This window comes from Vombatus ursinus, unplaced genomic scaffold (assembly GCF_900497805.2).
Source record: "Vombatus ursinus unplaced genomic scaffold, bare-nosed wombat genome assembly UNPS02014801.1, whole genome shotgun sequence".
Lineage (NCBI taxonomy): Eukaryota > Metazoa > Chordata > Mammalia > Diprotodontia > Vombatidae > Vombatus > Vombatus ursinus.
This window is the reverse complement of record NW_020954579.1, coordinates 3,365,186-3,509,364: the sequence shown is the minus strand read 5'-3', so window position 1 is coordinate 3,509,364 and position 144,179 is coordinate 3,365,186. Positions and strand designations below refer to the sequence as shown.

The 144,179-nt window shown below is 43.3% G+C and overlaps 3 protein-coding genes across 3 annotated transcripts; all 3 read right to left on the bottom strand.

The window, feature by feature from the left end:
* Positions 1-7,632: 7,632 nt before the first annotated feature.
* LOC114051162 (T-box transcription factor TBX21-like) lies at positions 7,633-24,335 on the bottom strand. The gene is made up of 6 exons (XM_027873371.1): positions 23,413-24,335; positions 17,994-18,148; positions 17,455-17,576; positions 10,098-10,256; positions 9,057-9,118; positions 7,633-8,784 (listed from the first exon to the last, which is right to left on the bottom strand). The coding sequence occupies exons 1-6, from the start codon at positions 23,991-23,993 to the stop codon at positions 8,136-8,138; spliced, it is 1,728 nt and encodes a 575-aa protein (XP_027729172.1). The 5' UTR covers positions 23,994-24,335; the 3' UTR covers positions 7,633-8,135.
* Positions 24,336-69,861: 45,526 nt separating this feature from the next.
* On the bottom strand, positions 69,862-95,400 carry TBKBP1 (TBK1 binding protein 1). Its single transcript, XM_027873284.1, is given in 11 exon segments — positions 69,862-72,620; positions 74,682-75,409; positions 75,654-75,772; positions 90,864-90,925; positions 91,602-91,771; positions 92,338-92,515; positions 92,931-93,035; positions 93,625-93,747; positions 94,329-94,388; positions 94,390-94,592; positions 95,235-95,400. Coding segments are annotated over 10 exon segments (1,839 nt in total). The 5' UTR covers positions 94,555-94,592; positions 95,235-95,400; the 3' UTR covers positions 69,862-72,491.
* Positions 95,401-107,773: 12,373 nt separating this feature from the next.
* Positions 107,774-135,987, bottom strand: KPNB1 (karyopherin subunit beta 1). The gene is made up of 22 exons (XM_027872682.1): positions 135,895-135,987; positions 135,690-135,748; positions 132,968-133,150; positions 129,600-129,800; positions 127,079-127,231; positions 125,967-126,026; positions 125,218-125,307; positions 123,489-123,599; positions 121,797-121,898; positions 120,108-120,332; positions 118,420-118,611; positions 117,508-117,638; positions 115,616-115,763; positions 115,291-115,362; positions 114,029-114,173; positions 112,698-112,780; positions 112,066-112,173; positions 111,011-111,154; positions 110,794-110,899; positions 109,924-110,038; positions 109,370-109,531; positions 107,774-108,429 (listed from the first exon to the last, which is right to left on the bottom strand). Coding segments are annotated over exons 1-22 (2,631 nt in total). The 5' UTR covers positions 135,935-135,987; the 3' UTR covers positions 107,774-108,428.
* Between the last annotated feature and the right edge of the window lie 8,192 nt (positions 135,988-144,179).

Below are 144,179 nucleotides of genomic sequence, written 5' to 3'. Positions count from 1 at the left end.
TTCCTTGGTTAAAGTATTACTATTATGTCTCTCTCATAAAAGGATTCTAGTAGGGTGCTTTCATTTTCAATTTTTCAAAATAATTTGTATAGTATGGATAATAATTGCTCTTTTAAAGTTTGACAGAACTTTTGGAGGATCTGAGAGAAGCTCCCTGCTTTCCACCCTCCACCCTCCACCCTTCACCCTCTCCAATCACAAGGAAGGGCCCTAGGGGTAGAGGATACTGATGAGGTGTGAGTTCTAGTGCTGTGTGATCTTGAAGCATGATGAAGTTCTTGTAGATAAGTTTGTAGATATATGATTTTCTCCCTGAGGACTTATTTAGCTTTATACCTGAAATTTTGATATGATGAATCACCACCATCATTTTCTTCCACATGTTACTTGTTTCTGCTATTTGTACTTTGATCCACTCATTCTTTAGGATTTCATTGTTAAGTCTCCATTTGGTTCTGCATCTTTTGCTTCTAAAGTAGAAATCCCTGAACTAATTACTCTTTTTATTGTGGTAAGATCGCTAAAGGATGTATTTACTATTTCTTCTTTTTTACATTTTCTTTGCCATATCTCTATGCCCTAATACATGCTCAATATTTGGAAAAATGCCAGGTGGTACTGGGTACAGGACAGGTAGGTGGCACAGAGGATAGGGCATGATGCCTGGAGTCAGGAGGACTTGAGTTCAAATCCAGCCTCACACGCAAGCTAGCTGTGTGATCCTGGGCAAATCACTTAAGCCTGTTGGCCTCAATTTCCTCATCTATAAAATGAGCTGGAGAAAGAAATAGCAAACTACTCTGGTATCTTTCCCAACAGAACTCCAAATAGGGTCACAGAAAGTCAGACTGAAATGATGCAATAACTACATACACACATACATTATATAATAAACACTCTTTTGCAGTCCTATTTAGAAGACATTGTATATTTTGTGGCTCTAGTTTCTCCAGCAATTTGTTCAGCTTTTTATTTTCCATTTTGTTTATCTTTCTGAAAGATTTATCCAAAACTGAGAAAGGGACATTAAAATCTCCTGTCACTGTTTTGTTACTTTCTACAAATTCTTGTAGTTCAGTTAATATTTCCTTTGGGAACTTAGACGCAAAGACATTTGGACCATTTAAATTTAATACTGATATTGGATTGTTATCTATGGTTCTTTTCAGTATAATGTAATTTCCTTGTCTATTCTTTTTTTAATGTTTTGAATATTTGTTTTTGCTTTGTCAGATAATATAATTGCAACTCCTATTTCTTTTTTTTTTAAATTTATTTAATGTATAGTACATTTTGTTCCAGTCCTTCATTTTTATTCTATGCATATTTTTGTTTTTAAAATATGTTTCTTATATTCAACAGATTGTGGAGTTTTGTTTTCTTATCCACTCTGTAATTTTTTTTCATTGTATTGAATTGTTAATGCATGCACTTTAAAATTATGAGAGTCAGGTTTATGATTTCCTCCACTTATTTTCAATATTTTTTTAAATTGTGATTTTTTTCTTCTTCTGTCATAAACACATTGCTCTGTGTCAGTTGGTTTAGCTTAATCTTTTTTAAGGTGACTTTATTCTTACCAGTTCTATTTCAAGCATTTAAACTCTTCTGCAGAGAATGAAACTCCAATGGTCTGGCTGTGTTGTTCGAATGGCATGGAGAACTCACACAAGGCAAGTGCTCACATGAAGGTCAAAAGAAGTGATAGAAATATATTATGTGTCTTGGAGTTTGCACCAGTGGGGTATTTTTTTTTTTGCAGGTTTTTTTTCTAGAAATGATCTATGATTCTCTCCATCAGTACTTTGTTTTCTGTGTTTACAAGTTCTGGGCAGTTTTCTTATATTGTATTTTCTTGCATTGATCTTGCATTATAGTGTTTGAGTTTTTTAACTCATCATATTCTTCTGGAAGACCTACAACCCTTAAACTATCTCTTTGCATCCTGTCTATAGTAAAAGAAAACCTGCTTTCTTTTAATGTTATTACTTTTTTGCTTGTCTTCTTCCAATTTTCCTTTACTTCCATATATTTACATTCATAACCAGTTATCCTCTCTTTTGTTTCTTTGGTGAGACTTGCAGCTGTGAATTGAAGTTTTTCTATTCTGCCCATTGTTTCTGCTGTGCAGACCACAAATTCTGTTCTCACAATTCCTTTTTCTCCTTTTGGGAATAGCATTCTGTTGTTCTGTGCTCTCTTCAAAATCCACATACTCCTCTGCCTCATCAGGTGTTAAATAATTTTTCTTTTGTCTTGTGGCATTTATTCATAGGTGCCTGGACTCTTTTAGTTGATATGGAGGCTATATTCCCTTCTGTTATTAAAAACCTCCTTCTTGGTTTATGTGCTTATGATCAAAGTTTTTAACTGAGTTTTATTCCTCCTGAGATCATTGGTAATTTCAGTCTTTTTTTTCTCATTTTCCCCTATTACCCCTTTTCTGATCCTCTGCCTTCCCCTCTGGTGGCTGATTACCTGGGAGCTTGATCTCAAAGTGTCTCAGCCCCCATCCATGCCGAGCCATTGATGATTAACCAGCCTGAATCTCTGCCAAGTGACTTCTAAGGGGACAGAAACTGGTCCCAACTGGTTACTAGGTTCCTTCCTTCAAGCTTATTAGAATACCACACAGTCATATTAATATAGGTCATCCTCTATTCTCTCTGTTCCTCAATTCTCTGTCCCAGTCGCACACAGTGCTGCCACATTGCTATTGCACCTTGGCAAATTTCTGCCATTTGGGGTTTGAATCTCCAAGGCACTAGGTAGAGGGGGGGAGAGGTGGGAAGCTGACTTCTGTTACAAGCCTAGACATGTATCCTGTCCCATTTTTTCTGTCCCTCTGATCTCCTGCAGACCTCTGGTGAAGCAGAGAATGCTGCCACATGGCTATTGAGGCCTGAACAAATTTCTGCCACTTGGAGTTTAGATCTCTCTGGGAAGAGGGAGGTAGTACTGAGGTGTTCAGTTCTTCTCTGTTTCAAGAGTCTGGATCAGCTTATGCAACTTGTCTGCTGCAAGGTTGATGGGCATTGGAAGATGGGGTGCTGAGTGAGCACTTACTGATTAAGGAATATTGGCCTTCTCTGCCATTAGTTCATCAAGTTTTTACCATTTGGGTTCTTGGTGTGCTAGACCATGGGAACAACTGGAATTGCTTTATGTCTAGTGTATAATTCCTATTTTGGAGAAGTTTGAGTGGTCATGAGGCTTGAAGAAAGTATCCATTTTGTTATTCACATGATCTGAATATTTTTTACTTTGGGAGTTTAACCTTATCTTGGAAAAAGAAATTGGACAAGCTACAAATTAACTCCCAAAGAGCAGAAGTGGCTAATCTAGGCAATTTATATTTTTGTAAGTATTTAATTCATTTCATTTAGATTGTTTTATTGGCATATAATTATTGGAATATAATTGGGCAAAATAGATTCTAAAAATTCTTTTAATTCTTCATCAGTTGTGAATTCACCTTTTTAATTTTTTATATCATTAATTTGTTTTTCTTTCTTTTTTTAGTGAAGTTAGCTAATAACTTATATATGTTGTTGATTTTTTTCAACCCATTCTTATTTTTGCTTATTAATTCAATGTTGTTGTTGTTTTGTTTTGTTTTGTTTTGTTTTTGCTTTCAATTTGCTAGTCTCTTCTTTGATTTTCAGAATTTCTATTTTAATGTTTAATCGGGGATTTTAATATGCTGGTTTTTGAGTATGTTCTTTAAGTTGCATAACCAATTCATTATTCTGTTCTTTTATTGTTGGAGTACTCCTAGAGAGGTCCCACCTACAGTTTCTGCAGACTTCTCTGTCTGTCTTCTTTTGTTCATCTGGACTCAAAAAAGGATTCTGTGATTTTTTTCTTGCATTTCCCAATTAGAATTTAGTCTGGTACACTTTCTAGAACTTTGTGTAGGAGGTATGGTGGAGAGCAGGGATGTGCTTCATCCTCCTACTTCACTATCTTAGCTCCACCTCAATCTGCTAATTCCATTTTCCATTCATTCTTCTATAGCTCTGATTTCTTTTCCAATTTTTTCCTATAGTACTCTCATTTCACTTACAAAAACATTGTTTCATTATTTTTCTAAAACTCTTGCTCTATCTTTTCCAGGAATTCTAATTGAATTTGTGCCCAAGCTGTGTTTTTTTTCTTTGAGGCTTTCTTGTATATGTTTTGGAAACATTCTCTTCTTCTGACATTGTCTTGAGTACCCCTGTTACTATAAAATCTTTTAGTGATAGAATTCTTTTTTTATTTAATATTTTATTTTCCTCCAATTACATGTAAAAACAATTTTAACATTCTTTATTAAAAATTTAAGTTCCAAATTCTTTCCTTCCCTCCCTCCCCTCCCCCTCATTGAGAAGGCAAGCAATTTGATATAGATTATACATGTGTAGTCATGCAAAACATATTTCCATATTAGGCATGTTGTAAAAGAAAACACCCAAATAAACAATAAAAATAAAGAAAGTTTTAAAAGTATGCTTTGATCTGCATTCAGTTCTTTCTCTAGAGATGGGTAGCATTTTTCATTATAAGTCCTTCAGAATTGTCTTGGATCATTGTATTGTTGAAAATAGCTAAGTCATTCACAGTTGATCATAGTAAAGTATCGCTGTTACTATGTACAATGTTCTCCTGGTTCTGTCATTTCACTTTGCATCAGTTCATGTAAGTTTTTTTTTTTTCCATTCAGTCTTCTAGGCTCTGTGAGTCTGGACTTGCCCTCCTTTTTTCTTAGAGTTCTGAGTGTTATGTTATTGCAGGCTTTCAGAAACAGCTCAATTAAGAACTTTCAAGATATTGATGCTCCCAAAGCTCTGATCTAGGGCAAAGTCTGATGACTGTCTCCCCAAATCTAAATTCTGGAAGTTCCTAACCTGACTTTGGGTATGAGCAACAATAGACTGCAGCTGTTGGACTCAGCCTTTATCAACCAGCTGGGAAACTTCTGGCTCAGAGCTAGAATTGTAAGCTTTCATTTGGACTGGAATTCCTGCCTTTGTTATTTTTCAGGCTTTACAAGCTAAGACTTAGATTTTTCTCTGCCCCCTCAGGTCCAAGTCACACGGTTGCTGCTTTCTTCTGAACTTGCTCGTCTCTGACCATTCCTTACATTGTAACACCTTCCCTGGACACAGATACCTACCTCAATTCACTCTGGATCATTGCCCCTGAAGTGGGTACTGACCAACATTTGGCACCTGTTCTCACACCTTGCATGAGACCAGGGTGCCTCGGTATGGGTCTGGTACTTCCTCTTTCCCTGATGCACAGCTTCTCCAAGCACTGAAATGCTCTGAGCAGTAGACTCTTGAACAGACCCCATCCCCAGTGTCCACAGACCTTTCTCTGCCTCCCTATGCTGACCTGAACTGGAAAAATGACTCACTATGTTTTTTTTCCCCCTGGATCTCCCCTCAAGAGTCAGTCTCATGCATTTTCTAGATATTTGGAGGTTTTTTGGCGGAAGGAGAAAGGAAGCTTTTATTTACTTCTTCCTGCTACTGTGACACTTTAGCTCAGCTTTTGTGTTGTTTTTTGCATTATGGCATTCAGGTATGTTTTTTTAAAAAAATGTTTTCCTAGGGGCAGCTAGGTGGTACAGTGGATAGAGCACCAACCCTGAAGTCAGGAGGCCTTGAGTTCAAATCTGGCCTCAGACAAAACCTACACTTACTAGCTGTGTGACCCTAGGCAAGTCACTTAACCCCAAATGCCTTAAAAAAAATAAAAAATGTTTTCCTCTGGAAGACCTATAATCTTCTAGTTGTCTCTACGTATTCCATATCTGAGACCAGTAGATTTGCCTTATATGGAGATCATGTTGATCATACTTTCTTTTAATTTTACTACTTTTTCTTTTCTTCTTCCAGATTGTCCTTCCTTCTGTGTATTTGTGTACCCAATTAGTTATTCTCTCTTTTGTTTCCCTAGTGAGACTTGCCAGCTTGGATTTAGTTTTTTTTTTCCTATTCTGCCAATTATTTCTGATTTGCAGGCCATAAGATCTTTCACAATTTTTCTTTCACCGGTAAACCATCCAAGAACATCTTGCTGTGGTTCCACACTTTGTTGGAGATCCACAAGATCCTTGGCCTCATCAGGTGTTGACTCATTTTTGTGATATTTATTCATGGAAGTCTAGACTCTTCCAGCTCATCTGGAGGTCATTTTCCTTCTGTTTTTATTATCGTCTCTATTGGTATTTCTGCTTACTTTTAAGCTCTTTAGCTGAGTTATCTTCCTTCTGAGATCTTTGGTTATTAATCTTTTACCCTGTTTTCCCCAATGGCTCACTACGTGACAGCTCTCTTTTTGATGGTGATTTCCCTGGGGCTGAACCACAAAGCAGTCTCAGTTTCCTTCCTCACTGGGCAATTCACATTTCACTATCCTCAATTTCTGCCTCAAGTAATTTCTGGGTCAGAAGAACTTGGCCTCATCTTGATTCTGGACTCTTTCCCTCAGACTTAGTGAAGTACCATAAAGTCACACACATGTCCTGCCCCAGTTCTCTCTGTTACTCAGTTCTCTGGCTGAGCTCTGTGATGGTATAGAATGCTGCCACACTGCTGTCCTGGCCAGGATCGACTTCAGCATCAGAAAGAGGAAGAGTTGAATACTGTTGAAAGCCTATGGGTTAGCTTGTACAGTCCTGTCTGAATGGTAGACCGTGCAGGAGGGAATTCCAGTGGAGCACTAAGGGTCAAGAATTAGCTTTCTCCGTGGTATCATGTTTTTACCTCATTTGAGTTCTTGGTGCCCTAGACCATGGACAGAACCAAAATGGCTTTATCTCCTGTGCATAATTCCTATCTTAGAAGAGTTTGAGGGGTTGTAAGAATCTAAGAAAAGGTCTAGTGTTCCATCCAGTTCATTATGTGATCTGGAAACCTCACTCCAGTTTTAGAAAACACGTGCTGAATAGTTTTATACCATGACCCTCCTACCTCCTGGACCTTCGAGTCATGAGCAGGGTGGGAGGAAAGTTTAGAGGTATCCTTCCTTCTAGCACTCATTGCTTCTGAGACAGAAATCACAGCTCTGCTTTATATCAGACTTGGCTCCCACTTATTCAAGCAGTATTACTAAACAATGAAGGCAAGAAAAAGAATATATGGTCAGCCCGATTCTCTGGTCCCTTTCCAGAAATGAGACAGCTTATAAGGCTCCCTTAAGAATGAGAAGGGGGGGGGGGAGAAAAAGTGAGAGAAAGAGAGAGAGAGAGAATCTGGAGGTTGGGAAGTCAGAGACCTGATCCCTGCTCTGATGTATCACATATCCCAAGGGGATGCCTTCTCCCTGGGCTGGGCTTGGCTTTCCTTCATGGGATCCTAGGATTGATTAAATTGGATGATTAGTACCCTTCACCCACCTCACCCTCAATCCCCTTCACACTGAGACAAGTAGCATTTTCCAAGTTTATTTAAAAGAAATAAACCAAAGATACTGGCATCCTATATCATGGACAATAAATAGCATCTAAAAAAACCCCACATGTTTTTCTAAAATCTAATTGTGAAACCAACCTTGCCTCCACCCTCACCTTCAATTCCAACTATTCCAGGATGTCCATCTCTCTAGGAAGGAAGACACCCAGACCTTATTTAAGGATACTGGGATCTCTCCCTAAGTCTGATCACCTGCTCACATCCTTTTTTTTTTTTTAGAGGATAAAGGTGTTTTTTCAAAGGTTAAGTAAAAAATGAGCTAGGCACCATAAGGAACAGGAGAGAGTCTATTTCCCCTCTTTCCCCTCCCCTCAGCACCCACACACAAAGACATACATCAAAAATGAGCAGAACTCTTCCTTCATGTTCTCCAGTAAACACTCGGCTGCAGCACCAGGGAAAGATGGCTGTGGTCAGGGAGGCTTATGAAGGACACAGACACCATTCCTTCTATTGACTTTTGGGGAGCAGACATGAGGATCAAGAGAAAATAGACTTTTAGGTCCTGTTTTAAGCATTCTCCCAAGCTAGGCCTTCTACTTTGGGGAGACACCATCAAGGAGAGGTGGGGTCAGCTTGAATGTACCCATACAACATCGTGTCTATTTTTCTGGGCCTGAAGCATGTCCCTACCTCCTGTTCCATCAAGAGCCAAAGGCACCGCTCCTCCTCTTAGTTAAAAAAATATACTTGGTCTCCAAGTGGCTGCTCTTTCTTAAAAGGGGAACCCTCAGAGGGGCCATGGGCAGGTGAGGAGTCCCCCTTGCCTGAATCATAAGGAGACACACGTCTTCTCTTAGAGTCTCCTTCGCCCAGTCCTGAGTCATTAGAATCTGACTTGGGAGTATCAGTCCAGATTTCCTCCTCAGGCCTCTTCTCTTCCTGGGCCCCAATAACAGGGTCCATGGGCATCGGGGGCACAGATCGGAGCCAGCCCCCATTGTTGACTTTGGGGTTATACGAGGGGGAAGTTGACCAGTCTCCTAGAGGGACCAGAGCCTCCTGGCTGGGGTAGTAAGGCATGGTGGGTGGAGAAGCGGAGGGCAGAAGTCCAGGCTTCATGCCGTTCATGCCCAAGGAGAGGATCTTACTGCTACTATAAGAAGGATCATAAGCATAGTCCAATGGTGGCTGGGGCGCCTGTGTAAAGAGCCAGGAAGAAAGGGGTACTCCATCCTTGGATTGACCTTGATGTGGCTCAGCGTAAAAGGGATTGGGTGAAGGGTACTGGCTTGGTAAGTACCGGCTCCTAGCCAGTAGAGGGTAGCCAGCCACTGGTTCAGGGGAAGTGGTGGCACTGGTATCCACAGCTGTAAGGAACCTTGAGGAGAAAGGAAGGGAGGGGGAAAGGGTATAACTAAAGGATATAGGGTTACCCAGAATTCTACCTCCCTCACCCTCAGTTCAGAGTCCCGGGTCTGTTTCTTATCTAACTAATTTTCTCCTTCTCTATCACCAGCCCCAGCACAAAGAATCCTGGGATAAGGGAACAGAGAGGAGAAGACTGAGTGAGCACCACCCCTAACACTTGGGGCCTGGTGGGCAAAGAAGGGGAGACACAAAAAGGAGCTTATGAGCCCCACCAGCACTTACGTATCCAAGCTTTCTCTAAAGCCTTTGGCAAAGGGATTATTGTCGATTTTTAGCTGTGTGATCTAGAGATAAAGGAAATGAAAGCCAGTGAGTGCCCGGCGTTCTCTCTGGGAACACAAGATATCTGACCTTCATTTTTGCATTGAGTGACTTTGGAGAAGTCACCTCAGTTTCTTCCTCTGTAAAGTGGGGAAAGGGGAAGTGTGAGGGGGGAGAACATTTTAACTATTCCAGGTCATCTACAAGGGTAAATGCGACCTCTTACCATCTTCTCTGTTTCCATTTGCTCCCCTCCAGGAACATTGTTACTCCAAAAGTAATTCTCCCTCCCCAAGGAATTAATCTAATTGGTTTTGGGCCTTCTTCCTGGGGATTAAGCTGTTCTGATTTGTGGATGAATTTAAAACCTTCTTCAAACCACACCACCTGAGCAGTCTGAGACCATGTTTCACTATTCAGTCTAGTTATTAACCAGTGCCTCTTAACCATCAATTACCCATTGTGGGTATTTTATCACATGCCCCACTACAGGGTGAAGTCTATCGTATTCTTTATCACCTCTCCCTGGATCGCCCCATTGGAAACAAAAATTAATCTGGTCACTTTTACTGGAAAGAACACCACAATCTATTGTTCTATGACTTTTCCATTCACAACATCTGTGACTGCCTAGATCAAAAGTTCTTAACCTGGATTTCAGGGGATCCTTGAACTCAAATGGGGAAAAAATTACAGCTTTAATTTAATTTTAAAAAACAAACAAACCAACCATAGATTTCACCAGACTGGCAAGTGGGTCCATGAGACAAAAAGTTAGGAATCCCTGGCCTAGAATAAAACATTCCCTGGTCAATACTCCCCTTCACTTTTTTGTTTTCCCCTTTAGAATCTAAGCTTCTTCAGGGCAGGAATTGTCTCACTTTTGTCTCTGTAACCCTTGTGCCTAGCACACAATCTGCACTTTGTAAACGACTGGCTAACTGATTCCCTCCCTCTCTCTTCCTCCATCCAGTCTTGATGTCCCAGTAGCTCGTCCCTTACCTCAGAGTTCTGATATGCAGTCACTGCAATAAACTCTGTTTCTGGGAAGGTAAAGATGTGAGTCAAGGAGGAGGGACCTGGTGCCTCATGGTCTCCATCTCTCACCTCTTCGACATGAAGCCTTGGTTGGTATTTATGGAGAGATTGCAATACGATCATCTATAACAGAAGACACAAGAAATAAGGCAAGAAGGGCAGCCCATCTTCCCTCGCCCACCCCCCCAACCTATCTGGCCTCTACCAGTAGTGACTGGGAAGGTGAAGAAGGACCTCATGTCATCTGAGATCTCTTTTCTCCAAGCTCCCTAGAAAATAAGAGGACCCTTCTTTAGACTAGGAAGGAACCACCTCCTACCCCATCCTAGGGTATGAAGCCAAGGTAGTGGAGTATGAAGAAGTAGTACATTCCAGTTCTCCCCACAACTACATTGAATGAAGCAATGAAAATGAATGAATGAATGGAAATTCATTGAAAGTGAAAAACGAAATGAAAATGAAAGTAAAAAAACACCAGACCCAGTAGTGAACGAGAAACTGAATGAGAAATTACAATAGGCTTTCTTTCCAGCCCCATATCACAAATTCAGCCTATAAGGCAGGTAACCAGAGTAAGAACTGTGGAAGAGGAGTGAAGACTGAGTGCCCAACTCTCTGATCTAGGGAATCCCAGAGCAAACTATGTACTCAGCCCTTAGCTCAGACCACTAGCTGGGGCTTGGAGAACACACGCAGAGCCCAGAGCACTGAGCGAGGCCTGAAGTCTGAAGATTCCCCAAACTGGTCAAAGACTCAACCCCAGGCCCAGAGCCAGGCCAACAGCTGGAGGCCAGAAGCACAGATCCAGTGCCCAGTGGGGCAGGGTCTCTCAGAGGTAATCTCAGAGTCAGCTCTGGGCCCAGACCAATAGCTAGGAATCTCCCAGAAGGGCAAGGAATCTGGACTCGGTACCAAGAGCCCCCACGATGGGGGGACCCGGAGCAGATCACTGACTCAGTTCTCCTCCATCCCCCCCCAAAGAAAGCAGGGTCTCCCAAGGGGAGTGGGATAATAGATTCAGCACCAAAAGAAATCCCAGAAGGATGAGCAATGTCAGATTGCCCAGAGCAGATCACTAGAAGAATAATTAAGCAAAGAAGTTAAAGAGCCATCATGATGTTAGAGATGTCCAAGACATGAACTCAGAAGAAGTAAAACCTGAAAGAAAAATGCAGCTTGCCCATCAAATCAATTAGAATTTCTAGAAGTATGTATGGAAGAGTTTTTTTTTAATGAGTTTAAAATGGTATTATACATAAATGAAAACAATATAGGAAAGAATCAGAAAAGAAATGAATGTGGGGTAGCTAGGTGGTCAGTAGATAGAGCTCTGGCCTTGGAGTCAGGAAGACTCAGGAGTTCAAATCCAGTCTTTGACACTTACTAGCTGTGTGACCCTGAGCAAGTCATTTAACACTGATTGCCTCACCAAAAAGGAAAAAAAAAAAAGAAATGAATGTAAACTCTGGCCCATGGAAAATTTAGCCTGCTGCCTTTTTTATTTTTTTAATGGCCTGTGAGCTAAGAATAGTTTTTACATCTTTAAATGGTTTTTTAAAAAAATCAAAAGGAAAATATTTCATGACATGAAAATTACATGAAATTCAAATCACAGTGTCCATAAATAGTTTTACTAGAACACAGTCTCATTCATTTTTATTTTGCCTATGGTTGTTTTGTGCTTCAAAGTTGAGACGTTACAATTGAGACTGTACATGCGTGGTATGCCACAAATATCAGTGATGCAGCCATAACTTGGGGGCAGCTAGATGGCACAGTGGATAGAGTACTTGCCCTGGAATTAGGAGGCCCGAAGATCAAATCCAGCCTCAGACACTTAGTAGCTATGTGACCTTTGGCAAGCCTCTTAAGCCTGTCGGCTTAGGTTTCGTCATCTTAAAATGAGCTGCAGAAGTAAATATCAAACCACTCCAATATCTATGCCAAGAAAACCCCAAATGGGGTCACAGAGAGTCAGACAAGACTGAAATGACTCAACCGCAACAATTATAACTTGACAGTGTTTAGAATGCCATACACATCTCCATACCATGACATTTTTTGTTTTTAATTACCAATGCATACCTGTCATGTTAAGAATAGAAAAATGGAATGCATTGTTGGTGGAGTTGTGAAATGATCCAACCATTTTGGAGAGCAATTTGGAACTATACCCAAAGGGCTATAGAAATGTGCATACCCTTTTTGACCCAGCAATAGCACTTCTAGGGCTATATCCCAAAGAGATCATACAAATGGGAAAAGGACCCACATGTACAAAAATATTTATAGCAGCTCTTTTTGTGGTGGCAAAGAACTGGAAATTGAGAGGATGCCCATCAATTGGGGAATGGCTGAGCAAGTTGTGGCATATGAATGTAATGGAATACTATTGTGCTGTAAGAAATGATGAACAGGTTGACTTCAGAAAAACCTGGAAAGACTTGTAAGGTCCAATGCTGAGTGAAATGAGCAGGACCAAGAGACCATTGTACACAATAATATCCACATTGTTCGATGACCAAAATTGATAAACTTAACCCTTCCCAGCAATACAAGGATCTAAGACATCTCCAAAGGCCTCATGATGGAAAATACTATCCACATCCAAAGAAAGAACCATGGAGTTTGAATGCAGATCGAAGTACACTATTTGTTATTTTTTTTTTCTTCTGTTGAGTTTGTTTCCTTTTTCTGGTTGTTCCTCCTATTGGTTCTAATTCTTTCTTACAGCATAACTAATGTGAAAATATGTTTAATAGGAATGTATATGTATAGTCTATATCAGATTGTGTGCCATCTTGGGGAGAGAGGGAAGGAGGGAGGGGAAGAAAAATTTTAAACTCAAAAGCATATGGAAGTGATTGTTGATAAATCAAAAGAAATTTTAAAAAAGAGTGGAAGTTGTGGTATATGAATGCAATGGAATACTATTGTGCTATAAGAAATGATGAGCAAAAAAATTAAAAAGAAAAGAAATGATGAGCAGGCAGACTTCAGAAAAACCTGGAAAGACTTATATGAACTGATGCTGAGTGAAGAGAGCAGAACCAGGAGAACTTTGTACAGAGTAACAGCCACAATGTGTGATGACTGACTTTGAGATTTATCTCTTCTTAGCAATGACTTAGCTCTAAGTCAATTCCAAAAGATTCATGATGGAAAACACTGTCCACATTCAGAAAAAGAACCATGGAGTCTGAATGCAGATCAAAGCATATTATTCTCTTTCTCTCTCTTTTTTTTTTGCTTCTTCTTTCTCATGGTTTCTTCCCTTGATTCTAATTCTTTACAACATGACTAATGAGAAAATAGGTTTAATACGAATGCATATGTTGAACATATATCAATTTATACACTGTCTTGGGGTGGGGGAGGAGAGAGATGGGGAGGAAATTTGGAACTCAAAATCTTATGGAAGTGAATATTGAAAATTAAAAATAAATAAATAAATTTATTTGAAGTTTAAAAAAAAAACCTGAAAAAAAAGAAGAGAAAAGTAGACTTCAAAAAATGTACTTTTAAAGTATTGTGGAGTGTGGATTTTTTTGTTATTGAATTAGGTGGCAAAGCGTTGTGTTTATTATGCCAGGACACTATATCTGAGCTAAAAGAATGTAATATATGTTATATTGTAATATACATGACTCGACTAAGCATTCTTCACAATATTACCAATTCACAGAAAAGCAATAGTTAGAAAAATTAGAAAATTTTAAATGAAATATCTCATCATAGTAGAATTTCTTGTCAAAAATAAAAAAAATTAAAATGAGGCTACAATTACAGTTGTTTCTGATTGATTCATTTGTTAGCCATTTACCTATGGTGAGTTAATTAAATTGTATCTAATTGTAGTAGTCAAAGAAACATGTCCAGAAAATATACACTTGAGTCTTTTGTCTCAATTAAAATCATATCCTTGTAGGCTGATATCAGTATTTGGCAGTACTTATCTGTGTGAAAAGACAATTTCAAAGATGAAATGTGTGAAATCTCATTACAGATCAGCATTAACAGATGAATATTTGCAATCTGTTTCAATGATAGAGATCACTAACTTTGAACCCTAAGTAAGTAAAATGTTATCTTCCCAATTTCACTCTTCTCACTAGGAGACTTGAATTACAAAAAAGTAATCAATTATTCTTATTATATTTTTAATTTCATCAATAATAAAATTGAGAAAATGTGTTTTTCTTTCATTACTTCATAGTTGAGGTGTTATTATTACATAATAATAATTAATATTATTATATAATATCCTCAATTTTCCCTCTTGGTCCACAAAGCCTAAAATATTTACTATCTGGACCTTTAGAGCAAACATTTGCTGAATCCTACCATAGAAGAGAGACTAGGAAAGAGAATTGGTAGCTTGGTACAATCAATACAAAACTTTACCTTACTAACAGACTCCCTTAAAGTTAGAATGGACCAAATAGAAGCCAATGACTCCATAAGACAACAAGAAATATTAAAACAAAGTCTAGTGGGGTGGGGGGAATAGAAGAAAGCATAAGGGCTCTCCTATTAAAAACAATTGACCTAAAAAAAAATCAAAGGAAGATAATTTAAGAATCATTGAGCTACCTGAAAGCTATGACCAATAAATAAATAGACAGATAAATAGATAAATAAATAAACAAATGAGCCTGGATATTTCTTTTGTTTAAATTAAATTTTATTTTATTTTCAGTTCCAAATTCTCTCCCTTTCCCTCCTTTTCCCCACTGAGAAGGCAAGAAAAATAAAACCCGTTACAAATATGTATAAATATGTAAAACAAATTTTTGCATTAGTCATGTCTCCCCTCCTTAAAAGAAAAAGACTAGGAAAAGAAAGAAATAGAAGAAAATATGCTTCAATCTGCACTGTGAGTCCATCATTTCTTTTTTTAGAGGTGGACAGCATGTTTCATCATGAGTCCTTTGGAATTGTGGTGGGTCACTGTGTTGATCAGAGTTACTAGGTTGTTCAAAGTGGATTATCTTTACAAAATTACTATTACTATGCAAATTGTTCTTTTCATTCTGCTCACTTCATTCTGCATCAGTTCATACTAGTTCTCCCAGATTTTTCTGAAACCATCCCCTTCATCATTTCTGTAACTTGTTCAGCCATTTCCCAATTGATGGGCATCCCCTCAGTCTTTATTCCTTTGTTACCACAAACAGAACAGCTGTAAATAGTTTTCTACATATGAATTCTTTTCCTCTTTATTTGATCTCTTTAGAGTATAACTCTAGCAGTGGTATCTCTGGGTCAAAGGGTATGTATAATTTAATAGTTTTCGGGGCATAGCTCTAAATTGCTTTCCAGAACAGTTGGACTAGTTCAGAACTCCAACAACAGTGCAGCAGGATACCTATTTTCCCACATCCCCTCTAGTATTTGTCATTTTTTTGTCATCTTGACCAATTTTATGTGAGCAAGGTGCTATCACAGAATTGTTTTATTTGCATTTCTCTAATTACTTGTGATTTGGAGCATATTTTTCTATGGCTATTGACAGTTTTTATTTCTTCCTCTGAAAACCAGCTATTCATGTCCTATGACCATTTAACTATTGGGAAATTACTCTTATTCCTGTATATTTGACTCAGTTCATTGTATGTTTTAGAAATGAAACCTTTGTCAGAGGCTTGCTGTAAAAGTTTTTTCCCCTCTGGTTTCCTGCTTTTCTTCTCATTTTAGATGCATTGGTTTTGTTTGTGCAAATTTTTAAAAAATTACATAACTAAAATTATCAATTTTGCTTTCTGTGAACTTCTGTCTCTTGTTTGGTCATATACTCTTACCCTATCCATAGATCTGACAGATATGTGTATCATACTCCCAAAAAATCATGAAAAAATAATTACTGCCCATATCCCTTAGTACCAGAGCGCAAAGTGAAGATAGAAAGAGTTCACTAGTCAACTTCTGAAAGAAATTAAAGAATGAAAATTCACAGTAACACAAGAACTAAAGTGCAAGGCCTCCAGGTCAAAGAAAAACTACCCCAAGATGCCAGAAAGAAAGAATTTAAATACCAAGGAGCCACAGTCAGATCACCCAAGATTTACTAGCTACCACCATAAAGGAGCTGAAAATACTAAGTCTGATATTCCAAAAAGTAAAAACTGTAGGCTTTCAATCAAGAAGAAACTTAACCAGTAAAACTTAAAATAATTCTACTGGGGGCTGGGAAGGGTGGCAGTAGACCTTTAAATAAAATAGACTTATAAGTATTCCTAATGAAAAGACAGAAGCTGAGTAGAAACTTTGAAATGTAATCAGGGGAGTAAAGAGAAACACAAAAAAGGATAATACAACCAAGTAACCGGAAAAGACTTCATAAGGATAAAGTGTTTGCATTCTAATTGGGAAGGGGGGGAATGATACAAGTACCCTTTAAGAACTATGAAGTCAATTAGAAAGAGTCAAATAAGATGCAGGGCCATGGAATTATTTTGGTTGTTTTGATTATCTTAAAAGGAGAAAAGGAAAGAAGAGAAAGAAAATTTTAAAAGGGGGAGAGTGAGAGGAGGTATTTGGTATCTCACATAATTTGGGGGAAGGGTGGCCCATAAATAGAAGACTGGATAAATGAGGCAGGAGTAGGGGGCAGGTATCACTTGAACCTGATTTTGAACTGATGTAGAGTGAAGTGAACAGAAATAGAACAATTTATATTACAAAACAATATTGTAAAAACAAATATAAATTTTGAAAGACTTAAGAACTCTGATCAATGCAATGATCAAGCAGATTTCCAAAGGGCCAATGACTTAGATAGCTGCCCACTTTTTGAGAAGAGAGGTACTAGACTATTTATGTAGAGTGAGAAATGAATTTTTAGATATGGTCAATATAGGAATGTGTTTTGCTTAACTATACATATTGGTTGTTTAGCTTAAAAAAAATATTTTATAGGGGAAGTAGGGCGATGGGAAGGACAGATACTTAGACCAGGTACATCAGTTGACACAAAAAATACTATAATTTTACTTGGAAATTAAAAAAAAAATCATCCTACTATCTCTGTTTCCTTCACTTTATGTGTTAAAAAAATGCACTGCATCAATTAATGCAGCTTGGTCTTTTGAGGTATTCTTAAATTCCAGTCCTTCCAGTGTTAATTTTTTAAAATAAAATTTAGTTTTTAAAACAAGAAACTAAGAAACTTCATGCTTACTTGATAACCTGTTCTAATATCCTACTCCCTATTCTTCTACCACCAGAAAATTCTTCAAATCTAGTTTCAATATTCCTTTGCTCTTGTTTTGGTTACATGGTCTTGGGAGGAATTGAGAGGTGAAGACAATGAGGATCTTACCTGGGTCACATTATTGGAGGCTCCTTTATTGTTAGTCAGCTTGAGTTTTCCAAATGATATTTCCTGTCGCATCCAGTGGGCCCCCGTGTTGGGTGAGTCTGGGTGGATATATAACCTATTCCCTGTAGAGAGAGTAATTCTATTGGTGTTATATACCCCTTATGGGTAGGATTTTGGGAATTCCTGATGCTAAAGAGGTATATTGAGGGATGCAGGAGTAGAAGGAGGCGTCTATGGTTTCTATGAGGCTGGGCTACAGGATCATTTGGCATTGGGATATAAGTATAGACAGGCCCAGGAAGTGAAAGGTGGGAAAAAAGACAAGAAGAGAAGAGTGAAATTGATGGGAAAGGTTAGTGGGAGGGGAGGAGGACTGGGAAGAAGGGACAGGGAAGGTTGAATAACGAAGGGTTGGATGGGTGAAACAAAGGCATTAATTAGATTTGCTGCCACCAGAGGGCGCCCCAACCTCAGCGAGAGAGAGAGAAAAACATCCCACTGGCTGATTGACCCAAATCCCGCAGTGAATCCCTCCCTACCTGGCATGTTGTTCTCGGCCTTTCCACACTGAACCCATTTGCCATTTTGATAACGCCAGTGGTGTTGATCAACCAGCACCACTTCCACAAACACTCGGTAATGGGCAACAGGGTCCATGCCATGGATCGTGTAAGCCAGGAAAGGGAACATCCGTCTGTGAAGAGAGAACTGTTACTCACATCCCTCCAGGCTTGCAGAGTACTTGGGGCTGGGCAGGGCTCTGCCCAAGGTATAAAATATTTTAAATTGTTCTTTATTTCTCTAGCGCTAAACACGTGGGCACACAGAACTTAATAAATGTTTGTTGGTTGATAGATTAATCTTCCCTTGATAGAGGTGTTAAATTTCCATTTTGACATGGGCTATTTTTTTCCATCAGTCAAAAAAAAAGTTTTTATTAAGTACTTCTTGTGTGCTAGGAGCTGTGTAAGTGATGAGGAAACAAAGATAGGTTCATGCAAACCTTCTCTTTAATTTCATTTAAACTTAAAACCTAGTTGCTGTCTCACCATCTTCCAAGGGGTACCTACCACGCATCTCTCACTGACAGCTAAGTCATCCATTCTGACCACCTCAATAAGCAAGGGGGTCTTTCCCAAAAGATAGAAGATCTTGAAGCCCCGTTGCCAGTAATCTCCATCAAGTCCAAGAATAATGTAACTCTAAAGACATGCTTCTTCCTCAGATATGGAAACCTGAACCTAAAAACAACCAGTCACTAATCTCCCACCCTACCATCACCAGACACTCCCCTTCTTTCCCGTATACTACTGGAACTGTGACCAAAGGGGCAGGACCCTGGTACATGTGTTGGTCCTATCTCCTGCCCCACTCCCATACACAGACATGCTGCAAAAGAGAAACTAAAGATGGGCTGGGCAAGTGCAGGAAGCTTCTTTTCCGCCTGCCCCAGGTTTCAAAGGCTCCCTTAGGCAGAACCCCTTCCACCCCCACTCTAAGCCTGGCCCTGGTGTGCAGCTAGAGGGCCAAGGAGAAGCCCTGGGAATCTTTGGAAAAGAAAGGGTAGAGTAAACAGGAGGTGAGAAATGTTAACCTCCTACCATACTAGGGAGAATATTTAACCCTTTGACTCCCAACATTGGCATAAGAATCTATGATAGACTCTTCCTTTCAAGTCAATCGAACAACATCGAGCCATCAGGAGAACATATTAAGGGGGAAAAAATCATTCTTCATTGTAGATGAAGTGTTTTCCAAATACTTCCAAATACAAAGTACTGCCTCACTCACATAAGCTGGAGATACTTACTTCCATACTTAAAACACCTTTCATTTCCCTCCCCTCCCATTCCCCGTTCACCAGGCTCTTAGGTTAAGGATCTACTTGTCTAGGTGAAGCAGATCTAGAGCCCTAGGTCTGATGATCTAGACTCTGATCTATGAAAGCCTGATCCAGGGGTCCTCCCCCTCCAACACCTCCAAGCACCCAGAGGCACAGAGGATGATGAGGAACAATTAGGGGAGGGATTTGATGGGAATTAGGAATGCAGATTCCAAAGAGACAAGGGTCCAGAGATGCCTGCTGGAGCCCAGATGTTAGAGGCCAAAAGAATTCACCCATTCAGGGGTTGTACCTGGGAGGATCAATGGAGGGTATGAGAAGGGTTTCAATCCCATCTCTACCACCAACTCTCTACTGAGAGACAGATCACTGCTTCAGTTAACAGTTTCCCAAATGAACCTCTCTTCCAAAAAGAAAGTGACATTTCTCCATCTCCAAGAGAAACATTTTAAAATGACCTGGGAGGGATAGGGAAAGATGAGAATGGAATGGACAATAAGAAAAATCCATTTTACTCTTGGTTCCCCAGAGCCATCACCATCTGAGACCCACAAATAGGCTCTAATTGCTACCCTGATTGCTACTGAAAACTTAATGACCAAGAAAGAAGCAATAGGGTTCAGCTACGAGGATGTCAGATGTTGACCCCACAAAGGGCAGACAAAACTCCCCATACAACTCCTGCCACCTTCCTTCCATTTCTTTGGATGAGATATTTCCTCATCTTTCAGATAAGAGAGTTGTTTCATTGATCTCAGAGAGGCCCCCTTCCAGCCCTAAGTAATTTAAGCCACCAAAGGTTAGAAGCTTTGGGCATGAGAAGCTTCCCTCCTTCCTCTTCCTCAACTATACTTAGACAAACAGTTCCTGGTCAATTCAAGGCATTGAAAGATGGTCACAAACATCAGCTTCCTGGGAAATGGGGGCCCTACAAGTGTGCTCAGGCTCTGTGTGTGTGTGTCTATTGGGGGGAGGGGTGTGGCTGTCAGAGTATAGTGGGGAATCTCCCAGGACTACAAAGTTGTCTGGCTCATCAAATGTTGATTTCTCTCTTTCTGTCTTTCACACACACACCCTCAGACAAATGTATTTATGCCACTGCTGTCACCAATTATAGTCATTGTTATGGCTTGGCAGATTGGAGCTACCAGCCCTGATTCTACCCCAACCTTCTCCACTACACACAGTTGTTCTTTTAGAAATAGAGGTATTGAGGCCTCTCTGATGATTTTCTTCCTCCCTCAGCAGTACACCAACCACAATTCCGTCTCTTCTCCACTCAATACCAATCCCTGATCGATGGGGTGAGGTGCTATTGGATTTCAGAGTTAGAGGCACTCATGTAGTCCAATCCCCTCATTTGCAGGTGAGAAATAGAAAGGGGGGGAGAGACTTGCCCAAGGTCATGCAGGTAATGTGGCAGAGGTGCAAATTTAATCTATATCTATGTTCTTTCCACTAAAAACAGAAATGTTCTGAAGTAATGAACAGAACACACAGGCAGAAATGTAAACAAAAATATGTACATAGTCAAAGTTAACCATAAAAAATAAAAGTACACCCTAAATCCCATTCAACAAACATTTTCATCCTAAAGAAACTTAAGCTATCCAAAAGACTACAGAATGTTAGCAGTGAACAGGACTTTAGAAATCATATAGTTTAATCCTCTCATTTCTTGGACAAAAAATATTCCAAAGGTAGGGAGTTACTTGCCCAAGGACATGTCCAGTTAGTGGCAAAACGGTGATCTTCCCCACTTTCTAACAGAGGAGGCCCTAGCCCCAGTCGGAACCATGCCCTCTCCACCCATGAACCTAGAGCTATGCTGGCCAGCCAGACTGACGTATGGGGCAGGAAGGTGGGCAAGATTAGGACTTGAAAATAGATGAATCACCATAGAGTTAAGGGATAAGAAGATAGAGTCTTCTACTTCAGGGTGGAAGAGATTTTTAAAAAGAAGAAAGGAGGTGCTGATATGTTATATTGGCTGGTGGCTTTGGAGGAATCTGTGCTGAGAGGTTTGCAGAAATAGAATGATAGGAATGACAGTGTCATGGGAATACCCCCTGAGTCATTGGACTCAACCTATTAAAGGATATCACTGGAAAAGATCTGGGTTCTGGTCTAGGCTCTGCCATCAACAATCATTCAGGTTTATAATGTGATTTACAATTTAGAAGTCTCTTTCTTGACTAGGACTATATAGCATCATCTCCATTATGTCAGTAAGCTCCTAAGAGATGCAGAGGAAGGCCAAAACAGTCCCTATCCTCAAGGTGCTTACATTTTAATGGAGGAGAAAATTGGTAAATAATTAGGTATATACAAGATATATAAAAAAGCAGATGGGGGAAGGCAACCTTAGAAGAGAAGGTTATTTTTATAGATGAGGAAACTAAGGCAAGCGGCTTGCTAGTGTCAGAGAATGTCACAGTCTTCGTCAAATCTTTCAACTATGTCTCCTCCCACCAGAGCAGGTCATGTCATCCATTTGAACCCCAATTTCCTCATCTACAAAATGAGGATCATAAATTTAGTACTAGATGGGAATTCAGAATTCTGTTCCAACTTCCTTATTTTACAGATGAGGCAACTGAGGCCCAAATGTTTTGCCTGAGGTCAGAGGAGAGGGGAAGAGGGTAAGGACTCAAATCCGGCTCCTCTGACTCCAAATTTTTAGTTACCTTCTAATCCCTATCTACGATTTGGTAAGAATTAGAACATAAACTTCTTTCGAGCAGCTACTCTCTTAATATTTTCTATTTGTATCCATCACCACCCCATCAGTTGGCACAGCACTTACAATCTAGTAAGCATTTATTAAATGGTCAGTTTAACTAGAAAGCGAAGACATTTAGAATTTTTCAAACCATGCCCCACCCTAGCCTCAAAGACTTCAATGGAATCAGCTTAATGCCCGACAAAAATTGAAGAACCTAACTGAAAAGTGAAGGCCTCTTAATAAATAACTGAATGTATCTCATTACATCTAATATGAATTCTAGTTTCCCAAAAGAAAAAAGCTCAATTAGCACATGCACAATGGTTCAAACAGAAAGTGACACAGAATCATGATAAACGATTGCTTATTAAACAATCACCAACAGGTAACAAGTTTCTCTTTCTTCCCCCAGCTAGAGGCCTTTATCCGGAAGCAGCATCCTCTGCCCCAAATGCTCCTCTTCCACTCCCCAGCCCCTCAACAGGCAGAGTCCACTCACTCCCCAGTTATCTCCAAGGTTGGGAGGGGGGAGAGGGAAGGAAAAAGAAGCGATATTAATAACATTTTAGCAGCTTAACCCCAGAAGAGGGGTAAGATGAGCCTCAGAAGCTCAGGGATCCTTGGGTCCACTTCAACTACCTGCCCTTACCCTTTAGGGTTGAAGGACATCTCTGTCCCCTTCCCACCATCTCTGCCCCCCTCCCCCATCAACCCACATAGAGATACAAGGACATATGATCTCAAAGCAAGACCGGAAAGGAAAGTTGGAGAGGGCATCTGTGTCACCGAATCCAGGCCCCCATCAAAACTGGCTTCTGAACAAGAGCCGCTGAAGGACAGGAGGGAGAGCGACGAGGAAAGGGTGAAAGCACCCTCTGCTCCCAGCCTGACTTCTCCAATCACCTCCCCCCTCCCCATCAAGTCTACTCTGCCTGCATTTTGGTAAAAGAATGCACAGTCGCAATTTCTCTGAGCCTCAGTTCCTCATATCCTTCACCGTAGAAAACTTTCCTCGTTACAAAAAAAAAGGGGAGCGAGGCAAAGAATATCCCCACCTCTACCCCAGGCTTCAACCCTGCAGAGCCTATGTAACACTCCCTCTGCTCTCTGAGACCTCATTCCCCTTCAATGACATACACTCTTTTGGGAGTCGGTGGGATGCTAAGCGAGGAGGGGAGCTGGGAGGCAGGGATCTCGAACCAGAGAGGCCTCCTCTACGGGGAGCCAACACACTCCCCGAAACAACGAGCGCTAAAAAGGAGACTCCAAGCGCTTCATACGAAACCTCAGCTACTAGTGAATTTGAACGGCGCTTGAGAAGGGGAGATGCGGTGGTGGTTCCCGAACTCCTAGAGGACCCAGGCGTCCGGCCCCACAGCCGCTCACTTACCGGCCCTGCTTGGTAATGATCATTTCGGTCTGTTGCCTATAAAACTTGAGCCAGAGGGAGTGGTTGCCGAGGACCACTTTCAATTTTCCGGAGAAAGCGGTCCCGCTGCAGGGGTCCCTGGCCCGGATGCCCAGATTCGCCTCGGGGTTGGGGAAGAACTGGTTGCTCCGGGGATAGATCCCACCCACTGCTCCAGCAGCGCCAGAGTAGCCGTCGAGGGGCTGGAAGCCCTCGCCACCCGAGGTGAGCGCATAGGGCTCCGGGCTTCCTGCGTAGCCCGCGGGCTGGGGCTGGGGACGGGCGGGGAAAGAGTAAGGGGAGAGGAAGCGGCCCGGGCTGGGAGCTGGCTGTACGCCCACAGGCACCATAGCAGCTCCCGGATAGGGGACGCCGTTTGCCCCATCGCAGCTGCCTCTGCAATCGCGGTCAGCTACTCCAGCGTCCAGAGGGGCCCGAGGCTCGGGCTGGTAGAAGTAGCGGCCCTGCACCTCGCTCACCCCGACTCGGCCATCTTCGTCCCCAGGCATGGCAGGGTCGGTGCCCATCAGCATGGCTTCAGAGCGGGTCTTCTGGACGCCCATCCGGGGTCGGGGGTGGGCAGCAGGGGGAGTGGGAGAGCCCTGGCAGCTTCCCGCCGCCGCTCCGTTTGTCAAGATGCTTGCCTGCCAGCGGCTGCAGCCTTAGATGACGGGTCGACGGTCGGAGCGGACCCCCTTCCCATACGTTGACGGGGAGGGAAGGTAAAGTAGCTGCTGTCTCTCCTGCTGCCCCTCCGACTGGGTTAGAGTGCCAGAGATCTTGGGACTGTGTGCAGTGAAAGGACTTGGCCCAAAAGGGGGTGGCTGGAACTCGGGGGTTCCTCCACCCCCGTGTTAGCAGTGGCAATGCCACTCCTCACTGCAGTTTATTCGCTCCCCGGACTAGCTCGGTTTCACCGCCTAGGGCGCCCGGGTTGTCTCATTTTAAACCCTCACCTCTCAGTCCCCCCACCCACACAGAAAGCCCCGCCCCTAACCTCGCCCCCTTAAACACAAGACATTCAAAAAACCAAAAAATGCTTAGCAGACGGACAAACGGACTTGTACCCCACCACCATCTTCTCCCCATCATCCCTTTCTTGCCGAACCCCTTCCTATCCAGGTATTCCCCCAAAGAACGGAACTTCTTAATTGGTAATCTCTCCGCCCTCGAAAGCCTCGTGGAGTGTAATTCTCAGCACAGTGCCTGGGCCACACAGAGGAGAAGGTGAGGCAGGGCAGGATCAGTTCGGCCATGGGAAGGAGAGATGATTTCATGGGTAGCAAAGCCCTCTGCTGCCTCGTCTCCCTCTCTTGCCAATTATCTCTGACTCTTTGCTTCAAAGTTCGAAAATGAAGGAATTCTGGAAAGGGGATGGAGCTCTTTTCTGGGCGTCAGAGGAGAGACCGGGTATCGGGAAGAGGAATATAGCAAGGATTAGCATCCTAAGAAACGAATTAATAGGAATGATAATAATAACAATAAGTGACGTTTAGTTACCTCTTAGTGACAGGAAGCATGGCGGGTATAGTGGCTACAGAGCTCTAGTTTCAGAGCCCGAGAACCAGATGTGGGTTCAGGTCCTGCCTCTGGCACACTCTGGCTGTATGCTCCTGGGCAAATCCCTTAATCTCTCAGTATTCTAGATCACTCTCTAAACGAGGAAGTTTAAACTGTTGTCTGTAATTATTTTAAATTGATAACTGTATTTCAATATAATTGGTTTCCTTGGTAATCCTATGTATTCTATTTTATGCATTAAAAAAATTACCATCCTATTCTATTCCTATCCTATTCTAATTCCTATCCTAATATTTGGTGCCTTCCAACAACCATGAGAATTACAAGTATTTATTATCCCAAAGAGGTAACAAGATTAAAGGGCCCAGGGTCAGTTGTAACCAGTAACTAACTGGAGTCAGTACTCAAACCAAGGATTCCAAATCCCAAATCTGCTGGGGTTTTCCCTACCCCCAGGAGAAGGGGACCAGTACCTGGTATTTTTTCTAAGGCTTCACTTTCCAGAATCCTGAGTCCTAGAAGGCTGTCTCAGTAACTTAGGGCCTCCTTTATAAGGTCTCTCCGTGGTTCTGGTCCCTTTTGGGAAGGGGTTTCTCTGTTTATTGTTGTTCCCTCACTTCACCTACTCTTGATGACCTGGTGGACCACACTGTCCATGGGGTCTTCTTGGCAAAGATACCAGAGTAGTTTGTCATTTCCTTCTCCAGGGGATTAAGGCATGGAGTCCTAGCTTTCTGGCTAACCTCAATCTCTGACACTCCTCTGAAACAAACCTTTCAATGTAGTCTTGAAACTGAAGACTCCATCCAATTTTATGTGAATGTCCCCTCTTCCATTCTCCTCCTAGGTTCCTTCTTCTCCTGATGGGGGAGGGGGAGAGTCTTGGAAGCCTGACTCAGGCTGGGTGTAGGGGTTAGAGTACAGGAATAGGATGAGGGAGATTTATCTGAGACTGAGTGAATCTCGGCTTTGTGGTGCTCTATCGTGTACAGGACATTAGACTTGGAGAGGGTGTTATTTGTCCATGATCACACAACTATTAAGTCAGAATTCAATCTGGGGTCCTTTTGACTTTCAGAACCAATACTCTAGCTAGTTGCAGCATAAAGCTCCCAAAGCGATATTTTCCTAAAACACAGGTCTGACCACGTCACTCCTGCATTCAAGAACCTCCAATAGCTCCCTATTTGCCTCTAGGATCAAATACAACCTGATATGGCAGGTAAAGGCATTCCCAATAAGGTTTTAGTCTGTCTTTCTAGCCTTATTACACATGACCCCCTTTGACATACTCTAGAGTTCCGTTAAACCGACCTTCTTGCTGAACCTGTTAGTCAGTCAACAAACATGGAGTAAGCACCTACTAAGTATGTGTGGGCAGCCCTGGAGTCAGGAGGACCTGAGTTCAAATCCAGCCTCAGTTACTAGCTGGGCAAGTCACTTCGTTTGCCTCAGTTTCCTTATCTGTAAAATGGACTGGAAAAGGAAAATGGCAAACCACTCTAGTATCTCTGTCAAGAAAACCCCAAGTAGAGTCACAAACAGTCTGACACAACTAGTTGATTAGACAGCAAAGTATATGCTGGGTACTGTGCTACAGTTGGTATACAAAGGAAGGCTAAAGATAACCTTGCCCTCCAGGAGTTCAGAATCAAACAGGAGAAGACAGCACATAAACAGAAGCTGAAAAGGAGAAGAGAGGGTTCATCATGCCCACTTTAGGGGCATGCTGAAGTCCAGAGTCCAGCCGAGCAGGAGCATAGCATTCCATTTCTCCTGCGTTTGTAAAACCTGTGCCTGACAGCCCACACACCTTCCTCACCTCTGTCTCTTCGAATTCCTAGTTTCCTTCAAGCTCGGCTTGAGATCAGCCTCCTACAATTTGCCTGTCCTTATCTCCCTGACTGCTACCTTCCTCGGCCCCATTGCAATGTATTTACTTTGCATATCTTTTCTATCTATTTACTGTGTACACATCATTTTCTGGTAGTCTCTGAGCTCCTTGAAGACAGCGACTGTTTAATTTTTGTCTTTGGATCCCATATGCTACAACCTTCACCTGTTCTTCCTCCTCATTTCCCTCCCCACACGATACCTAACACATTTTTTGGTCAGTCAGGTCCAAACTCTCCATGACCCCATTTGGAGTTTTCTTGGCAGAGAAACTAGAGTGGTTTGCTATTTCCTTCTCCAGCTCATTTTACAGATGAGGAAAGTGAGGCAAACAGAGTTTAGTGACTTACCCAGGATCACACAGCTAGTAAGTGTCTGAGGCTGGATTTGAACTCAGGAAGATGAGTTTTGCTGACTCTAGGCCTGGCACTTTATCCCCTGCAACACCTGGCTGCCCTACCTTACACATAGTAGGTGTTTAATAAATGCTTGCTGATTGATGGCAAAGTTAATACATCACAATAGGAAATCAACACTTCTGAGAGGATGAATCTCTCTGTCAAGCAGCAAGTATTTACTAATTAGTAAAGGTACAAAGGAAAATCTGAAATAGATTTTTCTAAGGCAGAAGCCTTCCCAGTCCTAATCACTTTTTAAAAAATCTTATTTTAAATTTATTCCTTTTGTTTTCACATTGACATCATTTCCAAATGTATTCTTCTCCCCTCTCCTTCCTCCCTGGAACTACCTTCTGTAACAGATTTTGAAAATAATGGGGGTAGGAGAGAGTTCTTCAGCAAAACCAATGGACAAATCCATTGGGGTTAATAACTTGACGATATATGCAGTATTCTTTACCTGTTGGCCACCGCTATTGCCAAGATGAAAATGAGATTTATTTTCTTAAATCTTATACCAGGCCAAGGACTAATTACTCTTGTGGGGGGTGGAGGCAATTGGGATTAAGTGGCTTGCCCAAGATCACATAGCTAGTAAGTGTCTGAGTCTAGATTTGAACTCAGGTCTTCATGACTCCAGGGCTGGCCCTTTAGTCACTGTGCCACTTAGCTGCCCCCAAATTACTCTTTAAAAAGGTTTAAAAAAACAACAATGACAATGGAACACTGAGCATTTGGAACTGAGCTGTTAAATCTCCTCCTTCTTAGGTGGGAGTAAGGAATGACTTCTCAGCTATGGAGGAGAGAGAAGTAGGGTCTTGAGGAAGGGGAAAGTGATTCCAAGAACCCATTCACCCTGAGGGGTCTCTGACTTTATGGACAGGGCAGCATATGCTAAAGGTGTGAGGGAAAAAATATATCTCTGAGGTTCAAAAGCAAGGGGGGAGACTTATTTTTCAGTTCTAGACTGTCCTTATGTATGGGGTCAGAGGGTTGCACAAGATGCTACCACCTAAGGGAAACTGATGGCTAGTGGTTTAAAACAGAGAGAGAGAGAGAGAGAGAGAGAGAGATCGCATCTGCATTGAGTTCATTGCTGAGTCTGCTTACTTCTGTACTTTGGGTTCCTGCTTCCTCCCTCACTGCACTGAAGTGCCTCCCTCCCTCCTAACTCTCTATGCCTTCCTAAACCCCTCTCCTTCCCCTGCAACACTGCCCCCACCTCTCTCCTGGGGGCTGGCCCCATCTCCCCCTCTCTTCATTAGCTCCCCAGCCCTACAGGATTTCCCCCTTATGACTCCGTGGGGAACCTCTGCTCCCAACTAGAGCTGAACAGAGGCAGGAAAGCAGAATATGAAGTGGGAGGTAGGGGACCCCAGGAGGCTGGGATGACTCCATCCTGATGGGGGCAGGAGCAGGACTAGATGGAAAGGGAAAGTGTCTCTACTGGGAATGGAAACCAGACAACTGCCGATCCAGAACTGTTGTAGCCTTAGCTCAACTCCCATTTCCCATCCCAACACATTAACTCCTTTCTTCCTTCAATTTCTTAAGAAAAGGAAAAGAAAGTATCTGCTTGTCCAAACTGAGTTAGAGGAGGCCTTCCTGGAGACAAAAAGAAAGGCCAGGAGGAACTGAGCCTTCCTTGAAACTGCCTGGCATTTTTTGTTTGTTTGTTGGTTTGGTTTGGTTTGGTTGGGGGTTTGTTTGTTTTTGAATCCAGCATTCAACCGGTGCTGATTTTCCCAGCTAGAAGGGAAGCAGTAGCTCCCCCTTAGAATTTTCATGAAGATGCCTGGCCAAATGGGGTTGCCCCACCATTCTCAGGCCTAAGTTTTAGGTCATCACATCCATCGGCCTACCACCTGCCAGCTCTTTACAAGAAGACCTTGAACGTGAATTGGTTAGGATTGCACAGGGAACATGTATCAAAGGAATACCTTTAGCTGAATTTCTGTTGCTTCCCAAGAGTGTCTTCTATTGGGGTGGGGACGGCATTGAAGGTTTTCCAGCCTGGCCCCTCTCTGCCTCTGCCAAGGTCCTCTAATCACTGCTCACCTTCTTCCCTACCCCCTACCCTTAGCTTCTTCCACCCAAAAAAAGAAATCTGGTGTGAAAAGCGGAGGCTGGGTTGTCGTTGGCCCTGATGTCACCGACGCCAGTCCCCTCCCCTCTGCCAGCTTGGGTGAGAAGAGACAGGGCACCCACACCTCCTTCTGCTGCCACTTTGGGCTCCCCACCCTGAAGGGAAGTTAAGAGAAAAGAAAAGGAATAAAGAGGAACAGAGATCTCCTGGGATCTTAGGATCCCTGGAATCCCACTCAATTCCCTGTTGATGAATACATCTCCCCTTAACTGATGTTATAGATGACCAATCTCTGAATTTTGCAGAGAGGAAAGCTGAGACCTAGAATGGGTGATGAGTTACCTGGGTATCAAAAAGCAGACCTTAACCTTCATACTCATAAGATCAAGTGAGATATAGTAACAGGAAAACATTGCAAATATCAGTACATTAAATCTACAGCATTGTTATTACTACAGTCACCTGTCTAAAAGGCTCTTCCCTAGTTACCACTGCCATATATGTGCTGTTTTCTTCTATTAGAATACTAACTCTTTGAGGACTGGGATTGTCTTGCTTGCTTGTATTTTTATCTCCAGTGCTTATCACAGTGCCTGGCATATAGTAAGTCCTTAATAAATGCTTTATTATAAATGCATTAATTCATTATTCTTGCTCTCCCTTGTTGCTGAATGGTCTGAGTTGAGTGGTTTGAATTATTAACAAAGGTAGGGCTGGTCTAGAGAGGGCTTGCCAGAGAATATACCTCCTATGCCCACATCTATTGAGCTTCTGGAATGGCAGGCTGCACCCTTACCAATTGTCTTATGCTCCTAAGGGCCTATATCTTTCCCCTCTCTCCCATCACCATTCAGTCTAAAGCTGGCACTCTCCAACACTTTTCTCTGATCATAGAAGAAATGACCCGATGATAAGCTCAGATTTTAATGGAGTCATGGCCTGAAGAAGCAGGTAACAGAAAACCAGAGGGAAAAGGAGTACTGATACCAGAGAATCCTGGCTCCTGGCCTACTATGGCCTTTTAGTCTCAAGACTGCACAACCCTGAAAGAAAGAAGTGTGGGGAGAATTGGAGGGAGAAGAAGAAAAGAGACATCAACTGATGGGCTGAAACAGAGATATAGTCAGGCAGAGATAGACAGGGCAGCAGAGAATCATCGGGAGAAGCTCAGAAAGTCTGGTGTCACGAGGAGGCAAAGAAAGAAACTGAGAAAAAAAGAGAGAGAGAGAGAGATGTCCATCACTTAGCACGGGGCCTGGTAATTAGTGGGAATTTAATAAAGGTTTGTTGATTGATATGTTGATTGGTTGGTTGACTAGAAGGGAGAATGAAGCAGAAATAATGTTCGAGAAGGGGAAGTGGGAAAAGGAAAGTGAATAAGAAATAAAGAAAGAAAAGAAGCAGAGAACTGAGCAAAACATTCCATATTTTTTGCACATTTTCCTGCCCTTGGAACCTTTAGCTTCCTTTAAAAGACTCATTTCAAGTTGTTGTTTCCTACCTTGAATTCCTTGATTTCCTCCATTGTTATAGGTCCCTCCAAAAATTATTTTGACTTTGTATTTATCTGTCTGTGACTCTTGTATTTTCTTATCTGAATCACCAACACAGTTATTTCCCCACCAGTAGAATATAAGCTCCTTGAGGTCAGGAACTATTTCCTGTTTGTGTTTTCATAAAGCCTAACACAGTACTTGAGCTATTAGATAGTAGGTGTTTAATAAATGCTTGCTGAAGTGTATTGAACTCATCCTCCTCTGTTTCAAGTTCAGGGCCATCACAACCACTGTCCACACAGCTCTTCCCTGTGAGTGAAACTTCATACACCCCACTCCTTTCTATTCCCAGTGTTTTATACAATGCCCTATCAGAAAGTCCTTTTTAAAAATTTATTTATTAATTTATTTATTTTTACTTTTCAACATTCACTTTTATAAAATTTTGAACTCTAAGTTTCCCCCCTGAGACAGTATGCAATCTGATACAGACTATACATGTACGATCATATTAAACATATTTCCACATTAGTTATGCTGTGAAAGAAGAATCAGAACAAAAGGAAAAAACCATGAGAAAAAAAAAAAGAGAGAAAATAGTATGCTTCGATCTGCATTCAGATTCCATAGTTCTTTTTCTGGATGTGGATAACATTTTCCATCATGAGACTTTTGGAGTTGTCTTAGATCATTGCATTGCTGAGAAGTGCTAAGTCTAACAAACTCAGTCATCCCACAATGTTGTCGTTACTGTATACAATGTTCTTCTGGTTCTGCTCACTTCACTCAGCATCAGTTCATGCATGTCTCAGAAAGTCCTTTTGACTGACACACCCAAATCCCCAATGCTGTAATCTTCCTCTATTTCTCCTCTCCTATTTCCCATCATGGAGGTAGGAGATGGGAGGACCACTTAGACTTGTTCTCTGAGCAGATTACTGGATCTTCCTCCCTTCCTTCCTGAGTCCTACTTACCAAAAGAGACACCATAATGATTGTAGAGAGGTAACCTGGGTGGCCTGAACTCCAAACCCCAATGGGGTAGATTCATTCTCATACCTAAATCTGTATACTTTGTCCATACCTGGGCACCCATACTCCAAAATGCATGCCCACACTTTTGTTCACACAAAAATGTTGGTATTTGCAAACACATGCAAATAGATACACTGGGATATACTAGCTAAAGGTTTTTTAGAAGATGCTGCCCTCTGCCCAGGGGCAGGTCACCTAACCCAGAGCTTTGTTAGGCAGCTGCCTGGTTGTTCTGACCCCGACCCCTTCCCAGTCTCCAGAGAAGATCTGAGAGAACCCAACCCATTTAAGCTGTAAAGTATAAGATAAGGAGCAGAGGGAAAGAGAGAAAGAGAAAGGAATATACCCATACATTCTCATTTCTCTCCTCCCTAGAAACTTTCAGGTTCTCAGTAAGACTGCAGATAAAGAAGTTATAATTTTCACTCACCGGATCGTCCTGGGGAGGGATAGTGGGTAGGGCTGAAACCAAGGTTAAAGCCTAACAATTCTGATCACGTTGGTGGTCTCTCCTCATCTATTTGCCCTCCTCTTGCCCAGATTGCCCCTCGACTTTTTTTGCGTGTGTCACAGACCCCTTTGGGCAATCTGGTGAAGCCTATGAACCCCTTCTCAGAATAATATTTTTAAATGCATAAAAGAAAATACATAAGATTACAAAGGAAACCAATTTGATTGAAATGCATTAATCGAAATATTAAAAAAAAAATTCACAGATCCCAGGCTAAGAAGCCCCACCCCTTGCCCCCATTTAGAGCCAGCCTAGCATTTAGATAATCCTTAGGAAGTGCATGCTCCTTGAGGGCAGGAACTATTTGATTTTTGTCTTTGCGTGCCCAGGGTCCAGCACCGAACTTTTCAGAGGGTCAGTAAGTTTCTTCAGTGAATGGAATGAATGAACCCCCTGGTCTTTGCTCTTCCTTTGTCTGACATCTGATGTAAAGTGGAACCTGGCTGCTGGGCAGCTCTCCCCGTTTGTCTCTTGCCTCTCACTTTGCCCCAGCCCTTCGTTCAGAACTCTCGGTGAGTAGTTCTCACACCGGCTATCCGCCCCTCTTCTTCTCAGTCCACTGGGTTTAAATCCTGGCCCCTCCCGGAGGAGCCTACATTAAGTTCTTGTGTATCCTCCAGAAATTCTTCAGAGGGGGAGAGGGAGGAAGAGAAGAAGGGGTCATGAGAGGAGACAGCAAACCTGAGCTTTCGGGAGACCCACGAGTGGTGGTGCTGTCCTTCCCCCCACCCCCACCCCGACTCCGGCGCCCCAGTGGGAATCTCAGCAGCTTAATCTTAGGCAGGAAGTGGAGTCTAGTTACCAGAGAAGGGAGGGGAAGGGAAAGGAGGGGGGGAATACCCAGGGCTACGAGTAAAGGGAGCTGGTGGGGAGGGGAGGGGGGGAGGAAGAGGAAGGACAGTCATGGGGGGGCCCCCACCGGACGTGCCAAAGAGTTAAATCTTTCCCAGTCAAGCGTTTCTTTGCCCCCTCTCTTGCCTACCCTCCTCGAGGCGGATACTGCTTCCTAGAACCATGGGGCTTTGCCATACACCACTTGGCAAGGGGGTGTGGCTGTCCCACCTCGGGGTTTTTGATTCTCCGGCCTCAAACTTGGCTCCTTCTGAGAGGTCTGGAGGTGGCAACATGCTCTGCCGTCTGACTCCTCTCCTGGCTACAGTCTCCCCCTGCACCTTTGTCCTGTCAGCTGTCCTGTAAGAGCAGGGTCTGTCTGTGTCTCTATCTGCCATATGCTTATGGGTATGTGATATCTCTGTGCCAGTTTCTGCGTGCCTCTGAGTCTCTCCCTGTTTCTACTTTCTTCCTTTGTCTCACTGTGTCTCCTAGGTCTCTGTTTCTGTCTCTCTCTGCACTTCTGTCACTGTCTTTCCGTTATGTTAGTAAGCTCCTTGAAGGCAGGCATTGTTTTTCATTGCCTCTTTATATCCCTAGCATAGTGCCTGGCATTTTGTAGGCACTTAATAAATATGTTTTGGATTGGGTTGTCTCTCTAAGTCTGTTTCACTTTTATCTTTTTTTTTGTTTTATTCCCTCAGTCTCTGCATGGTTTATCTTTTCAGTCTCTGTTTTGTTCTCTGCCCCTCTCTATTTTTCTATACATTTGTGTTTCTGTTCTCTGTCTCTCATTGTTCTCCTCTGTCTTTCTTCGTGTCTCTATGTCTGCATCTGTTCTGGTAGTCAGGAACAAAACCTCTATTATGGGGCCCACGGGTCCCTTGGATTTGTCCACCCAAGTTAGTGTAAGAAAGGGAAGAAAGATGGAAGGATGATGGATGTAGGTTGAGTAGACCATTGGGTATCAGAAAAAGGGATCAGGGAAATACAGGAGATTGAAGGGGTTGAGGGGGCAGGGTTCTAGGATGTGGTTACCTTTTCATTAACACAGTTGTGGCAGACTAGTGGGAGAGCACTAGAGGAAGAGGGGCACACTTGCAGCAACCATCGAAGAGAGACAAAGGAGATGATGGGACATAGATTTAGAGCAAGATGGTCATCAAGTCTAATGGACTCATTTTACTGATGAACTGAGGCTCAGAGAGGTTAAATGATTTGATATCCAAAAGGAATTTTGAACTCAGGTCCCTCTGATTCCAAGTACAGCATGCAATCCATTACTATAGGTTTCTCTAGGTAGAGTAGGACAAAGAGAAACACAGAGAAAGAGACAAACTTAGCAATAATACAGGCAAAGATATTAAGAGAACAAAACTGATAAAGGGACACAAACAGATGGAGAGAGAATGGAGAGACCTGGGTTCTAATCCCTGTTTTGCCACTGTAACTCATTGCAAGATCTTAAGCAAGCTGCTTTCTCTCTCTGGGTCTCATTTCTGTGAAATAAGAAAGTAGGACGATACAGTTTTTAAAATGGTTTTTGCTGATAGCTTTTGTTTTTACATTACCTACATTTCCTCCTATATCCCTTTCCTCCCTCCTCCCAGAAAGTCATTCTTTATAATGAAGATTTTTGGGGCAGCTAGGTGGCACAGTGGATAGAGCACCAGCCCTGAAGTCAGGAGGAACTGAGTTCAAATCTGCCCTCAGATCAAACACTTGACACATCCTAGCTGTGTGACCTTGGGCAAGTCACTTAACCCCGATTGCCTCACCAAAAAAAAAAAAAGTAATAATGAAGATTTTTTTTAAAAGAAAAAAAATTTCAGCAAAGCCAACATTGAAAAATCTGATATTATATTCAATATTCCACAACCATGGGCCACCCCCATCCCTACAAAGGAACTGGTGGGGGGGGAATTATATGATTTCCAAAGCCCTTCTAGCTCTCACATCTTAGGATCCAACAAAACCTTCTGTAGCTGACAACACTTGAGAAAGGTGATCTTGGGTGCAAGTATAGGAATGTCTAGAAGGTCCCGTGGGATTTGGGAAGGTGGCATCATAGAGGGGGACAATATGAATTTCCAAAGAAAATAGCCATAAGATTTTTAAGTAGAAGAACCACTAGTTATTGTAAAAATCAAAACAGTTAGAAAAGGTGACAAAGGTCCTGATACCTCCCTTTGCCCTTTTTTATTTCCCTGTGTATTTGACATTAGCACATCCCTCTCCCAGAAGTGTTCTGCAATGTCCTTCTTTAGGTTTGTTTCTGATTAGTCCCAATGGGCTACTGTTTCTGGAACCACTTGTCTAACAGACAGGTATGCTGAGGCAAAGAGCTAAATGAAGCCCTGTTGAGTTCCCCTGCAGAACTTCTGGAAGACAGAATGAGATTATAGGAACTGTAGTGGGCTCTACACATGCAAACAATTCTCATTCTCCTGTTATTATGCCTAGAACAGGTACTCTGTGTCATTTCCTCCGGACTAGATTGAAAATTCCTTGACATCAGACCAAACACTTGCCACTAACTAGCTGTGTGACCCTGGGCAAGTCACTTAACCCCAATTGCCTTAAAAAAAATTTCTTGATAGGAGGGAGTATATTATTTTGGATTAGTATATTGTATGTAGACAAATGTGAATTCATCCAGAGTCCTTCTTGCCCCCACTGAAGCAGTTTTTATTCTAGCCCTAATTCTAGTTCAGTACCAGTGAGTTGTCACTCTAGGGATGGCCAAGGTCACACAGGTAAGCTAGTCCAGGAGGACCTGGGCCACAGGAGGAACTAGAGAGAATTCTATGCCTGTCCTCTTTAAGGCATCACAGGAATTGGGAATTAAAACACTAAAGCAGTGAAAGCGGCATGGAAAGAGGACAACCACACCTTGTAGACTTGGAAGCAATGGGTGGAAGGCCAAATGGCTTGAGGAAGTCCTGCAGGAAGATGCATCTATGAGGCCCTGGAAAACCTCAATGAAGAAGGAAGTAAGGGAGAAGGAACCTGGACAAACAGCAGACCAATGGAGGACTGGGGAAGAAGATGAGAGGGAACACCAGGGAACTGACTACAGGAAGGGAAACCTCAGGCTCAATCTTTTGTCTATACTATGAGTCATGTTGCCCATATAGGTATATGTGGGTGAGGATAAATTAGACTCTTTAATGTTCTTGAGTTCTTTCTCCATGAGGAAGCTGAAAGAGCTTTTTCAACTGTCCATAGGCTTGGATACAACCCTCTACGTATTTTTGGTTGTGTAAATAAAACCTTTCTTTTCTTCAATGTTGTTTTAGCCTCATTGCTTGCAAGGGATCATAAACCTAGATTTAGAGCTGGAAAGGAAACTTAGAAGCCATCTAGGCCAATCTCATTTTTCAGATTAAGGAAATGAATCCAGGAAGGTTGTGTCCAAGTCCAAGGTCATAAAGGTAGTAATCATCAAAAAAAGACCACTGCTCTTTCTAAGGTCTGATGCTAAGCCAGGTATTCCGTTTTACCTGTGTTCTGGCAATCAGAGAAATTGGGTGTGTTTTGTCAGCAACCAGGGACCCAACTGAGATAATTATTTATATTTGTATTCCCAGTGCCTGTAATATCATAATTATTTAATTAATGAACTAAATTGAAATGAGTTATTATTCCCTAACCCCTTCCAAAACTGGGGGTTAGGGAGAAGGGAAGGAGAGAGATCAGAGAAAATAAAGGAAATTTTTTATGTAATCAGGAGCTCCCCTGCTTAGTTCTCGCTCCCAGGAGCCTAAATTCACACAGTCCTCTAGGAACTATCAGGTACCATCAGAGTAGTTAAAATCTGTTGATTCTCATACTCACTGCTACCTCTTTGTACCTCAGTTTCCTCATGTGTAACCTCAGGAAGTTAGGTTTGACAGTCTCTCAGAATCCTTCCAGGTCTGAGTTGCTATGATTCATTTCAGAGGAGTATAAAGAGTTCTGGACTGAGAGTCCCAATTCTGCCCAACTTGCTATGTTATCTTAGGCAAGTCGTTACTCCTCTCTGAGCCTCAGTTTCCCCCAGTGCAAAATGAGAGAACTGGATTACATGACCCTTGCCGCCCCTCCCAGTTCTGACATTTTATGCTCTATAAGAGACAGAGTGACTCAGGGTGACTATACTCTTTCCCAACCCTACTAAGGGCAGACCAGAGGGAAGGAAGCATGAAAGCTTGACACCTAGTAAAACTATGAGGAGAGCCCTTTAACCTCTCTCTCCTCTTGAAAAACAAACTCCCTCAATGGTGGTGGGAAGGCTGGGATTGAAGATGGAGGGGCTGGCGTGGAGGGTGGGGGCTGGGCTCGATGACTTCAGCAGCTGGATAATTAGCTGGCGCTCCGTCAGGCCCGGAGGGAGAAGGGTCGGGTGGGCTGGGAGACCGACGCAAAGTGACAGGGGTGGTTTTGACACTCGGTGGAGCTGACGGGCCCGGGGAGCCAGGGCTTGGGTTTCGGGGGAAATATCCCAGCAAATGATTTAAAAATAGGTCAGAGGGAAGGAGCCGCAGCCGGCACTGGGTCCGTAGTGAGAACTTCATGTGGCTTCCCTGGGGGCTGCCGACCTCACCGTCAAGGAGGGGGTGTGGTATGGAGGGAGGAAAAGAGGAAAGGAGGGAGGAGGGAGGGCAATGACAAGAAGAGGAAGAGGACAAGGAGAAGTAGAGAGAGAGAAATACAGAGACAGTGACAGAGAAATAGAGACACAGAGACAGAGATAGAAACAGAGAGAGGGAGAGATAGAAAGAAACAGAGACAGAGAAACAGAAAAGGGGAGAGGTGGCCTGAGATCATTGCTGCCAGTCCCCTGCCTTTGCCCTCTCCCTTCTCCCCATAGACATCCCCCATACTTCATCTCACTAGACCCTTGAGGATTTCTTCCTAGAATCTAGATTCAGACCCTCCTAATGCACTTTGCTACAATATTCCTCACTGGGGAAGCCTCCTCTTCCCTTCTCACCTTAAACCACTCGGCACAAACTAATTTAGAGACTGTTTCCTTGGTAAATGCTTCTTGCTGTCTACCCTTGAGCCCTCTTGCTAAAGAGAGAGCCCACTTTCTCTAGAGGGAGGCTGGTAGATTTTTCCACTTACTAGTATTAACCCATTGAGACAGATTCACATAAAAAGTGCCTCCTTTTCGTCAGGCAGTACTCCTTCACCCAGATCTCTCTCTCTCTCTCTCTCTCTCTCTCTCTCTCTCTCTCTCTCTCTTTCTCTCTCTCTCTTGCAATCACATTCCTCTCTTGATCAAACTGCACTGATGACTTTCTCACCAGCCTCTGGTCCAGACTAACTCTCCTCTGGGCTACAAGAAGGGCAGAATCTGCTTCTCTCTGTCCTTTATTCCTCTTGGGGTGGTATAGACATCTGGGTAGTATAGTGGAGAGAGAATGATGGAGTAGAAGTCAGGATAACCTGAGTACAGATCTTATCTCAGATGCTTACTTAGCTGGGTGACCCTGAGCAAGATGATTAACATCTCCTTAGTCTCAGTTTTTCTCATCTGCAAAATGGGAATAATAATAGCACCTACCTTACAGGGCTGTTGACAACTATTATTATTTGGGTAAGGGGTAGGGTTGGGCATGTGATTGGAGGGCCACATCTATAATTTGAGGCAAGGGGAGGATGACAGCCTCCACTTGCAAGTTTAGATTCAATGAACATTTATGAAGCACCTGCCTCCAGGCACTGTGCCAAGCACAGAGACTACAAGGATAAGAGAAAGACAGTCGTAGTCCTCAAGGATTCTATTGGAGGAGATGCCTCCTGATCTCAGAAGGAAGGAAGCACTAACCAAGAGGAAGGAAGTGGTGCCTGAGCTGGTCTGAGCTAGGGATTCCAAGAGGTAGAGGTGAGTCAGAGAGTACATTCCAGGCATTGAGGGGACATTCCAGCCAATGCAAAGGCAGGGAGACAGACAGAAATTTGATCATTGAGTTTGGGAATAGCAAGTGGATTTAAAATGTGAGAAGGAATAATAGGAACTCAGTATTGGAAGGTAGTCAGGAGCTACAGTGTGTAGAACTTATGCGAATGCAAACAATATCCTTGTGATTTACAAGCATTTAATATACTAAAAAGCATTCACAATTTGAGCCCACTCTGAGGTCAGATGGTACCCAGATATCTCTCTCTCTTTGTTTTGTTTTTTGAAGCAATCAGGGTTAAGGAACTTTCCTAGAGTCACACAGATAATAAGTGTCTGAGGCCAGATTTGAACTTGGGTCCTCCTGACTCCAGGACCAGCGTTCTATCCATTGCACCACCTAGCTGCCCTGCCACATAGCTCTTAAACACTGTCTCTCACCTTATCTCCAACAGTCAAGACATTCTTCCCTTAGTCTCACCACAAACGTTCTTGTTGCAAGTCTAATTCCATTTGTTATTGTGGGGGTTGAGTCCACCACTTAGAAGGTAGGCCTTGCAGTTAAGGGAAACCATGGCTTACAGCCCATCACAAACTGCACCTTCCTCCTTCACCAATGCTAGGCAGGCACAGAGTATCCAATGCCAAAGGAGGCAGAGGGGCAGGCAGTGAGTATCCAGGGTAAAAAGAGGAAGCAGGCAGGAGGTCCTGTTTTTGCTGCCTCCAGCAGTGCCATCCCCAGCTGGGGCGGGCACCTGGGTCCCAACCACAGCAATGGGCAAGATGCCTGGGGACACATTGGCACAGCAGACTGATTGGTTTGGCCTGACCCAGAGTTTAACCCCACTTAACCACCCCAGACAGAGATTGACTCTGACACTGGAGTCTGAGATGCCTTCCCCTCTTCACCTCTCCATTCCCCTGAGGTGCCTGCCTCCTCCTGCACCGTCACCCATTGAGATGTCACAGGGAGTTCGCCAGCCCCCATCTGCTAATGCCATGGGCAACTTAGCTCATTCCCTGATGCCTGGGGAGTGTCACTTTGGTTTGGGTCTCTAACAGCCAGGGGCTCTAGGGATGACAACCGATTTGCTTCCTTTCCTTCCCCTCCCCTCTTCATTCAGGTCACTGGCACCTGAAAAAAGGAGAGACCATGAAAGGGGGAATTGTGGATGGATAACTTTATCATAGATGTGTCACTGGTTGGGAGGCTGGATTCCTGGGTGCAATTCCTTTGGGGTGCTCTATCCTGGAGAATCTCCAGGTCTCAGAGATTACCAGGGTTCTTCATGCACACCCTCCCTGTCTCTAAGCTCCCCAGAAAGAGGAGGGAATGATAAAGAATCGTATACTTGTAAATAAAAGTGTCATACTCATGGAGGGACAGAGATGAAAGGCTCCCTTGGAGATCAACCCTCCTCTTTTACAGAGGAGGCAGCTAGGGCTGAGAGATGCCTAGTGACTTACCTAAGATCACTTACAAGATAGCAGTATAGCCAGAACTAGAACCCAGGTCTCCATACTAAGCATAGTGCCCTTTCCACCACATTAAGACAACATCAGCTACAGCATCCTCTTTACTCCAGCAGCACCTGGAGAAGTGATTACCTTCCTGTCTTGCCCACCCCACCCAGGGGAGACTCTATTCAGGGTTCAAAGATACACTCCCACTTTCCACTCCTTTGGGCAGGTTGGGAGGCCTCCCTCAGTCACCTGTTTCATCAGTGGCTCATTCCATCATTGTTCTGTCCTCTGGAGATTTCTTCTGCCCAGTGACCCTGAAGAGGCTTTTACAGAATTATCAGTCAGCAAACATCACTTCTCCTCCCACTGCCAAACTCCTCCCCTACATGACAGCACCCCCCACCCATACTGATAGTATTAGCTGCCTGGGAGGAAGCCTGGAGAGAGGACTGGGGGACATTTTAGGGAGGACGCTGTCTAGGCTCTAGACCTGTCAATGCCTGCTTTCCTCCCTTTCTCCACATCCCCCACCCTCACCCTGCTAGATTCATCAGCACCTCCAGCTCTGCCAACTTGCTAATAGGACCCACACTTGCCTTCTTCTCACCTCAGAGAAGAAGGAGGGAGCTGTGAGCTCAGGGTGGGCCTTGGGGAGGAGGGAGGAGGTGAGTGGGCATGGAGAGAACAGCAACAGCCAGCTACCTCCATCACCCTGTACCAGCTCGGCTGACCCATTTGGTGGGGGCTTCCATCTAGCCTTTTCTGAGGTCTCAACAGAAATCTCTAAGGGCCCTGGGATTCCAATGGTTAGTACCAAGAGTACTCATTCTAGGCTGAGTAAGGGAAGGGGCAATGGGTGGGAGCTGGGAGCTCTAAAGAAGTTGCTCCCCCCGATCTTAAGACCTAGAACCCTCCCACCCCACCCCCACACATACCCTCCACCCCAGAAGTGATTTCCAGAAAGGGAAACTGAAGCAGAGCCAACTTTACTCCTAGGGTATAAATTACTCCTTCAATCTAACCTTCACTCCTTCTCTAGAACTATTTTCAATCTAATATCCTTCCTAACTAACTTCCTGCACCAAGGGGAAGGAATAGAGTTGGGGGTGGCGTGGGTTGGGGCACCATTGAGGAGATTTAGGTTTCTTATAAACCTCCCGACTTCTTGTTCCCCCACAACATGGCAGACAGGCTCTGTGGTCTTATCTGGGCTCTAGCTCTGAGTCAGGGCTCCCTCCCTTGGGCCTCCCCTATGCCACACTCTTACTCTCTGCTTCCCCCCTCCTCTCCGATTTGGACTGGAAAATCAGGCTCACCGCCTCTGCCCCTGTCGAAGTCAGTGCTTCCCCCGTGACAAGGTCGATTTCCCCTAAAGGGAGGTGTTTCCTCGAAGCTGGGAAAAATCAAGGGGGTTGAGACTGCACCAGGCTGAGAGGCCAGGCAAGGGTCGTGCCCCTCCAGCACAGGGAGATGAGGGTAGCTAGCTAGCGCTGCCGTCCTTGGTCCCCACCCCAGCTCAGCTTCAGAAGCTACTCCTTCCTGTGACAGCAGACTATGCTGTGGTTCACTTAAAAAGCAAGGATGGAAGGTTGCAACTCTGGCAGCTGGGAGATGTTGCTTATACCCCCGAATTCCTCAGAGCTGGGGGCTAGGGGCCAGGGGCATCACGTGTCTCTGGAGTCTCTTTCTGACCTCAATTTATGCATTATGTCTAGTACAACGCTTTGTACCAGAGCAGGTGTTTAATGCTTATTTAATCCCTCGACACACCACACAGATGCTGGGTCCCCTACCACACTATGCGTCTTGAAATTTATTAGACTGGATCAAACTGACTGGTGGGTATTACGATGAACTCTCTCCCCTTCCTCCTGCTCCCTCCACCCCAAGGAAGCAAGGTAGGGGGGAGAGCAGAAGAAATTCAGGACTTCGGGATCAGGTGGAATGTGGTGAGGTATAGAAAAACAAGAAAGGAATAGATTGCTACAGTTAAAAGTTAACCTCTCCCTCATTTTACAGAAAAGGAAACCAAGATCCAAAGGGAGGAAATGACTTGGCTAAGGTCACACAGCCAGTTAATGGCCAAAAGCAGAGGGGGAAGTAGGGTATTCTGGAGAAATTCCCAAGTTCAAAGTCAAATGATATGGGTTCAAGTCTGGGCTTTTTTACTACCTACTTGTGTGACCTTGGTAAGTCATATCCCCTCTGGGCCTTGGTTTTCTCTTCTCTAAGGTGAGGAGGTTGGACTAAATAATCTTTGAGGTATCTTTAAATCTGTGATCTCCTAAACCCAATGCCAGGGCTTCTATCACTTCCCCCGCCACTTTAGAGCTTTAATTTTGCTTCAGCAGCCCACCCTGCAATTCCCCACCCTTGAATTGCATGGAAGGGTTCAGGAATGCTTAAAAGTGTGAAGAAACCACAGTTCTGCCTGAGATGGAATGCAGGGGCTGCTGTTGCTGCAGCAAGGTTTTCTTCCTTTGGTGAAACTAGAGCCTCAGGTGAGGGGTCAGCCCAGGGCCTCAGGAACTGACACAGATGCCCCCAATAGCCTTTATAGAGCTTGTCCATGGGCTGTTTTGCCTAATTGGAGGGGGTGAGGTGGACCCGAAGGGGGAGGCAAAAGAGTCGAAAGAGAAAGAGAGAACAAGACATGGAAAATGAGAGCAGGTGAGAGAGACAGAGAAACCAAGACACAGGGACAGTCAGACAGAGAGAAGTAGAGAGAGGGCAGAGTGAGCCAGAGTTGGGGTCAGGGGAAAAAGAGATTTTTGGAGTGGGGATATGAGATGGCTACCCCTCCCCCAGAGTCATAGAATGTCACAGTCAGAAAGGATCTTAAAGATCATTTAGCTCACCATCCTTGTTTTACAAAGGAGGAATCAGAGGTGACTGTCCCTTTCACCATGTCACTCTGAAAGTTCCATATGGAAGGTAGAAGTTGGGACTGGGATTATTAGATGTAGAAAAGAAGAGGCACCAGACAGCTTTGAGATAATCTCTAGCCTTGGTCCCAAGTACTTGAGGAACCCAGGTCATCCCCAACTGATCCAGTGTGTCATGGCAGACCAGGGCTGGGAGAAGAAGGTACATTCAGCTGCTGACCCTCCAAATACACCCTTTAATCATCTCCATGGCCAGAACCTCCCCTGCCCCTGTGAACAGTAGGCACAACACCGCTCCATGTTATGAGCTCCAACTCTAGCAAAGTCCCTCAGACAGAGACAATAAGCCACCTCCATCTTTGCCGCCCCCCAAACTGAGGGGTGTTGAGAGAGGTTGCAAGCCCCCTTAGTCATCTTGGGAAGCCACCAATAGCAGTGACTGATAGAGAACTAACCACAAGCCAATTCTGTGGTTGAGCTGTTTTCTGGAGGAGCTGTGGAGAATGTGGCAGGAACAGGGAAGGGAACCACATGGGGCTCTCATATACCCCCACACATTACACATTGATACCCAGCCTCTGAGAAACCAGGAGCTCCAACCATGAGTCTTTTCTCTCAACCCTGGAGGAAGAGACACGGACAAGGTTTTGGACAGGCTGTGCCTATCTCTATCCTGGCTCAGGGTGACATCAGTCCCCAGAAACAACTAAGAACCACCCCCTCAAAATACACCTTAAAGTGTACTCCAAGACTACTTTAGTGGAAATTCTGTCTGTGTGACTTTGGGCAAGTTACTTAACCTCTCTGGGCCTCAGTTTCCCCATCTATAAAACAAGAGGGTTGAATTAGCTAAGGTCCCTTCCAGCCTGAAATCTATGTTCAGACGATGAAAGATCGCTGGATTTAATTTTTGAGAACTAAGATACAAATCTGGACTCTCCACTTATCACTTGTTAGCCTAAGTGAACTTGAAGATTCTATGGCTTCACTGGTATAGGAAACTCCCAGGTGAGGGAAGCCATATACCACTGAAGGCTGGCATGCTTTCCTGCAACTTATAGCCTTAGAGAATTGTCTAAAGCAGCAATATCAAACTCAAATAGAAACAGGGCCACTAAACCATATGTAATGATCTTTGTGGGCTGCGTATTGACTTAGAAAACCACATTAACATTATCTATGTTTTATTGAATTTGTATTTATTTTGTTAAATATTTCCCAATTACATTTTTATCTGGCTCAGGCAGCATTCAGAAGTGTCGTGGGCCACATGCAGCCAGCCAGCATTTGACATCTCTGGTCTAGAGCCCTGAGAGATTTGCCCAGGGTCGGATTAAAGGTATGACTTGAACCCAGGGCTTCTTGACTTGAGGCTGAGCTTTCTATCCACTGCACCAACCTGCTGAAGGAGTGGACAGGCTCAAATAAGTTAGAGCTGGAAGGTACTTTGTTGTTTGCTTGTTTGTTGTTGAGTCATTTTTTCAGTCATGTCTGACTCTTCATGACCCCATTTGGGGTTTTCTTGGCAAAGATACTAGAGCAGTTTGCCATCTCCTTCTCCAGCTCATTTTATAGATGAGGAAACTCTTGCCCAGGGTCACACAGTCAATAAGTGTCTGAGGCTAGATTTGAACTTGAGTCTTCCTGACTCCAGGTTAGGCACTGTATTCACTTGGGACACCTAGCTGCCCTATGATCTAGTCCAACTCCTTCATCTTACTGAAGTTCAGAGACATTAAATAACTTGTCCACTGTCACACCACTCATAAGCAGCCAGGCTGAGGGGATTTGAACCCTGGCTCTTTGACTCCAAATCCAGAGCTCTTTCCACTACACCACACTTGGAGACAGCACATTATAATAGAAAGAAGACCAAACTTGCAGTAGAAAGACTTGGGCTCTAATTCCATGGGAGAGAAGGGTGAGGTGAAGATAAGGGAAACCAGAGCATTGCCCCATTGCTTCAGCTCCACCATTGGCACAGGTAGGTCAATGGGATTTAGGAAAGAGGATTCCTCTTTTCCCTCCACCTCCAGATTTAGGGACAGTCTTGAAAGCTCCCTCCTCCCAGCAATTCTCTACGCACTGCTGGCTGGCAAATGTTTGTTGAAGAAATGCAAGGACAGAGAGGAAGGGGGTAAGGTACAGGTTTTGAGTGTAAAGGATGGGATACTGAGGGGGGCAGGGAGGAGAGAGGAGCTCCGTCCCCTCCCCACGGAAGCTGCTGCTCTCTCCCCCCAGCCACCCTGATGAGTCACTCCTGTCCGCCCACCAGAGGCCGGGGCTGCCCAGCTGGGTTTGAAGTTTATCATGTGATTTCTAAAAATGAGACTCGACTGCAGAGCTGGGCCTTTGTGTGTTGTTGTGTGTTGTGGAAACCCTGCACGTGTGTATATGAGGTGGTGTTTGTGTTCCTCGTTCTGGATAAGAGGATCTACGGGATATGTCAGTCTAAGTGCCTTTGTGAGAAATCTGTATGAATATGTGTGTCTGTGTGTGTGAGAGGTGGTGTGTTGGAAGTATAAAGTGTGTGTCTCCTTATCGGCATTCCTATGTGCATATGTCTGTTTGTACTGCCTTTGCAATCGTACGGCCATATGTGGAGGGGGACAGTTGTGACCCACATCTGGATGTACATGTGGAAAGTGACACGGAAATGGAATGAAAAGAGATGGACTTGAATTGGACACTTCCTTGGGCCTGGACCCTTTGCTATTCTCCCATCTGCTCCCTTTTGCCTATCTAGGTCCCATTCCTCTGACCCCTGAAGCTCCCACCCCAGCCCTGGAAACCCCAAGGTCCGACCCATCACCAGTCCAAACAGTTCCCTGGAGGGAGCTCCTCTTTTCTTCCTTGGGGGAGATGGCAGGCCAAAGGTGAGTAGGGCAGTCTCCTATTCTTCACAACCTTTTTAATTGCAGGTAGCTGGGAGTGTCCAGTTCGAGCATGAGCCTAGATGGGCATTCCCCTGTTCCCCCCGCACTTCCCAGAACCCCAGGGGCCCTGCAGCAGAGGAGGAGGCCTCATCTCTGCTTGCAACACAAAGGCTCTGAGCTATCTCCTTCACACCATCTGCCCGCTCCTTCCCCTGCCCCCCACCCTCATTCACACAACTTGTTCTTGCAACTTAAGGTTGGGGTGGAGGGGAGGTCGGCTTCTTTAGCACCCTCACAGATGCGGGTGCCCTCAGGAAAAGGAAGGGCAGTGCTCATCCAATCATATCCCAGGAAAAAGTCTTCTCATCCATCCTCCTGCCTCCGTCCGAGAAGGAAGTTTCAACCCTACCAAGCTCACAAGGATAAATTGGCTTCAATTTGTCAGTTTCCCTGAGTTTCTCCAACTCTCATCAGTCTCTGGCAATATATGACCTTCTCCACTGGGGATTCCCCTCTTAGTCAAGATGGGCATTGTAAGGTGAGAACTGGACTAGAAATTGGGAGATTTGGGTTCTAGTCTCAGCTCTGCCACTGACTCTCTGTGATCTCGGGCAACTAACTTGGGGACAAGGGGTGTGGGGAGAGTCCTGCATTTATTCTCTAAAACAAGGGCCTTGGATTAGACTAGGGTTTCTTCCCCTTTTTTGTGAACTCCTTTGGTGGTCTGGTGAAGCCTCGAGACCCTTTTTCAGAAGAATGTTTTTAAGTAATTGAAGGGAATGCTACGTTTCAGCTAGATGTTGGTGAACATGAAAATGTCATTTTTTTTCCCACCCAAGCTCATAGGCCCCAGGTTAATTCCTGGACTAGAAGGTCTCTAAGGCATCTTCCACTTATGACATCCAATAATTCTATAATTGTAGGTCTAATATCAGTCGTTCATATTCCAATTTGGAACCAAAGGCCCATCTTTCCAGTCCACCATGGACACGGGGGCTAGTTGGTTTTCCTTCTCAGATTTCTTCTCCCTCTATGTCCTTTTTCCACTTAACCCTCAAGCTCTTTACTAAAAGAGATTAAGGTAAGACATCAGAAACCCAATTGGGTGTATTTGTTAAATTGGAAATTCAATATGAGAGGAATGAGTCTTTAAAAGACAATGAGGTGTTTAATTTTTTTTCTTTATTTTTCTTGGTTTCTTTCTTGTCTGTTTTCTTTTGCAACATGGCTAATATGGAAATATGTTTTGTATGACTTCACAAGTATAATCGATATCAAGTTTCTTGCCTTCTCAAGTGGGAGGGAGAGGTGGGAGAAGAGAAAGAAAAAGAGAGAGAGAAACAGAGAGAGAGAGGGAGAGAGAAACACAGAGAGAGAGAGAAAGAAAAACAAAGAGAGAGAATTTGGAATTCAAGTTTTTAAAATGCTTGTTAAAAATTTTTTACATGTAGTTGGGAAATAAATAATAATAATATAAACATATTAAATAAAGTGGATGCATAGATAAATAAAAGCATATTTTAAAAAATAAAGGCAACAAGGACCAGAAAACCAGGAGTCCTTGTGACTCTCTCCTCTTCCCACCTAACAAAGCCTCTGCTCCCAGGCAGATGGTTGGGTTTTGCTAGCTGTGCCAAAGAAGATAAAATAAAGCAACCTTATAGCTCCCAGAATCCATGAGCTACAAAGCAAGGAAATTTCCTCCCAAGATGCCACTAATTCAGATTTTTTGTGGTTCAGTTGTTTTCAGTCCTGTCTGACTCTTTGTGACCTCATTTTGGGTTTTGGTGGCAAAGATACTGGAGTGGTTCACCATTTCCTTCTCCAGCTCATTTTACAGATGAGAAAACTGAGGCCAACAGGCTTAAGTGACTTGCCCAGGGTCACACAGCTAGGAAGTGTCTGAGGCCAGTTGTAAACTCAGGAAGATGAGTCTTTCTGACTCAAAGCCCGGCACTTTATTCATCATGCCAGCCAAGTCCCATAAAGCTTCCTAGACTCTCTTCTAGTGTGACTTTGGAGTAAGGGTGGGGTTGATAGCACCACCCTATTTGTCTCCAGCTGCCTTGGCTAAGTGAGAACCCTGATTTGATTAGCTAACTATGTTGTCCACTAGTCAAAGGTATGACCCAAATGGGATGTGATTTTCAACCTTAATCTTACATTGGTTAAGTATCTTAACCTCTTTGGGCCTCAGTTTCCTCATCTGTAAGATGAGGGAGGACCTCTGAGTCCCTTGAAGCTCTGTATCTATGAACCATTCTTTAAATCTGGACCAGGCTAAGCTGCCATGTTTACTACTCCAAGAGAATACAGCCGTCAACTCATCTTCTTCTGGCAGAACCACCAAACCGGTTCATCTTCCTTTGCCTTTCATTGGATCATTAGATTGTAAGCTCCTTTAGGGCAGAGATTATCTTTTGCCTCTTTTTGTATTCCAAGCACTTAGCACAGTACCTGGCAGTATTAGGTACTTAATAAAGGTTTAATTGAAAGTTGACCTCCTTTTCGGCCAGTTTCAAGGGTCAGTGTTCTCAGGCCATCCTCAGTCTACCACATTAACAAGGCTTTTGCCCACCCATAGTGATGGAAGGACCATTTCTTCACATGGGCACTGGGTGTCACATCATAGAGTCTTCCAGAGGGACCATCATGGATCACTGTGTCCATTCCCTTGTCTCTATACTAACCTGTTCCAAAAACTCAGGCCAGGCAGTCAGAATTGGGGGTAAAGAATTCACCCTGGAAACCTTCCAAAGGACCAGGTGATCTGATTCCCTTTTGGAAAGTTGTGCCAGTGTCAGGAAGTTCTTCCTAGGGTCTACCTTAAATCCCTCCCACTGTGGTTTAGCCACAGTGCTCTTGTCTTGTTCTCCTACACGAGAAAACATTGCCTCCCCTTTTTCCCACCACTCTCAGCCTCTCCTTTCCAGATGGCAGCTCTCCTCTCAGTGAGAGGATAAACAGTAATGAGAATGAAAGTAAAAGACTCCCCTTAGTACTCTTCTCCCCTCCCCAGAGACCTACAGGCCACTGGAGCCTTCATCCCAAGATGAGTCAAGACTAATCAGAGAGGTTGTGCTGGGGGCACAGGAATTTCCCCTTCATGCCAAGGATAGAGGAGCAGTGCAAGGGGGCAGTACTTGATGAACCAATCCTCAATCCACACACCACCACCACCATTAGGTTTATGAGGGGGCCATCTGTTTGCCCTTTTTGGGGGGGGAGAGAAAAAAGGAAGTAACAGTAGACCTGAGCTCCTGGACATCCTGTACAATGATCTGGCATGCAGGGGGTGGGGCCAGATGGTATTGAAAAGGATGTGCCACCCTAGCCCTCTTCTTAATACCTTCTCCTATCCTAAGAATGATTATAGAGGGAGAGAGAAATAGGGTGCCTAAGGACTATTCAGTAGTGGTGACCCATAAGAGAGACAGGACACAGAAACTGTCTGGGGGCAGGGCAGCTATTTAGCTATATCTTGGAATAATAGGACCACTGGCTTTAAAATCAGTGAAGAGGTTGGACCGTATGGTCTTTATGGCTCTTCCCATAAAGACCATACGGTCCAACCTCTTCATTTTACAGATGAAGACATCGTAGGGATTCTTAGAATCCTGTCCTTATCCTCTCTTCCTGAACCAGTGCCTCCCCTATTCCAAGACTCTATGTTAAGGTTAACCCATTTTTAGCCTGTGTGTTAAGGTTAACCCATTCTAAGACAACGTGCTAAGGCTAACCCATTCTAAGACTATATGCTAAGACTAGCCCATTCTAAGACTATGTGTTACAGTGGAAAGAATGAAAGAGTGGAGCAAAAGTAGGGAGATTACCTGCCTCCGTGTTGTTGGGAGGATCATAGGGGTTTCACTCTGGAAGGGAGGGACCTGGAAAATCAGCAAGCCTGTAGAAGTTCAGAATAAGACATAGAGTTTTCAGAAATGGCCATGGTGTGGGTTTGTTTCAGAGCACCGAGCCACTTTATTTACAAGGGAGGTTTGGTTTGGGTTTAGGGGGGTTGGGGAGTAAGGGCTTAGTATCAAGATGTCACAGAATGAAGAAAAGAAAGAAAAGAAAGTAGTCAAAACATTTTTTATGCATTTAAGAGAACAAGACATTCAGAGGGAGTCAGACAAGCAGGACAATTTTGTAATGAATGTGTTGAATTTATCAAGTATATTTTAAAACACAAGTAAAAGATTCAAGGTTTCATATGTACATATTCTCTTATGTTCTTTGTATGTAGAAATGTTCATGTGTGCTGGAGTTTGTCAAATCTAAAACACTAAAAATTATTTTTAAATTTAAAAATTCATTTTAAATTATTTTTAAAATATATGGTAAAATATTTCAGTTTTTATAAATTTGAGGGTTTTTTTTAAAGATTAAGAAATCTACCCTGCGCATCATTTTATAGATGGAGAAACTGATACTTGGAATACTTGGAGGGGGAAATGATTTACCAGAGGTCACACATGTGGTAGTAAAGAGACAGGATTCAAATCCAGGTCTTCTCATGCCCATTCCAGAGCTCTTTCCACTATATCTGCTGCCTCTCAAGCAAGATAATGGATGTGGAATGCTTTGAAAACTGTCATGCTGCACACGTACAAGGGATTATTATTATCCCAGCTCTGGAACACCAGGGATGGCCGGTGAGATAAATGGAGGCTGAAAGCAGGTTTCTGGGCCTGTTCTTGTCTCTCACACACAAACATAGGCAGTAAGAAGAGCCTCCAGCCTTTTTTCGGGGGGGGGTGAGGGGTAGGAGAGGGGAACAAATGGGGGAAGAGGTGGCAGGAAAAAAGTCCTAGAATAAGCTGACTCAAATAGGGATTTGGAAATCATTAGGTGGAGTGACTTTGATCTGGAAACCCAGTGGCATAGCAGTGCTACAGTGACGCAAGAGAATGGACAGGTTGGTCCATTAGAGAGCTAACATCTTCACCCACCCTGCCCCATCACTGCATATTTTCACTCCCCCTGAAATAGCATCTGGGGGGGGGATGAGGGGGGAGGGGGGAGTTCTCAGTTCATAACTCACTCCTTCCCGCTGTGTTCACGGTTCTTTTTGCGCTCTCTCTCTCTCTCTCTCTTTCTCTCTCTCTCTCTCTTTCTTTCTTGACCTGGTTTCCTTATCCACCTCCTCAGCTCTGTTCTCCACCCCCCAATCCCCAATCCCCAAGACCTCAGCTAGTGCTGAAAATCTGTTTGCCCTTTTTCCTTTCTGGGAATGGAGACAGGACCCTGTCCTTAGGGCTTTTCAGTCCTGCCTCCTGAAAGGATAGTTTGCAATCTCTCTTTTCCCTGAATCTTCTCTGGAGCAGAAATTGCTATAGCCTCTCTATCTCCTGAGCTTCTACACTCTCTCGAGTCCCAAGGCCTTGCCCATTGGTCTAATTGAAATCCTTTCATGTTAGAATTTGGATCTGAGAAGTCACGGAGTCAGCTATGCGACCTTCCATTATGATGGGGGAGACAGAGCCTGCCCTCAGAGAGTTTCTAGTCTGGTGAGAGAGACAACACAGATATCCAGAATGCAGAGGCATAACTATGTCCTTTCTCTCTGGAGATGGAGGGACAAGATCAGACTTTAATGTTGGGTAGAGTTGTAGACATCGGTGTTGGGAGAATAGATCCGGGTCAAGGAGTATTGAAAAGCTTCCTGGAGGAAGGGAGCATTCCGGGAACAGAGTAAGTCAGAGGTTATTCTTGGCTATGGAAATGGCCCATGGGAAGGGATAGGTACGGGCAGAGGATGAAGGCAGATTGGCCCAACTTGAAGGAGAATCCTAGATGGAAGGGAGGGAAAGAGAACAATGACAAACATTTATTAAGCACGGGAAGCTGTTTTTGTTTGTTTGTTTTTTGTGGGGAGTAGACTTAAGACACTGAGAAGTCCAATACAATATCACACAATGAATGCATCTCTGGACTGACCTCCTACCTCTAGCAAACTGAGGGGCTGATGCTAGGGTAGAACTCTCCCCTCCACCCTCTAAACCCTTGCCTCTGTTATTTCTGGTTCTCAGCCCATGGGTGTCTCAGAAATGCAAATTAAGAAGTGGTAGAGGTGATGGGCTACACCCATCCTGTATCCCCCTCCCTATAGTCACATATGCTTCAGCTGTTCCAAGAGGGTAGTTTGGCCACCATGCCGGAGGGATTGGTTTAAAGTTGAAGGCCTGAATTGGAGTTGGAAAAAGGGTATGCTTCTGCGCATGAGTTGAGGCTGAATCCTCAGGGTTTCTCCCCTCTACCACAAATTGTAAAATGAGCATAGAAAAGGGTGTCCGGGCTAGGCCCATAATACTCTTAATTACAAACCAAATCCCACTTCTCCAGCTAGCCCCATTAGGCCAACCAGGGTACAAGCAGGTATGTGGAGCAGCAAATAGAGTGCTGGGACTGGGGTCAGAAAGACTCATCCTCCTGTGTTCACATCTGGTCTCAGACACTAGCTACACAAAGCTGGGCAAGTCATTTACCCCTGTTTGCCTCAGTTTCCTCATCTGTAAAATGAGCTGGAGAAGGAAATGGCAAACCCACTCCTTGGCAAGAAAACCTCAAATGGGGTCACAAAGAGTAGGGCACAACTGAAATGACTGAACAACCACCACCACCACCATATATTTCCGTATCGAGCTATCACTCTCAAACTGGTGACTCTTCTCAGGGCAAAAATTAGGTAAAGCCTTTATTAAATGTTTTCTATGTGCCAGGTACTGTGCCAAGCTCTGGAAATATAAATACTAGCAAAAAGGAAGACGATCCCTGCCCTCAAGATGCTTTATTTCTAATTCGGGAAAACAACACAAAAAAGGGAGATGGGGGGCATGGTTCCCCCACTGGGGCAAGATTCACAGGTTTTTTGTCCTTCATTCTGGAAGAGGATTGTGACTTCTGGAAGGTGATGCCATGACTTGCATGTGAATTGGATTTAAGTGAGGGAGGACTGTGCTGAGTCACCAGCCTCACTTTCTCCTCCAGAGCCATCTGGGTCCAGTGGCAAGATATGGTTCAGGACAGCTAAAGATGGCCCCTAGGGCAAGGTGAAGAAGTATTCTGGAGAGACTGGAGCCAAGATAGTTAGAAATGAGTATAGCTGTCCTAGGTACTTCCTCAAATGGAGGGTCAAGATTTCACCATTCAAAGCAGGAGACCTAAGGGGTCAGAAGTGTTGCCATTGTGAGAGGGTGGCAGGGACAGAGGTGGAAAACTTGTTGAGAAGTCAACCACCCTTAAGGATATTAAGAAGAGATGAGAGAAGAAAACTTGGTTGAGTTGGGGATGTGAAAGGCATTTTCAAATATTTTTGGGCTTGTAATGTGGAAGAAGGATTAGATCGGTTCTGCTAGGCCCTCAATTGATTAATCAATCAATTCATTAAATATCTACTAGGTGCCAGGCAGAAAGGGCAGAGCCAGAAGTAATTGGTGGAAGTCATTAGCGCAGTCCACAAGTGGGAGATGGTGAGTTCCTTTACTGTAGGCTTTCACTGAGAAAAGTAAAAGGATTTGTTCAAGGTCACACAGCTAGTGCTTAGCAGAGTTAGAATTCAGATTCAGGCTTCCTGACTCCAAATTTAACTCTCTATTCACTAGATCTCTTGCCCCACTCCTTTTAACTGTTTGTAATACTTTATTTTCCCCCCAATTACATGCTAAAACAATTTTTTAACTTTATTTAAAGTTTTGAGTTCCAAATTCTATCCCTCCCGCCCCTCCCCCTTCCCTGAGATAGTAAGCAATTAGATAAAGTTATACATGTGCAATCATGTAAAACATTTCCATATTAGTCATTTTGTACAAAAAGACTCAAATAAAAGAAAAAGAAAGAAAGAAAGAAAAGAAAGTGAAATATAGCACACTTCAGTCTGCATTCAATCAATATCAGTTCTTTCTCTGGAGGGGAATAGTATGCTTAGGCCTTTGGGATTATCTTTGATCATTTTATTGCTGATAATAGCTAAGTCATCATAGTTCTTCATTGCACAATATTGCTGTTACTGTATACAATGTTCTCCTAGTTCTAGTGACTTTATTTTGCATCAGTTCATGTAAGTCTTTCCAGGTTTTTCTGAAGTCATCTTGCTTATCATTTCTTATAGCACAGTAATATTCTATCATACAACTTGTTTAGTCATTCCTCAATTGATGGACATCCCTTCGATTTCCAATTCTTAGTCACCACAAAAAGAGCTGCTACAAATAATTTGTACAAATAGATCCTCATCCCTTTTTTGATGTCTTTGGGATATAGACCTAGCAGTGGTATTGCTGGATCAAAGGGTATGCACGGTTTTATAGCCCTTTTTGTTCCCTCCCCCTTTAAAAGATGATCAAACAGTCCCTGTAGACATGAGGGACTTATATCTCAATCACATAGATAGTATGGAGTAGAGCTGGGATTTTAACCCAAGTTTTTTCCACTGCAAAAATTCTGTGACAATACTCTTGGTATGCCCTTTGTTTTTAAATTAAATTTTTTAATTAAGAAGAATTTATTTTTCTCTCCCTCCAATCCAGAAAAAAACCAACTCATAATAAATATGAACAGTCAAGAAAAACAAATTCTCCCAAATTGGCTTGATTCAAAATCATGAGTCTCATTCTGCATCTTCTGCAGGGGGTCTTTCCCCATTTATACTCCCTGTCTTATTCCCCACTATTGCTAGTGCCTTCTTTCAGAAATTATCATCCATCTCCTCTGTTACGTGCATAGTTATTTGCATATTGTCTCCCCATTAGAATATGAGCTTCAGGAGGGCAAGAACCATGACTTCTGTCACTCATTGTACCTCCAATGGTTAGCACAGTACATGACATACAGTAAGCACTTAATAAATGCTAGTTGACTGACATAACTTTTTGCTTCTAGAACAACCCCAGACTGGCAGGGGAACAGTTAATCCAGCTTGGATGCACCTGTTATGGGAGGAGGTTCCATCTGGATGTGGCTTCTGGAAGGGAATGACGTCAGATAGATGCCCATGCAGATGACATGAATGGGACCGCATACTCTGAGAACACATGCCTATGGTTTGCTGGTCCCTGCTCACCTCTGGTGGGCCTTTGAAACTTCTGACCCCTTGAAAGCTGTGGATTTGGAGTCAGGAAGAGACCTGTTTTAAAATCCTGTTGAAGTCACTAGTTATATGATTCTGGGCAAATAGCTTAACCTCTCTGTGGTTCTATAAACCTCAGTTTTGTCAAAATGAGGGGAGTTGGACTCGATGGGCTCCAAGGTTCCTACCAGCTCAAAATCTATGGGCCTATGATCTCTATGAGTCTCAGTTTCCTTGTCTGTAAAAATGGGGATAATATCGGCACCTCCCTCATGAACCTGTTGTGAAGACCAAAAGCATTATTTCTTCATGAATACTTGTAAGCTCAGACTATACGCAGCTGCTGCTGCCCCCTGGACTCCCTGGTCCCTGTTACAGGGAGCTCCCCCCTTCTCTTTTTCAGGAAATTTCTCTTTGCATGTCTCCTAGATGCCCACCTCTTTCTCTTCCAGGTCAGTATGGGAACGGGAAGCTATATCCCTTTCCCACCTCCCCCGACTCCTACCCCTACACAGGCACCACAGAGGAGGGAACCCCATCTCCTTCAGCTTCTTTTCATTAGTTCTAATCAGCTGAATGAAATGCTTCTCATTAGCACAGCTGACTCACTTAGTGACACCTTCCCTTCGTTAGCAACCTTCACCTTGCCCCCCCCTTCCAACTTCCAAAAGGAGGAGCTGTTGTCCCCCTCTCAGCTGATCTCTCCCACTCTTTGAGGGATCCATGAGTGAGATAGGGATCCCCATAATTAGGGAGTTTAGGCTGGGGGGATGCTGGGGAGAGGGTTCAGATTGGAGGGAGGAAAAGGGGAAAGAGAAGAGGAGAGGACTGAGGAGCTTTGAAAGAGAGGATGGGAGAAGAGTGTTTGCCTTTTTACTTTAATTTGTTATATGTTGATAAGCTACAATCAGCCTTGGCTGTTTGGGAGCCTGCTGTGGTGGGAAAGAGTGGGGCATAAGGGAGTAGGTGCAGCCAAATTGTTCTTAGTGATCATACTCAACCTCTGCCTCCCCTCAGTCCAGCACTCCCTGAAAACTATCCCTCTTCCCTCCTGCAACCCTTTGAGAGCATGCCTTTCCATGTGTCTTGAGTGATCTGTTTCTTGACCTCAAGAGTTCTCCATTAGGAAATGCTTCTAGAAATATATTTGATATTATTGTACATGTATAGCCTGTATCAGATTGCATGTCAACTTGGGAAGCGGGGAGGGGAGGGAAGGGGAAAAAATGTAGAAATCAAAATCTTATAAAAGCGTATGCTGAAAACTAAAAATAAATAAATATTTTTTAAAAAAGAAAATGCTTTTAGAGATATAATCTCAATCCCAACTCTGAACTAGAGTGACTTCTTTGGTGTTGGGATCAAAGTTTGGAGGGAAAAGGAGGGAAGGATTGAGTCTTTCTCTTCTTCCTTCTTCCCAAGGGGTGTCCTGAAGCAGGTAGCTCCAGGGGAACAGGGGAATTTAGCCACCATTTAGAGAATGGAGGTCATGCTCAGGGGTGAACTTCCAAGTGGCAAGGGGTATTGTGATGAAGCAGCAAGGGGGGCGATGGGTGGAGCTTATAATGAGGCAGCTTGCGTTTGACATGAGAGACAATTTAGAGCTCTCTCACACTTAGAGCTCTCTACAGGTGTCATGGGCTGCCTTGGGAGTTAAGTGAATCCATTGGAGGTTGTCAAGGAAAGGCAATATTGGGCACTTGTTGAGAATATTGTAGGGAGGTGGTAGTATTTTTCAGATATGATGAACTAGATGGTTGCTGAGGTCCCTCCCTTCCAACTATGAAATTCTGAGATACTAGAAAATATCTTGAGGAAATATGACTTGACAGAAATTAAGTTTAGGCTGAACTCTTTCACCGTATTCTATAACAATCTCAAAATGGATATACAATCTGAATATTAAAGTCACGCCATATTAAAAAAAAAACAATACTTACTTTTGACAGCAATGATTGAAGGAGAATTTTCAATGAATCCATTAGATTGTAAGCTACTCAAGGGCAGGGACTGTCTTTTGCCTCTTTTTGTATTCCCAATGCTCAGCACAGTGCCTGGAACATAGTGGGTGCTTAATAGATGTTTATTGATTGATCAAAGAATAGAGACAATCATATTATAATAACAATCAGCAGCATTTTATAGTGTTTTTAAGGTTTGCAACATGCTTTACAAATATCTCATTTTATCCTCACAGTAATCCTGGAAACTAGGTAGTATTATTATCCCCATTTTTTACAGATAAAGAAACTGAAGCAATCAGAGATGAAGTGACTTGCCCAAGGTCACTCAGCTAGTAAATGTATGAGGCTGGATTTGAATTCTGGAATTCCAGAGTCCAGGACCAGGACTATACTCACTGTATCACCTAGCTGCCTCTATAAAAGACATCTTTTCTATTGTTGTTTGTTGTTGTTGTTGTATGTCCTTCATTCTCAAAGAGGACCAATAATGTCAGGAGAGTGATGTCTTTACTTGCAAGTGAATTGGATTTAAGTGAGGCAGGGCTGTGCAAAGTCATCAGCCTCACTCTCTACTCCAGGGCCATCTGAGTCCAGTGGCAAGACATAGGTCAAGATAACTGGAGATAACCCCTCATTTCAAATACATGAAATGGAAATGCTTTCGCATCAACAAAATGAGTACAACATGAATAAGAAGGGAAATTGTCAATTAGAGAAATATCCTTGCATTAAATGTCTCTGACAAAAGTTTGATACACAAAGTTTATAGGAAACTAACACAATTATATAAGACTCAAAGTCATTCTCTAATGAACAAATGGTGAAAGGACATGAACAATTGTCAAAGAAGAAATGTAAATTATTAACAACCGCATGAAAAATTGTCCCAAAACTAGTAATAGGAAGTGTGCAAAAACAAATAAAAAGCTCTGTGGTTTCACCTCACACTCAGCAAATTGGCAAAGATGATAGAAGGCAAAAGAAAAAGAAAACAACCCAAAAAACCCAAAAATAAAAAGAATACAATGTTGGTGAGTAATAGAAAGACAAGCACACTAATGGAGAGGGCAAGAAGAAGGGAATAAGGGAATAAGAAATGTGCCAAAGATTGTGCTAAGAGCTTTACAAATGTTATCTCATTTGATTGGGATAATATACTATTGGTGAGGCTATAAATTGGTTTAACAATACTAGAGAATAATTTTGAATGATTTTCTGAATATGAGAGGTAACACCGTTTTTTCAAAAATCTAGTCAGGTACCTTTGACAGTAATGGCTGGAAAGTTCTCAACCATTCATTAGATTGTGAACTCCTCAAATTCAGAGACAGTCTTTTGTGTGAGGCTGATTCTTTGAGCCAGAGATTCCATTGTTGGGCATATACCCTTTTAGAGATCAAAGATAAAAAGAAAATCCCCAAATTACCAAAATATTCATAGAAACACTTGTTGTGATAGTGAAGAATTGGAATTAAAGTGGATGTCCATTGATATGGGAATGGCTAGACAAATTGTGTTACATAAATTTAATGAAATATTATTGTAACACAGAAAAATTCAAAGAAGAATGGGAAGACTTATATGAACTGATGCAGTGTGAAGTAAGCAGAATAAGAAAAAATAAAACATAATGACTATAACAATGCAAATGGAGAGTTGAGAAAATCTAAAACTGTATACTGTAATTATAATTTGGTTATTTTAATTACAATTACCAAATCTGACCTTGAAGAAGAGATGAGAAAATGTAATCCCCTCCCTTTGCAGAAGTGTAGGGCTATGGAGGTAGAATACAGAATATGATGACCTTAGTTGATATGTTGGTTAGCAACTCTTTTTTTTTTCATTTGAAAGATGATGAAATAGAGGCTAAAAGAATTATAGTATAGTCTCATGGCCAACATGGGAATTTGTTTTCCTTGGCTATATATGTGTATAAGAGGTTTTGTTTTCCTTTATTTTTTTTTTAATATGAGGCAATTGGGGTTAAGTGACTTGCCCAGAGTTACATAGCTAATGAGTGTTATGTATCTGAGGCCAGATTTGAACTCAGGTCCTCCTGACTCTAAGGCCAGAACTCTATCCACTGTGCCACCTAGCTGCCCCTGCTTTACTTTTGCTGAACTTATTTTTGTCTTAATTTTTTCATTCTTATTGCAACAAATAGCTTACAGGGGTAGTGAGGAGGATTCACTGGGAAATTAAGATAATGTAAAAAAAACACATTAATAAAATATTTAAATTTAAGGAAAAACCCCACAATCTTTTCCAGATACTGGAAAGATGGAGGCAGGGTGGAGATAAGGCTGTCCTTGACCTCAGCTTGCTCATCCTTTCAATTAGAAAGATCATCACATATTTAGACCTGATTGGGTCCTTAGAGCCATCTAGTCCAAACCCTAAATTTTACATATGAGGAAAGTGAAGCCCAGAAAGCAACTTGCCCAAAGTCATACAGTCAATAAGTAACAATAAATAAATAGCAGAGTCAGAAATTGAACCTGGATCTTTTGACTCAAAATCTGGTGGTCTTTTTTTTTTTTGTATCATGGTGCTTCTCCATAATCCTTTAAACCCTGACCATGTTTTATCTAAGAGGAAAGTGGTTTTGGAGAAGTGATTGTCCTCATTTTTTCGGCTTTCAAAACTTGCTGTAATAATAACTGGCATTCATTCCAGATCTTAAGTTGTATTATAAAGCAGCAATCATCAAAACTGCTTGGTACTGGCTAAGAAACAGAGTGGTGCATCAGTGAAATAGGTTAAGAATGAAAGACACAATAGTCAATGACTATAGTAATCTATTATTTGATAAACCCAAAGACCCCAGCTTCTTGGATAAGAACTGGCTCTTTCACAAAAACTCCTGGGAAAACTGGAAAAGAGTATGGCAGAAACTAGGCATAGACCAAAATCTCACACCATATACCAAAATAAAGTCAAAATGGGTTCATGATTTAGATATAAAGGCTGATACTATAAGCAAACTGGGAAAGCAAGGAATAGTTTACCTATCAGATTTATGGAGAACAGAAGAATTCATGACCAAACAGGTGATAGAGAACATTATGAAATGCAAAATGGATGACTTTGATTACATTAAATTGAAAAGTTTTTGTACAAACAAAGTCAATGCAACCAAGATTAGAAGGAAAGTAGAAAATTGGGAAAGAATTTTTACAACCAGTCTTTCTGATAAGGGCCTCATTTCTAAAATATATAGAGAATTAAGTCAAATTTATAAGAGTACAAGTCATTCCCCAATTGATAAATGGTCAAAGGATATGAACAGGAAGTTCTCAGATGAAGAAATTAAAGCCATCGATATTCATATGAAAAAATGTTCTAAATCACTATTGATTAGCGAAATGCAAATCAAACAACTCTGAGGTACCACATCACACCTATCAGATTGGCCAACATGACAAAACAGGAAAATGATCAATGTTGGAGAAGATGTGGGAAAAGTGGAACACTAATGCATTGTTGCATTAGTTGGAGTTGTGAAATGATCCAACCATTTTGGAAAGCAATTTGGAACTATGCCCAAAGGGCTATAAAAATGTGCATACCCTTTGACCTAGCAATAGCACTTCTAGGCCTGTATCCCAAAGAGATCATACAAATGGGAAAAGGATCCACATGTACAAAAATATTCATAGCAGCTCTTTTTGTGGTGGCAAAGAATTGGAAATTGAGAGGATGCCCATCAATTGGGGAATGGCTGAACAAGTTGTGGCATATGAATGTAATGGAATACTATTGTGCTGTAAGAAATGATGAACAGGTTGACCAGAAAAACCTGGAAAGATTTGTATGGACTGATGCTGAGTGAAGTGAGCAGAACCAGGAGAACGTTGTACACAGTAACAGGCACATTGTGTGATGACTAACTTTGATAGACTTAGCTCTTCTCGGCAATTCAAGGATCTAAGACATCTCCAAAGGCCTCATGATGGAAAACACTATCCATATCCAAAGAAAGAACTATGGAGTTTGAATGCAGATGGAAGCATACTATTTGCTATTTTTTTTCTTCTGTTGTGTTTTGTTTCCTCTTTCTGGTTCCTTCTTTTGGTTCCAATTCTTACTTACAACATAACTAATGTGAAAATATGTTTAATAGGAATGTATATGTATATCCTATATCAGATTGTGCGCTGTCTTGGGGAGGGAGGTGGGGAGGAAAGGGGAGAAAAATTTTAAACTCAAAAGCTTATGGAAGTGATTGTTGATAAATCAAAATAAATTAATTTTAAAAAATAATAACTAGCATTTATAGAGTGCTTTAAATCTAATGGCAGCCCTGTGAACAATAATAATTACTATTAGTATTCCTACTTTACAGATGAAGAAACAGGTTAAATTGGGAAGTGCCTTACCCAGAGTTGATCAGCTATACAAAGTAACAATCTCAAGGAGTCTTTTATTATCTGTAAAGTCTGTAAACATGGCCTATATGTTTAGTATAGTATAGTAGTACTAGTATAGTATAGTATAGTAGCTACCTCAAAGGGTTACAGCAGTCAATCAGTAAATTAGTCAGGTAAACATTAAGTGTCTATTATGTGCCAGGCACTGTACTAAGCACTTGGGATGCAAAGAAAGGCAATAGATAGTCCCTGCCCTCAAAGAGTTCTTGATCTAATGGGAGAAGATAAAACATAAAAAGAAGCTAAAAGGGGAGAAGGAAGAAGGAGGAAGAAAAGGCACCTGGCTTGGGGGCATGATGAAATGTCTGCCCTGCACCGCCTCATTAATAAATAGAGAATCTGGGAGGATCTCCCTGATGTCCACCTTTCATCCACTCCAATAAGAAGGTGGGAAGGGTTCTAGAGAAAGGGGATAGTGAAGAATTATGGATTTCAGAGCTGTTGTCATCTTGCAAGAAGATGAGTTTCTGGAGACAGTGAGGAAATCCAGGTGAGCAGCTATCTGATGGGAAAGTCTAAACCATGTCTCCCTGACTCCAAGTCTAGCAGGTGATCCACTGTGCCCCATGGTTTCTTAATTTCTTTATCTATAAAATGGGCATGATGACATTGGCACAGGCACTTACCTCACACCATTTTTGTGAGGCTCCCTTGAGGGCATGAATGGAAAGGGTTTTGTGAACCTTAAAGCGCCACATAAATGTCAGCTCTTTAAAATTGGACCCCAGTGGGAAAGTGTTGCTGTAATTTCAGGTTAGCAGACCTAGGTTCTAGAGTTGGTTCTGAAAAAGGACACTGGCATGTACATTGCCATGTATATATATGCATATACATGTGAGTATATGCACACAGTTGCATACATCTACACATATGTATTTTTTATTTTCACAAAGATCAACCTTTCCTTTTTCCCACCTTCTCCCTCTCCCCACCTCAAAAAAGCAAGGGAAAACAAAACCTCTCTTACATACATATATAGTCAAGTAAAATAAATGCCCATGTTGGCCTGAGACTATACTATGGAATGGGCATAATTCTTTTAGCCTCTGTTTCTTCATCTTTCAAATGAAGGCAGTGGACTAATCGAGTAGTCTTAACTTGGAGTTAATTAATTTATTTGTAAAGAAAAAAATTGGGGGGCATCTAGGTGGTACAGTGGATAGAGTGCTGGCCCTAGAATTGTAAGGGCCTGAGTTCAAATCCAGCCTAAGGCTGGACTAACTGGGCAAGTCACTTGACCCTGATTGCCTCCCCCCCCCAAAAAAAACCCATTTTGACAACTTCATTTCAATATATATTTGGTTTCTTCTGTAATCTTCTATATTTTATGCCTTTAAAAACATGATTCTGAGAAGGGGTTCCTAGACTTCCTCATACTTCCTAAGGGTCCATGACACACACACAAAAAGGCTAAGAAACTCTAGACTACATCATCTTTAAGGGCTCTTCCAGCTACTGGATTCTCTAAGAGTTTACATTTCCATAGAGATTTGTGGGTTTACAAAGTGCTTTCCTCATAACCCCCCATAAGGTAAATCCTGTGAACATATCCCCACTTGATAGAAGAAGCAGCTGAGTCTCTGATGAAGTGAAGTAATTTTTGCCCATAATCACATAGCTAATAAATACCAGAACTGAGATTTGACCCCGAGTTGTCTGATGCTAAGTCCAAGACTCTTTTCATCCAGCACAAGTGCCTCATTCTATGACTCCATAACTGTCCCCAGGACAATTTCCATAGTTCACGTTAGAAGCAGTTTAGTCCAAAGGTGGGAGGAGTACAGGACCAAGAGCCAGAGTATCTAGATGTAAATCCTGGCTCTGACGCTAAATAACTATGTGAACATAGCCAAGTTACTATTATTCTCTATATCTCAGTTTCCCCACCTATAAAATGGGGATAATATGTAACCACCTCCTAAGGTTGTTGTGGGGAAGGTATGTTGTGGCTACAGTAACATGAGCTAGCATTTAAAAGCACCCTTTGGCATAACAGCATCAGCCCAAGCATAATATGGAAATGAGCTCACCCAGAGGCCCCATAAAGTGAACAGTACAGACACTTTTCATAATCAGTGATTAGTTGTTGGGGAGAACCCAGGGCTTGGAGCCAGGAGCCCAGTTTTCTACTTCTGGCACAGCTGACATTATGCTAAAATAAGCATAGCTCACACTCATATAGGGCTTAGAGGCCTGTAAAGCACTTAGCATGTACTATTTTATTTATCATTATCTGAGCCTTTTCTCAACTCAAGCTCCAATTTCTACATGAGGCCTTTTCTGATTCCCCTAATTGCTAGTGCCCTCCTCTTCCCCCCCCACAAAAAAATTACAATGCATTTATGTTATCTCTCCTATGGCAAATTATAATCTCTAAGAACAGGGGCTAATTAATTTTTGTTTTGGTTTGGTTTTTTTGTATCCCCAGCACCTAGCACAATGCTTGACAGTTTAGTAAGCACTTAATCAATGCTTATTTAATTAATTGATCTTCACAACAATCCTAGGAGGTAGGTGCCTATTATTATCCCCATTTTACAGAGAGAAAATTTTAGGCTGAAACAGATCAAGGTCACACAGCTAGTTAGTTTCTGAGGCTGGGTTTGAAGTCCAGCCCTCAATGAATCAATCAATCAGCCAATCAATAAACTGCCCAAGCACTATGCTGGGGATATAAAGATAAAATGGAACAGTTCCTGCCCACCAGGAGTTTACATTCTACAGGGAGACAATATATAAGTTTACAGTTAGATAGAAAATAGATACAAGGTAATGAAAAAGGGAAGAGTACTAGCAACTATAGGGTGGAGGAAAGATCAAGAAAAGCATCATATGACCATCAATTGGGGAATGGCTGAAGAACTTGTGGTATATGAATGTGATGGAATATTATTGTGCTATAAGAAATGATGAACAAGCTGACTTCAGAAAAACCTGGAAAGAGTTGTACGGTCTGATGCTGAGTAAAGTGAGCAGAATACTATTGTGCTATAAGAAATGATGAACAAGCTGACTTCAGAAAAACCTGGAAAGAGTTGTACGGTCTGATGCTGAGTAAAGTGAGCAGAACCAAGAGAACGTTGCACGCAGTAACAGCCACGTTGTGCAATGACTGATATTGATAAACTTAACCCTTCCCAATACAAGGATCTAAGACATTTCCAAAGACCTCATGATGGAAAATGCTATCCACATCCAAAGAAATAACTATGGAGTTTGAATGCAGATCGAAGCATACTGTTTGCTATTTTTTTTTCTTCTGTTGTGTTTTGTTTCCTCTTTCTGATGGTTCCTCCTATTGGTTCTAATTCTTACTTACAACATCACTAATGTGAAAATATGTTTAATAGGAATGTATATGTATAGCCTATATCAGATTGTGCGCCATCTTGGGGAGGGAGGTGGGGAGGAAAGGGGAGAAAAATTTTAAACTCAAAAACATATGGAAGTGATTGTTGATAAATCAAAATAAATTAATAATAAAAAAGACATCATATTAGAAGGTAGCCCTTGCATTGAGTCTTAAAGACTTGGGATTCTTAGGAGTCAGAGGTGAGAAGGTAGTAGGTAGCACTTTTTGAGCATGGGGGACAGCCAGTGCTAGGCAACAAAAAGACTGATTTTTATCTGCCAGGCCATATGGACTCAAGGTTTGCAAAGTGATTTGCATCCATCATCTTATTGGCTCCTCACAATAATCTAGTGCAATAAGTATTATAGATACAATCATGCCCATTTTACATATGACGTGTTATCTTGAATTCGCTGTAGATCTACCAGAAGTATTGATAATGTTGTTATTGTTTGTCCTTTGTTTTAGGAGAAGACCAATAACATCACAGGGGGTGATGTCTTGACTCCTACATGAATTGGTTTTAAGTGAGGCAGAGTTGCACAAAGTCATCAGCCTCACTCTCTTCCAAAGTCATCGAAGTCCAGCGGCAAGACAAAAGTCAGAATGACTGGTGATAGTCTGAGATGCAGTGGATGACATTGGTGTCTAATTCCCGACCAAGTTCCAAGCACTTCAGCCTACTTCATGGCCATTAGAACAAATTGTTCTCCTCTGCCAATTCCATTGGGAGAGGTCTTCACATGCTTGGGGTAGACAAACCTCACTGATGGGTTTGAAGTCTTTCACTTACCCTCAATCTGGTTTAGCCTGTGTGTGGAGATGGTTTCACTGGGATAACAATAACAACAATAACAGAATTGATACAGAGTTTTAAGTTTGCAAAGTACTTTACATATGCTATTTTGTTTGATCCTCACAACCCTGGGAGGTAGGTGCTATTATTATCCCCATTTTACAGATGAGAAAACTGAGGCTGAGTGAGATTAAGTGACTTGCCCAAGGTCACACAGCTAGTAAGACTCTGAAGTTGGATCTTTCTGACTCCAGTTCTAGTGTTCTCTCTACTTTGTTACCATGTATAATGATAATATGATGCCTAAAAATTTGTAAAAATATCTTACATGCATGTCATTGGAGCCCTCATCATTTCTCACCTGGCTGCTCAACCTGGATTTCCTCACTGTCTCCAGAAACTCATCTTCTTGCAAGATGACATCAGCTCTGAAATCCATACCTCCTCGGTATCCTTCATTTCTAGGACCCTTTCCACCTTCTTATTGGAAATGATGAAAGGTGGACAGCAGGGAGACCCTCTCAGATTCTCTATTTATTAATGAGGCAGTCGAGGGCACACATTTCATCATGCTCTCCAAGCCAGCTACCTTCTCTTCCTCCTTCCTCCTCCTCACCTTTTACTTTCTTTTTATGTTTTGTCGTCTCCCATTAGATCATGAGTTCTTTGAGGGTAGGGACTATCTATTGCCTTTCTTTGTATCCCAAGTGTTTGGCACTGTGCCTGGGCACATAGTAAACAATGTTTACTTGACTAACTTACTTATTGACCACTGTTTGAGGCAGCTACTATACTATAGACCATGTTTATTTCTACTTTACAGATGATAAAAGGCTCTGCGATATTGTTACTTCGTTAATGATCACTTAGCAAGTAAATATCTGAGCTGGGGCTTGAAGCTAGATGACCAGCATTCCATCCAAGGTGCCTCTTGGTTTTGTGACTTTGGATGAGGTCATCGAGTTCTTGGCCTCCTATTCCTGCCCTTCCCTCTTTTCCCTTCAGAGCAATAGGAAAAACATGGGTCGGAAAAGCTGGAGCATTGAGAAGCTGGAACTAGTCCAGAGAAGGGTCACCAGCATAGTGAGGTGACTGCAGAGCATGCAACATGAGAACTGGCTTGAAAGAACGAGCAATGTTTAATGTGGAAAAGAGATATGAGAGCCATATGTTAGTATCTAAAGGGTTCTTTGGATACTCATGACAAGAGTCTTATGGAAGAGAAATTCAAGAGGCAATTTGGCATGGTGGATAGAAAAACTGAATTGCAAGTGAGGACACATATGTTGGAATCCTGCCTTAGACATTTTCTAGTTGTGTGATCATGGGTGAATCACTTCTGAGAGATTCAGTTTCCTCATCTGTACAATGGGAGCAAAAATCTTTGCCTTTCTTACCTCTTGGGGTTGTGACTGGGGAAGCATTTTGTAGATTCTGTCATTCTTTCTTATTCATCTTTGCATATCCCACTATACCTAGACAGCGTCTTCTAATAAGAAATAGACACCAAATAAATCTTTGTTTCTGTGGATAATAAAGGTCCTTCTTGGGTCTTCCCAACAGCCCTCAAAGCATGGAAGGGAAAAAACAGCATCTCACCAAACCTTAGCTGGTGAGCTGACCTGAGGCTATAGAGATGTTGCAATGGGCCACCTCCTTCATAGACCCTTCCCTGATTGACTGTTAGATTAATTCAGAATTGGACCCGATTAATAGTTTACCCAGACAAAAGTTCTTAATTTTTAAATATCTTTTATATCTGCCATAAATTGGGCTTCAATTGAAGGCTTAGAAACCAATAGAATGGAGAGCATTTACTCAATCAATCAATAAACTTTTATTCTTGGAATAAACACATTCTTATTCAAGAATACAACTAGACACAATGAGTTTATTGTTCATACCCTTTATTATAAGTGGAAAAATTTTCAGAGACATCACATTCTTTGTTGGTGGAGGTTAAGGGAAGAGAGATAATATAAACTCAGGTGAGTTGTGAGGAATGATGGTGGGCTCTCTATGCCTCAAGTTTGTCTTATTACAGTCTCCCAAGGACAGATGTCACATCCGGCCTCTGAGCAACTCCTAACAGTGTCATAGGCTCATAGGATTTAGCACTGGATGAGATTTTAGAGCTAATCTAGTACAACACCCTCATTCTAACAGGGAATCGAAGGCCCAGATAGGGGAACTAACTTACTCAACGTTCCATAGCTAGTAAGTGTCAGAGCCTGCCAGGCTTTCCACATTGTATACGTTCTGAATTTCATACTTCCCTACACCCCAAATTGAGGCCAGATAGCATCACCTCTCCAAAAGATACAGAGCCCCAGCCTGAAAAGAGCTTCTGAAAGCTGTGTCCTATCCCACTCAAATCCCTTGCTGGCTTATACCATCTCAGCAAAGGGGGACAGTGATTAAGTGTCAAATATTTGTTAGCAAGATGTGAGAAAGGACCCCGTAGAGGAGAGGACCAAAAGGAAGAGAGGTCCTCCTATTGATATCCGATGTCAAAGAGGAAAAGTTCAGAGCGAAAGGTTTTCCTGGGCTGGGATGGAGTCCAGGGCAGGTTGGGAGAACAATTAAGAATCAGGGCCCTGAGTGGGAGCAACCCATGGGAAACCCTGGTGAACCTGAAAGATGAGGAAAGTGAACCTTTAAATGAACTGCACCCTAGAGAGGTAGATTCTTTGCTACAACCAGACCTGTAGCACTGAGCTTGTGACTCCCAGGGGGCACTTGTTTGAGGATCCTGTGGTCTTGGGGATCACAGAAAGCCATTTGTGGGTTTTCTTTGTTCTCCTTTCTGGGTCGTTCATGTAAAAAGAGCTCCCTACAATGCACCATTCATAGGTTCACATACTAAGAACTGGGAAGAATGTTATAGGCCACCTAGTCTCAATAGCTTCATTTTTTAAATGAGGAAGAGGAGGCTCAGAGAGGATGTGACTTACCCAAAAGCACACAATCAATGAACCCAAGTCCTCTGATTCTTTCAAGAAGAATTGGAGGGGTGAGGGGTTCTTAGCCAAAAAAAAAAAAGCAAAACAAAAAAAAACAAAGAAAAATCCACCAAAGGTGACTTGGAGTCCGTGCCATAGGGAACCTCAGTAGGAGAGCTATTTGTCATGGGTCTTTGACCCCAAGGACTGTATCACATCTAAACTTTGTCTTTCTCCCAAGGTACAGCAGTTTGGAATGGAGTGGCGTCCCTCTCTTTGAAAGTCTGGATAACCACACGTGAGGCATGCTATAGTTAGGATTCTTTTCAGGTATGTTTTTTTCTAGATGGTTGCTGAGTTCACTTCCTATTCTTAAAATTCTGCGCTTCTGTGACAGGGCACACAGCAGATAATAAATGCTCTCTAATTTGAATCTCTGCTCATTTAAACAAATTCCTTATCATCTGTATTGGGATGAAATCTGGTAAGCCCCACTGTCCGCCTTACTAGGTCCAGGAGCATAACCAGGTGGCTAAACCGAAAAGTGGTTGGAATGGGACCAAAGGAAGTTAAATGTAGCCTAGTGCCTACCGAGGGTGTAGGTAGACAACAAATCAACTCTCTAGTCTGGCCCAATAGAGGTGTGTTATCCCATAGATGAGTCTAAAAAACAAAATGATCCAAAAAATCCATTTTTTTTTTGGTTCAAGGGATGCAATTTTGATTTATTTGTGATGATGGTGGGTCCAATGTCCTGGGGATTCAGGACACTTTAGACCAAGGATTTGCTGGATCCAACCCTAACCTGCAAGAGCCAGATGTTAACATTTTCACTGAGCATTTGCACCTTAGAAATCCTGAAGGACTACAAATCAGGGCTCAATTGATTGTTTTGTTGACTGTCGAGAATTAAGAAAGTGTTCAAGCAAATTAAACTTGAAAGTATTTTTGCATGCAATTTTTTCCCCTGGAGCCACACCCCTGATTCAGACCAAAAAGAGTAGCTGCCTTGGGGAGAGCTGCTTCAAAGAGACATGTGGTCGAAGTCCTCTTAGCTTTTCTACCACTTCAGGTTGAGTATAAACAATTTGACCTCTCAGATAGATGTAGAGCTCTACCCTGAGCAAAGCTGCCCACCCTCTTTCTCTTAACTCACTATCTGGCTTACCCCATCCTCGGGGGCAGACAAAGAAAAAAGGATTTGAATGTTATAGGTCCCCCCTTCCAGTTCTTGCTCACCCTTGATTAATACGGAAGAGGAGGGGAGAGGTTAAGGAAGAGTTACAGATAATGGGCACGATGCCAACAAAGGACTTGAATCAAATTGACTATGCCAACAAGCTGTCAAAATTGAGATCCAAACCAACATTTGGACAATCAGAACTAGAAGCATTAAGGATTTCTGAGATTCTTCATATTTTTTCTTTATTACTATTTTAGAAAATCCATGCCCCTCCCCTACTTTCATTCACGTGCTTCCTTTAAGGTCAATCAGATAATTTTTGGAAACCATAAAATTTGGGGATTATCTCACTGTTGTGAACGACACTCTCTCCATCCACAAGAACTAGTTTGCCTGCCTCGTTCAAGTGCCGCTTTAAGTTGTGTTGGAGGGGAGGGAGGAGAAGGAAAGAGGAGGGAGTATGGAACCAAGGCAATATTTCTCCTAAAGGGGAAGGAACAGGGGCATGCACATGGGACAGGTAACTTTTATTTGGACTTTTATTTTCTTCACAGAGCACAGGGCCCCCCTCTCCCTCCTCCCTTGTGCCTCTTCCCCTCCTCTAGGGGAACTTTCAGGTCCAGATGATACAGCCAGGTCCTTGTGTCTCTGGAATTCTTGCAGCCCACCTTCCTCCTGCATCCACACCCAACACTTAGAGGTGGAGGGTTAGGAGACCAGGTGTCGGAGAGAGCTGTGATGGTCAAAGGGATTCTGGAAGAGTTTAATCAGAACTGTACATGCATTGAAAGCAGCACTCTTCCTCCCCTGACCACCAGGTGGTGGTTGTGGGGGGAGAGGGGAAGTTGGTTTAATCACTGGGGGTCCGGGCTCTCACTGGTAGGGAGTTCCCCTTCTTGGCCCTGGGGGAGGGGGGTCTTCCCCTCCCCCCCAGCCCATCCCCTCATACCTATCCTTCTGGGATTTATCAGCTCTGAGGTAGATTTTACAGAGGGAGTGTGGGTGGGAGGTGGGGATGGGGAGCAGTAAAGGGAGTTAGCTCTTTTTAAAGCAGATCTAAGTGGCCTGCCCTTGGCCAATTCTCAGGGTTGGGCTGGGTCCAGGTGCCCACCCCTGCCCACTCCCACCTGGGCATTGGGGAACAGTTTGGGCCTACCAACCCACCCACTTTACAGGAATCCGGTCTGACACCCAGGAAGCAATGCCAATGCCCATGCCTGACCTGGCACCAGCCATTTCTGGGTTCCCAGGGCACTTGTGGTAATGGGGTCTGGGCAACAGAAGAGGAGGATCTGCCCCACAATGTGAGGTGAAAGTTCCAGGAACTCAGTCAGGTAGACAGATGAGCCCCTGAAGCCAGCAAGCTGACACAGATGGTACCCATGTGGGGGTGGGGGTGGGGGAACCTGCCAACTTAAGCTGGAGCATCCTGGGAATCTTCCTAATGCAACCCCACCACTACTCACTCCCTCACTCTCTCTCTCTCTCTGTGTCTCTCTGTCTCTCTCTTTCTCTTACACACACTCACACACACACACACACACACACACACACACACACACACACACACGGGTGGATACTTGATTTGGGAAGGGAGGAAAAGGCCAGGAGGAGGTCAGGGCAGATCCATATTCTGCTCAGGCCCAGGAAGGCAGGCAAATGTGGTAGGAAGGGCAGAGAATCCTCACTCCAGTCTCTTAAGTTAATCATCCAGTCCCTGCTGGGGGGGGGAGGGGTTTCGAGGAATGGTGCAGGGAGAGGTAGCCCTGGGATGGATGGATGGACAAATGTGTGTGGGAAGAGAGGGATGAGGGGGTGGCTATATCTAGCATTTTCTCCCCTGGGAACCCCACTCCAGGAGACTCAGTGCATAGGGAAGAGTTGGCATCTGGCATCAATGCCTGGCAGGGCTGAGGACCTGGAATGGCAGGGGGCATGGAGGACCAAGACGGGGTGGGGTGTGGCAGAGCTACGACACATCACAGACACATCTCCAGGGTGGGGTGGGGCCTCCTGGAGTCCACAAGTCCCCTTCCCTGCCCCTCCCCCCACTAGCCCAACTATACTGGAGACTTTACTGTATCCAACACAACTTGAGAACAGGAAGGAAGACAAAGACTCAGAGGGGGATGGACAGCCCTTACCCATCCCACCCCAGTTCCCCACTTCCCTGGAAGGAGCCAGAGAGGAAGTGTTCAGGGCAGGGAGTGGATCTTGGCACCTCCTCCTGGAGCGAGCCAGAGCTAAATGATGACTGGCAGAACAGTAGGGAGACAGCACATATGGTGAGACTCGTGGGAAGCTAGTGGAGGTATCTGGGAGTAGGAGAGGTAAGGGAGGACAGACCCTGCGAGAATCATGCAGCATTCAAAGTAGTGGGGAATGGTAGCCTGGAGAGGTGGGAGAGAATGAATGGTCAAGGGGGGAAAGGGGGGAGCGCCCTATATCTTGCTGTTCTCCAGGTGCGAGTCAATGTGTTTGATGAGTGCATCGTCTGGGTACCCAACGGGAAATCCCAGCTGACAGAGAGGGCAACTTCGGATGTCTGAACCCACAGTCTCCATTAGCAACTGGAGGGAGAGGGAAAAAGAAGGGAGTCATTCCTGAGGCCTTTCCTTGCACCACCCCCAACCATCATACTTTTCCCTCTTTCTCCCTATTCCTTCCTTCTGGTTCCCACCCTAGCCCTTATCTAGCATATACTAAAACATAAATTTCATGATATATAAATATGTAAATATGTGTATGTAATATAATACATATAATGTAATATAAATGTATACATATATACACATAAATATATAAATATATTTCTACAAATATATATAATTTGTAGGAAAATATAAAATATATTTATAGAAATAAATAGAAATATTAAATATTTAAATTTATTATTCATTAAATATTAAATGATTAATATATTGAATTAGATTAAATATTTAATATGTTAATATTAAATATTAAGAAATAAAAATAAATGTATATAAAACATAAACTTTCTTTTTGTTGTTTTGTATCCCCAGTGCCTAGAACACAGGAGGTACTTTAACAAATGCCTTTTGCTCAATTCGAGTCATAAAGAGCACGGGGATCAGTTCTCTCCTCCTCCCCAACCTCCAACCCTGCCAGCTGACGCTCCGCTGTCTTCCTCTCAGTTTTGATCCTTCCTATTTTAGCTGCCATTTTCTACACTGTTAATGCCTTCCTTCTAGCTATTCTCTCCTCCCTTGGCTTTCATGATATTCCTCTCCACTGGTTCTCTTGACTAAGACATCTTATGCCTCCAGTAGAATGTAAGCTCCTTGAAGGCAGGGATGATTCATTTTTGTCTTTTACTCTCAGTCTCCTGACATCCTCCTCAGTCTCTTTCCATATTCTCCTACACCTGCCCCATAAGGGTGTCTCTATCCTAAGCTTCCTCTTCTCTCTCCGCACACTCTCCATGGCTTTATTTTCTTCCATGGCTTCAATCATCATCTCTAAGCAGATGACACAAATCTATTATTCCAACCCCAATCTCTCTCCTGACATCCAATTTTGAATGCCCCAGGCTAGACGTCTCTACTAGGATGTCCTGTAGACATCTTACACTCAGCAAGTCCAAAACTGAACTTCTTATCCCAGCTAAAATCCCACCTTGCACAGGAAGCCTTTCCCAATCCCCCATTATTGATTATTTTCAATTTATTATATATTACATTATATTATATATTCTATAATTACATATTATATCATATATCTTGTTCACATGTTGTCTCCTTCCATTAGATTGTGATCTCCTTGAGGGCAAGAATTTCCTTTTACTTCTCTTTGTATCCTCAACGATGAAACACACTGGCATATATTAGGTGCTTAATAAGTGTTTATTGACTAACTCATTAATCTTCTCTCCCCACCTCCCCAGTCCCCCAAAAAATGGCTCTTTATCCCAGCTCCCCTATTTCCACTGATGACATCATCCTGCCTCCGATACTTCCTAGCTATGTGACCCTGGGCAAGTCACTTAACCTCTGTTTGTTTTCATTTTCTCAATTGTAAAATGAGGATAATAATAGCACCCACCTCCCAGAATTATCATGAAGACAAAATGAGATATTTGTAAAGCTCTTAGCAGACAGTAGGCACTTAACACATGCTTATTTCCTTCTTCCAAGGCCCAACTCAGGTGCCACCTTTTCCAGAAAGCCTGCCCTGATTCCTCTTCAGCTGAAATCGATCACTCCCTCTGCAGATTCTTCATGTTTGGTCTGGATTTTTCCTTTGCTGCTATTACCTGTATTCTACTTATTTATGAATGAGTTATATGCTGCTCCCCAGCCCTGACACACTGTTAGGTCCTCGAAGGCAGGGGCTGTGGCATTTTTCATCTTTGTTCTTTAAAGTACCTAGTACAGTGCCTGGCACACAGCTGGCATTCAAATATTTGTTGTCAAAAATGCCTTGAATTGGGTATGTAGATGGATTATGAGAAGTGTAAGCTCCCCAGAAAGGTGTGGGAATCTCAGGCCTTGTCTGTCAAAGTCCTGGGGACTTGAGGGCAGGGGGTACTCTGCCACCCCTTGCCACTACCCTGTGACTACTCTCTCCCCATCCACCCCGAGCCTAGATGGCGGCCCCAGGCCCTCACTCACATTAATGGATGGCCAGGACTGGGCATGTTCCGCGTGGGTGTAGGCAGCAGTGGGCGTCTCAGGGATGGGGAAGCCAGCACAGAAGGAGGCACATCGGATGGTGCCTGACTCTGGGCTGGGGGGGCTAGGCACAGCCCACTCTTCTTCTTCTGAAGACTGCTTCTCAAACCGAAGCCGGATGCCTTCAAAGGTGCTTCGGGGGCTGAGAGGCCGGCTGGGGCTGTAGAGCTCCCCACCATAGGGTCGGGGCTTGGGCAGCGTTGAGGCCTCAGCCTGAAGCCAGGGGACAGCTCCTGCATAGCCCGCCCCATCGGCCATCTCTGAGTAGCTACGGCGCCCCTGGAAGCCAGCCTTCACGTGGTGACTGGGTGGCTTGGCGTAGGCCAGCTCCACCAGAGTCCTCTCCCCTGGTGGGGGCCGAGGCTGGGGAGCTGGGCAGGGAGGGTGCACAGGAGAGCGGTGCTGCGGGGCAGGAGACTGGCATGGTGGTGGGGGCGGCAAGGGCACAGGGGAGCGGCGCTGGTGGGCAGGCGATGGACAGGATGGTGAGGCAGGGGAGCGGCGCTGTTGGGGTGAATGGCATGGTGGAACAGGGGGCACAGGGGAGCGGCGCTGGGGAACTGGGGACTGACACTGAGGTCCTGGCGGAGGAGCCCGGGCTGGTGGGGATGGCGAAGGGCACTGTGAAGATGGGGAGTGGCGCTGGGAAAGAGGGGAGTGTCTTTGGCCTGGAAGGGAAAACAGGATGGAATGGGAGCATAAGGAGAAAGTCAGACCTCAGGAAAGCTTTGTTTTTATAATGAGACAGCCTTCCCACCCTTGAGGAATGAAAGGACCCCAGCATGCAAGGAAGGACATTAAAGTAGGTAGATGTTGCAGGATGGTTGCCATGACCCCTCAGAACCTAGCAGAGACTCTACTCCTGTACCTTTCTTCCCTCCCCCACATCATCCTCACCCAGGCCCTGCTCACCGCTCCTCTGGACTTGTTCCTGCAGCAATGTCCTCAGAATTCTCCCCTGAAGGGAACTTAGCTCCCGGAGACGGCCCAGTTCCTCTGTCAGTTCTGTGTAGGCCAGAGCCAAGTTAACCCTATGGAACATGCAGAAATGAGGGACATAGCCCTGCCAAGGCCTTGCATATATAACCTATGATCATAGGATGATTAGGATTTAGAGTTGGGGGTACAGCTGTAATTTGGAAAGGGCAGACAAAGCTCTGACCCAGGCCTCAACATGGGAGTAGGCAGCTGCATCCTCCCCATAGTGGTCTAGAGACCTCTTTCTTACAACTCTGAATCTTTGGTTGGCCACAGCCCCCATGAGAGGCACCAAGAGAGAGGAAGAGAGCAGACATGTACCCGGCAACCTTAATTGGACCCTGTACCTTAACTCTGTACCCTGCTCATGATCCCCCATCAGACTCCCCACTTCCTCCTAGGGAGCCCACATCTGCCCTAGTTGAAAAAATTCCCAGTCACACCTTGGCTGGAAGGGATCATGCATAAAAGACCGCTTAATCCAGCTCCCTCCTTTTACCAATGAGAAAACTGAAGCTCAGAGATGGGAAATGACATTTAACACATCACACTTAAGCAGAGGAGCCAGTCTAGGAACGTGGAAAAATGATGGGGATCCCTACTAGACAAATGGTCAAAGGATAGTTTTCAGAGGAAGCAATCCAAGCTATCTAAATCATACGAAAAAAATGTTCTAAATCACTAATAATTAGAGAAATGCATATTTAAGCAAATTTGAGGTTCCACCTCATACCCATCAGAGTGACAAGGTTGACAAATGAGGAAACTTAGAAATGCTAGAGGGGCCATAGAAAAACAGACACCCCAGTGCACTGTTGGTAGACCTGTGAATTGCCTCAGCCATTCTACAAAGCAATTTGGAACCCTGCCCAGAACGTTACCAAACTGTGTATATGCCCTTTGAACCTGCTATGCTTCCATTAAGTCTATACCTCAAAGAAGTCATAGAAAGAGGAAATGGATCTATAAGTACAAAAACATTTATAACTGTTCTTTTCATAGTAGCCGAAAATTGGCAACTAAAGGTGTGTCCTCCTATTGAGAAATGACTAAAAAAAAAAATCAACATGGCATATGAATGAATGGAATGTTACTCCACCATAAGAAAGAATGAAATGGACAGCTTCAGAGGAAATTGGAAAGAACTCTATGAACTGATGGAGAATGTGAACAAAATGAGGAGAACAATTTTATACCATGACAATAACATTATAGAGAAAAGCAGATCTGAAAGACTTTAGAACTCTGACCAACACAATGATCAACCCCAAGTCCAAAAAAATGCAGATGAAACATGACACGCCTCCTCCCAGTGAGGTGAGGAACTTACAATGCAGAGACACATTTTCCAAGATAGCTAATGTGGGAGGTTTGGGTTTTTTTTTTTTCCCCAGGCTATATAGCTATATATTGAGAGCTTTCTTTTTAAATTTAACTGAGATAGGAGAATAGATAATTTTTTAAATACTTAATTGAAAATAAAAATAATAAACTAAAAAAATTATGGGGAGAGAGGCCAGGTGAGGGAAATGAAGTCTTTTTGGAACCTGAGGGATCTGAATTTTTACCGAGGACACAAACACAGTTTAGCCCTTAGGAAGAATGGGAACACAGGATGGGGGACTGCTGGGAGGAAGAATTAGGAGAAAGAGAGAACCAAAGAGCCTTGTAAGGTTTTATAAAAAATCCTGGCACAAACTAAAGGTGTTCTCAGATAGGGCCAAAATGTTCTAGAGTCCAAGAGAATCATTTAACAAATAACAGCTTCCATTTCTATGGTTCTTCTCAAGGTTTACATATCACTTTTCTTACAAGCAGTGTAAATATTCTTATTTCCATTTTACAGATGGAGAAACTGAGGCTCAGAGAGAGTGAAATGACTTACTTAGGATCACACCAATGTCAAGAATCTGTGATTTCCCCCCCTCCATCACAACAGCAGTGTCATTAATTAAATGACATTCCTGGTCATACAGCTCGTATCTGAGACAGAATTTGAATCTAAGTCATCCTGATTCTAAGACCAGTCCTCTACCCAGTGTACCATACTGTCTCTGAACCAGAATCACACAGCTCATAAAAATGTCTGAGCCAAGACTTGAGTGCGAATTTTCAATGGATTAAGGCACGCAATCTGGGTTCAAATCCTGCCTCAGACACTTAACTGTACTGGGTGACCTTATGCATGTCACTTAAACTCTCTGTGCCTCAGTTTCCTCAACCACAAAATGAAGGTGTGAGACCCAAAGGACTCTAAGGTCCCTTCTGTCTTTCAGTCTATGATCCTATGACAAATGCGATTTCCACTGTAGAACATTGTCTCTGAATGACTACAAATTCAGCCGGGGAACTGTTGCTACATAAGAAAAAAGAGCTTAGGCACTACCCAGTCTTTGCTGGACAGAACCATCCATATTCATTTCTAATACCCTCACCCTGGTATATTCTTTGTGAATTTGCTTTGTGAATTTGTGAATAAGTTCTAGGGGAGAAAACAAACCAAACATGTTATCTCAAGTACACAGGGGTAAGAGGCACTGGGTGGAGGTGGGGGGCAGCACCTAGTGAGGGGATAGACCGACCGCTGGACTTGAGTCAAGAAGATCTGGGTTGGCAGTTGTTCACTGCGTGATTCTGGACTTCCGAGTCTCAGTTTCCTCATCTATAAAATGGGTCTGATAATAAATATAACATTTGGCTCACCAGGCTGTTGCGAGGACAAAACAAGATCATAGATGCAAAGTAATTTATGAACTCAAAGATTAGAGCCCCTTGAACTATTTTCAATCAACAGTTGGGGGGTGCGGGGACAGTGGAGGGGAAGTGGATGAGGTTAGGGCTTCAGAGGGCAGGAAAAGCTGGGCTACCGGAGACAAAGAATGACTGAGCTGCTCACTTGTTTGAAAACCAGGCTGGGTTGGTGGAGGAGCCTGGGGCTGGTTAGGGACAACACCCCCTCTCGCAGCAGCATTATTTTTAACTCATTCAATTCATTTTCTTGCAGGGGAAGGGGAAACAGCGGACTGGGCCCTCAAAGGAAACCAGCCCTGTCCCCAGGGAATTCTGCTGCCAGGAAGAGTCTACCCGAGTGCTTCCTGGTCCCAGGCAGTATATAGAGTATTGTAAAGAGGACTGGGCTTCTTTCAGAAGAGCCCGCCTCCAATCCTGTCTCCACTATCTGTTAACTCTGTGACCTTGGGTAAATCACTCAATTTCTCCTTTTCCCTACTGGTTAAAAAATTAAGGAGATATATATTCTGCGTATATATTCTGCAATTGATATCCTATTGCTTGCTTTTCTCAATAGGTGAGGGAGGGGCAAAGAGAAAGAGAATTTGGAACTCAAAAAAAATTTTAAATGAATGTTAAAAATAAATAAATAAAAATTAAGGGGAAAAAATGAAGGTGATAAACTAGATGAACTCAAAGATCCCTTACAACTCTCATCTTATGATCCCTTCTAGTATGAAAGGTGAGGCACAGGTGGAAAAGGTGAGGCCCAGGGTGAAATGGGTGGCAAACAGGAGGGAGACAGTCCTCTCTCTTTGCCTCTGTACCCTCAAGGCCTGCTTCCTCCCCTGAGCACTCTTAGGACACGATTTGGACTCTTGCTTCAGCATCTCAGTCTGATATCCTGAGTACCTGCCTTGTCTCCCAAGTCAGACTGGAACCTCCACAGGGTAGAGACTGTTACTCTTCCTGGCCCCAGAGTTCAGCACAGCTCTGCCCACAGGGGACACTCTGTCCAAGGTGTTGATTGATTCATCCACCAGCCCTAAAGAGGCAGCTGAGGTGTAGTAAAAAAAAAAGAAAAAAAAAAAGCCCTGGACTCCTGGAAGTCAGGACCCTCAAACCCAATTCTAACTCTTTTTGTAAACTCTGTCATTTAATCAGTCGATAAACATGTATTAAGTCCTTGCTATGTGCCAGGCATTGTGCTAAGCACTGAGATACAAAAATGGTCAAAGACAGTTCTTGCTTTCAAGGAGTTCACAAAGAGCCTCAGTTTCCTCTTCTGCAAAATAAAAGGATTGGACTACGTTATCTCTTATGTCCCTTCTACAATCCATACATTCTATAGTCCTCTCTGCCTCTATGCTGTCTGCCTAGATTTCAGGTGACAGATACAGGTTGGCGCCTTCACACCCACCCCCCACCCCAGGATCTTGGCAATCTCCCAATGGACCTCTGTTTCTTCACCTGACAGTCTAGATCCCCAGATTCCTGTCACCTCTCCCTTCCTCTCTATTCCCTCCTAACACCACTTCCGCCATCATCACCCCAGCTCCTGCCAGTCACAACACAACCTAAGAGTGGGGTTGAGGGCTGTCACCCCTTCTGGGTCAGACAGGATGGGGGAAGGGAGAAAGGAAAAGATGAAGACAGAATTCCTGGCTGGGATGAAACATGGAGTGGAAAATGGATTGAGAGAAAGAAGCTTTAAGGGGGTGGGGGGAAGTGAGGGAAGAGAGAGCCCTCCTCTAGAGCCTACCAGGTATTCCTGGAGATGCCAAGCCAGAGGGGGCTGACCTGAGAATAAGGCCATTGCTGTTCTCTGTCCACAGTGCTGGTGTCCATAAGCCTTCCCCAAACAGGTCCCTGTTGCTTTCTGAGGAAGTCTCCCACAAACACCCCTACTTCTCCAAATACACACCTTTTCCATGCTCAAGACTACCTCCCCAAAAGTAGAGGTTCCTAAGGGTAGGTTCTGAATCTCTTCCCCACCACCCTCAGGTCTGTACCCCCAGATGCCCAACAAAGCCAGGTTGGGAGACCACATTGTGCCCACTGGGAGAAGCCCAGAAGCAATGACTCATGTTGGAAACACTGCAAATTCAGTGGAAAAAAAAACAAAAAACAAAACCAAAACTCACAAACACACAGAAAGATGTACACAAACACACACCATTTCCTGAGGTTCTGGCCTACATTTGAGTGGTGTTTTTCTTTCCCCATCATCAAAGTTATCTATCTCCTTAAATTTCTTTCTATGCTCTGTTTAATCCTTTCGTGCTTTAATCTCATTTTCTCTAGAACCACAGTTACATGTGGTTCTGAAATACAAGCTCCCCGAGGGCAGGGATGGCCGTTTTTCATCTGTATACCCAGTGCCTTGTACGTAGTATGTATTTAATAAGTGCTTATTAAATTAAATTGGGAAATAAAAGGGCAGAAATGCAAGATCCCAGGATCATGGATTTAGAACTGGGAGGGACCTTAGAAGACATCTATATCAGCCCCCTGATTTTATAGATAATGAAACTCATGATGGTAAAGTGAATTGCCCAAAGTCACACAGCTAATCAGTGAAAGAGTCAGGTTTAAACTCAAGGACCTCTGACTCCAAATTCACATTGCCTCTACCTGCTTTTGTTGGCCTAATAATGAAAATGATAATGATAAATAATAATTGTTGTTTTTGAGTCATTTCACACGTGTCCAACTTTTTGTGACCCCATTTGGGGTTTTCTTGGCAAAGACACTGGAGTGGTTTGTCATTTCCTTCTCCAGCTCATTTTACAAATGAGGAAACTGAGGCAAACAGGATTAAGTGACTTGCCCAGGATCACACAGCTAGTAAGTGTCTAAGGTCAGATTTGAACTCAGGTCCTTCTGACTTCAGACTCAGCACTTTATCCACTTCACCACCTAACTGCTATTAATAGTAATGATGATGATGATGCTGATGCTGATGATGATGATAGCCCACTTGTAAAAGCATGTCAAGAATTGAAAAGCACTTGATATAAGACAGGCACAATTATTATTCCCATTTTACAAGTGAAAGATTATACATGTACAGCTGACGTCAAAGATATCACTCAAATAAAGCTTCTCCTCACTCTAAGGCCAGGGCTCTCTTAAGAATGGGTAACATCAACATTGCCCACATACTACCCTTCTATATTCAGGAGGAACCCTGGAAGCAAAAAGCACTGGGCTGGTTCAGGGGAGAACAAAGGAATAAAGGAGAACAAGTAGAAGCTGGAGAAGGAAGGGGAGCAGATGGATAGATGGATGGATGGATAGATGGATGGGTGGGTAGATGGATGGATGGATGGGTGGGTGGATGGAAAGAACACCAGGGTAGAAAGACCTTAGGGGACTTTGCATCCACAGCACACGTTTGCACACATATGAGAGAAGAGAAAAGAAAATGCCAAATAGATGGCTATGTGGAGGCCCACAGAGGCCCACATCTCAAAGTCCACTTTGGTTAGTTTTGGTAGAAAAAGTTTTCAAGCACATGACTCCTGCAGATTAAATTTGTTGAGCCAACAGCTCTAAAAGACCCAGAGGCCAAAAGACAGGGTTGCTAAGGGGCTCCAATATACAGGTATCCGAGCAATTGAAAGAATAATTGATTCATTCATTCATTCATTCATTTAATCAATATCTCATCAAATCACAAAACTGTAGATCTTAGCAACGGACAGGGCATTAAGAGGTGATACGGTCCAGCTCCCCATTGGGACATAGGCAAAGGAGAACACGCTAAAATGGGAATCAGAAGATCGGGCCAGTGCAGTCTCTGGCATTGATAGCTATGTGACCTTGGATAAACTACTTCTAGAGGACTGTGGGCTTTAAAGCGGGACTCCCAATGGATTCGGTTTCCTCTGCTTTAATATGAAACATTCTGCACTATCATTCTCACTATACAGAGGAGGAACTGAGGCTCAAGGAAGGGGACAAGACTTGTCCAAGTTCATACAGTTATCAAGTGACAGCGATGAACTAGAACCCAGATCTCTTGACCTAGGTTCTAATGCCCTTTTACTATACCAGGCTGCACCACTGAGCACTTAGCATCTGCACAGGGGTGTGTGCTAAGTCTTTTCGCTGTCATTAGAATTACAATTGGGATTAGAGTTGGGCCAGCCAAACTCTGGATAAAGGTTAGAATTAGAACCAGGTTTAGGAGTAGGGATAAGATCAGGAGAAGGACTAGTGTCAGGAGTAGGGTCAGGGTCAATAATTTGTAAAAGCAGCTAGGTGGTGCAGTGTCCTGGCATCAGGAGGACCTGAGTTCAAGTCCAGCATCAAACACTTAATAGCTGTACGACTCTGGGCAAGTCACTTAACCCCAATTGCCAAGGTCAAAATTAGAGTCAAGGTCAAGAACAGGATCAGGTTCAGAGTTAGGGTCTGGGTCAGGGTCAAGAGTAAGGTAAGAGTCAAGTTCAAACTGAGAGTTGGAGTCAAGTGCAAGACTTGAAGTGAGTGACTCAATACCCATCTCCATAACCAGCCCCTCACCACAGCTGCCCTTGGGTCACCCCCACCCTGGGTACAGAGGAGCAGCAGATCAAACTTTCCACTGCTGATGCAGCCACACCCGTCCTTGCCCTTCCCACCCCTAGCCCCAGGGGAGGTGGCCAGGCCACCCAGGCTGTGGAGGGACTTTGAGGTTATAGGGTCAGGAGGAGGAGGAGGAGGAGGAACAGGAGGAGGAGGAGAAGGAAGTCGAAGCACAGCAACCAAATGATCTACCACTTCCTCCGGGGTGCTTCCCCCTACGCCTTCCCCCCTCCCACGTCCTTCCCCCTCCAACTCCAGCAGGTGGTTCCCAGAGTCTCAGGCTAAGGAGCAGCCTCTCCCTTTCTTCCAGCCAAGTACAATTCTCATCCCCCTCCCCTCCAGAAAACCTTATCGGATATAGCCAAACTAGGAAATTTCATAGAAGACCCCCCAGGATCTGAGAGACCCCCCTCCAAAAAAAGTGGGTCTACTCATTTCTAAGAGGCCAATTGCTCACTTTTCCAGCCTGGGCCTTGGATTCTGGGCACCTACATTGAGGGAGGGAGAAAGAATCAGAAGGGGCCCTAAGGGAGAAGGGGTAGAGGCATGTTTTGGCACAGCTGGTCATTAATATACACAAATCAACTACTATTAAAAAATAAATTGCTTAGTCATTGGGTGTCAAGCATGAAGGGATCCCTCAGGGAGTTTTCCATCTGGGGAGATAGCGTTGTGTGACATCTTTCCCTTCATTTAGTAGTAGGGAAAGGGTTAGAACGGCTAAGGTTCTAAAAGTTCCCAATTCACTGCAATGCAAACCATAAGGCACGAACTCAAACCCTCCAATATCTCCTACCCCCAATACGGTGAAGGCCTTGGAAGGAGGAATGAAGGGGAAAGGACTTTGGACCCCAAATAGGAATTGTAAGGGTAGACGGTAGGACACAGCAGGAATGAAGGGTGTCTGAGCTCAGTCCTGACCTGATGCTATACGGTCCCTTGGCCACTACCTGTGACAGAGTTTTCATCTTCTCTTATGGACTTCACACTTCTCCCCTGATAAACAACCACAGCCCATGCAGAGGCTTGTGGGTAAAGAGGGAGGGGGTGAAGGCGTAAGACAAGGAGCAGTCGAAAAAGGGGGGGGGGGCAGAGATCAAAACCCTGAGCTCCAACTATAGGGAAGGACAAAGGCAGTCAGTTCACACGAGCCTCCAACCCTAACCCTAAGGGTCCTCACCCCATCCCTTGAGTCATCTAAATCTGTTTTTCATGGAGCAAAGGAGATATCAGAAGAAATCTTCACTCCCATTTAGAAAGTCCCCTGTCCTTGGCCTATAACTTTGGACTCTGCTCTATGGTTCTGTCTCCTGAGGTATCAAGTCTGAATTTGGGCTTCTAATCTCAGATGCTCTGAGTGACATTGAAAAGTCCACTCATCCTCCCAGGGTCTTGCTCTCAAAGACTATTGGCTTCTAAACTTGACCAAAAAAAAATTCACATGGGAGATAATCTATACCTTAAATAACCCACTGCCTTTATGCTCCAGACCCTGCTATGCAAAAAAAAAAAAAAAAAAAAAAAAAGGATACATTCATTCTTGGGCTTCATTAATAGAAGCAGAAGGTCTTGAGGAAAGGACAAGGTATTTCTATTGTCCACTTCCCAGGTCGGAGTGGGAAAGGAGGGAAACAAGCATCAATTAATCCACTACAATGTATCAGGCACTGTGTTAAGTGCTTTACAAATATTATCTCATTTGATCAGGACCCATCCAGAGTGCTCTGTTCAATTCTGGGCCTCACAATTTAGGAGAGATATTGACAACAGATGGAGCTGGCCAGGATGAGACTGTGGGAACAAGCATTTATTAAACACCTACTATATGCCAGGCTACTGTGCTGAGTGCTAAACAAATATTATCTTATTTATCCTTATAACAACCCTGGGAGGTAGGTGTCTTTATTATTCCCATTTTACAGTTGAGGAAACTGAAGCAAACAGAGGTTAAATGGTTTGCTCAAGGTCACATAGCTAGGAAGTATCTGAGATTAGATTTGAACTCAAGTCTTTCTGACTCTAGGTCCAGCAGAATTTATGATATTTAACTTGCAGTTGAGAGGACCTAAGGGGTTCACAATAGCTGATTTCCCATGTTTACAAGGCTGTTGTGTGAAATAAACTTTTTGTGGTAGCAAAGAATTGGAAACAAAGTAGGTGTCCATTCACTGGGGATATGCTAAGCCAATATGGCACCATAAGAAATGAGGAATATGAAGAATTCAGAAAAGTACTGGAAAGCATAGAAAAGAATGTAGAATGAAGCAAGTAGAACAGAAAAATAATATACAGTGATTACAACAACATATATGGAAGAAACCAAAAATCCAAACTGAACTCTGTGTAATTCTAATGACCAAGTTTTGGCAGGCAAAGAGTTGATAAAATGTACCCTTCTCACCTCTTTGTAGAGGTGGGGGACTATGGGTGTGGAACAGCATCCCTGGCTGACCTGCCTTTTTTTTTTCCTCTTTATTTTTTCATCTTTGTTCTAAGGGCTGTCTTGATGGATAGGAGAGGTACCTATTTGGAAATGAAGGTGATTCAAGAATAAAAGATGTCAATACAAATTTGATTAGGCATATTTGGGCTCCACAAAGGGAAAGTGTTTCTCATAATCAGAGCTCTCCAACAATGGAGTGGAGAGTGAGACTGGCAGAGAAGGTAGAGGGGATTCCCGCATAGACCAGCAGGCTGAAATTGATGACCTGGAGGTACCCTCCATCTCTGAGGTTGGGTTCTAGACTGGTAGATTAAATGTGCCCGAAGAAGGGAGCTGGGAGGTAAAGAGTGGGGAGGGAAAGCGCTTAGGGTCAGGCCTGGGCTTGAGTCATAAGTTCCCAAGTGATGAGAAGGGGTAAGGTCGGTAAAGAGAGATGAGGACACGGGACGGGATGCATTACCAAAAGGAGCTGAGTTCAAAAGAGCTGGGTTTATAAGAAAAGAAAACTACCTGAGGGAGTGAAGAGTCAACAAGACTTCCTCTCAGGGTTAATTAATTCTTGTCATCCTGGGGCTGCACACACCTTTCAGGGCCCAGAGAGCTGTCAGGGCAAATAGGGCATGCATGCACAGGGTTAGCTCAAACACAACGCTCTCTCCACTGCACCAAAGAGGAGAAGTGTAGGGGCAGAGAGGGTGTAGAAAATGGAAAACTGTTTTGAGGGAAGGAGGGAGACTGGCTAGAGTTGAGGAGGAGGATGGGACCGAACAATGAATGGTCTTCACAACTCAGGAGTCTCTCTGTCCCCACTGAGCCCAGCAAAGCAGAACAGCAGTTAGATATAAAGAAGTCAGTGACAGCCATCTAAGACACTAGGACAGGGGAGTGTGTGGTTCCTGTGTGGGTGGGGAAGAGGCAAGGAGGCTGAAGGAGAGATGCCCTTCCTCTAGCGCAATTCCCCTTCTCTTTCACATGAGGGAACTGAGGTGCAGAGAGGGAAGTGATTTGCCCAAGGTCCCACTGAAAGTTAACCACATAGCCACTCTTTTTTCTTTCTTTCTTTTTTTTATTTTTTTTGGAGGCAGTGACTTGCCCTGGGTCACACAGCTAGGGTCAGATTTGAATTCAGGTCCTCCTGACTCTGGAGCTGGTACTCTACCCACTGCACCACCTCACCGTCCTCACACAAAGCGACTCTTCACTTCTGACCTTGTGGTTTTTCTTACACCATCACAATGCATGGTGTTTTTCCTTAGGGACCTTCCAGTCCAGGGGTTGGAAACCAGAACTTCAAGCCATTAAATCTATATTCGGGGCCCTTGTAGCTAACCACCCCGATAGTCTGCCTATGCTGTTGGCTCATTAACATGCAAACACTGACATCAGTGACTGGGGAATAAGGCTCAGGCCTAAAGCTTAAGTGGCCCAGGGCCCAACTACAGTCCCAGACTCAGAGCCCTGACTGGGGCCCTCTCTCCTTCCTTAATCTTTGCTATAGTCAGCGAAATCATAAGGAAACGGAAATGGGCATAAATCTGAAAAACATACAAGGGACCCCCCCACCCCACCCCAAACAGGTACTTTTTAAAATTCATATCATATGATTCTGAGCTGGAAGGTAATTTAAAGAGGATCCTATCCAACTTCTAAGGCCCAGAGAGGAGGAACGATCTGCCCAAGGTCACATCGTTAGTAAGTAGAAGAGCAAGGATTCAAACTCAGGTTTTCTAACTATGAATGGGTGTTTTTCAATCGTCACCACACTCAGCCACCTCACAAAAAACAATCTGATCATCAGTCATCCTTCCCAGAAACCATCTTTGGCAATAAAAGACTAGGCAAGCTGATTGGCAACCCTAGTGTTCATCCTTAATCAGCAGCATCCTGGCATAGACTCACTGGTGGTCATACTTTCCCCCTCCTCCTCCTCTCATCCTCCTCCTCTCCCTCTTCCCCCTTCCCTTCCTTCCATTCCTCTTCCTCCTCTGCCCTCAGCTCCCTCAGGTCCCACACAATCCCAAGCTCCTGCTCTCTTCCTAGGGGTACAATTAGCTAATCAGATAAACTTCTTGGTGCATCATAGAAAAAGATTGGGTAGGAGCTGAGCTCCTCAGAGCCCTCACTCTAGTTCCTAGACACACCACACGGTTGCATTATAAGTGCTTTCTAGAAACAAAACGTAATTATTATTTTGACTTCCTATCATATTGTATTAACTTAGAGGATTATAAGAGATCAGAATTAGGAGGGAGTTGGGACCACATAATGTCACAGCTAAAGGGACCTTAGCATATAGACCACAGCAAAGGACCTCTAAAAACAGAACATCAGGACTGTAAGGGACCATAGAACATAGAATACCGAATGCCAAAGCAGGAAAGGGCTTTAGAGGTCATCTAGTCTAACCCCCGTATTCTACAGTTGAGGAAATTGAGGCCGTAAAAGAGGAGATGACTGGCCCAAGGTCACACAGTAAGTTTGGTTAGTTAAGTTAATTGAATTAGCTAAGTTAATTAGACCAGGATATCAGGTCTTCTAATTTAGAGATGATCTTATCCAACTTCTAAGGCCCAGAGAGGAGGAATGACCTGCCCAAGGTCACATTGCTAGTAAGTAAAAGAGCAATGATTCAAACTCAGGTTTTCTAACTATGAATGGGTGTTTTTCAGTCATACGCATATAGATTGAAAGAGAAAGGTCATATTAACCTTCTTACATATACTTATGGTATTAAAAGTATACACACATGTCTATATGTATGGATATATATAAAACATATATAACTGCTGTTTCAAAAATTCTATTCCAGAATGATATTTTTCAAAAGCATTTCTTCTTTAAAAGGCTTTCCTGATCTGACCTCTGCTTATCCAATTAAAGAGTAAATTTTCTCCCTCACAGACACATTCATGTAAGTAGGCACTAGAAACTTGACAGCCTCCCATCTAGCTGGGCTACTCTGAATGCTGAGATCTCTAAGCCCTTATTGATCTCTGACCTCACTCCTCAAGGTGGGCTCGAAGAAGGTGAATTAATGGACCAGCATTCAGCATTTCAGTGACGGAGCCAAGATGGGCACCCAAGACCCTCAGATTCCCCCATTGGATTCCAGCCCTCAGCACTAGACAGAGTGCTCCTACAGAGCAGAAGGATGGGGGGCAAGGAGGGGGCTCTTCACAGTACAGCCCCATATGGCAACTCTGTCTAGAACCATCTTTCTCTTTTATCCCCAAGGCAACTGCATAGACTCCAATGACAGCAGACGAGGGCTCTTAGAACAAAACATCAGAGCTGGAAAAGACTTTTAGAAAAGTCATCTAATCTAACTCCTTCATTCTACAGATGAGGAAACTGAGGCTGAGAGAGGGGAATGATTGGCCCAAGGTCACTGAGTAAGTCACCAGCACCCTTTCTGGACAAAGGCCACATTGCTTGGATAGAAACTGGAAGTGTGTGTGTGTGTGTGTGTGTGTGTGTGTGTGTGTGTGTGTGTGTAAGGGGGAGGAGTTCTTCTAAAACTGCTTCTGGGTATTGATGCCTTTACCCCAATCCCTGAGAAAGGTTTCATCATCTTGCTTAATAGGGGTGTGTGTGTGTGTGTGTGTGTGTGTGTGTGTAATCGCAGACCAGTCTAGGACCCATTCTGTGTCGGGAAAGAGGCACCTCTGGGTGTCCAAGACGACACTGCTGATAGACAGAACTTGTCCAAAGCCTTGGCACGGTGTGTGATGTGGCCCAAGTTCCTGATTCTCTCTGTGCCTCAAATCTGCCAAAAAGAAGGAACCTATTGCCATCCACTTCACGTAGGGGTACAGGATTTGGAGTGAGTTTGAACATGAATACCTCTGAGCTTTTCAGAAGGTTTAGGCCTGGCTGTTGTTCACAGCCCACAGGGAGGCCAGTCCTTATCCTATAAACACATGTCTCCCCCCAGGGGCCCTGATGCCACTACGCACCAAACCCTTCATGCTCTTATCTTAGCTCCTATCTTAGCTTGGTTTGATTTTTAACGTGTACCTTATGGACTAGAATCCTACCCCTACAATTGCTGTGTGACTCAAGGAGAGCTCCTGCCTTTTTCTGGGCCTCCCAGTTCTACACACCCATCCCTACCCCGCTCCACCCCCATCCAGAAAGTAGATCCTTCAAAGAAGCGGAGGAAAGAGAACTCTAAGAATTATAGAACCTGCCTGGCCCCCTCCCCTCTCTGCTTGCTGGGGAAGGAAGAAAGAGTTGGGCTGACTCACCCTGGCGTGTATGAGAAATGGAGGGCAAGAGTAGCCAAAAGGCACCCAACAGCACACAGCTCAGCAGCAGCAAAGCGACTGAATCCCACCGAGGAAACATGGCCCAATCCCACCCCCAGAGCAGCAGGGGGTTGGGCATGAAAGGAGAATTAGGGGAACTTCCCCAACCCTGAACTCCACCCCCACTCTCACCTCCTTCCCACCCCACCATTGAGAAACCACAGAGGGAGAAAGAGCCACCCCAGGAAACCCAAACAGCTCCCCAGCAGCTGGGCACTGAGACAAAGGTGGGGGAGAGTTTAACCCTGTGGGGAGAGGCAGAGTGGGCACTGGAAAAAAGCATGGGACTTAGGGACTCAAGACAGACCTGGGTTTGAATCCCACCTCTGACTCAATGCTACCTGTGCAACACTGGGCAAGTCATTTCATTTTTCAGGCTTCAGCCTCCTCAACTATAAAATATAGACAATACCTTTGCTACTTATATCTAATACCTATCTGTTAGAATTAAATGGGACTATAGGAATTTGTTTGAGTACATTAAAATGATATATAGTTAATGGTGGGCAGCTAGGTGGCACCGTATTGCACAGAGGGCTAGCCCTGGAGTCAGGAAGACCCAAGTTCAAATGCAGCCTCAAATACTTACTAGCTGTGTGACCCTGGGCAAGTCACTTAACCTCAGTTTCCTCATCTATTAAATAAGCTGGAGAAGGAAGGAGCAAACCACTTCAGTATCTTTGCTAAGAAAACCCAAATGGGGTCACGAAGAGTCTGATATGTACAACAACAAAAAACATAGTTGATGGAGATGATGATGATGATGATGATGAAGTTGCATGGATAGAGAGAGTTGACTTCAGAGTCAGGATGACCTGCCCCTGATACATACTAGCTGTGTGACCCTGGACAATTCACTTAATCCCCCCAGCCCGCCCCAACCAATTCCCTAAAACACTGAAGAGCAAGTGTCATCACCTTTGGTAATAGAGACTCCTCATGGAAATTCTCTGTACCAATAAAATCATAGGGCCAATCCCTGCCCCCATATCATCATTATTATTATTATGGAATCAAAGATGGGGGTTCTGGTAGGTGCCCTGACAGGGAGTAAAAGAAAGGATGGGTAGGCTGGAAAACCATGGGACTTACTGGTCATCTCCGACTCTCTTCACCCATGCCATATCCCGCTCTGACTGGTTGGAAGCCAAATCCTAAAAGACAGCAGAGGTTGAAAAGTGAGAGACCCTAGAGCAGAGTGGGAGAACAATTTATACAAAATTAACCACATTGCAAAAGCAAATAACTTTGAAAAACTTAAGACTCCTCCAATCAATGCAATGACCAAGCAATTCCAAAGGGCTCATGGTAAAACATCCTGCCCGCCTCCTCACAGAGAGGTGCTGGACTCAGGGTACATATTGAGACATACTTTTTTTGGGACATGGCCAATGTGGAAATTTCTTTTGCTAGAGTATGCATAATTATTACACAGGTTTTACTTTTCTTTCTTTTTCAATAGGGGATGGGATAGGGTAGGGGAGATGGGAGAAAGAAAAGATGAACTTTTCATTAATTGAAATATAAATTAAATTAAAAGTAAACCAAAAAAAGCGAGACCTCAGGACCAAATTCCACATCAGATCGTATCTCTGGGACACCCCACTGCCTACCAAACTTCCTCTGGTGATGGGCGTGACTGATGTAGGTGAAGGGCAGCTCTCCCTAGGTACTTCCAGGTGGCTTCCAAAGGCCCTGCCCATCTTCCCTTCCCTCAACCTCCCCAGACCCTGGTAGCTTCATCTTGGATCCACTTCCCCCAGACCTGGATCCCAAGAAGCTGGAAAAGAGGATTTGGATGCAGGGCGAGATGAGGTGCAGGAGGCATACCTGAGCCCTGCTCTCCTGCAGCTGCTTCAGCTCTCCCTGTAACCGCTCACACTCAGCCTGGAGCTGCTCTTCCCGGAGCTGGGCCCCCCTTGCCTCCCCTCTAGCTGCTTCCAAAGCCTCTTCCAGCTGCCTCCTCTCCAGTTCCCCAACGCTGGGTGGGCTGGGCCAGCCTAGGGAAGGCTCCAGCACTTTAGGAGGCAGCAGGAGTCAAGAAAGAGAGCAGAAAGAGGAAGGGGGACGGCAGATTCAAGGTCAGTGGTGGCCGAACCCTAGGGTTGCTTGCCCCCACCCCTCTCCCCCTTCACCAGCCTCTGTGATAAGACATAAAGGGCAATAGGAGAGCTCTTCCTCTGGCTGGATCTGTAGCCCAAGGCAGCCAAGTCACACCACAAGAAGGGTAGCTAAGGAGGGTGCAAGGGGCTGGGACAGGTTAGGCAGCCTCTTTCCACAGTTTGCTAAATGACCTCGCCAAGGTCCTGTATAACAGAATTTTCTGATTCTCAACCAGATCTTCACCTTCTGCTCTCCAGCCCAAGCAACCAAAGGGCTGACGTTACTGAGTCTAGGTGGGTAGTGCCCTCTGCTGGTCATCTTAGACATTACATGCTTGGGGCTCCTTAGTTTGGCCATAGAAAGAGCTAGAGAGAATTCCTGGTGGACAGGAGAATATGTCTATGTGGTGGAGAAAGGGGTATCATGGGATCAGCGTGAGGTGCAGCCCTCAGGGGGATCTCACCATGGCCGAGGCCAGGCCCTCCTCGTAGTGCCAGGTAGTGGAGGTCAAGGTCAGGGTCGGCGGGAGCAGGAGCCGGAGGGCTCAGGCTGGGGAAGGTGCTGTCCCCCCCTCCCTGCTGCTGGCGAAGCTGCTGCTGCAGCCCACAGATCTGCCTCAGGTGTGTCTCCACCAAAGCCCGCTGGAGGGGAGAGGCAGGAGGGAGGGAAGTGGGGGGGAGTTCAGTTCTGAACCTGAGTTCCCTCATTCCCTCCCCCAGGGCTTCACTGGATTCACATCCCTAGCAGGGATCCCAGGAACACGGGAGCCACTTGCCTCCCAGCCTCCCAGTTCTGAACAAGCTCTTCGAGTAGCCAACCAGCCTGACTCCACAGCATGCTCTCTTCCCCCTTCCCCCGAAGCATAAGTGACACCACCCCATCCCCAGAACACACTGAGGCAAAGTACATCAGGACACACAAACACCCACACTGAGATGCACGGCCAGCTGGCATCACAGCCACAGAAACCCCCACCCAGCCACCTACCCATATACACACAGAAAGGAATACACAGACCCAGAGTCACCCCGCCAAACACACACACCCCGGCCTCACCATCTCCCCCAATTCGTTTTCCAGGTCATTTTTCTCTACGCACAGCTTCTCATATGCTTGTATCATCTCTCCCAGTTGATCTTCCTGCTCCTTGCTCTTCTGGAGCTGATCAGGAACCGTGGTGAGGGGGAGACGGGGCGGGGGGGGGGGGGAGGGAGAGGAACAGGGAACAGCAGGGTCAGAGGCAGACAGAAACATCATTTACATTGTTTTTAGCTTCTTAAGATTTACAACGGGACTTCCTCACTAGGAAACACAGAAAGCATGGGAAGTAATGCTACTATTACCATCTCCCTTTGTCCAGACGAGGAAACTGAGGCTCAGCGATTGCACTTGCTTCACACAGCTAGTAATAGTGTAATTCAGGCAGTGCTATACCTAGGGATTGTTTTACCTTCAGTAAAGAAATGGGGAAGGGGGTCCATAGTTATGGGATTTAGGGTGGGGGAGGCCTATTTGCTCAGTCCTAGTTACAGCTAATAGCCCTAATTCCAACACCACAGCACTGGTTGAGGGTTTCTCAAGATCTATTTTGTCATTTATTGCCCATCCTTCCCAGCCCTAAGCACCTTGCAAAGGGGTAGGGGCATATGCAGCTGACTTTAGGCTTTGGGAAGGACCCGGGGGCATAATGCAGAAAGGGGGATTGAGAAAGAACCACGCAGACAGTGGTCCCCGGGGAAATGGGGCTCACCTCATGCTGGAACTGATTGAGTGTCTGCTGTAGACTGGACTTCTCCACCTCCAGCAGGGAGCCCTCTTTAATTTCATACAAGGAGAAGTTGTGTTCATCTCCAAAGTCGCCAATCACTGGGTACTGCAGAAGGCAGGAGGGAGGGTTCTCAAAAGAGACAGTTTCCTGGGCACACTACCCATGCCCTACACTGTCTTCCAGACCTCTGACCCATTGGTACCATCCCTGAGGGTCACCTCTCCTCGTTCTTCCAAAATGCCACAGCAGATCCCTTCTCTAGATTCCTAACTAAGCTACTCCCAAATCCCTCTCCTGCCTCTGGCATGCATCCTTCACTGAACACCATTCTTGGGTGTCTCTCAGGTGGTCCTGGCTTGATCCTTCTACCAGATTTCCCAACTCCACCACTAGCAGAACCCACCAAGAGGTATCCCCAGTGAAGATCTATGAACCAGATCTTTGTATTTTGGAGCCTAAACCTACCACTGAATGTCCTAAGGGACAGATCATTGATAACCCTTCTGGAGGATCAAATGATCTGCTGATCTCTCCACACTATCCCATGAATAAAACACAATATTAGATCCCTCCTGGGAGACCCCTGAAAACCAATGGGACCAATAATCTGATTCCTCCACCAGGGCCCTTAACAAGATCCCTCCCTGAAACAGTGGGGATGGAGGGAGGCCTGGATGGCCCCTGACCTTGATCTCATACACCTTGAGTCGGCGCCGTAGGGTGGCATTCTCCCGCTCCAGCCCCCCCCAGCCGCTCCTTGATGTCCCCGTAGGCTGTGATGAGTGCGAAGTGGGAGGCAGAGCACATGTCACTGCCCAGCACAGGGTCCCCCGGCCCATCCAGCCACACCTCGCCGGACCCCAGCGCCTCCTGGGTCAAGATGCTGATGTCGTCCTCAAACATGGATTCCATGGCACTCAGGTGAGGGGCAGGGGCCCTGGTGGAGCCACCTGGGGGGGGGTTGGGGGGGGAAGGGGGAGCCAAGGTCTGCCAAGGGCGCCCAATACCAAAACCTCCCCCAGCCCAAGTGGGAATGTGGGTGGGTGTGTCTCTACCACATGGCTCATCCACATTCTTTGTGTCTCTGAGGTTAAATCCTTTTGGGACATGAGGACAGGGGACTTCTCAGTTTCACTATGAAGGAGAGGGACCCCAGGCCAGAGGGAGAGCAAAGTCTAGATAAGTTCCAGCTAGATTGTGGGTGACTTCAGGTCTAAAGACCCCCAACCCTAAAGACCTCATTCCTCCTTTTTTGGTAGCCCCTAGTGGGTTGGAGTGGAGGGGGAGGTAGGGAATCATTCTGTCCAACCCCCATAACTCCAAGGAAGCTAAAGCCAATCCTGCTCATTATGTACTACACTCCCATCCCCACTCCCAGGGCTACTAAAACCACCTCCCTTAAAGTCACCAGGGATCTCAGGCTTGTCTCCCTTCCTGATGAGGAATAAGGAAACTGATGGCCATAGCAGGAAGAGGTTCAGGAATCCCAGCCCTCAGATCCTACTAGAGACCAATGATGCCAACGGGTCCTGGTACCTCCACCTTACTTGACCCAGTTCCCTTCTCATAGTTGCCCAACAAGTCTCAAATACCTTGCAGCCATGCTCCTGATCCCAAGTTCGTCCTGCCCCCAGGACTCTTTCTCAAAGGATCAACAAGGGCCTCCTGGAGAATCAGATCTCCTAAACTCCCAGCATCATATCCTCTCCAGCCTGTCCCTCCACCCTATTTCCTCCCAGAGGATTCCAGAGTTCAGGAAAAGGAAACACCCTCCCATCCCCCCACTCCACTCTCTCTAAGCCCTCATTGGAAGCCTGGATGTAGTCATTACTCATGTTCTGCCTATGTCTAGGGCCCAGGGAGAGGAAGGCCAGAAGCTCCCGTGTCAGAGATGAGGCTCAGAGATGGAGATTCATTGTCAGGGATGGTGAAGGCTCAGTGTCAGTGATGGAGGACTTGGTGGTGAGAATAGAGGGCTCAGTGTCTGGAATGAGAAGCCTTGTGTTAACAGTGAGGGAGTTCAGTAACAGAGACAGAGAAGGCTCATTTGTAAGGGGGCTCAGTTTCAGTAACAGGGGATTCAGGGTTGGGTATCAGGGATGGGAAGGCTAGGTTTCAAGGATGAGGGTATATATCAGGGATGGGGGAGGGGAGGAGTTTCAGTACTGGGTGAAGGAAATCCATTGTAAGGATCAGGAGGTGGGAGGGACTCCATGTCAGTCAGGGATGGGAAAGTTCAGTGTCAAGGATGTGGGAATACATCAGGGATGGAGGATTCAGTATTGGATATAGGAAGCCCAGTGTCAGGAGCCAGGGTTGAGGGAATTCAGTATCAGACAGTTATGGGGTTGGCACTCAGTGTCAAGGTTGGGAGATTTGGTGTTGATGATTGTGGCCCAATGTCAGGGAGGGGCTCATGTCAGAGATGGGGACTTGAACGATAGGGACTGAAGGCTGTGTCAGGGAAAGATTAGGAAGTTTGGTGTCAGGGTTAGAGGCTCAGTGTAATAAATAAGGGATTTCAGTGTCAGATACAGAAACTCAGCATTAGGGCTGGAGGTTCAGCCTGAAGGGTGATCCTCAGATTTTAGGGAAGGTCTCAGGGTCAGAAGTGAAGGTTTAGTGTTAGTGACGAAGGCCTGGCTTAGATGTGATGGAGCCTTAGTTACTGACTTACCTTCTCTACAAGGGAAACAGGGGACATGAGGAGTGGATTGTGATTTAGGGTTCCTTAAAGAGTAGGTTGGTGTGTGTGTGTGTGTGTGTGACGAGAGAGAGAGAGAGAGAGAGAGAGAGAGAGAGAGAGAGAGAGAGAGAGAGAGAATTCTTTGGGGACCTGTTTATGAATGTGGGTATCTGTGTGATTTTGAGTGTGTGTAGGGGGGAAGTATTGTGTATCTCTGAATGAGTGTGGGTGTCACAGAGCTGGTACCTCAATGAGAGGGTTTGCCTTCGGGGCGCTGGTAGAAAGGGATTAAAATGAGAGTGCTTAAAGCCGTGAGTATATTGTTCTGTGGTGTCCGTGTGGATGTGAGAACCAGGTAGGTTTGTGGCACGTAAGGCACGTAAGGGAATGTCAGAGGGGTGTGTGTGTGTGTGTGTGTGTGTGTGTCCTGGAGCCAAAGCTCTGTGTGTGTTGGCAGAGTATGAGGATTGTGGGAAGAAAGGAAGGAAGGAAGGGGGTGTTAGCTTCCAAAGCAGGCAGCAGAGGTTAGGACCCAGGACCCCGAATCTCTACCCACAAGCAGCCTTGGTTTATGTGTCAGGGAAACGTGCGTGACAGTTGTGTGTATGTCTAGCGGGTGGGTGTGTTTGTGTGTCTGGCCCCACCTTTAACCCTTTCCTCCCCCCAATTCTGCTCTTCACACTCCTGGCCCACTCCACGCCACCCTGGTCCCCCGGGGAGAGGAAGAGGCCAAGGCCCCTGTGCGCAGCCCCAGCCCCTCTAAGCCGGTTCCCTCGGCCGGCCTTGGCCCGTCCCACGACAGGGGTCCCTGCAGCCTGCTAGACTGGCAGGCCTTTCGGCCGGACGGCTGGCGGGCCAAAGGTTCGCTCCCTCCGCATCCTTCCCTCGGGCCTAGCCGGAGGAGGGGCGGGGCGGGGTGGGAGGTGAGGGAGGGAGAGGTAGTGCGAGTATGGGAAGGGGAAGGGGGGCTGTTCCTTCGCTAGCCCGAGCCCCTCCCGCGGCCCCTTTAAGAGCCGCCCTTTAAACCCCTTTAGCTCGGCGGAAAGGAATTGTCGCCCCTCCCCTCTCAGGGGCTGAGACCACGCAGCCCCCCCTTCCCCCGCCTGGCTGATCCCCTGCCCCAACACCCTCCATGCCTCTTAAGCTCGTGGGTTCGGGGAGGGGGCGCCAGAGGTTGCGGGGCCTGAGGAGCAGGGGGGATGGGAATAGAAGGCCGATGCAGCGGCCCGGGCACTGGGACCCTTCCCCTCCCGCCGTCCCTAACGAAGTGCATGCCAACGCCCCCCAGCCCATCCCCCGCGACACAGCCAGGGCTCCTGGCATAGGACCCCAGGCACCTCTCCCATCAGCACCGCCCCTTTCCCCATCCCACCCCACCAACCCCGGCCCCAGCCAGGGACTCACATCAGCTGCCGGCTCCGGTTTGCATCGCAGCTCCCCCCTCCGCCGACTCCCTCCCCAGACTGGCACAGTTGCCCCCACCCCCGGCACCGCGCTCCGCTCCTCGCCCTGTCGCTGCCGCCGGGTCTCTCCCCATCCCCCACCCCTCCCCCTGCCCCTTCCCTCCCTCCCTCTCGCCCCGCTCCTCCTCCTCCTCCTCCTCCTCCACCACCACCACTACCACCACCACCGCCACCACCACCGCCACCACCGCCGCCGCCGCCGCCGCCGCCGCCGCCGCCAGCTCTGATGCCGCCTCCTCCCCGGCTGCTCCCTGTTCTTTCAGCTGGAAAGGCGCCCCGGACCCTGCCGCTGCCACCACGTGGCATGGGGCCGCCAGCCCCCGCGGTTGCCCAGACTTGGCACAGCGCCCTGTGGTCACCCCTCCCATCCTCCTCTACCAGTTACCTGGACCACACGCTTTGCTTCCCACCCAAGAGTAGGAAGCCAGCCCAAGGATGCTTTTATACCCTCAATATTTTCCAGATGCAATTAAGGGCAAGAGGAAGTGAAGTGAGGTACAGGGGCTGGAAAGTCAGGAAACTTAGGTTTTAGGTGGGTTTTTTGGATTGTCTTTGAGAAGGGAAGTAGGGTAGGGCTAGAGAGATGTAAGATCCAAATTTCATTGCTCCTGGAACAGAGGCCCCTTTTTGCTCCTGCCCTGAAAGGTAGACTGCAGTAGGAGGGGTCAGACACAGCTAGAACTTCCTTAAAAGTTAAGTTGCCTAAATAGTAGGAATGGAGGTCTCGGGAAATTGAGTAGGCCAGCAATTGGTTTTCTGTAAAGGTCTTTATTGAGAATAGTTGGAATCCAGCCAAATCCACCATAACCCCTGTGTGTGTGTGTGTGTGTGTGTGTGTGTGTGTGTGTGTAGCTAGTCCTAATGGAGGTAAAAGGAAGGACAAGAGTTAAACTCTAGTGTAGCTAGGAATCACTGAAGACATGGAAAATGCCAGAAAACAGAAGATACATAGATGGAGAATAGGAATGTGCTCTTGGCATTGGAGGTTGGGGGGAGGGAATTGAGGAGAGGGAGAATAACTGCTAATGGAGAGGTAGTGGGAGCCCTGCCTCAATCCAGGGCTCCCTCCTCAGAGGTGAGGACTGATTTTGGAGCTGACACATACATATGGCATGGGTATATACAGTTTCCTCCTCTAAAATAAAGGGATGAATTAGACAATCTCTAAGGTCCTTCCAGCTCTGACGTCCCATGATGCTTTGAACTGAAGCCCCGGGGAGGACTGAATTGGGAGGAGTGAAAGAGGTTTCAACTCTCACTTTTTGCTTTTACTGGTGATTCCTACAACTTTCAGGAGGTAAAGCTGAGGGTCAAAAGAGCTGCTGCCCTTAATTTGTCCTCTCAGAAAACAGGACCCAGGATTGAATTTCTTCTCTCAGGAAAACCAGCAGGTGGCTTCCATTGCCTGCCCCTTTTGGCTCCTGTTCCTAAAATGAAGGTGATCTCCATTCCAGTAGGCTGTCTCCATTCTTGCTGACAGGGGCAGCTTCTTCCTCCCTCACTGTTACAGATAACAAAATGGAGGCCCTGGCACCAATGGCATTGGCCTCCCCTATGCTAGCACGCCTACTTTTAGAAACAATTTTGAAATCTTATTAGGAGGAAGAGGAAGAGTTCTCCCAACCTTTCATGTTGTCATCACCCCAGTTTAGGTTGTGAAGCAAGGATATTGCCACAAGATGGACCAACCTCTTCCAAGGCAGCTGGGAAAGCCAGCATACACTACTGGACAGAGCCACACCAACCAGACCCCTCCCCTTCCAAATGTTAAAGTCATGGGTTACCTCCAGGGCACATGCTGACCTTGTGGTCATCACCAGCCCTTGTGCTCTTGAGGGTTTCTCATGGTGACTAACCTAAGTAAAGCAGCCTTGCTCTGAGCAGCTTCCAAAGTAAGGGTTGTAAGGCAAGAGAATGAAGATGGAGACCAAAAGAGAAGAAAGGCCAAGAGTGCATGATACGACAAGAGAAGACAAATGCCCAGCAAGAGATGTCAAGAAGGAAAAGGAAAAAGAAATACAGAAAGAAAAAAAAAAGAGTGAAGAAAAAGCAGATAGCTGGGGGAAAACAAAATGTAACTAAGATAATCTAAACAGTCCAACAAAGTTCCTTCCTTGAAAACTGCCCAGAATCTGTTTTTGCTTGACTCTGCATATTCGTTACAAGGTTTTGTTTTGGGCATTTTATTTGTTTGTTTTTTCCCATGTTGGGGGGAAGTGGGAAGGAGAGAAAATAGATTTTTGTTAAGTGAGGAAAATCAAACTGAATTTTTTAAAAAAAAAAGCTGTCCAGAGAGAGATTTTTCTCCCACTGACTCTTGCTCTGGAGACAGACTTATCCTTTCCTGCCCTGCTCCTGCCTGAAAGCAGTAGGAGTAGGTGACATCAGCAGCTGGTGGAGAGATTGAATCAAAATAAAATCCAGATGACTTAAATAGAAACAGCCAAGCAGGAAAACTCATTAGACACATGTGGCAGTGTGGGGAGCAGGGTGCTACCTTAGCACTGCCTTCTGAGACCTTGAAGAAGGAGGTTTTGCAGCTGAACCATTTTGAGAATCCATGTGGAGCTGCAGGTCAGTCTCCTATGAAATCTAAGGCAGAAATGATGTGTTTCTTTCAAGCAAAATTCCTCAAGGGGCTAACTCTTTCTCCTCAGCAGGCATTGTCATTTCTTGTAGAGCTTTTGCTCCTGAGGTCATTTCTTCAACTCTTAATTGGAAAACAGATTGATAGAAAACCTGAAATCAACCAGTCTTGGTTCTCTCCTGCTGAACTCCTTTCTTCACAGAACCCTTCTGCAGCCCTGCTCTCTGCCCAGAAGGGTAGGTAGATGAATGATGAGAAAATGTCTGGGCGGACAGCACTTAGCCAATAGCAGAGCATTACTCATTGCTATGGAGAAGTTGGTCATGGAGACCTAATTCTCCTTCCCTTCCCCCTACACCATGGGACAATGAGGATCTAAGATCAAGAGGAAGGAACACAGGCCCTGAAGGCACACTCTGAATCTGAACCCATAGTTGGTAAGATGGAAATCAATTCAATCCAGAAAACATTTGTTACAACAAAATGAATTGAGGTCTATAATAACCTACATCCTGAAGTGAAGACAATGCAACTTGGAACTCACAGCAAATGGAAAGTTGGGTAACATAGCAGGCTTCTTGGGCACTCAGCAAATGGCACTGCTGATGAAGGCAGCTACGTCTGGGCAGGAGTTAATTTAGAAGTGATCACTGCAGCTCCGTTTCCTCTGGGGATGTGAGACACATGGTCCTGAGGTTCCAATTAGCTTGGAGCTTAGCAGGACCTGTCTCCCTGCCAGAAAGAGGAGGCAGTAAAAAGCCCAGAAAGGGTGTCCAAAATAAACACGTCCAGAAATGACAGTGTTATTGTCAAACATGTCAGACATGACATGCACTCTCCCTGAATTGATTTGGGGTGTAGGTTCCAGACATGGAAGACACATGACTTGGGGTACTTTTCAAATACAAATATTCATGTAGCAGGAAGCAGATCTAGTTCTGCGATCAAACAGCCCAATCTTGGGCCCCTTCAGAGGTTGTACTTTTTCTTCCACTTTCCTTCACACCTCTGTGTAGCAATGCAGTTAACTCTTCTGGCCACCCCTGCTACTTCTAAAGTGAGGGTTTCTGCTCCTGGGCATCAATTGAAGGGACTAAGACTAAATACTAGCTGGAGTGAATGGTGGGTGGGAGTAGGGGAGTGAGGTGTCTGATTGATTTCCAAGAGGATTTGGAGCTGTTTTCATGGATTTTCATCTCCCTCCAACCCCTCTGCTGAGTTAATCTTGAAATCTAGTGCTTGGATATGGCACCTTATAATAGCACAAGGAATGTGTGTGTGTAATGAGTGAGTATGTGTGTGTGAAAAATTTCACCCAGCACACCATGTATTAGATTCCAAGTCCCTTAAAGGCATCTTATAATAGCACTAGATGTGTGTGTGTGTGTGTGTGTGTGTGTGTGTGTGTGAGAAAATATATTTCACCCAGCATGTTCCTATGTATTGGGCTATAAATTCCTTAAAGGTGAGGGCATACCTCCCCTTCAACATTCTTACCACTCTCCCTGAAAGCAGTTAGGCCGAGCTGACCATAAACTCATTTTTCTCTTTTACAGATGTCGTCTCCAAGGCACTGGGAGGTTATTTTATTGACTAGTTCTTTCACTAGTCAGTGATACAGACACAGAGGCAGGTCTAGAAATTTCGGTCTCCTAAATCCCAGTTCCACAGTCTCTTTAACACTTTGCCATTGTAAGCTGCTTAGTGCTACAAGAGAAGCTTGAAGATGGAGCTGGTCAACCAAATCCTGGCCCACACAAATTAGGGACAGCCCCTAGAGGAACAGGACAGACATTAGACTTAGCTAGAGGATCAAGGATGACCTATGACCTATGTGACATGCGAACCTAGGTAAATCACTTAACCTGCCTGGGCCACAGTACCAGCTGTAAAATGAAAGGATCTAGCTAGATGACCTCTATGGTCCCTTCTAGAATACTTATGATCTGACAAAGCATCAAAGTGGCACATTTAGGAGAAGCAAAAAGAAGTGCTACTTCTATATAGGGCAGCAAATTCATGCAATTTGTTACCACAAAAACTAACACAGTCTGAGGATAGAAGCAGCTTCCAATGTTTCAAATGAATGTATGGATAATAAATCTACGGGAGAGTGTAGGATAGCAGAGTAAGAGACTGAGAGTCAGACCTGAGTCCAAGTGCAAGGTCTGCCACTGACTATGTAACTGTGAACAATTTATTTGCCATTCAAGTACCTTCTATCATTATGCTGTGACAATGAACACAATGACTATGGAGATAACTGGCAAGACATAAACTGGTGAAAAGTGAAGCCAGAATAGCAATAGACACAACTACAACAACATAATGAAAGTTAACAAAATAACTGAAACCGAACATTGTCAAAATTCAACCACCAAGCTTGGCCCCAAAGAGCCTGGCATGAGAAGGCACCTCCCTTGTTCCTTGCAGAGATGGGGGACTACAGGTATGGAATTCTACAGAAGTCTAGACTTTTTCCATGTGTTTGTTTAGTTTGGCTAACGTGGTTTTTTTTCATTGTTACAAAGGAAAGCCCTCTAAGAGGGAAAGAGCAGAAGGGCGAGGACAACAGTGGGAAATAGAATATAAATGGACTTTTTAAAAGAACCTACTATGTGTAAGATACCATGCTAGGTGCTGGAGAAGAAAAGGACCAAAACAAACAAACAAACAAAAAAGGCTACAATCTAAAGGATTCCCAACACAAATTATATCTGAGATTATCTGCAACTTAACCTGTTTGGACATAGTTGTCTCTATTATCTCCGTCATTAGACAGAAGGGACTGGTTTTTTTGTTTGTTGGTGGTGGGGGTTGCCTTTTTTTGACTCTCCAGAACTCAGCACAGTACCTGGCATACAGTAGACGCTTATGAAAATACTAGTTGACTTTGACAAGTAAATAGGAAGTATACACAAAGTAGTTCCAAGAGGGAGAATGCTAAAAACCAGGGGTGGGGAAATCAGGGCTGTCAGTGATGTAAGAGCTGGGTTACAGCAGAGGCAGGAAGGGAATTATAGTTAGGTTGGAATGCAATTCAAATATAAGGGATCACTTGTGCAAGAGACCAAATGCTGAGGAAGGCAGAACTGACAGACCTTAGCTGGACAGAGAATTCCTTAAAGAAAACATGAATTAAGACTGGAGAGGTAGAAGGAAGTCAGGTTGTAGAAGGCTTTTAAATGGCAGAGTTGAGGAGTTCGTATGTTTTTTTAAACTAGAAGCAATTGGGAGATATTGAGAGTTTTTGAATAAGTGGTTACATTGTCAGATCTGTTTTTAACATAACCAAACTGGTAGTTGTATCCTAATGGCATTAGGAAGGTCAGTCAGTGCACATAAACAGAGCCATCCCTATGGGCCTGCTTGCCTGTCTGAAACTTGTTCTGTCAATGTTAACTTTATTGGTGCTCCTCTCAGCAGGGGGTCATTTTTTGCAATGTGTAATTCCACCTGCATCTATTAACAGGCAAGTTCTAAATGTTAGCTAACACAGGGTGTAGACTAAAATGAGTCCATCTGTGGCAGACACAAAGAACAGGAACTAAGCAAAGACTGAGAGATTCTCACCTTTTTCCAACTTAAGTTTCAAATTTGGTTTTGATTTAGAAGTCATCAGGATATAGGGCTAGAAATAATATTTATAATGTTTATTATGAACCACGCACTGTGCTAAGCCCTTTACAGTCATCTGATTCTCACAGTAATGGTGGGAGGTAGATACTATTCTTACCACCATTTTACAGATGAGGAAACTGAGGCAAACAGGATAAGTGACTTGCCCAGAGTCACATAGCTAGGAAGTGTTGGGGGGGGAGAACCCCCATCAGAAGACTAAAGCATCGCTAAGTCTGCTCTCTGTTTCTTATATAACATTACAGAATTCAGGTCACCATTCCAATCCCCAAATAAGAAAAGGTAATGGCTTTATAGGAAGTCAGAATAGGAAGGAGAAACTAAAGGGAAACTTGACTTGCTCAACATTCAACACCATTTGAGTTGGGACCAGAACCCAGGTCTCCCAGCCAGTCTTAGGCCTCTCCACTATGGCAGAGATGCCCACTAAACCTAAGTATTATTGAAATTCACTGAACTAGTCAAAAGCCACCAGTACTGACCAGGTTACCCTTTAGCTTCTTCTGAAACAAACTTGTTGCACTGGGTAGGAAATCATTTCTGCATCGACGCAGTGAAGCATCAGCATCATCTCTCCAAAACAGAATGGATTCTTTCTAAGGTCCAGAGGCAAGAAGAGGCTGGTTGTTAGCATCTCCAGACTGGCTGCCAATATTACCAGTAAAGGGCATGGGTGGGGTCCCTGCCAGGATTTGCTACAAAACACAAAAGCCACATGCTACCCATTTTAATGCCAATAACAGGCAATCATCTGACTAGCTACAGTTTGACTCTCAATGTAAACCATTAGCTTATTTTTGCTTACACCATTCAGAAATAATCTATTACTTAAAAGCCACATAAACATAATTCCTACTTTTTACACTTTCAGCTTTTCCTAGATCAGGGGTTTTAACATTTTTTCCTATCATAGAGGTTTATCTACCTGAGGCCTATGGACTTTTCCTGATTTTTTTAAATGCACAAAACATAGTATTACAAAAGAAACCAATTATACTGAAATATAGTTTTCAAAATATTCACAAACCCCAAGGTGAAGCACAAATTTCCTATCCTATTTTATCCCAAAGGAAATAATGCCAGTGTCAGGAATAACGAGACAAAAATGAAGCAGCAAAAGCATTGAAAATAAAAATAAAGCGGACTTTATTTCGAAGATAAAGATGATGGTACCAGTTTTGGTTAGTAAAGTAGGGCTCAATTATAACACATCACTAATGCCATTGTAGGGAATGGCACACCAGGGGTAGGCACCCCCAGTGAGATTACAGAAGCTGGATCCAAAGCCAAGATGCAATCAGAAGCTCAGAATGCCTGGACTTTGGGCCCCTCTTTATGCTGGACTAACACTCATGTGACAGAGTGACAAAAGTTAAGACAGTTGCTTGGTTCGAAGTTAAAATGCTAAGAGCTGCATAAAATGGACACTTCCAAAGAGTACACTGACACAGGTCCCCTCCCCCCAACCCCCCTAGCCCCACACACACAAAAAAATTTGGTTCCTAGGGCAACATAATTGCCTTTGACAGCCATCACAATGGTCAATTACTTGGGATAATAGATGAAGAGCCAAGTGACAGAAATAACTGATACAGGGTATGATGCAGCTTGCCCCACAAAGGTAACCAAAGACCAGTCCCATAACTGCTTTCTTAGGTCTTATGCAATACTGTCTTTCCAAATAGGCAGTAACTACACTCTCATGCCAAGATTTGGCCATGGGGAGGCCCAGGCAGCAAATGGACAGGATGCTCTGCTAAAAATGTATTTTGCATCCTTTTCCCAAGACAGCATAATTAAAAAGATTCCAAAGGATAATGTGGAAAATTCACCAAGGGCAGAGGGCAGGATTCAATACATAAACCTACAGGTGCCAAGACTAAAACCAAAACCCAATGAATTTGAGATTTCCCAACCAAGCCTCCCATCCACCCCTCCCTCCTCTCTCCATAACTGAATGGGTCTGGGAGAGCTTTAACAGCAGCTTTCAGAACTGCTTCCTTGGAACAAAACATGACAAACACACGGAAGGTTTTGTTTTCACTATGGTTCTCAGTGTACTTTATTCTCCTGCTGTCTACAGCTGAGCAGCCCACACAGGGGACAGAAATGGGTAGCACTGAGGAATGATCAGATTTCTCTTCCCATTCCCCCTGCTCCCCCAACATCCTAAGCCCTATCCCACCCTCCCCTAATTTTCAGGAATGGTTTGTAACATCACCCCCTCTAATTTAAACCAAAAAAAAAAAAAAAAAAAAAAGGCATTTAAGAGCCAGGACTCTTTCTAATCAGGGTTCAGGAGATTGTAAGCTCTTTTCACATATGGAGCTTCTCTCCTTCAAACACCTGGATTTGTTTTGTTTTGCACACTGGTTCATAGATCGGCACTTTTGACTCTGAACCTGGCACCAAAAAGGCACAATATCCGATACCCTGTACAAGAGCTATTAGAAATGCTGCAGTGCAGATGGGCAAAATTTAGCCAATCCCTCTCATGGATGAAAAAAATTAGGCTGGTGGAATAAGGGACGTCAAGGGAAAAGAACAGAAACTAAGACCCCTTTCTTGTAAGCTGTAGGGATGAAGGTATAGAAGGGAAGAGGAATCCTGTTTTCACCTCCCAAACCCAAAGACCATCTTTCATTATTTCAAAGCAGCACATTAAAGATGCTGGTAAAATACCACAACTGTTTAACAAATAAAGGGAATCAAGCTCCCTATATGCCTTCTAATTGCTGATGCCAAAATGGAAAATCAGGGTTGCTCCTTTCCCGACTAAAAAATAGTCTTGATTTATGAAGATGGTATGATGCATCACACCTTTAAAGAAAATTCCAACTGGCTAATTAGGGAAGCAGCAACATCCCCAATTGGTCAGATTAACTGTCCATTGGGCTTCTGAATCTTTTTTTGTTGTTGTTGATTTACATTTTTAAATTAAAAAGCTCAGTGAATGGGATCTCTTTCAATTGGAAAAGACCAAATATACAAAAAGTAAATTTTAGGGAATGTTTGACACTTTTATTAATCTTCAACTGCAGTGGAAAAATATAACCTTTTACAAGTGCCATTTTCATCATGAGAGCTTGTCAGTATGTCTATATATAATATATATATTTATATAAATTCTTTTTTTCCTTTTTTGTTTTGTCGATTGGTTTCTGAAGTGCAGCAAGAGACCATTACCACATTGGAGTCAATCAAATAAAGAACAGAAGGCCAAGCAGTTTCCAAATGGTTATTTTATCAGATTTTGTTTGAACATTAAATTTATCCTCATTTTGCAATCCAAAATAGTTACCTGAAGTTTGTTATGGGTTTTTTTCTTGTGTTTATATTTTTATTGTTTTTTTTCCTTTTTTACTCTTTGGCACAATTTTTGGGGCGTTCAGACTGTCACAGTACAAGTCAGGAGAGAGCTTTCCCTTTGTGCTGCCAATTCTGAGCATTTAAATTTTGGTTTGGGTTGTGGGTTGTCTTTAAAGTATGTTTTTGACAATCTCATTTTTCCTATATCCTCTAAACCAGAGTTGTCTTTCCCCCTCCCCTCCCCCCACTCCCCCCCTTCTACATTCACAGTTGAACCATATTAGGAAAGGCGCCTTGATGAAAGGAGATCATGAAAAGCGTCACTTGGGATGGGAACTGAACGTGTCAGTGTTTTCCCTAAAAATTAAAAATAAAAAAAGACCCTAAAGAGCGGCTTTCCTCTTTTTTTTTCTTTTTACATCTCTTGTGCTGCATCAGTAGACAGAACTTCGGTTAGTTTTATGAAATGTAACGTCTAACCCCTTTTTTTTTTTTCTGGGAAAAAGATAAACTGCAATGACTTGAAGTTGAGAATGTGGATACCGCCTCATTCACACACACTCACTCTTAGACTGAAAAAATCCCTCACCCTCCTTTTAGCCCGCACGCGTACAGTACCGTGTGGCAAAGGTACACCGAAGGTGGGCTCGAGACCCAGGCTCCATCTCTCTCATCAGTAGCAAAGGCCAGGCCTTTAACAACAAAGCACCACAGCTGAACCCAGTCCCTTTTCTCCCACACTAGTCATTCCGCTCAGCACTGGCCGAAAGACAGAAAAGCTAGTTCTAGCCTCTCTTGGGAAGAGATAGCTCTCTCTCTCGCTCTCTTTTTTAAAGCACATAAATCCCGTCATTTTTCTCTTTTCCAAGATGGCCGATGTTATGGTTTTCTACGGAAGTCAGTGCTTAGCTCACTAACAGCGCTGCTGTTGGCTGCTGCTGCTGCCGTGGCAGGATTTTCAATGTGGTGTGTTTTCAAGCCTCACTCACTCATCCTCTCATTCCCAAACATTCAGCATCCGTGCACACTCCTCACTTCCGGGTTTTTCAAAAGATTGGAGATTTCCAGTGGGGGTCTCGGGTGTCATCCCAATGGTAACAGATCTGAAAATACAGGAAAAGAATCAACACACACAGCCTTCTCCTAAACTAAACGCAGCACGCTCACGATATTCAATTAGCAGAAATTCAGTCCTCTCCAATCTCACAATATTCTTTTAACTTGGCGTTGCTATAAGCTAGACTAATAACTATTACTTGGCAGCTAGTTCTCTCTTTCACTTCTGCCTATTCTACCCTTTTGCCCAATTCGTTAAAAATTACACTAAAGTACAGATGGGGAAAATAAAAAGATAAAACTCACATCAAACTAGCTAATTTTGCTGAGGGTGAAAAGTATTGGTGAATAATTCTTGAGTGGTTTGAAGAGATTTAAATTACTATTCAAAGTAGGTAGGAGTAGCCAATTTCCCCAGCTCCAAGTTCCAATATCAATGCTAATAATAAAGTCCCAGGGGCATCAAAAAGGGAGCAGGGTCTATATAAGCGAACAATGTTGTCAACACAATCAACTGTTAAATCAGAGAGTCTTTTTAAGCTTTTTGTTGTTGTTTTGGGTAGGTTAGTACTACTGAGGAGGTGGGGGAGGGAGACGGAAGTCCTGGAAAGTGGTTGTGGTATAAAAGACAAAACTCTTTAAAAAACCATCTTTTTAAAGTTGAGTGACATTCAGAGAGACTAGACTATTTTGGAATGGAAGAAGACCATAAACAATGGCTTCAGAGAGCCCCCAGTGGGCAGCATCATGTCAGCCTATATCTGACCCTGAATGAAGTTTGAATTCTAGATAATTCTCCATTTGTCTAAGCTGTATCCTGTCCATAATCACGATTTAGCTAGTTTTACAGCTGTTCAAGGCTAAAAACACAGGTAGGGAAATGCCCAAAAACCAAAAGGAAAGCCATCATTTTAAAACACAGCTCTTGCCACCAAAGTCAAGAAGTACCTACTTGGGGCCACGGTGCAGAGTAAACGGTGATCTTACCAAGCCTGGTTCTTCAGTTTCCTCAGCTCTTTTGTTGCCCAGGTAGCAAGGGTTTTTGTTTTGTTCGTCTTGGATCTCCGGCCTTCAGTTAACAGTTCATGGATCAGGGGTCTGGCCTCTACTAATTTCAGTACATCCTTCCCAAAAGCTGTACATAAGTCTCTAAGCAGAACGAACACAAAAGAGAAAACAAGAACTAGGTTGCATTATTTCCTTTAAGAAACCAAACATGGAGCTCCTCAATTCATGCTGGCTGTGTCTCTATATGAGGGGAGAACTAGGACTTGATACCAGACCCATTAATCTGGTCTTCCCTTGAAGATTTCACTTAATGAGATTTAGTGGTGGAGAAATAAGGTCTAAACATTTTTGTACTCTCATAAAACCACAACCCTTGAATTAATTCTAATAAGATATACAGAAATAACCCATAACCCTACACCATCCTAGGTTCTACAACATAAACCCTCCGCAAATACTTACCTTCTGGCCAGCTTCTATGAGAAGCTCTAAAAAATACGACTTAATTATTAAAGCCAAAAGGCAAAACTTACCCTATCAGTCCAGCAGCACAAGCTACGACTACATCTGTGTGATCCTCATCTCCAGCAATGTGATCAATGAAGGAAAGAATAAATTCTACTCGGGGCTGCACCAGCATCACATCCGCTATTGGAGGGGGAAAAAAGTTTTGCTAGATTTTTTTCTCATTTAGGACAAGCCCAATGTTCCTTTCCACACTTCTAAGGGTATTATAACCCTCCAAGCAGGAAAGTGGAAGGAGGCTAGTTGCCAACCAAGGCTTGATAGGATAAACTAACATACTGAGATATGCTACAATGTGCATTTCCCAAGACAAGAGGATTTGTGTATCTCAGATATTCCTCTTCTAACAGGAGAATGCCCAAAAAAAACAATACAAATCTCTTACAGCTCAAAGCCAGGACTGCTTTTTAGGTGATGTTCAATAAAAAAGCAGCCCAGTACAAAACTCTTCCTGTTGGGTCACAGGGGTTGTCCCAGACACCAGAAACAAGAGCATATCCTGGCCAGTGAGGTTCCCCTTCTTCACAGCCCATTATGTTGGGGCTTAACTGCTACCCTTCCCTTCACGACTGAAGCAAAGCTTGACTCCTGCCAGAATCAGAGCATTTCCTACATCAAATTGTTCTACAGTTGTCTTTGGACACAATGATGTCCGCGATGACAACTCATTCTGAGACAAAAGGTGAGAGGCAGACACAGGAAGGAGAGGAATGAAAAAAACAAAGTTCCCCTTCCCTTCTTCCCCTAAAGCTTTCCTTTTCATTAGGATACGGACATCGCACAAGGAAAGCTCCAAAATGAAAATTCTAAGCAGATCCTTTTTGCCCCAACTGCAGACACTGGCCAGCAAACCAAGGAAGTGATCATGTATACTCAACGGTGCACATTCTCCTGGTCTCCCTTTAATCCCTGGATGATTCCGGTGTAGGCTTCCAAGCACCCTTCCCTTAGCTCATTCAGATAATCCACCATGTCGTAGTCCGACTACAGGAGACAAACAACAGACATTCCCAGGCAGGTCACCTCTTCTGACACATCCAAAGCACCCTCTCCCCACCCCTGGCTTGGAGACACAACTGGCCTATGACTGATTACCTTGTCAACCTGGGCTTGGGAGGCCTGCTGGAGAGTATTCAATACCACCTCAAGGTACTTCTTAAACTCTCCTCCAATCGCAAGGGCAATGTCACCAAATACTGACAGAATCTGTGGCTTGACAGACCTGTGGACATTTTCATTCTGATGCAGAAAGAAAAAAATTAGTAAAAGTCAGAATTTATAAATCTGAGAAACTGAGAAAAGGTTTCAATTTATCTAAGTTGTTCTTTGCATTCTCAAGAACTCCTTTTCTTAAGAACTGCAGCTTATAACTTATGCCAATTTTCAATACCTAGACTAAGTTTAGTGGGTCTGTTTGTGAAATTTTATATTCGTAGCCTTTTTACATGCCCCCATTGCAGCCAATGATTTTTGGAGACTTGTTGCTTCTAAAATACTGTCAAAGGCACCACCATCCTTCTAGTCACTCAGTTCAAAACCTTAGTCATCCTCAATTCCTCACTTTCCCTCAACGATCTAATCAGTTGACAAATTTTGTCATTCTACCCCCACAACTTCATTCTCTCCTCTCCAATCCATCCTCCAAAGTGACTACATCATTCCCTTCCAAAGGTTCCATATTAGCCCTGGAATCAAATACAAATCCCTTCATTTAGCATTTAAAGCCTTTCACAGCCTACTCCCCAATTGCCCGCTCCAAGTTTATGTACACATTACTCCCTTTCACACATTCTATGATCCAGCCAAACTGGTCATCTTATTCTTCCCACAAAATATTCCATTGCTTGGCTGCATGACTTTTAATCAGCTGTCTGTACCATCCCCAGCCCAGTCCCCACCCCCACCCCCAATCCTGGAATGGAGTTCCTGCCTCACCTCTGCATCCTACAATTCCTAGCTTCCTTAAAAGGTCAACTCAAGCACCATGCTGTAAATAAGGACTTTCTTGACAGGGCCCTTTCCCCAAATTAGCTTGTATATATTTTGCACACACTTGTAAGCTCCCTGAGGCAGGGCCTACTTCATTTACGTCAGTGCCTAACACACAGTAGGCAATTAATAAGGCTTACTGATAGACTGTTAATACTTACTCCCAAGTTCTCCAATAGCAGCTGCATCACCTCATCACAGAAAGGTAAAATGTTGGACTGTAGGGCTCGGCACAAGTCTCCCACCAGGCCCACAGCTGCCAAACAAACCTACAAAGTAAGACATGAAAATAACTGGACCTGCACAGGAGACTGCTTACAGAACTAAAACACCCTTGGTTGTTTTATTATCAAAAGCTCTGAGAATCCAAAGTCAAGAAATTATTCTCCTTAGAAAGATACATGTCTTTGAAACTAGAGTGGTAGGAAGACATACATACAGGGATTATGGGAGATGGAAGATGAAAAATGTCAGCAAGAAAGGAAATCTTCAATCCACGGAGCATTATAAGAACAAAAGTGGTTCTGAGAAGATAACAAGTCCAATACCTCTAGGGATGCCATCACACCAGGACAAGGAAGTACTAATCTTGGCTTAGTGGAAGAACAATTAACAATTACAGATATAGGGAATAACCTGAAAATATAACTGAGTCCAATTATTTTGCTACTGTAGTTTGGGGATAGGGAGAAGGAAGTGATAATCTGTGAGAATTTGTACCTAGTGCCTTCCAACTTCTACCAGGCACACAAAAGTTCAATGTATTATGTTACTATCAAGAGGTATGTCCCACCTGGTACTCAGCATAATTCTTCAAACCAATGCCCAAAAAGGGTTTAAAGGCATCCATGTATTTCAGGAATTCACCACCCAACACTGCACAGAGACAAAATCTGTTAGCTTATACCAGTACTAAGAAGAAAGCTTTAGGCATAGAGAGGTGTCAAGTTTTTAAAAATGTATTATAGTACAATATACAGATTGTTGCAAATTAAAATGAGTTAGTTAGAACTTAAAACACAAAGACATTACCAAGCTGTTTTAAGAGGAAAAGCTAAATTCCTCCAACTGCCAGAGAGGAATTTTGGGATTCTGTTCAAATGCCCTGAAGATGACAGTTCTCCATAGTAGAGCTTCTTACTCTGGACTGGACAAGAAAGTGGCGTGGCCCTCAGGAAACGTCATGGTTAATTTTTGGACTGGCTGAGCCAGCAATTCTGCCTCTTGTCCACCTCCTCACCTAGGGCCCTCTAGAGACCAGCTTCTGAACAGGGTCCTCAGGCAATCTCCCAAGGTTTTGAAACAAACTATATCCAGAAGAGCAACACTGGCCTTCACCTTCCAAAAAGCTACCCTTAGTATCCAAAATGAAACTCTCTCTCTCTTTCAGGGTTATCAAATGTTCTCAGCATATTCCAGCGTATTATTTTCTTATGCCAGAAATAGATTTGGTCCTCCAGAGGATGGTCCCTCAGGGTGATAATGGCCTTAGAAATAGAAGATCCCCAGTAGGCTCACTAAAAGCTGCCCCCAAAACTATTCCGTGTTCCTTTAACGGAGGTCTTACTAATCTTTCGTGTTTGAGTTCAGACAAAAAAATAATCAGAAAAGTAATTCATTTCTAGAACTAACTCCAAGGTTTGGCTCCATGCCAACTACTATGTGCCGCCTCAATTCTACAACACAATCTTGACAACAGTAAGAGCTGGAGAAGAATATTTCCTTCTTTCACCCTAGATCTTTTTGCCACACCCAAGACTGCCCACTGCCACAGGCACATTTTAGGATGATAGGAGCCAAACCTTCATGAAGACTTCGAGGAAAAAAGTACCCGGTTATTAAGAATACTATGCTAACCTGATGCAAGCTGCCAATGCTATCTGATACCTTAATCTCAAATTAGTTTCTTGATTGACTCCCAGAAGTACAATTGTAAAATTACACAGCCATTCAAATTTATACTTAAGCAAACTAAATTAAATTTACACTTAAGCAAAGTTGGACTTCAGATATCTACCAGGAAAAACAGGTTAAGGAAGTAAGTCAAACATTCTTAACAAAAGAAAAAAAATTCAAATCTATTCCAAGGCATGCATATTCACTGATCACAGTCTGCTCACTGACCTTCTACCAATGTGCTCACGGCCATCAGGGCATCTTCTTGAACCACCCCAGAACCAGCTGTGCTCTGGAACATCCTCAGCAAGGATGCCATGACCACATCAGAAATCTGCAAAGCGTCCTGGTGCTGCACTTTTCGGAGAACATTCTATGAAATGGATAAGAGTTTAGTGCTTACTGGCCCCAAGCTTGGTAACACAAAAGGCCTCAGGTTATTTTTTGACCAATTAGAAAAATATATTCAACTCTTCAAATGAACCCTTCGGATTTTTTTTTTTTTAAAAATTCAGCCTTCAATGTTGTGTTTAAGTGTTTGGTCAATGCAGACCATCTTCACTAAAACACCCTTCATTTTATTCCTGTGTTGCAGAACAAACAGGGTTTATCTGTCCTGGGAAGGAAAACTGTTCTCTCTGCATCTCATTTACCTTTGAAATTAAAGCTAGCTGTAGTAAATCCTTACTGCTAACCTCTCATGGGACGACTGGGTTTTTTTTTTCAGCTTTGTAGGTGAAGCGGTACATTTCAGTTCCTACCCAAGACAATGAAATCCTTACCACTCCAATCTCTTCCAATCGCCATTAGTCTATTACTAATAGAAGCAGAGCTTGACTTCTTTATCCGCTTTCCCTAGCCCCTATCTTTCCTATGTTCTCCAAAAGATGACAGATGTCAGAGGATCTCTGAATCTTTCCGATTTGTCTGTTTGATGTCAGATAGCACCTCGACAGTTTGCCCTTGAAAATTATTTTGCTTTCTAGTTGTTTCTTGATTTCTAGCAGGTGATCTGAACTTTGGAGAATAAATGGCCCAGAAAAAGAAGTCTCATGCTAACACTGGGCTCTGGTGTTTCATTTACTGATTGTCAAGTTTTATAGCAGAATGACAAAGCCAGGATTATTTCAAAAGATAATAACTGAAATACTAGCTAGAATTTTTAGCAACAGAAAAAGGTGACTGGGAAATATCTGTGGATGGGCTTGGCTTGCCCACAAATGCACAATGCACCAAAAAAAGCAGATGTCTTTCAGTGTGTGATCTAGCTGTGGTGAATTTTAGCCTCCTAATCAGTCACAGGGCAGAAAGAGGACTGCCTGCCTCCAATGAATGTCTTCAGAACAGCTTCATCAACACAGCTTTGCTCTGTGTGGTACGTGAACTTGTCATCCCAAGACAGGAGCTTTCATTTTTCTTTCCTTTCCTGCCTCCCTCCTCCCCCCTTCCCCCTGGCCATGTGTTTGAAGTGAGAAAGGCCAAGTCCATACCTGAAGAGTAGCACAGAGCAAAGACTGAAGGTCATTGAATTGGATTCTGTCTGATGTGCTCTGGATGTGAGACTGGATAAAGAAAGAAAGGAAAGTCACCATGGGACGACTCAGGACCCTTTCTTATAGATCACTTTGGTGCCATCTACCAACTTCCCAGGAACCCCCAGCTCTAGTTCTCAAAGTGTGGCTCTGCAACGAAGACACCCTTTGGGAATTAATAAATATGGATGAAACAAAAAAATTAATAAAAGCATGGTGTCTTGCCTTCTTCCTGCTGCATTCTCGTCTCCACTACACCCACTACTGGTTCCCCAAGCCTCACCTCCATCTGCAGCACTTGCTGCAGTCGCTCCATGATGACCAAAGTTGTTTTCTGGACTGCAGGGTAACAGTCCTTGGCACTGTTTTTCACTATTTCCATCAGGGCTTCATACGCAGCACTCCTCAGGTTGTTCTGGTGTCCATCAGGTCTGGTCAAAAACAAAATGCATTAGTCTCCTGGTTCTTATCAAAATTCAGAGGCTCTCCCTGCACTTCTTTGAACAAGCAATGTTAAGGTTTGAGAGGTGAGACAGAAGTTTCTGTGACCTATTTTTCTACTGAAAATGATTCCAGAAAATAATGGAGAAACAGACCTAACCTGGGTTTGGCCAAAAGCAAGCCAGGATTTGAATCCTCTAAGGCTCACTAAGTTTAAGACCATATTTACAGGGGGCAGCTAGGTGTTGCAGTGGATAGAGCACCGGACCTGAAGTCAGGAAGACCTGAATTCAAATCTGGCCTCAAACTAAACACTTGATCCTTACTAGCTGTGTGACCCTGGGCAAGTCACTTAACCCCAATTGCCTAAGAAAGACCATTATTTATTACGGCCTTTAGACTGAGCCAAACCTTCCAATGGTCCTTTGGGAAACGAGCTAAACTTCTAACAGAAATAATGAGTTAAGGATAAGCACCTGAGGAAAAGGCACTGACCTGGGCATAAAGAGTCCTGGGCTTAGTGCCTGGACTACTTCTATCTAGCTGTGGGACCTATGTGTCACATCACTCTGTAGCTTTGTTGGACTAGATTCATTCATTCATTCAAATTAAAGTCCCTACTACATATAATGCAAGGGACTTCAATATCTGATATTCTAAAATTCTACAATTCATCTCCCTGAAGAGTTTGCAAGGAAACCCCCACCACCCCTGCCCTATTCATAATGGCATCAGAAACAAATAAGACTGAAGGAAGAGGGTGGATCATTTATCTGATCATTGAGATCCTTGCCACTCTAAATATCTTATACCCACCCACTACTGCCTCTGGCACTGAACAAACCCTAATTAACTAAGTTCAAATAACTCAATGGGTTCATTTCTAACTTGGCCCGAGACAAACTATCATAGAAAAACCCAAGTTTTATAAATCAAGGAAAAATTAAAAAAGAATCTCCACCCCATATACAGGTTGTACTCTGAAAGCTTAGTTGTAACACTACTATAAATGACTTTTGTAATATCATTTTTAACATTGTTTCTGTAAGAAAATGCATTTTCACAATTCCAATTGGTCAGAAATTTATTCCCCTTCTGGGAAGTGGAAGTGGGGTAGAGGAAAGAGATTCAAGATGACTATTTAGATTTGTATTAGAAGTCACTGTGGGGGTCAGCTAGGTGGTGCAGTGGATAGAGCACCAGCCCTGGATTCAGGAGGACCTGAGTTCAAATCCAGCCTCAAACACATAACACTTACTAGCTGTGTGACCCTGGGCAAATCACTTAATCCCATTGCCTAGCCAAAAAAAAAAAAAAGTCACTGTGTAGTAGCATTTCCCAGATATTTTAAAAAAGCAGTAACGGAGAGTTCAAAACAAAGAGAAGCAGTAAGCAATTGGTTCTTAATGATCATCAGCTAAATGAGCAGCTTCATGTATACCTCACACTGATTCCCTAGGCTTTACATAAATAAGTGGAGTAAAAAAATTCAACATTGGTCCTAATGCATTGTAAAAGATAATTCAATTTGTGGATATTTGATTTACACTCTTAAGAAATGTATTTACTGAATGAATAAAGTGAGATTCATGAAATTTAATAAGTGATAACCCTCTTGCAGTACAAGGAATTATATCTATGGCTTTCTCCTTCAAGCTCAACATGTTCACTTCTACTACAGAAAGCCCTAGGAGCTGAAATACAAAAATACCATCTGCAGAGAATGCCAGTTACCTGTCTGTGGTCTCTAGGAGCTTCTGGACTATGAGTTCAAATGAAGTAGATAAACAATAGGTAGCTGGTTCTTCCTGATCATCAGCTACATCTGCAGCTTCATAGGCAGCTTCAGCCAGACTAGAGAAAGCCTGAAACCCAAAGACACCTCAAGCCTTAGTGTTAGACCAGTCACTGGGCAACTAGCTCAGCCATAACCCACGTTTTCAAGATAACTCGACTAGGAGCACTTTTCAGCTGACTTGGGGAACAATTCTTTGAATTTCTACCCCAAATGCCACTGTCATTGTACCACTTTTTCAAATTTCAAAAACAAAACAAAACGAAACATCCCTGTGGTTGCTCCAATATGGCTAACAGTGTGTGGTACCAGACTTAGACAACTCTCTAGATCAAGGCTGTGGTTGTCATCGCTTTTCTTTCCATTCAGAAAAAACTCTTATGGGTCTTATTATCTCCAAAGTGCTAGGCCTCCTTGTATGAATTATATTCTAGAATTACCCCCAGGAAACAAAAGGCTAACTACAGTCCATGCTCATACCTACCTTCCTTCTTGCTCCCTCTATCCTTAGAAGCTTTGTAACTAGCAACTCATCAAACCCCTCAGTCATTATTTTGAGTTCCCAAGAAACTCAAAATAGATGCTGGCTCCAAATAGTTCTCATGCTGAGGTAGCATGACTGTTCTTAATGGTTCACCATGAGTCAACAGCTCCCATCAGCTGAGGCATTTCTCCCACATGTTAATTGAAGAAATGAGAATGTAGGTGTTCACAAAAAAGCATTCTTGTAAAAATCCATCTTTCTTCCCCAACTTCTGCTCTCTTGCCAATGAGCCAGTCAATCTAGAGCTTGCCCCCCCCTTCTATCCTTCCTCCTCCTCCTCCTCCTCCCTGTAAGGCCAACCTCTCACCCAGCACACGTTGGAAGCCACTCTGGGCTCTGCGCTCAGGCCCTCAATCAGACACTGCAGTAGAGGAGCAAGGTAGACATCATTGATGGCAGCCTCAGGGAGCAGCTCACAGATTCTGCCCACAGTCCAGGCAGTTGTGTCTCGAACCACCACACTGGGATCTTTCATTAATTCTATGAGAGTGGGCATTGCCTGAAATACAACACGGCATTGTCAGGCAAGGAAGGAGCTATAAAACCTGTTCAACCATTCCAGAAAAGGATTTACTGCTAAAAATGGCATTTTAAACCAAAACATGGCTCAGGTAAATTCATGGTAATTAAATTTGGAAATGCCATTATAGAACACATAAAATTAATATGTCAGAGGACAGAAATGATTTCTGAGAAAGCCATCCCTCTACTGGGTACATGCCCCATGAAGTTAAAAAAAAAAATGACCCTACACACACTACAATATTCAGAGCAGCATTTTTATAGTAGTGAAACACTGGAAACAAAATGGGTACCCAATGACTGAGGGAGTAACTAAATAAATCTAATACACAATTGCCATGAAATTAACAAAAAATATCCCAATGACAATTATTAATCTTGGCCCTAAAGAACAGATGCCAGGAGAGCAAGGTGGCCCAGTGGAGAGAGCACTGGCCTTGGAGTCAGGAGGACCTGAGTTCAAATATGACCTCAGACACTTTACACTTACTAGCTGTGAGACTCTGGGCAAGTCACTTAACCCCAACTGCCTCACTCAAAAAAAACAAACAAACAAACAAACAAACAAACAAACAAAAAAACAAAAACAAGAATAGATGCCAAAAGACACCTTCCTCTTAGGACAGGTGCTACCACCTGACTAGATACAGATGGCTGCCCCATATTCCTGAGCATGGATGCTATGTTGGGTAACTGCTAACATATTTTCCATAGCTCTAACGGAGGCCCTCCTGGTTCTGATAGATTTAACTAGTGAAAGTAATCAGAAAATAACTGATTTAAAAAAAGATCAATAAAAATCTTTTAAAAAAAGAACAAGACTTTACTTAAGCAGCACCAATAAAAATTACTGCATCTGTATCTAAGGATATGATAGTCTACTATATTTTCTCCCAGTTAGACCACTCCTAAATTATTAATATCCAGTTCTGGGCTTTCTCATTTTAGAGGGGACATCAACAAACTGAAACACACTTAAGAAGTGTGGAAGGTAGCAGCGTGACCCTGGTCAAGTCACTTAACCCCAACTGCTGTTAAAAAAAAAAAAAAGTGTGAAAGGATGGTTAAAGGAGTAGTTATTGTTTAATCGAGAGAAGACTTGGAGGTAAGTAGATGGTAAAGACACAACAGCTTATCTTATCTTCATGACCCTACCTGAAGGGTCATGTGAAAAAAGGAATTAAGACTTCTGATTTCTCCATAGTACTCTAGAACTAGGACTAAAAGGCAGAAATTAAGCTGTAGGGTAGGGCTTAGACCTTCTTTTAATTCTATCACCTTTCCATACCTAGTGTTCTGTAACGTGCCAAAATAACCCTCCTGTAGTAGAAGCCTATATTTTATGATTTTGCAGACAGCTCTCAGCTAAACAGTTTGCGGAAATTACTTCTTGCTTCAAAATAGTTCTTTTCTAAGTCTCTAGCAACAAGTTAAAAGAGGAATGACACTCCAAAACATTTATCTTGGTCCTACCTGAATAACTAGTGGTTTGAGCTGATTGGGTTCTGGTCCTTCCAAGATGCAGCCAAAAGCCATGACAGCTGCATCCCGATATCGCCAATCAGGGTTCTTAATATGTTCTTTTATGAAGGGTAAGACATGAGGGACAATGTCATCTTCACAGCAAGTAGCCAGGAGCATGAGGCAAACCCCTGCTGCTTTACAGGGATTCCAGTCATCATCATCATCATTTTCATCCTACAAAATATTACACTAGTCAAAATACTGTTTTAAAAGGTTATTCTCAATCATCCTTGACCCAACCTCAGAAAGGCTATTTAGGTTTGCCTTAGGGGCAAATAAACTTTAAAGAAATTAATTTATATGACTTCATTCTATAATCCTAGGCCTGGGCCAGTTAAACCTGGTACACAAAAAAAACCTCCATTCCAACTTTCTAGCACCACCAGTTGGAATTCTGTCTATATGTCCCCTAGTTAGCAAGACCATGCAATCTGTATATTATGATATGAAATCTATTCCCTATGCAGAGTTTCAGATGGATATACCCAGGAGCTTAATGTCCTTCAATAGGAAAAAGGCCAACAAAACCAGACATAAGAGAAATCAAGACCGAAGAGAAAAAAAGCCAGCAAAATTAATAACATACCTACATAATAGTAAGCTTTTTAAAATCACAAAGTAGATGGCACTGCTATTCCTCTTTAGAGAATTTTAACATTAAAAGAGCAAAAAGTTCTGGCTCTGGAATCACAGTTCTTAAGTTCAAATCCCATCTCTGACAATTACTACCTCTGTGACCTTGAGCACACCATTTAATCTCCATATATATATCTGATTCTAGGTACATTTTCTTACACACAGGGAGAAATTCTACAGTGGCACCAGAATATCCAGCATCACTCTTATCAGGGTTCAATTTTCTTTGGTAATACCAGTGTTTTGGGTAGAACAAAGACATATGAGGCTAAAGAATTTTTCTATATCACAAGGCCCAAAAAATGAGATGTCATAGAACAGCCCAAAAAAGAAAAAAAGGTTAATCAACAGAAACCTCTCACAGAAAAAAACTTAGAAAATTAGGTCTGTGTCATCATGGAGTCTCACTGTCTAAGGTTTCAGAAAAAAAAAAGCACGTGAAATTCTTTTTTCCATTTCAAACTCAAAGGTGTAGCAGAACAATTACTCATATAAGCAGACTCACACTAGGAGTCCAAGAAATTATAGTCCCCGATTTTACCAACATTTAAAAACATAACGCCTGTTCTATCAAAATGATAATGCAGCAAAATCCCTTGAATATTAAGACACTTCTCTGTTATTACTATGTCCTTCCAGTAAGACAAGTAACCAAAGTAAATCTCTGTCCTTGTACTTTGCTCACTAAGCTCCTAGAATCTAGTGATAAGGCACCTAGGAAGACTCAATAATTAATGTGCATCATCTCATCTCTGGTGACCAAGCCCCATCCCCACTTGAAGTATTCAGACCCAATTTGCCTTCAAAAACAACTCAGAAAGCCTAAGGGATCTCCCAGAGCCAGCTCAGCTGTTCCTGAGTCATCTGTAAGAACATCAAGCTTTTGAAGAGATGCCAACTTCTTGCATTAAAACCATGTCATCCTTCAGAATGGGACTTGCAGCAAGCCAAGCACTGTTGATATGGCTTCATGTCACAGTCTGAATTTTAGAGCAAACTTACCTGCTTTGTTAGTGTCTGTGTGAGGATCGGGACCAGATACTGTAGTGCTCCCTTGGCATAAAACTTGCTGGTATGCTCTGGGGGTCGTCCCTGTTCTGCTGCCTGTAGGGAAGATGCAACAAAAAATCCAAATTAGGGAAACATTTAGAAATCGGTTTGTAACACAGAATGTATACACAGAGAACTATGGTCTATATCTTGAGATAAATAGGGGAAAACAGGGATGCGAGCATTTCGCATATTTTTACCATATTACTATCAAACAGGCCCTTTTGTAGCCTGTCTCCTACTGGTAGTAGTTAAATCATTCTTGGAAGCACTGGGAGGTTCCAAAATGCCTATAAGCCCCAAGGTACCCCAACAGCACTAGAAGAGGCTACTCCTCAAAGAACATATATTATCAACAACTCAATCTATACAGCAGATGCTGCCTAGGGAAAGGAAGTATGATATATAGTGGAAGTATATGTAGCGTAAAAAAAATCTAGACAAGACATAAGAAAATCTAGATCCAAAGTCAGCTTTAATAAGTCTTCATCTACAAAACAGAGAATACTACTTTCTCACAGTCTTATAAGAGAAAGTGCCATATAAATCTTAGAGCGCTATTTAAATGTGAGTTACATTATATTGTCATATGTGTAAAACAAACTAGTGGTAAGGGAAGTCTGGAATATTTCTCCCCTTAAGAGCAAGAATGCTTAATCTGGGGTCTATAAACTTATAAAAACCCTGATAACTGCATTCCTATATAAAGTCTATGTATTTTTTATGCATTTATTTGAAAGCATTATTCTGAGGAGAGGTCCATGTTGCTGGTCCTTCATTCTTGAAGAGGATCATGACATCAGAGAGGTGATGCCATGACATGCAAATAAATTGGATTTAAGTGAGCAGGGCTGTCTAAAGTCACCAGCTTCACTTTCTCCTCCAGAGCCATCTGAGTCCAGTAGCAAGATACAGATCAGGACAACTGGAGATGGCCCATAGACTTCACCAGATTACCAGAAGGGTCCATGACAGAAAAAAGTCTAAGAATCTCTGTTTTATAGTATCTCATTTTCAATCTTTCAGTGAAACTATAGTAAAAAATAATGTCTTTTCACATGGGCTCAATTCACATTAGTTACCATCTTTTGTTGTTGTTCTGTCGTATGCAACTCTTCATTACCCCAACTGGGGTTTAGGTTGCCATTTCTGTTTCCAGTTCATTGTACAGATAAGGACACTGAGGAGAGAGTTAAGTGACTTACCCAGGGTCACACATCTAATAAGTGTCTGAGGCCGGATTTGAACTTAGGTTCTCCCGACTCTTGGCCTGGCACTCTATCCACTGTGCCACCTATCTTCCCTCTTAGTTATTATATAGGCTGTTTTTTAAGAAAAGTTGATAGTTTCCATGCTTATATAAGGAATGCCTGCAGCACTTGGAGAAGCTGAGGTTTTAGAAATAAATTTATGATCAAATAGGTTGAAGTAGAACAAGCCCCTTTCTCTTCTAGCAAACAATATCTCCTAGATTTGCAACAGTGCTGGCCTACTGCCCCCTAGTGTTCAAGATTTCAGTACTTCATTGGAAAATAGTCTAAAAGGGAATTTGGTCTATGCCAGCCTTCCCAACCTCCCCAGTTCTATCTCCTTGATCATCTGCCCAGTCAGAACCCCATTTCTCCCACCCACACCCTGGCTCACCTCTGATGCTTCAATGGCCAAATCCATTTCCTCATCACACACATTGGACCAGAATTCTATCCCCTGAAGGGCTACTTCATCGATGTCACTTTTCATTGCTTCAATTGTGATCTTCAAGAAAGAAATGCCCCCATCTCAGTTAGCTCTTCATTGAGTAGTTCTCTCTCCCTACCCTCCACAAAAACATAAACTTAAGCAATTAAGTTGTACATAAAAGCATTACTTAAAACTTTCACCATTATGACTATAGCTAAACTTAAGGAAAGCTCTGGCTCAAGGAATTTTCTTGACTTCAAAAGTACCTACACCATGTGTAGAATATTCAAAATTAGATAAAACAAAGTTGGAAGAAGGGAGGCTGATGTGACACAGAACTGTCACAATAGGACATAGTTTCAGTTGTAAAGGCCATCCAGTCCAACCCTCTCATCTCATGGGTGAGGAAATAAGACACAGAAATAAAATTACTTGCCAAGGGTCACACAGCTATTAAATGTGGTGGGACATCTAGGTCTTCCTGACTCCATGTCCAGCACTCTACCCATCACTTCATGGTACCACAAATATATTTTTTAGAAATCATATTCTGCCTTAAGGGATCAAAGAAAGCTTCATGGAAAAGGTGACTTTTTAGTTGGGCTTTAAAAATTGGGATCTGCATGTTGTGCAATGACTTAATATTGATACACTTCACCCTTCCCAGCAATACCATGATCTAAGATATCTCCAAAGGCCTCATGATGGAAAATGCTATCCACATCCAAAGAACTATGGAGTTTGAATGCAGATTGAAGCATACTATTTGCTATTTTTTTCTTCTGTTGTGTTTTCTTTCCTCTTTCTGGTGGTTCCTCCTATTGGTTCTAATTCTTAACTTACAACATCACTAATGTGAAAATATGTTTAATAGAAATGTATATGTATAGCCTATATCAGACTGCTCACTGTCTTGGGGAGGGAGAGAAATTTAAAACTCAAAAGCTTATAAGTGATTGTTGATAAATCAAAATAAATTTTTAAAAAAAAAAGGGATCTGAGAGAAAAGGTACTACAATGACCACCAAAACATAAAGCAAAAAACTGAAAAATATCAGATTTTCATAAACACAAAGACCAATCATGAAATATGCCTGTTTCCTCTTGGCAGAAAGGACTATCTGACAGATATATCTACATCAGATATATCTGAGAGATTACAGATATAGAATGAGACATATGTTGTCAAAGACAGTTAATGTGATTTGTTTCAGCGTACTTCATTACAGAAGAGGGTTCTGAAAAAGGTGGAAGTCTCTAGAAATGACAGCAATGTTTTTTTAAATGGCTAATTTATTTACATGGCTATTTACTTACAAATTCATTGTTTAAGGGAATAAACATTTATACAGCACCTACTATATGCCAGGCATTATCCTACGCATTTTCACAAATATTATCTCACATGATCCTCTTAACAACTCTGGGCAGTAGGTGTTATTATTATCCTCATATTACAGTTGAGTACTTAGGCAGGTAGAGATGACTTGCCCAGGTTAATTCAACAGTGAATTAAGTATCTGAGGCCTAATTTGAACTCAGGTCTTCTTGACTCCAGGTCACTGCATCAGCCAGCTGCCTTGAATTCAAAGCAAAGGAGTTTAAGCAGACCAGTAACACAACCAGATCTAGGCACAAGCCTTTTATAAACTGTATCTCTCAGGCTCAAAATCATCTAACAAAGAATACTTACAGCAAAGAGAGCAGGACCCATGTATGTTTCCATGTACTGATAATAGAGGGACATTATCTTCACCAAATTTTGTAACGCAGCTACCCGAACCTAGGAAGGAAGAGAACAGAAAGTTATTAATACTTCACAGCCAAGTGATAAAAGGTAGGTAACTTCACATTCTGAGGCAATGATGCAACTGAGGTATGGGCTAATAATTACAGCATCACTCTCTACCATATGTATGTCCTTTTTTTCCTCTCTTCCTCTCCCATGCCTTTTTTTCTCCTATCTGAGGCCCATCAATGAAACCCAAGCTACTATTCATATTCAATGGTGAAACATAGGTCTGGATTGGCTGCCCCTACCACCAGGGCAGGATTTTAAATTAGAAGTACCATAAGTTTTTCCTTTTTACAAAGTAAAGTTCAACTTGAGGATAGAAGGGTGTGTATCAAGAAAACTATTTTTTAAAAAGAGAAAAAATTAAAGTAGCAGAAAACCTACACATCTTGCAGGGGCTAAAATTCAAAACAATCATAGAGCAATTATCCAGACAGAAGATAATTCTCTTTAATGTTTTTAAAGGACAAGCACTATAATTTAGTAATTTTACAGACCTCAAGCAAAAAATTCCTATCAACATTTAGAATATCAGCCCTATCACCTTGTATTCACTTAATTCAACACCAGAAACTTAAACCAGAGCAAGCAGATCCTATAAATGCTACAAAGACAGTCTGAGATATTCCATTTGATCCCATACTTACCCTTGTATCTGGACACTGGGTTGCTTCGCAGACTACTTGCATAATAAAGTGCCTTTCAGACTGCAAGGAAGAAAATATGAAGAAAATGAAGGAAAGCATGAAACAAACATGGGAAGGCCCTCTCTACACTTCCAATGGATACATGACCCAACATAAAAACCAATTCACTAGTTTTGGAATATGTATGCTGTGAAAGTGTACAATGAATTTAAGCTTGGTACCTGCTACATGACATAAATTTGCTAATCTAATCTTAAGAATGGACCATCATTAACAAGACCTAAGAAGGCCAGGCTGTGATGAAAGAAAGGAACAATTTTTAAAAGTGGGTCATCTGAGTTTGGAAAAAAGACTTGGTTTTAAAGAGGGAGAACTTTATCACAACTCTGAATTTCCCTACGATTGTGTTTAAAAATGTGATTATCAAATCAAAATATACTATCAAAATGTGCTGTGCTCCAGAGACACAAATTTGTACCCTGAGAGATGGCAACTGGCAGGACGCAGGAACAAGACCAACAAGGGCAGACAAAGTAGATGCAGTGGCACAAGACAGAACAGTATAGTATACTTTTTTAGTAGTGTCCTCTGAGATACGAAAGAAAAGTCTCCCTGCCTTTCTAACTAATTAGAAATTCAGTTTGTTTAGATTTCCCAGGCCTCTTCAAAGACCAAGGAAAGACAAAAAACTCACTTCTAATAAAGAAATGATTATGGATTTGATTGCCATATTTTCTGAAGTAGCTTTAGTAAAAATGTTTCCTAAGGTGATTCAACTTTAATTCTATTGCATAAAAAGGGTTTGAGAAATTATAGGAGGGTGTTAAGAAAAAAACTCAAGACTGAACTTGGCCTCTATTAGGCCAAGGTATCTCCAGCTGTGCGCAGCCTCATCTGGATGGAACCGATGGAGGGACCAGAGATGTGGCAAATACTACACCCAATCCGTGATCTTTGGATTTACATTAAGACAAATTCAAATCTCCTCCAGGACAGCAATCAATGCACAAAGAAACCAGCATGACGCATTTTCTTTGATTATGGAGCATTGAGGATCACATAGGCCTTTGTTTCCTCGTCCCCAGTTCACATCTCTGCCAAAACAATCTTACCTCTTTGTCAAAATTTGCTTTGGTGAACTCCAAAGAGTTCAGGAGTGCATTGGTAGCTGCTAGCTTCACATTATTACTAGGTTCTTCTTTCCTCATCCCCTGGATTATGGCTGTCAGGATCTCATTGGATTTATCCTGCAGCTGCTCTGGATCCTGAAATGAGAAGGAAAGTCCAACAAGTTATGCTAGTAACAAATCCAATAGTAAAGTAGTTATGGAATTCAATTCATTGTGAGATGCATCAGAAAATAGCTTTCCTCAGTCTCTGACTATCTCCCTAAGGTTCCCTTTCCTTCTATTTTCCTAATAATCTCTCATTTAGATATGGGTATAAAAACCCATCTTTCAGATACAAATATTCTCCCAGATATATGGCATGCTTACAAATCTTGAAATACCAATTAATCTCCCTCCTTCCCCCTCCACAGTCTCAAATCAATGTTGTGGGCACATTCAAAAGAAATCATGTGGAGGGTCCAAATGATTAAGGTGTTAGGATGGACCACAAAGGATATCACTGAAGAAACATGAACAGAAATAGAGGAGAGCTGACTACATGGCAAAAGAGAAATGGATAATTACAATAATGAAAAAAAATTTCTAGAGAAGGCCTGCAGAAACAATGAGTGAAAATACTACTATGTGAGAATAACTGTGGATTGCAACCTGTACTTAATGGACAGAACTCTTTATCAATTAAGTGTACAGATCCATTTAAATATTGGGGACAGTACTGTAGACCAACGCATACTCCTCCAAGATCACTACGGTTTTCAGCAAAAACCACAGAAGTAAAATTTGATCATCTTAAGCCCCTACTGGTATAGTCACATGAGTATTCCAGTGTAAATGAGGTCAGCAGTTCAGTGTTCTTTCCAGGCCGTCTGTAACAAATGAAATACCAGAGGGCTGAAAATCACCACCTGGTTTTACCATCTAGAATTTAAGGAACAGTTAACTCCTACTGACTTCTTCATTTTATCAGGTCAGGGTATCAAGACAAAGATGCTATCAGATCAGCATCAACAACTGGTACCTCAGTTTGCCTATCTATAAAATGAGGGAGTTGGGCTAGAAAGCCTCTGATGCTCAAGTCCCTCCCAGCTCTAAATGTTCCTCAATAGGATCACTTAAGAAATGCCTGTGTGTGAATCTAGTAACTCAGGCACAGAGCGCAGAAAAATGTCATTATAAAGGTTGTTGTGATTCTGCAGTAAAGGAAACATCAAACCCAGTAATATCAAGAATCAGTCACTACCATACGTACAAAAATATTTCTAGCAGCTCTTTTTGTGATGGCAAAGAACTGGAAATTGAGGGAACGCCCATGAACTGGGGAATGGCTGAACAAGCTGTGGTCTATGAATGTAATGGAATACTATTGTGCTATAAGAAATGATTGAGCAGGCAGACTTCAGAAAAATCTGTAAAGACTTGATGGACTGATGCTGAGTGAAGAGAGAAAAACCAGGAGAACCTTGTACACAGTAACAGCTAAATGGTGCAATGACTAACTTTGATAGACTTAGCCCTTCTCAGCAATGCAAGGATCTCCAAAAGTCTCATGATGGAAAATGCTATCCATATCCAGAGAAAGAATTATGGAGTTTGAATGCAGATCAAAGCATACTATTTGCTATTTTTTTTTCTTCTGTTTTGTTTCCTCTTTCTGGTGGTTCCTCCTATTGGTTCTAATTCTTCCTTACAACATGACTAATGTGAAAATATGTTTGATAGGAATGTATATGCAGAGCCTAGACCAGATTACATGCTGTCTTGGGGAGGAAGGTGTATGGAAAAAAAGAGTATGGGGAAAAAAAGAATCAGTCACTGTCAAAAATCATGCAGAGACGTGTAATTTAAGACTAATAAGAATTCTCAACCTTTTTTTGTAACCTTCTTGTGGCAGTCCAGAGACCTACTGGACCCCTTCTCAGAATTTTTTAATGCATATTTTTAAAAAAAATTAAAAAAATTTTTAAAATTTTTTTAAATTTAAAAAAATTTAAATAAATAACATACATAGTTATTTTTAAAAATTTTTTTAAACAAGTTCTAAAAACCCATGTTCTAAGAATACACAAACATTAAACTTGGTATGTGAATGCTCCAAGCACCTGGGAGAGGAACAAGACAGAAAATATTAAAAAGACGAGTAACGGACCAAAGTCTATCAAGAGATGGAATTCCAAATTTCTCATCCTTAAATACCTTTTAAGCTCAGTGCTTGGGCAATGTAATGACAACATAACTACAAATGTTTAGAATCTATCATTAAACACCTTTATTTTTGATGCTTAGCTCTCTCTTGTGATAAAGGAGAGATAACTCTTCTCCTTAAAGCAGCTTTAAAGAAATAAGTTAAGTTGACAGCAGCCTGTATGACCACTATATCCCCACCATTACCCCCCCAATCATTTAGGTTTTTTTTCTCATTACCTTTACAAACATCGTTTAATATCATTCAGCCTCTGAAACAAAAAGGAAAAGAGGAGTGGTGCCTACTTAAGTAAATACTTACAATGTCTTGGCATATATAACCAATTGCTTCCAATGTTGACTCTTTCATGTGCTCTGTGCTGTTAGGGTTTGTGACATTAGCTACCAGCTGAGGAATTAGTTCAGGCCATTGGTTTACTGGGATCTCTGCACAGGCAATACCAGCTACACACTGTGAAGCAGAGCTTGGCCGATAGGTTTCCGTACCCAAAGTCTGCAAAACCTTGATGGAAGGACAGAAAAAAACAACAACTTTGAGATCCCTTTACAGACATTTAAGAGAGATAATTAGTAAGACTATCTTATGACTCTCTCAGAGTGATGCCTTTGACTATCCACCTACAAGAGAGGCATGCAACACAAATGGCTAAAGGAAGGCAGGGTTCATCTTGTAGTCTTGTCTGAGTGGAAAGAGCATCAAGGGATCTGCTTCAGTCAGTTCCATAGCAATGACCCGTAGCCTCAACTGAAAATGCTGATGGTAATATTCTAAGGGCCTCTGTTGGACAAGAACAAGGACGCGGTATTAGAAAGTCTCAAGGAAAATATGTGAAAATAGCAGTGGTAGTAGGTCTCATTGCCAGGTTCCAGGACTGTGGTGTGAGGATGGTCTGCCCAATGCCCTTAACTCCAAAATCTGGGGAAAGTAAAATAGCAGGATGCAGGCAAGAAAATCAGCTGCCAAGTGTCTAGACAGAAAGGGAATCAACACTAGGTAAAGAGAAATACTTGTTATTTGTGAGGGGAGGGGGAGATCACTATTTTCTCTTTTGTTTGTTCACTTATAACCCAGTAACCTAGGAAGCAGTGTAATAAAGAGCACTGGATTTAGGAGAACTGAGTTTACCTCTTGGCTGTCATTTACTATCTATGTGTGACACCAGAGAAGTTGCTCTCTGAAGCTCAGTTTCCTCATCTATAAAATGACTAGAAGATCTCTAAGATCTCTCCCAACTTTAAATCTATGATCTTATTCTTGAATAAATTACTAAAAAGAGCCTAAACCTTAAAATGTAAGTACTAATCCCTTAATTTGTTTGCAAGGAAAGTGTTATTCCTGGTTGCCCAAAAAGGTTAAGATTACACTCTCCTTCACTGCAAATGTCCAGAATTATTCTGTCAAATGGGACTTCTTTAAATGGTTACTTTACAACAGTTTATTAAAAGAAGAAAGCATAGGAGTGTAGGAAGACACAAAGTGACAAAGTAGGAACTAATAATACCAAATGGGCCTGGGGGTTAATCATTACCATTAGAGCTAATTCTGTCAATGAAATCACCAGGCCACCCAAAAGACAAACAGTTAACTGTTCTTAATGCTGGTCAGAGGACAAGTGGAAAGTTGCCAGATTTTTCAGGATAGCTCTGCTGACTAGGTCACCTGGTTATCTTGCTCTGTATTCTCTATGTATTTTCAACCTTTCTTTCTCTCCCATCACCCTCAACTCCATCTATGTGATTAAAAAAAAAATTTAAACATACTACCAATGGCCTACCAATAACAAACTGTTGTTGCTGTTGCCTGTCCTTCACTCTCAAAAAGGACCATGACATCAGGGAGGTGATGCCATGACACGCAAGTGAATTGCATTTAAGTGAGGGAAGGTTGTGCAAAGTCACCAGCCTCGCTTTCTCCTCCAGAGCCATCTGGGTCCAGTAGCAAGATACAGCTCAGGACAACTGGAGGTAGCCCAGGATGCAGTGGGAGACCATGGCCTTTTCAAGCTAAGATCTGTAACATGTCTCAGATTGATTGAGGCAACTAGCTTCTAATTCACAGAAAGTATCCCTAGAATCATAGGATTTTTTAGATGGAAGGGATCTTAGCAATCACCCAGTCCAAACAATTTTACAAATGAGGAGACTAAAGCAGAGAGATTAAATGACTTGCCCAAAGTCAGTTCTAGAATTCAGGTCTTGATTCTCAATTCAGTATCCTCTCTACTGTGTCCACTGCTTTGCTACCCATTATATGTTAGTTCAAAGAAGCAATCCACCAAAAGGAAGTACTAATTAATACTACCTAATGTGGTTTCAGGGGTTATAGATGTACAAATGCATTAATATCCTACATCATTCACCAAAGCCCTCTGATGGTCAACTACAAACAGGTCTGGATTCTAACAAAATGCTCACAGACACAACAAGGTTATTGAGCATAAACCAAAGATTTGGATTTCTGATATACAAAAAGGGGATCAAACAACGTCTGTACCAAGTCATCCTCATCTAAATTCTGAATGCTAAAAGTGATGTCTCAAATCTTACCTCACATTTAAAAATCTAATTCTTATCTATTATTTACTTTGTAATTGTTTGGGGATAAGAAGGTGAGAGGAAACAGCATTATATGCCTTAGGATTTCCAGTAATAAATTGTTAAGGGGTTAAAAAGAATTCAGGGCCAGAGATGAAAACCTTGTTTTTGTATTCCAAAGACTGACGATAGCAAACTTAGAAAACCTTGGATCTTCTCCCCCCACTACACTTCCCATTCCTATGTGTAATGAATTTTATTAAAGTAGAGGAATGTACCAGAGTGATACTGACTTACCTATGATGGGACCCAATGCGAAGAAATAACAGGTGAGAACTTTAAGGAAGTGATTTGAATAACATACTCCTTGGGTCCCCCTCCCTCAAATGTGCATCACCTAGAATGTTCCATGGCTTCAACTTAATAGTGAACACTAAGCACAAGGGGAAATACCCTTTATTTCAATATCAAATCCAACCTTCCCCAAATGTATTAATGTTACCACTAATTTGTCCAGTGGAAAATAAAAGCAGCAGTGCCTTTGATTGGCTGCTTATCCAGAGAGGGAGAAAAATGAAAAAGTAATCTGATGTCCATGGCATGTGGCTCTCAAGCCCAGTTGGGAAATTCTGAACAAGCTCTAACATGTGAAATTTTATTTTCCTAAAGTATTCACATCACCCTGAGTCAATACATCCACTAAGAAAGTTTGACATTCCCAGTTCACAAAATTGGATTTGAAAGGCCCTTTTGGGGTCAACCACAGTCCCCCTCCTCCGAAGGAGTTCATCAAAATCATCTAGGAATGATTGTTACTGACATAGCCTAAATATTACTGGACAAGGCTTGTCTCCCAACTTCAGTCATTAAATGTGAGACCTAACAACTTTTAACAATAAGTCTGCAAAACTACTATGCTTTAGGACCAGACAATTAGAAAGGAAAGAACAACTCTTTAACAAAGGGTGGGACTCTGAACCAAAAACAAAGACCTCAACTGTGATTTGAAAGGAGCCTGTGCTTTAAGTAATCTCTCACCTTGTAAGCTCTAGGCTAAATGAGAATCTATGAAAAATGCTTACTATTCCCTTTTCCACATGGGCCAAAGAAACACTTTGTATGTCAGTTACTTACGTAGTTCTTGACTTCTCTTCGAGCATTGGCATCGATAGCAAGCCATCTCTGTTGGTACTGTGCCTTGATGTCTGGATCTTTAGATGTCAAAGAGTTCTTGATCTGTAGCCCAGCTGCAACCCTGGCAACCTGGCTATTCCCTGGATTTGCCAGCACTCTGGACAGTTCCACAAGGAAAGTGGGCTGGTTAAGAGAAGAAAAATATTTGTAAATGGAAACAGCCTCTGGGAATTTCCCAGATTAAGGCCAGCTTGGTTAACAGCTCATGAGGGAACAAGCAAAAGATCCTTAAAAAAACAGTAAAATAGCAACTTCAAAGCTCTACTTACTTGTTGTGCTCATATACCAATAACATGCTTTAAACTGCACTAAGACTTTCGGGATACCCTGTAGTCACCGTCCTTCTTCTCCCCAACTCCCATAACCCAGATAAATAAAAGCAGGATAGTTTTCACTCCGAGCTGATGTCATTTGTAAATTGTCTTCACCTCCACATTTAAACTGTCCATACTCAAAGCTAGTTTGTTAATCTGTCAGTCAATAGGTTTCTTCTATGGACAGATGCAGGAAGGGAATAAGTCCACAATTGCAGTCTAGGAATGTTCATCCAAAATAGACTAGATTCTTGACTCACTGAATCTTTAGAACTCCTCAGGCCTTGGAAATCCTCTATCATGCCCATTATATACAAGACATCTGATAAGCAAAGTGATTTGCCCACAGTCACATGGCTAGTTTAGAAGAGTCAGGATTCCCAGCCCCCTGGCCTTTCCTCCAACGTCAGCTTTATTTTTGCAGGAGGGAAAAGATAAGAGGTAGGAGCAACAAGTAGAAGAAACAAATGTATGCTTGATATAAGGAAAAGTTTCTTAACAATGTAAAATTCTACAAATGAAGAATGGGCTGCCTTTGGAACTAATGAGTTCCCACTCACTGAAGGTCTTCAAAAGCAAAGGCTAGGTGACCGCTTGTCAAGTACATTAATAAAAGACTAGCTAGCCACTGAGGTTCCTTCTAATTCTGAAATTCTGTGATTAACTTATAAAGTCAAAGTAAAATAATGCTTCAAGAACCCTCTTTGTACCCTACTCAAAGGCACTGTAAAGGGAAACTACCAGAAGCATTAAAGGGCAATAAAATTAAAGATGGGAAGGATGAGTGCAAGGAAAAATATATGAAAGCTGGCAACAAGAACCAAACTTCTAGAACTACAGGAAAACAGGATTCAATTTTGAAAATAGGAAGTGAAAAATTGTAAGGCAAGACTTCAACAAACTTGTCATTTACTAATTTATATTTGTCAGTTGCTTCTGATTCTCTAACCTTTCCGGAGCTCAGCACTCTACTGAAGCCAGAAATCTAGAAATCTGCAAGACACTCCATCAAGCCACAACTACTTATAAATGCAGATATATCTTATTTAACAAACAGAATACACCCTCCCCCAAAGTCTCTCAACCTTTCTCCCAAAGTTCATAGGCTAACCCACAAATGAACACAGCCAGTCTCTGAAATTGGAGACATGCAAGAACTAATCTTCTCAACAGTAGGACATTATTAAGTAACAAGTCAAACAGATTTCTTACAATTCTTCACCAAAATAAAACCCATGTACGATTCATCTATATCAGTAAAAGGTCTTGCCTGCAAAACGTGAAAGGCACACACAGGCAAGCTAAGGAATAAAATACCAGAATTTGTAGCTAAAGTTGTAGTGTCAACCAACACTGACCTTTAAAAGCACAAGGCTAAATCATTTAAAGACAACAGCTAAAAAAAGAATATCATCTATACTTTTTTTCTTTTGGCATGAGGTTTATCCAATGCCTAGGTTAAGTGATAAAAATACATATTTACAATATTTTATGGTTCTTCAGTCATTTAAAAGAGGTTTTATACTGCAGACATCTCAATCTCAGTTTTATCAGAAAAACACCAAAAGGGGAACATGACTGGCATATGGGCTGTTTCATTCAATCCACCCTAAATTTTTATCCAGAGAAACAGCTCCCTATCAAATGGGGAACTGCATAATTTTTGCTAATTCTTAAAATTTGAAAAATAAGAATAGCAAAATACTTCCTCTGAAACTGCAACAGGAAATAGGCCTCATCTTCTCATCGCTGAGCCACACTGCCTAGTCCCTGACCGATTAAAACTCTATGCCCATCCAGCTCCATGATGGCAGCAGAAGACCCACACTCAAGGAGGGGGTAAAATACTGGCTTTAGGTGGAAGGAGATTTGGGGTACCAGGCCAGACTAGGGAGACAGAGACTGGAAAAGACCAGCTCAATGAAGTGGACGGAGAATGAGACCGGGTACGGCAAAAGAGAAGCAGGCCCTTAGGCGGGGCGATTGGCCGGGCTCCTAGGGCTTCCACATGGTCCCTAGGCCCCGGCGCCCCAACCCCCACCCTTACTGAACACGCAGCGCCGTGCAACCTAACTTCCCCTCCCTCCCGCTACACCGCCGCCCTCAGGCCGGGCGGTGATTGGGCAGCCCTCGCCCGGCGCGCCTCGCTATTGGCCGGCTGCCGGGGCCTGGGGCGGGACACACCCACCGGCTTCCCGATGGCGGGGTTAGGTTGGTCCGAGAAAGGGGGGAAGGGAGGGAGAAGGGGGGGCGAGATGGGGCGGGGTGGGTTCCCTAGGCCTGGGCCCCGAGGAGGGCGGGAAGGCCCCAGCCTGGGGGGATGGGAGGGGGCCAGGCGCAAAACGCACCAGGTTCTCTACAGCTGCCCGCTCCAGGAACTTCTGCGCCGCTTCCAATTCAATCCGATCTGTAGGGAGGGGAAAGGAAGGGGGTCAAGAGAACCGCGAAGAGGGGGCTTCCCCTCCCCCAGTCTGATCACCTCGATCCCATCCCCCAGCCCCATCTCCGGCCTCGGCCTCCGCCTCGGCCCCGGCCCCGACACCGGTCTCGTACCGGGCGACACGGTCTTTTCGAGGATGGTGATCAGCTCCATGGCGGCGATGGGGGCTCAGGCTCCTCCTCGGGCGGCTCCGGCTTCTCAGACTCCCGCGGTAGCGGCGATGGCTGTGATGGGGGACGGGGGGTTAAGGGGCCGGGTGGGAAGGGAGGGTTGGGGTGGGGGGGGCGGGGGTCACCACAAGCCCATTCACCGGCTCCCTCCTACTGGTCGCTTCGGCTTCCCTGCCCGCTTTCCTGCCTGCCTGTCTCTGTTCTCCACGTCCTCTTCCTTTTCTTCCTGTGCTGCTGTATCGAGAGCTCCCGCTCCTCTGGCTGTGGCAGTGACGGCAGCGGGGGAGGGACCCCGGGGGCAAGTGGGAGCGCGGCTGGTGCTGGGGTGGCGGAGGGAGAAAGAAGGAAGAGAGGGTGGGAGGAAATCTGTGAGTGAACGGCGGTTCGCAGGCGGGGAGAGAGAGCGAGAGAAGAGGCGGAGGGATATCCGGGCCGGAACTCGTCGCGGCGGCACCGCGCTCCTGTCCGATTGGCCCCCGCTGAGGCCACGCGGACTTCCCGATTGGCCCACAAGCTGGGTCCGGAGGGCCGCCGCGTGCCTATTCGCCCGCTGACTGCGAAGCTCCGGTTGGATGGGCTGGCGGCCGGGAAGGACGCACGGATTGGCGTGGGGGGGGGCGGGAGAGAAGTTGCCCGGAGCCGCCCGCCGATTGGCCCCGCCTCATGAGGGTGCTGTGCTAGCATTGGCTGGGGGTGGGGAGGGGGAGAAATAGAAAGGAAAGCCCCGGAGGGTTCTGATTGGACGCGGTGCTGGGAATTGATTGGATGAACTAAGGCCGGGCTCTCAAGAGAACTGGGTAGAGGAGTTCGGGGTCGCTTCGGTCTGAAAGGCGGGAGGCTCTGAGCGGCCTTTGGGGCCGCGGGGCACCATGGGATACCTCAGGAAAGAGGCGGGCCGGCTTCTTAGCGCCCAAGTCTGCGCTCTGGACGCCCCCGCCCAGCCCCCGTGCTTGGCTTGAGGCGGTCGGGTCTAGGCCCCGGGCGCGGGCGCGGTACAGGGGCCTCTTTCCTAACTGATTTCTACGCAGGCGTGACGCCCGGGGCTGGGGAGGGGGCACCGTACCTGGGGTGTCGGGGCACGTGTGATGTCCTAACGAGGTAGGTTCATTGCAGACATCCCAGGGAGACGTGCAGAGAGAACCGCAGGGAAGTGGAAATTCATCAAGGTGTTTACTTGTACGCCTCTGGCAATCAAGCTTGTAATTTACTTCTGGCAGATCTGGGTTCAAATCCTAATTCTTAAATTTAGTCGCTGTGTAATCCAGAGCTGCTCCCTTAGCTCTGCATATTTGAGTCACGGCCCTAGGGCTTATCAGTACGTGAAGGGAGTTGCCTCATTGCAGGAGAAATCACAGATTCTTCCAGTATTGGGGTGTGTATATGTGTGTATAAAATCAAAGCATTTGAAATACTTAAAATTACTTGCTCCTGAAGCAATAATTCCCCATATTAAAGATTCATTAAGCAGTTAATAAGTGCTGACACTGTTCTAGGACCTGGGAATTCAAAGACAAGGATGATTCAGCCCCAAACTGGAGGGGAAGGAGGAAAAAAAAAACAGGTTAACAAAATAATGTGCATATATAAAGTATTTAGGGGGTGGGCCTCGAACAGCTAGAGGAATAAGGAAAGGTAGTTTAAGCAGAACCACACATTCCAAAAGTTGTGAGGTGGTAGAACATTTGAGGCTTCAATATAAGGGGAGGAGAAAAATATGTACACAAAATATAATGTGTACATATAAAATATTTTGGTAGTGGACCATGAATAGTTAGGGGAGTAAGGAAAGGTAGCTTAAATTAAGCTGAAGCAGGAAGTGATTCCAAGAGGTCATGAGAAAGTAGAACATTTGAAGCTTCAATTTACATCCTGTACGTAAGTCTCCAGAGGAAGCTAGAAATGGGTCAGGGTAGTATATCAAGTAGGCTACTTTGGCAAGACAATGCTTCTTTGAACATGTTAGATCTGGTTGTTGGAACACACTTGGTTTGGGATTTGTAAAACCCAGATAGACAAATTTCATAAAGTTCTCTAGCTTCACATCCCTGTGTGACTTATAAGTTAGCCATGTTCTTGAATGCTCCCCCATATTCCTGGTGCATCCTGGCTTACGGGGCCATTCCCTCCTCAATGCTGTCTCTTCTGTTACATAGCAGAGTTCCCACAAGGAACTTCCTGGCACAGTCTAGGAACTGCCTAGAAGGTCTCCCCAATGTTCTAGAAGCCTTTGGGGTTTTTCAATTAAGAAGCAATGTAGTATAAGAAAAATAATGCTAGACTTAGTGTTATAAAATGTGCTAGATCTTGGGGATCAGTGTCAGAAAACAGGGGTTCAAATCTTGATCTTTGACCTAGTAGCTAGGTGACCCCAGTTGTATTAGGACTTTAAAGCTTCCTTTCAGCCCTACCAGTTGAGGATACCAGTGTAACAATTGGGCTGTCCATCAGTCTTCCCTTACTTTCACTACATTTGATGCCATTCAACACACATTTTAAAGTACCTACTGTGTGCAAAGCCCTAGGCTATAAGTTAGGGTTACAAAGAGGAAAAAAAAGCATTCTCCAAGGCATTTACATTCTTTAGGGAAAGACAAGGTATACAAGTAAGTAAATCCAGGGTAATTTCTGGAGGGAAAGAACACTGAATTGGAGGAGGGTGGTAGGGAAGAACATGGAAGAGACAACATCTGAATTGAGACAGGATAAAGATGGCAGAGACAATGCAACTCAGATGTGGGAAATCATATTTTTGCCTGTGCAAATAAATGCACAGATATGGAAGATGGGATATCAATAAAAACACTTTGTCTTCTCATTCTTTACCCTTAATGGTATCTTTTTTCTACCCTTTGCTCACAAGCTATTGGTAATGGGCTGTATAGCCTAGCAGTGGGTAGGTTAAGTGTAGGGGATAAAAACAAACAACCCAAGTCTGTCCTGACTCTCTGGGAACTTATGGGAAGACAAAACAGGAGGGTGAGCTGGGAAGAGGAAAAGGGTACCTACTCAGGGGCAGCAAAGTATCTGGTGTGGAAGGGGAACAGACCCGAGAGGGAGCAGGGTGGCTGGGCTCCTTGAGACAGGACCAGTCAGCATATAGGCCTCAGGGTAGAGTCATCCTTTAGCGATGTGGAGGTGGAGCTGGCCACAGAGAGTGAGAATTTATGGAAGGATATGGACTAGTATAGCATAGGATGAGGTGACGTACATAGAAGGTGCTATTGAGAGAGAGATGAATTGCAAGCTCTACTAGAGAGGGAAATGTGAAAGAAAAATTTAAGGTCATTTAGTCCACCTGCCTCATGGCCCAGGAAGGTTGTGACTGGCCTAAAGTCATACAAGTTATATAACCTCTCTGGGTCTCAGTTTCCTGATCTGTAAAATGTGGATTATAAAACATACACTACCTGTTAAGAGTGGAAAGAGTACTGAATTTAGAATCTGAAGACTGAGGTCCTAATACTGGCTCTGCTCTGGCCTTCTGTTTCATCAAACCATAGTCTGAGTTGGGAGGACCTAGAGGTCTGACCACAAGTAGTTCATAGGGCCCATAAAGCTGTCTACTGTACAAGTCACAGTTCTTTCATTTTGTTTTCGCTTCATTTGTAAATTGGAGAGACCAAGACTTGCCTGCTAGAGTTGAACCAATCCCCTTGAAGTCCACAAGTGATGAGGCATTCATCCTACCTTTAGACAACTCTAATTGTTAAGATACTCTGTAAGACAAAGGAGTGAGACTGGATGGTCTCTTAAGATACCTTCCAGGTCTAAATCCTATGGTCTTCCTCATCCAATAGTTATGAAGAAAGCAGTTATATGAGTAAGTTAACATCATTTGTGTTAAAATGCTGTAATGATAATCTAGTAATCTAGTCTGACCCCAGAGCCACAGAGAAGAGAAGGGCTTTACTCCAGTGAGTTAAGAGTAGTTAAGACTGGAACCCATTCAATCAGACTTTGTAAAAACACTTTGCCATGTGCTAGGTATGGGAAGAGATACAAAGTTTAGATGAGACAATGTTGCAAAAGCATACATGGGAGGATGGGGGAGGGCAAGACACACATGAATAACTCTAGTATAAAATAATGCTTAAGTGGATAAGACATTTTTATTTGTAACCAGGGAAGGATCTCTTAGGGGAGAGGGAGACTATCGGGAAATCCTATAGTGTAAAAAAAGAAAAAGCCTCTATGAATATCTTGGCCAAACTTTTAAGTGGGTACATAAGAATACCAGTCAAGAACTAAGTAAGATTCAAGGGCAATATGTTTAATAACAAGTAGGGGGATCAGAAAAGACTTAAGAGGTAGAATATGAACAGGGCTTTAAAGGATGCCTAGGAATTTAGTCTGTTAGGGTTTTGGTAGGTAGGCAGAGGACATTTATAGCTTTGGGGAGCAGGAGGGATTTGGAGGAAGGAAAGTACAGGACATATATAAAGTCATTAAAGAGGCTAGTGTGAGGGGAGGGCAGAACATGTGGAAGGAAGGAGTCTGAGATAAGGCTGGTACTAGATTATGGAAGGTCTTAAAAGACAAAGGAGTTGATTTTTATCCAGTAGGAAACTGGAGTCATGGAATGGTTTGGTTCAATTCAATAGATATTTTATTAAGCACTTAACTGTGTATTAAGCATTTAACTGTGCATCTAGCATCACTAGAAGAATGTTATGGAAATATGAATTAGAAAGGCAGCCTTGCACAGTGGATAGACAGTTGGCCTCAGAGGCCAGAAGGCCGGGGTTCAAGCTCTGCTTCTGACACTTAACTGGCTGTCTCACTCTGGGTAGCACCCTTGACGTCTCAATGCTGCAGGCAGCTCTCCAAGACTAAGTTACAGAGCAGACTTGTGCTGGTTGGGGGAGACCTGTGATTTTGCAGGTGTGAATAAAATAAGTGCCAAATCAAAGCTAAAAGATGGCTTATACTAGGAAAAAGTCAAACTCGATTAATTGTAATGACTAATCAGTCCTGGAGAACAGATGTGGGGGATTAGGGGCAATGATTGCGATATTAAAAAAAATTAAAATTAAAAAACCTATAAAGGCAAAATAAAAAGATAAGTGGTGATTTCAGGAAACAGTTCTAGATTGTTGATAACACTGGATAATATTCCAAATGCAATCCAGCCTACTCACTCCTTCCTATTCAGCTACCAGCTCATTGTTCATCCAGAGTCATCTGCCTCTGCAAGAGATATATATTGATGAACTAATTCAATGGGCTGCCCATCCAACTCAATGCCTATCCTGTGTACCTAAACAATAGACATTTTTCATCCATTTGGTTTTCCCCATGTGGATTGTTATGCAATTTTTGAGGATCTTATTGAGGATGCTCAAGAATATTCTGGTGCTTAAAGAAAATCAGCACTATGTCATCCTTGAACAGCAATATCTGAAGTCCATCTATGGAGGAAATCACTCTTCCATGTGGATTGTATGTGGGTAGCCTCCAGGGCAGTGGTGAACATCTTTGGTGAGCCCCTGTAGAAACACTGAATCTCATGGGGTCAGACAAACTTAGACTTATTTAGAAAGGATCTCCAAGGTCACTCCATCTACTCCTCTTATTTATAAATGAGGAAATTGAATCTCAAAAAAGTTAAGTGACTTACCCAAGGTTACATAGCTAATAATTGGTTCAAAATGGGGCAGGTCTGTCATAGCTTCATGTGTGTTTTGCATCATGAGATTCATTGTGTGTGGAGTGATAGAAGGATAGTAATGATAAACAAGATGGCTTAGAGTTTTAAGATGAAAGAGGCAGAGGGAACTTTATAGCAGACTGATCAATTCTCGTGGACGTATGGACGCTAGATTTATGGCTGTCATGCTGAGCTATGTGGGTATAGCCTAGAATATTTTATGTCTACCTGATTTCAGTACTCAGGGTTGCAGGTACAGACCAAAGTTCAATGGAGTCAGTTAGGTCCTAAGCAAGGAGACACTGTAGTCTACCTCTCCTTATTTCATCCCATCCTAAATATTGATAATCAGAAGATTGTTTTTAAAAAAAAAGTTATTTCTATGGCTACATGTATCAAGAAATCTTGGATTGATGTGCATGGCAGACACATTGGACAGAGTTTTCTCTTAAAGCTATCTACTGTAGAAGTTGATTGCTTTTTTAAATAAACAGTAAACATAGTGGGATCTTGTTGTCTATACATTTCAGTCAGCTATGTGATGGGTCCTCCTTAATGCTAGTCTTCCTCCTTATTTCCAGTTGTATGTATATTGGCTCCCTCATTAGATTGTAAGCTCTTTGAGGGCCAGGGCTATTTTTGTCTCTGTTTGCATCCCCAGTGCTTAACTCAGTGTCTGGTACATAGTAAGCAGTTAAGAAATGCTCATTCACTTCACTGGACTGTAACATTATGGTCAACTATAGGAAATCATTTGCCCAAGCTTACCAATTCTCTTGTATTTTCATCAAGGATACCCTCAAAACATATGTATATCTTTCTCATGAGATAAGAAAGAAGACACAGATTTGTAGTTATTGGTATCTTCTCAGGCACTTTTTTGGATAATAATGCTACCTCTGATGTTTTTCCCAATACGTTGGTATCTTCCTGTCTTTCAAGATGTCTAGAAAATGGATTCCTGTAAGCTTCCAAAATCATTTTACGTCTAACACAGATTTCTCCTGTGTGCATGTGATTTGGTCTGGCTGAAAAACATTCAGTATCCAAAGAATCAAAATTGTGAGTGACTTGAAGGGCCCTGGAGAGATAGGTGATGTGTGTACATTGGCTGAAGCATATTACCAAGAATGACTTTAGATACATGAAGTGGCTTAAAAGATGGCTCAGACCTGGGATTTTTTTTTTAGTGTAGGTAGCTCCCAGTGAGGAGTGTTCTCTACCACTGCTGTTTGACATCTTCTCTGCAGCTTAGACTTAGAGATTTGCCTGGCTTAAAAGATAGTATCCATTAATGTATAATAAGAAAAGGATGTAAGCTGGTCATTTCGAGAGCAAGGGACAGCAGATGGATAGCCCAAGGGCAGCACTGCTACCATGGTAATGTTAAAGACCTAGGGATGGGAGTGAGGGATAAAGGATTTTAGCACACTGAGTAGGTTGTCTATATAGAGCAGGGATTCTTAACCTGGAACTTGGTTTAAAACAAATTATTGAAAACTGGGAAAAAACTTTACAGCAACTTTCTCTGATAAAGGCTTCATTTCTCAAATATATAGAGAACCAAGTCAGATTTATAAGAACACAAGCCATTCCCCAAATGATAAATGGTCAAAGGATATGAACAGGCAGTGTTCAGATGGAAAAAGTCAAAGCTATCTATAGTCATATGAAAAAATGCTCTAAATCACTATTGATTAGAGAAATACAAATTAAAACAACTCTGAGGTACCACCTCACACTTATCAGATTAGCTAATATGACAGAAAAGGAAAATGATAAATGTTGGAGAAGATGTGAGTAAATTGGAACACTAATGCAGTCTTGGTGGACAGATCCAACCAATTTGGAAGTATGACCAAAGAGCAATCAAATTGCGCATACACTTTGATCTGTCAATACTACTACTACTAGTTCTGTATCCCAAAGAGATCATAAAAAAATGAAAAGGACCCACATGTACAAAAATATTTACAGCAGCTCTTTTTGTGCTATTATGCTATAAGAAATGATGAGCAGGATGCTTTCAGAAAAATCTGGAAAGACATACATGAACTGATAAAAAGTGAAGTGAGAACATTGTACACATTAACAGCAATATTGTACAATGATCAACTGTGAATGACTTAGCTCCTCCCAGCAATACGAAGATCCACAACAATTCTGAAGGACTTATTAGGAAGGATGCTATCCCCCTCCAGAGAAAGAATGGAGTCTGACTGCAGATCAAAACCTACTATTTTTTACTTTATTTTTTTTTCATTTTTTTGGTCTGTTTTCTTTTATAACATGACTAATATGGAAATAAATATATTTTGCATGAACTTCACATATATAATCTATATCAAATTGCTTGCCTTCTCAATGAGGGGGGAGAAAGGAAGGAGGGAGAGAATTTAGTACTCAAAATTTTTTTAAAATATTAAAAAATTGTTTTTACATGTAATTAGAAAAAAAATATAAAAGTTTTCTAACTCTATCCCAACATAATTAGTTTCTTTTGTAATCCTATACATTTTATTTTATGCATTTAAAAACATTATTCTGATAAGGGGTTCATAGGCTTCACTAAATTGATAAA

What these genes read in the sequence shown, in the direction of transcription:
- LOC114051162 (XM_027873371.1), bottom strand. Translation starts at nt 23,993, where the DNA reads ATGGGCGTCCAGAAGACCCGCTCTGAAGCCATGCTGATGGGCACCGAC. An exon ending in CCTCCAATAATGTGACCCAG is followed by an intron (nt 10,257 to 17,454) that starts GTAAGATCCTCA and finishes CTTCTGTTATAG; the next exon opens with ATGATCGTATTGCAATCTCT. An exon ending in TTTAGAGAAAGCTTGGATAC is followed by an intron (nt 8,785 to 9,056) that starts GTAAGTGCTGGT and finishes TTTCTCCTCAAG; the next exon opens with GTTCCTTACAGCTGTGGATA.
- KPNB1 (XM_027872682.1), bottom strand. Translation starts at nt 135,934, where the DNA reads ATGGAGCTGATCACCATCCTCGAAAAGACCGTGTCGCCCG. An exon ending in TGGGTCCTGCTCTCTTTGCT is followed by an intron (nt 123,600 to 125,217) that starts GTAAGTATTCTT and finishes TCTTTCTTGAAG; the next exon opens with ATCACAATTGAAGCAATGAA. An exon ending in TGCTCTGTGCTACTCTTCAG is followed by an intron (nt 114,174 to 115,290) that starts GTATGGACTTGG and finishes TCCATTTCATAG; the next exon opens with AATGTTCTCCGAAAAGTGCA.